Here is a 107,607-nt window from a genome sequence, read left to right on the forward strand (position 1 = left end):
AGCGGTGTCAGGTTTTCTTCCTTTTCTGCAAATGTCACAACCGAATGTGTGACAAGACAAATAAAGCCAGAGCATCTGAAGGCAGAGGGTCCGCTGCTCATCAATGAGGTTAGCGCAGACTGAGTCAGTAGTTTCCTTTTAATCTTAAAACATAAATTAATCGTACCTAATTCTTCCCTGATTTTACACAAATTGTAGTTTTTCTTAATGTAGTTTGAGGTCATGCTTAAACATCTGTCACACATTTAGTGTTTTTTATTGTTTAGCTTTTTTCATGTATTTTCACTTCTGTTTTTATTTGTGAAGCACTTTGTAGCTGTTTTAAAAACAGCTAAATAAATAAAGAGATTATTTCTTATTTTATTTCTATGTAGTCTTTCGATGGTCCATGTTTATTTTGAAAAGCAATTCTTTCTACTTCCTGTTTGATTATTTCTTCATGTGTTTAGCTTTACGCAGGTCTGTAGGTCGGTGGTCCTGACTGAAATCAGTCATTCAATATTTCCCCTTTGAGGCTCTGTGGGAAAGGTATGAGAGGAGGGGGTGCATGGGGTCGTTGAAAGGTTACTTTCTGACAGATGTGGGCTGCAACACACACACACACACACACACACACACACACGCACGCACACACACACAGAAGCAGAATCTCACACAGCATGGGTGGATACAATGTTAACACAGGTTTATGACCAAAAATAATAACAATAATAATAATGTAATGTTATACTGAGATCCCTGTTGTCAACGGTGCTGCAGTAATTTGTTAGTAAGCTGACAAGCCTTCTGTACCTGTGGCCCTCGCATTTAAAAAGAAACCTTTAACTGAAATCGATCCTGCCTTTTGTAAGAGCAGGATGTGGGCCAACTCAAAAAAAAGAAAAACACACAAATGCCAACAAACCCAACAAAAACAATTTGCCGTGCTTATGATGAAAGTGTGAAAATGACTTTACATTCATTTCCATTTTCAGATTAGCAGATAATGCAATAGCTTAGCATGGAAAAAAATTAAAGCAAAGTAGACATTATTGGATTTGAATTATGCCATAAGGATTATCCATCCATTATCTATAGCACTTATCCTTGCAGGGGGAGCTTGAGCCAATCCCAGGTGAGATTGGTCAAGATGCACCTTGGACCAGCATATAGAAACAAAACCATTCACACTATATTTATTATAAATATAGAATTATGCTCAGTGGTCTGGCAGTGTGAATTCTCATTTGAATAAAGGCTGAGATGCACCAATCTGTGTCTTTAATTAAGTGTGATTAATATCAGTGGCTATGGCTGCTTTACATTAGGGTTTAATAGTAGCAAGGCCCTTACGCTAATTAGCCCTCTTAACAAAGCCAATGCTATTTTTATGTATGTTAATGTCTCTCTGTTCTTTTTTCTGCACAACACTTATTCATGGATGGAGTGTTTTTAGGTTGAATCCTGAATGTGCAGCTGAAGCGGTCTCTGAAGCATGAGGGAAGAAGTGAGGGTTGTGTCACAATAAGCCCACATGCTGATAAAGCCCGGAGACTGATGAGGGGACCGATACTGGAGACCCTGTTTGTTATCTGCTCTTTTACTACAATCCCATGACTTTCAGCTCTGTAAGCTTCAGTCGTAGGATATTAACACTGACTCACATTTTCTTGTGTGAGAAAATAGAAACAATTCAGTTTGTAGGTAGAATCGCAAAAGCAAATTTTAACCATTAGTAATATTAAAAAACAAATGACATAAAACATGAAACAGTTGTTTTATTCGTTTTTAGCCTTTTTGTCAGACATGAGCACAAAATTACAAATACATGTTCAATCTAATGTGAGTAAGTTCTTTTTTAAATCTATTTAATATTTTTTACAGGGACAGTGCAAAAAACTAACACAAGAGCACTGATGGCAGTTTATTTAATTTCCATTTCCCTTCTCGTAAATAGCATCAGTTCAGTATGACAATATGAAAAAAGAGACATTACAACATAATACAAGAATAAAACCAGAAGTGAGTTTATTTTATAAAAGCACAACAACAACCTATTTGTGAAAAAGTGAGATGAAATTCTTTAAAAGCTATAGTGAAGTGTGCCTCTTGTGTACATTAAGAATAGGCTGTATTGTGCTAGATTATAAATTGAATTTGAATCTATGTTTATTTCCTCTTTATTTTTTATATTGCCTCTAATTTCTGAAAACTAAAATATCCACATTGTATAACCTTGTATCACCTGCATTGTTTTGTTTTCATTCCAATGTTGGAATCATGTTCTTTTAAAATGTATACAACCCACTGTCCCCAGTGCATTTCTATCTACATACACCTGCTGTGCATCAATAACAAGACACACTGTGATGCATCAGTGGTCAGACTGTTAATGAAGGGTCAATGACCTATAATTAGCTGCATAACCCAACTGATAAGATGGTGATGTGAGTCAATGTGGAGTCTTGATGATGGAGGCTGGATGTTGTTGGGGGGGGGGGGGGGGGGGGGGGTAGAAAACACTTTCCTGTCAGCTCGCTTTCATTTGTTGTTGAAAAACATGTTAACATGATATTTATGATTCAAGATTGGGGAGGCTCCAACTCAATCTTTAGCATTAAGATTATTTTGTAAACCCCTCACACTGACTGACCTAAGGTCTGAAACGACCCACGTTTATGGTTAAGTGTGCAGCAGCCTTATCAGGAGGTGAAGAGGGTTATTAAACTGTCACAGGACAACAATCAATGACAATGTCTTGAGTGATAAGACTTTTCTTGCATATTGCAGGATCTGATTCTGATGGGGACACCATGTCTGCCACAGCCTTTGAATGACAATCATCAGAAATCCTCAGTGTTCTGTCACACACCTCTGAATCTTCTCTGAAGCCTATTCTGTGCTTAACAGACCTTTATAGGATAATCCTTAGGCATATACAGTGTTGGATGGAAACATTTGGATGTGCCCCGTCATTGTTATATGACTCAATCGTGATTCAGACTCAGATTCATCATATTTCACTCATTTTTATTGTATCAAATAAGTAGGTTAATTAAAACCAAAGTTAATTGCTCCATGTCCTGTCAATGAACTTGGAGGACGTATAACCAATACTGAAGTCATCCACCAGGTGGCAATCAAGAGGCTTGACTATATATAGACTACATACTATACACTTCAATTCATCCAAATATATTGTCTTTTGACTCTTAATTCAATTGTTGCATCTTATGACATGTTGATATGAAACCGTGGACAAAATAGTTGGAACACTATCACAACACAATAACTTTACAGTAAACACAAAACTGCCTGACAAGCTGAACTTTGTGGTGAAGTCAAAAGGAGAATTTGATGAAGAAAACACTGCCCTGGTGGCTCACCTGGAGAATGGCGTGTGACATGTTGGGGTCGGTTTGTGGATGGCCAGTCCCTCTGCTCTCACTGTCAATAAAGCATAAATATCCAAACACACTTAATGAAAAAATATATATCACGCTCAGTATCTTGTGGTCAGGGTGGGTGGGGGTCTTGTGACTGGCAAAGTTTATCATGTAGTTGTCATATGACTCCCCATCGACACTTAATAACTCTGCAGTTTAAAAAGGCTACACCATTATACCAACAGTGGGAGAGAACTCCTCCTTACTCATCACTCATATCTACAAAATACTTTTGGAGTTTCAATGGTAAACAGCTTTGCAGCCAAATCCAATACAATTGAACTAAATGGTGACCACTTCTTAACCCCCCCCCCTCCATTGGTTCAGTGGTGAGTAGATAATGAGTACATTTTCATTTTTACGATAAGTATCCCTTTAAAATAAACACACAGCCATTAGTTAGTTTAGTCACCTTTAATTATGTTGAGGGTTCCAATGTTTTTTAATAGTTACTGTACTTTTACTTACCATGTGTCCATGTGTTCTGTCCCACTGTGCAGGACAAGGCCCAGCATTTCCTGTCTTTTTATACTTATGGTGATGTCACAGATGACATCACTGGGACAAACCAAGTGAAAGGTTTTTCTTTCTATCAGGAAAATTTGTTTTTGAGATTTTCAGGCAGTGTTAGTTATGTTTCAATTTACTCATTTTCTAAAGAGCCATTTAATGGAGTGAATGAGCTTCTTTGGAGGAAAATCAGGTTAGAGGATTGACTTTACAGGAAGAATACTGTTTCTAGTTCCCTGTTCATCATGGTTCAGACTGAAGGTGTGGATTGAACACACCCTATAAAGAGATGAGACGTGCTGGTTAAGTTGTATTTAAACCAGCATGTGTTTGTTTGAGTTGTGTTGTCTGATTGTTATTGTTCATAAATGCTGTAAATAAAACCAAAAAGAAATCTGCCTGCCTGCCTGACATCTTTTTTCACACCTGAGCAAGACTATCCTACACTTTGCAACGTTTTGAAATTATTTAAACGAAACTAGTGGTTATCAGACTTCCGATAAAATTGAAGTCCAGTGAATGAGCGTTGAAATTAAAATGATTCAGAAGTGTAACTGCCTTTGTAATTGTCATTTTCATGGTCATCATTGAGTGTGGTTTTGGTTATTTTGTCCATATTTAATCCTTATCTTTAATCTGGCACTGCTGATGACGGCTGTGAAATCACACCCTGTAGATCTGAGGGGAACCCGCAGGGTTGGTGGCTAAGTCTCTCTGAGGTTTCATTACTTCACATTACATTCATTTGATCAATTGTTATTGCAAATACAAATGTGTGCAATGAACAAATAATGATGGAGGGAGTTCATTGAGGGAGTCTCTACCTCCAAAGCTGTCCATTTGTTTTTGGTTTGTATGTTTGTGAGCAACATTGCACACAAACATCTGAATGTTGGAGGAGTAACATTCTAGTTTTCCATAAAAGCAACTTTAACATTGTGATATTGTTACTATATGATATTATATTGAAAAAAGCCAGCAGGGACACAAGGGGCCTGTTGGTTATTGGATGCTGTATGTGTGAGGCCATCTCAAGAGGGAAAATCTTCCAGGGGATTATCTAGGGGTGTAATTTACAGTGCCCTGATGTACTAATAATAACTAAATATGAGACCATTTCTTTGCTTCCTACAAATTCCTGGATTCTGTTAACCTTGTGTAAATGACCACTCTGTGTAAATCCACAGCTGGAATTAAAGTTCTCAGACAAAGATGATTGATCTACACTCCTGCTTCACCCAGAATCAAATATCTCACCTCCTTCAGACTGATCTCTAGTGGGTCAACTTGCTTCTGGGTTCAAACCTGACAGTCGTCCAGGGTCTTTATTCTGTCTGGAGTTAACAAGTTCTCCTTGTAGGTTTTCTCCAGGTACTCAGGCTTCCTCACAGATAAAACACATAAAGGTCAAGTCAATTCCAAAGGTGTGAATGTGAGAGAGAATGTACATGGACTGATGATCTGACTGATAATCCTAACCCTCTCCCCCAATATCAGCCAATCTTCGCCAATAAACCATCGAAAGAAGAAGAAGAAGAAGCTCCCCCATAGATGGATGGATGGATGGATGGATGGATGGATGGATGGATGTATCGACGGATGTATCGACGGATAGATGGATGTTTGGATGTATGGAAGGACAGACTGACCTGGAAATGTCTACAGGTCCTACTATCATTCTTGTGACTGCAGTTCAATCCATGTAACTTTATATATCACAATTAACCATGGAAGAATGTGTTTAAGGTTTTTAAAACAGACTAACAACAAACTGTCCTCGCACTATATTTTTCACAAATAATTCACCTTTTGATGTTTTTAATGATTCTTTAAGTTGTTTTATTCTTGTTTTTAAGACATAGAATTACTACATGCATATGTACTGGAGTGGTGCCCAGCAATCCTCTTGTCACATCTCTTGAACTCTTTCATTAATAGCTCTCCAGTTCTCAATACTATAAAAGTGTCCATGCATTATTTTCTCAGAAAATGTTGAAACCCTTCAAAAAATACCTCCTATTGCATTAAAAAAAATCTGATCTACCAACTTCAACCCAGATCTGCAGTAAAATATCACATGTTCTTTGCTGGTCCGATTTTTTTTTTTTGCGTTATCCTGCTGTGAAACAAACACAAGGTGACAACTCCATCTCCTCCGCAGATGTACTGAGAGCCATCATATGCATGTTGGCAAATGAGCTTTGCTTCACTTTTCCTGCTGGCACATGTTTTCCTCCTAGTTTCTCCTTCACACATTGCTTTCATAATGAGACAACGTAACAGCTACAATACCCAGACCCACATTTCCCAACACACTTCCCACAAGCAATGATGGAGAAGAGTCAGTGATGGAAGTTTTACACACACACACACACACACACACACACACACACACATCCCTTCGTTTAGGGATGAAGTCAGCCTGTGTTCTTAGATCAGGACTCCTTGTCCTTTCATTGAGTGTATGTATTCCCACAAAGAAAGCATTTCCTGCCTTTTCTTCCAATCCCTCCAATCCTTCCCGATGCTTTCACTCATCCACACCTACACCGCACACACACACACACACGCGCGCTCTGACTTAAATGTGTCACGCCTGAGAAGACAGGTAATTACAACACATGGCAAAAATTTGTCTCTTGAGCCTTAATGAAACACTGTTTTATTTTGGTGACAGGAGGCAATCAGAGTGTGAGGCCATCTCAACACGGATTATCTTCAGGGCAGGGGTGTAATTTACGGGAGGGTGCATATAGAAAGTGAAGAATATAGTGAGACTTATAAATTAGAGCCTAAAGCAATAATTTTACATTCATCATATATTACTGTAAAGTCAAAGTACATTTCTCTATGCTTGTGATATATTTAAAAGCCTCCAGGCACTAGTTTTATGATAACTACATATTTTTTGATATTCATCTTGTTTGGTCAGACAAAGGCCTTGTGAAGATTCGTGCCTGTGCTCCAGGATCATAAACCACACAACCTGATATTTATTTATCTGTCGCTGATCAGAGAAGAACTCCTTCTGATACGCAACAAAGGCTGCACACCCTGCCTTCACACACACACGCCTACACAAACACACACAAACACACAGTCTGCATCTCCCCCTCTGCTTTTTTCTTTTTGTTCACATTTATAACATGACTGTTAGCAGTGGCCTCAGACTTATTGGTTGAAATAAAAATATGAAGGATGTGAGCGAACAACACAAAAACAACTCTGCTCTCTAACATTTCTCCTACACGAGGTTCTAACGCTTAACACCTCTCATACCTCTGATATGTCTGCCTTTCTGATTTACAGACTTCCTCATCAGTATCACATATTATAAGAATGCCACTCAGTCCTCTAAAGTCAATTAATTTTCACCCAACTTTAGACACTGATAGATATGAGTCTTCTAAATATGCACGATTTATTAAAATCAAGATCCATTAATTATTCTGTGACCAATCAGAGATAATGTCAATAAGGCCCTCTCTCGCACTTTTACAAAAAGTTCCTGGATCCGTACCAAGATTGAATGAGTTCTTCTTCTCGTCGTGCCCCACATCTCCAAACATTTCATGGAAATCTTTTTTGCATAATTTTGCTTACAAACAAACAAGGAAACATATGGAAAGGGGGTGAAAACATAACATCCTTGGCAGAAGGTAATGATTGAGTCAGAACTCTATCTAGCTTCACATCTGTATGCATTTATTGTATTCATTTGACAACAGTGGCACATAAATACATATTTTTTTTAACATTAATTCTGATCAGGATTTTTTCATTCTTTGCTATTTTAATTTGCTTGCAAAAAAAATCGGAACATTATATCATCTCTTGGCAGAGTTTCACATGAAAGCCAACATGAAATTAAAATAAGCTTTGTTTACATTGAACAAATTTTCTGAGCAAGCGTCTTTACTAATTCCATGTGTCAACAGGACATATTCACAACATAAGATCATGGTTTCTCTGAAGATTATCTTCTAAATTGCATGCAGCCAAATAAACCGCTGATGAATTTGTAAACAAGCAGGTAAACAAGAACATGCTTGTTTCCTTTTCCTCACCAAGAACCTCTTGAAGATTCATCTCTAGTATCAATCATCCATTACTAGCACGTATTGTGCACCTCTTTACGTGATCTCTTATATTTTGTCTTATTGCTCCTTGCACAAAATACGTGTGTATATACATATGTTATTATCCATTATATTAGTGAGACATATTCTGTATTTTTGTGTTTGATTTTTGTCTTTTGCGTTCTTTTTTTCAACTGTCATAGTTAATATTTCTGTGCCAATGGAGGACTAGGGAAGTAAGAATTAACATGACATGTTTATACTGTGCATATGATAATAAAGAATCTTGAACGTATTTTTCAGATTCATCAAGGTCTCCTGCTGTAATGATGCCTTATTGTTATCCATCTGTTAACTTCCCTTCGGATAGGAGCATCTGCTGAACGAGTAAATGCAAATGAATAATTTTACTAATACATACATATATGATCTACAAACTATCCAAGGAATACATGTTTACGTTTGACAAAACAGTTAATTTGGGAGCTGTTGTGGAGCTTTTGATTAGTCACCATTAATAATTTTCCTGCTTTTTTTCCCCCTTAGGGATATGAATCATTACATTTGCAACAGAAGCAATGTTGACTGTGATTCTTGTACAAAATCATGGAAATGCACAACTACCATCTCCCACCTGCCTAAACTGAGATAAAACTGTAGATGATGTTTATTTCTCTAATATTTTTAATGGTGTAAAAAGCCCTGTTAGATGTGGTCCTCAGTGATATGTTCAAGAAGCTGCAGCCATGTTCTGAAAGGTGCTTCGTGTTTGGGCTCAAGCTCACTGCTGAACCGCCGTAATATTACAAGGACCTGGCTGTATCCAGTTCCTGCTTAAGGTTTCCCTGAATCTGCTCGCCTGCATTTGCAAAGCGTCTTCATCAATCACGTCACTGGTGTGAAAGGAAATCTGAGAAGAAGAGGAGCTGTAACTACTCCGTCATTTAGTCCTCGTCTGTGGATCTGTGTTGGAGATGTAAAGTGATGACAGCAGGTACTGAACTCTGTTTCTGAGATACATGAATGTGTGGATGAGTGGGAGGAAGTGGCCCTGTGGGTGGTGGCTGATTGAAGACAGTAGAGGAGAGGAAAAAAATAACTTTTAGAACCCATTTGATAAAGTGAAAAAGTCTACACCAATAAACACTTGGCTGTGACGCACAAATCCTTATCAACGTAATGCAAGTTTGTGAGCACAATTCAACAGGTTTCTTTTGTGTTCAGTGACAACTCTTGCCAAAACAAGGGCATCAATGAAATGTGAAAATGTAGGAGGGTATGGAAGGTTGCAATTTTAATTGCTAAAGGCAATTAAAAGTGATTGACATTACACATAAACACAGTAAATTGGGCCAACAAAAATACACCAAATACTTTTTTGAAAGGAAAATATAAAGGTAATAACTAAAGTAGAAAAGATTCTGACTGTGACTGTGATTGTGTGCGTACAATAAAAGACGACTGACGATTGTTAGAAAGATAAAGTTAATCTATATTGAATACAATCGACAAGATGATACTGAGGTGAATCTAACAGTGTTGGCACTCAATACCTTTCAGCACTGTTTTGGTCTCCACCTACTCCTGACTGATATGTTTGGCCCTCAGTGCTTTCGAGAGCAGGGAGAATCAATCAAAACAATAAAGGTTGCAAGGCAGTAAAACAGAACAATGAACAGACTGATTTGCTATAAAGAGCCGTGAAGCTGAGGGGCTGTGCAGAGATGGGTGATAATTCTCTTCTCCGTTTGTCATGAGGTGTGATCAGCGTGTTTTGTGATTACTGAAACGTATGCGTAAGTAATAATACACATTTTCTGTGTATTTGAGTAGACTAGTTACCGTGTGCTGAGCAGCAGGCAGAGAGTCAGCGATAGTCTTACCACCCACCTTCATCCTGTTTCCAGGGTTTCATGGTGACCTTTGAGGTACAATGAGTTCCTGCTGTTTCTCAGCTCAAAGCCCAAAATCACTACACACTGAGACCTTGACCATGTTCTGATTAAAATTGAACTGCAGCTGGCCTTTGGAAGCACACTGGCCAGTGGAGTGGGGAAGTACATCATTGCATTTCACAGTCTTCCCCACTCAATGCATTGCTGAGTGGAAACAAGTCAACCAGGAAGTACTCATAGCTGACTGAAAAGACACTTTTCTTAAGGATTTTTTAAATGGTGAAATTAAAGGTGCATTTGGTTTTCATACATCGACATTTGAGATAATAATAATGCAGACCTGACAACATATGAAGTGGTTACAAATAAACTGTTTAAGGTGCTATATCTAATCAACAATTAAATAACCAGTATAGAAGAAACCTTGTGAGTTTAGCATAAAGCTTTATTTCCTTTTACTCATTTTCAACAGGTTGAACTCGAGCTGCTCAAGACTCACTCACTTGAGTCTGGACATTCTCCTGAAATTTTCGGTAGGGGCAGTATGGGAGAACACAAATGCCCCAGTCATTTGCTCTGGATATTTTCTGGAATTCATCTTGCCAGGAAATGTCAGGAAAATGTCCAAGTGAGTTCATGTGAGAATACAGCAGGAAAATGTCGAGTGGGCGTGTTAATGACTTTTCTAACAAGCCATGGACTCAAAGCTGGAAGAAATCAAATATGTCCAAGAAGACCCTGAAGAAACTGTCACCTTGAACAGACAAAGAGATTCAAGAGCCTTTGACGATAAAGGCCAACGCATCCTGAAGGTTCATCTCAAGCGCCACCTGATGCATTTGATGTCTGAAAACAGCTTTGATTTGCTGCAGTTTCTATAATTTCTTTAAAATGTTTTAATTTCAGTTCAGTTGATTTTATTTGTATAGGACTTTTCAAAACAAGTATCAAAGTGCTTTACAAAATTCAATATGAAACTCATAAACATTTTCCAGGACTAACCAGCTAGCCCTGTAAAATTAAGTTAACCTGACTGCTCTAAAAAAAATTGGGTAAGATAATGAAATCTTTGATTCTAGTTTGCATTAATGTGTTTGAAATGACTGAGACACCAGATATTTGATTTATAGACAGAGACTGAGTGGTTTGATTATTAATGAGTGTGGCAGATATGGTTTCTGTTAAAATATAGGAAATATGAAAGAACATTGCAGTGAATAGGCCAACAGCCGGATTTTCCATATCCCCGTACGTACAGGCAGCATTCCAAGACTTCCAAAAATAACCCTCCTGACAACGATGAGAAAAATGAGCAGAGCATAAGGCTCATGAATTCCCACACATACACGATGAAGGTAGAGGTGAAAACAGTCAGAGTCATCACGGCTTTGCATGTGATTGATGCTATCTTTGAAGTAATGTGCAGCCATCTTCATCTAGGCAGAGGAACTTAATCGCATCGCTGCCATTTTTCATGACAGCTGAATATCACCCCCTTTTAATGTGGACAGTCAGGCCACGTGCTGCAGGCTATGGAGGCAGTAATTCTGCAAATATAAGTCCTGATTCTAAGTCTGTGGGATGATGTGAAGGACCCACAGAGCAAAAACTAAACTACAGTATGTCCTTGTTCTGATGAGGGCAAAGCAAGTCAGTGACGATAAGCCTGTGGCAGCACAGACCAGAAACACAAAGATCACTGTGTTTGTTTTGTAACATGGATTTAACACAACCCAGAAGGCCTGCAGCTGATTCATGAAATGACAAAAATAATAACAATTAGAATTCAATATCCATCAAGATCAAAATCCATGCACAGTTTTCTGAGAAATGTAAAGTATGACTTTTTCCTCTCTGTCTCTCCTACAACCACATTCACCCTAAATATTGAACCCAGGTTTACAACTAATTTAACTGTTGTAACGCAATTTCAATATCCTACATGTGTAACATGTTACTCTTTTATGTTGTCTGTATTGTACCCATTTGTACTTTTTAAGCTATGTGTGTTTAATTTGTATTTTGAATGTGTATTAGTCTTTTCACTTTTTTGCTGCTGTAACACAGTGACCTCTATAAAAAGAGTGTGGTGTTGTGATTCACAATAATCTCACTAACTACCCAAAAAAAATAATAACTTCATAGCCTGATTATGTAATAACAGGACACAAGGCACAAAAGAAAACAATAAAACACATATTATTTCCCATTAGTATTTTAATTCCCAAATTCTTAGTTTCTAATCTAGAAAATGCTAATTCCAACACCCAGAACTATGGCTCCCTCCAGTTCCATTTTTATGCATATGAATAAAGCTGGGGTTAACATTCGCAGCATTATGGCTCATCTACAGTCGAATACCTCGCACTATAAAGGAACAGATCATTCGACACAAGAACATGCAGGCAAACAGTCATCTAGTGGCATTGTGGCTCTTTTGTAATGTATCCTAGAATGAAGGTTAAGGTTAGACTGCATAAGATGGGAAACTTTACACATTACTCAACTGCCCCCTGCAGGACACATACTGTAAGGCAACGTTACTTGACATGGTCTCTGTGAACAGAGCAGGCACAGCACAGAAAATGCCTAATGTCACTGAACCAGAGTCAAAGTCATCATGGAAAATAAAGTCAAGAGCCACAAAACGTCCTCAAATGGAACCACTAACATGTTAAATTAAAAAAAAAAAACTAAAATGTAAGTCTATAGCGGGTGTTGCTATGCAGCAGGTTAGTCAGTAGGATTACAGAGATTTTCATTAAAGTGCCTTTAAAAAGAGAGTAGCATCCTGAGTCATAAAGTCTGACATGTTCATCTAGATGAAACAGTGACATAACAGATGAAAATGCTACATGTACACATGTAGTGTACTGCAGTTCTCTACAGGCATCTCCATTCAAACAGTATAAGAACTTTAAAAGATATCAAGTGGTCATTTACAATTTCACTGCGGAATCTAAAACTTTAAAGAGCCACTGAAAAATGTACCCTCAACATTCTGCTTCACAGTTTCACCCCTAACTCCCTCCTCACTTAAAGACTCGACACAAACAAGCTTGGTCCTCTCCTCTTCTCTCAAAGATTTAAGAGTGAAATCATAGCAGCGGTTGAATAAAGGAATGAAGTAAAGGAGAATCTGATTTTTAAAAAAATAATAGTTAGGTGAGGAGAAGGCAAAAAAATAAATCTGTAAAATCCAGGGTGCGTCACATTTGGTCACCACTGTTGGGAATGATTACTATGTAGTTCCACAATAGCTTGATCAGTCATGTTTCACTAATGGCTTTTGGGAATTATTATAGTTTGGTAAGAACAGCACTGATGTCAAAGCTACACTGTGTTTACAACTTCACAAGTAAATCACACACAATGTCTTGGCCTCAAATGAAAACAATAAAGTGTTGTAGAGGACGATAAAGCTGTTTTCAGACACGCACTGAAGGCTGCATGTGGGAACGCAAATGTCTGAGTCAGTTGCTCCAGACATTTTATCAAAACGGAAAATGTCTGGGTGAGCCGATGTGAGAATACAACTGAAAAATGTTCACAGCGAGAGAGTTGTGAGTGTTGATGAGGTTTTGAACATGCGACAGACGCAAAACTGGACGAGCACAAATATCTCAGAATGAAAAAGATGTGTCTTATACGTCATAAGAGGCCAACGAAGATGTCAAGCTGGAAAGAACGATTCAATAGCTTTTGGTGATGAGGGCCGGCGCCGATGTTGATGTGCTGTACAAAAAAGAGGCACACTCTAGAAAATGTTTGGACCCAATTTCCCAGACATTTGGCGTAGTTCATGTCTGAGAACCGCCTAAAATACCCTCATTCCTGGCACAAACTTTTTAAGCCACAGTCTACAAGTGTTAATCCCCTGGTGGGGGCTCTGAAGGCGCTGTACGCGATTTTGGATTAAAGTACTAAGAGCAGAGATTAAAACATAAATCACAAAATCTGATCAGCAGTTAGTCTGTCATCATCAAGGTCGAGGAATTACTGTGGTCCCCCCGACTCAAATCATCTCATCCAGACACAAAATAACTCTACTTGAAATTATAATGGACAACTACATTAACATCTAGAGCTCATTTTAATCTCCTTTCGAAAAACACCAGGACGGCACCTTCCGAGGAGAAGGACTCATTTTTCCAGTATTCATCCCTTGCTGGTGCTCGCCGTCATCAAAATCCCTTAGTGTCTTTTTGTGAGAAAGAGGTAGAGCAAAAGGCGGAGCCTCAGCACACGTATGGTGTGACCCCCACCCTGCGGAGCGTGCTCAGGAGATGATGCGAATGCCAAAGTTCTTCTTGAGCTGCTCCAGGAAGATGAAGGTCAGCACTGTGTGGGGAATCAAGCGGATCCCTGCTGGGACGAGACCCTGCAGCAAAATACAACATTGCACTGTTACATTGAATTCTCAACCAAGCGCTACGACAACAAAGGTATGTATCGCTAGAAACTGACTTTGAATCACTGAAGTTATGCGTTTGTTCAGATCACACAGAAACTACAGAACATATTACCATGAAGCCTGGTGGGAGGATGTGGGGCGGGCCAGGGAAGACACCATAACATTTTGGTGCAGAGCCAGATCAGGGGGCTGATCCACTTTTTTCAATTTCTTTAACATTATGTACATTTTTTAGAAAAAAATCTAAGTCCAAAGTCAATTTTTTTAATTAACTTGACACTTACTTACACAATGTGCTTGAACTAGGAACAATTTTCCAAATATATTTAGTCAAATGTGGCTTTACTCAAAGCTTTAGAGCTGAGAGCAAATTTAGCAGATTTAAATAATTACTTTACTGAAGCAGGACTTGTGCATGGATGTTGAACATAGAATTATCCCCTATGTGTTAACTGTGGTCCCTTAATGGCCCCCTGATTCCCGAAGTCCTAGATCCTCCACTGCAGCCAGCAACAGCAGCTCTCATAGGTTCATTACAAGAATAGTGTAGTGATAGTGTATTTGCATAGTAAAATACATGCAGTGTCCTGTAGAGCCACTGCTGTGACAAAGAGAGGGACCAGTATATACTCTAAAGACTTCCTGATTAAAAAACGACTCGTATGAAGTTGTTTTTTTTTACCTTGTAGAATGCTAGCGGTCCCAGCTTAGCAGTTTCACGTAAGCAATGTGTCACCCCCTAAAGAGAGAGACAGGCTGGGTGAGACTGACGACATTATGGCACATGAAGAGGATCGATAAGCAGAAATAGAGAGGAATGAAGAGATTAGTGGAGAAAACGAAGAGGGGTCTTCTCACCGCGTACTCTCCCTTTGAGTTCATCAGTCTCGTCTTCAGCACATCCAGAGGTTGACACAGGAAAGTTGCACAGCCTCCCTGCAGAGGAAGAGTTCACACAAGCAGAGGTCAGCAGGGGGGGGGGGACTTGTAAACACTTTACACACCCACTGAGTCAGGTTTCCACCGCACACAAATGTATAAAACCTGATACTTACAGCAATGAAGCTGGAAAGAAAGTGTGTGAGCATGTTATCTCCCATCATCCCCGTTCCCAACACGAGCTGCTTGGCCTGGTCGTAACACGCCAACTGAGGGTGGGAAGAGAAACACGAGACAGAGATAATTTGTGTCATTTCAAAGGTCTGTTGTTTAAATCAGCATTGTCCAGATGTAAACATGGCTCAGGTGTCTATCTGTGTTCTGGTTTGGTGTCTAGGATACTGTGGTCATATGATCCTGGAATCACATTTTTCATGAGTTGGCCTGTATGTATTTTGAAAAAAAATACATAAATCAAAAATCAGTCAAACACTGCAAATATTAGTGTCCATTCTAAAATGTCAGTGCATGGGTCCCCCCAGTGGTAGCACAAAAAAGACAGTCACTTCATAAATGTTGTCAAATTTTCTAATAATAAAAAGATTATTTGACTGACAAAAATCTAAAAATGATACTGACAACCAAGCTTTGAGACCCGGGATGGGAAACTGGGAAATATGGTGTTCAGAAAAGTTCTGAAGACATTTACTATGCAAAGCTGCATTTAGTTTTGATCTGCTGACATTTAAAGAGATAGTGCAGCTAAATTATACGACTGTTCTCTAATAAAATACTTTAATGCTGGTTTCAAAATCACATTCACACCAATTTTACAAGAAAACTAGAATTACTGCACTGCAGTTGTACGTCTCTGCCAACCAGTGCAGTTTCCGTGCACATGTTTCTAAATACTTTTTTTCCAGATTCATATAAGGTCACTGTAACCTTTGACCACTGAAACATACTCACTTGATCTGAAAATCTTGGTCCAAGTGAAGAGATATCACATTCAAGAGGCCAAAAACATGTTTTTTGAGGGCACCACAACCTTGACCTTTGACCACTGATATCTAAATAGTTCATCAGTGAGTCCAAGCGAACACTTCAGATCTTAAGCAGATCTTTAGATACCATCTTCAAGAAAAACACAAACATACTTCGTGAAGCCACCGTGACTGTTGACACTTAGCTACCAAAATCAAAGCCAAGTTCAAGTGAATGTTTGTGCCACGTGTAACATTCCCTTTGGGAATTCCTAAAACACTGAGTTCAAAACAACGCAAGGTCATGTGACCTTGACCTTTGACCACAAAAATGAAATCAGTTCATCTTTGAGTCTAAGTGAATATTCGTACCAAATTTTGACACCGGCCAGCTATGGCGGCGGTTCAAACTGCCACAGTCTGACCGCCAGTAGACTGCATCCAGGTAAAGTTACACACTAAAGAAAACAGTATGACAAATGGATCAGTCAGGGGAGTTTTGTGTGTTTTGGTTATACATACACACCAACCCATAAAATTATATTTAAAATAAACCATTTCAAAAAGTAGCCAATCCATATAGGAAACTGACTCATCGATAAATAACTGTACCTTTAATTTAAAAATTTTATCTCATGTAATAACTTAAATTTGGATTCTAACTTTGATATACACCTAAACATGACTAATAAACATATGAAAGTGTTTTAGAGAAAATCTATTGAAGATGTGATTACATCAGATAAAATGCACACAGTAGAATATACAAATGAAGAAACAGTGCTCCTCACTGGCTGTAGACTCCTCCTGGTTTCTTTCAAACTCACAAGCTCTTTATTAACTTCACATGAAACCAACAAAAGGTCCCAGTTTATAAATGTCCACCTATCAGCAGACTGTGAGTGATGTGACTGACCTGTCCAACCGTGACCATGGCTCCTCTGCTCGAGGCCATGGTGGCTCCTGAGAACAGTCGCCTCACACCCTCTGTGGGACAGGACACAGGTCACAGATCTGACATGAGTGATCAGTGCGGCATGTGTGAAGCTCCACACGATTAGATTTACCTTCTCTGGAGACTCTGAAGAGCCCATCGACAGCATGCTTGTAGCTACAGGAAAAAAGAAACACATCAGCATTAAATCACGGTGAAAGACTGAGGACCTCTACTGGACAAAATAAAGTTCAAACACTCACTTCCTCCTCAGCTCAGGTGGTAGTTTCATATCATTCTGCATCCTACAAGCCAAAAAGTGTTCAGATATTTTATATTAACATTTAGTGTTTTTGACCATAAACTAATAATAATTATAAACCACTTAATTGCAGGAATTGTGCATTATTTATTAATGCCAGTTTGAAAACTGTCATAGAATCTTACCTGACATTCACCATGTCTGCTGGCGTTCCAACAAATCCACCAGTGAAACCTGTTGAAACACAATCCTGCATGGGTGATACTGCATGTGTACGTGCATGTGTGCACATATATCTTTACAAAGAACATTTTGAGTTCGGACCTTTTGGTAAAGTGAGGACAGTTTGGCCGGTTGTGCAAGTTGTGATTGTAACAGTTAGGGTAAGGGGCTAGGAAAAGCATTATGCCAATGAGCGACCTCACAAAAGTGGCAAGAAGTACAAGATTGTGTGTGAGTGCTCGCACCACCAAAGGCTCCCAGCAGGACCTTCTGGTAGAACGGCATTGGGCCCTGGCTTGTGCTGCCCATCATGTCCCTCACTGTCTCATAGATGGCAAACCTGGTGAGGGAATAGGACATCTGAGGAGAGAGAGGAGAGAGAATGACTCAGGGATATGATTCATGTTTCCTTTTTTTAGCCACTAGAGGGAGCTTCTGGCAACATCACATGGTCAGGATGCACCTATACAAGTTAAACCTCCTTCTCTTCATCATTCACTGGCTATGACTCATCTTTTCTGTGTCCCTCCAGTCGCAATGTAGACGACCTGCAAAATGTATAGAACTGCTAAACACACTGTAATCAGTACAATTACCTGTCTGATCTATTTATTCAGTATCGTACAGTACTCTCTGTATGAAGTCAGAATTACAACTTGACTTTATTTACTGGAAGAAACTGCACGTGAATCTTGTTGAATCTCATAGGAAGCAGAATTTAAATGAGCTCTCAGAAGGGGACTGACTCATTATTTTAAGCAAAGCACTTTGAACTGCCTCCCTGATATGAAATATGGTATAAAATGTAATTACCCTGAGTTGCCTAGGATGCTGATTCATGTCCAAATGTCTTACATGTTTGTTAATTGTTAAATATTTGCTGAGTGGTTTATGACATTTTAATGTGGTTTTATTGTAATTGACAGTATCTTGCCTATTTAATCAGATTCCTGTTTCAACTGTGAAGTTATTGTAGCTTTGTTATAATAATGTATTATTATTATTATTATCATCACTATATAAGTAGTAGCATTAATAGTTTTGTAGTAATTTGTAGTTAGTAGTATTGGTATTAGTGTTGCAGGAGTCAGAAGAAGAAGAGAAGGGGTTTATGTTGTGGGCACACATGAGGACAGAGTGATAATCCACACGCACCTGTCTACAGAGGGAGGCAGAGAGGCCATTGTAGAGAGCCAGCACCCCGTCATTCTTCACCACGTGAATGGCCATCCCCAACATCCTCTTCTTCACCTCCTGCTGTGTCTGCAGATGTACCTGGAAAGAAAGTCACAAGTTAGGTATTAATGTCATTTTCAACAAGTGAGTCATTGTAGCTGACAGAACACTGACACCAGTCTGCAGACAAAGACAGTCACCTGACCCTGCTGGGGTTGACACAGCAACTTTTGTACAACTTTTTCTTGCTTGTGAGGAAACTGAGAGGCCCTTGTTAAAATATTTAGGCAATACAATATCACTACATTTTTACCGTCGTGACAAAGCTCAGCCACGGACGGATCTGTAGTGTAAACGGAGTAATCATGAGTAGGTAAGTTAAGATACCATGCACAGGGTAAGGGTTGTGTGTGTGTATGCAAGAGTGATTATGTGCATTGTCCTTGTCAGCGGAGGTCAGCTGCTTCTCAACATGGCCTTTGTCTTCTATTCTAATCTATATCAAAGTCTGAAGGCCACTCTGCACTTGTCAACAGTGTTCCTCCTCTCACTCTTCCACTGTTATTGGCTGCTTGATTCAATTAATCATTCTTTTAGTCAGTTCCTCTATTTCAAAACACAAGTGGTTTTGTCACTAAGACTGACACCCACCTACATCCTGGTTTCTCCATGTAGTCACTGGTTTCGATAAATCCAACTAAAGTACACACACACACACACACACACACACACACACACACACACACACACACACACACACACACACACACACACACACACACACACACACACACACACACACACACACACACACACACACACACACACACACAAGTTACATATTCCACCCAGATGTATTGATAAGTGTCTGGCCTAAAAAACACGAGGTCTAAAAATCCTGTTTTGCAACTCTGCTGCTACAGTGAATGACAACAACAGATTGGCATTTCTGACGGTGAAATAGATGTCTTTGTTAGCAAGTAAAAACTGAATAAAATGCGACTGGGCATGTTTTGCTGAGTAATGTGTGTTTACTCTCTGCTGACCCCACTTTCACATAAGTATATTTTTCTCTAAATTACACCTCAGTCTGGCCTTTTAAATTTAGCCACTACAGTTATGCAGTAAGCGTAGAGCTTTGTATGCTGTTGCAGCAAAGTCATCTGTCTCTTCTTCTGGCAACAGTGACAAAGTAAACGTTCCAGCTGGAGTGTATAATGTTAAATGTTTTCAACAATGCTTCGTGAATGCTTGATCAGGAGCAGCTCGGCTTGGAGGTGTGTGCACATTTGTGAATGTGATTCTGCTATGGTAACTCTGCAGGGGAGCCACAGTTTAACAGTTGCAGTGATTGAAAATAAACGGACTGCACCATAGGACTGATTCATTTTATTGTTTATATCAGTAGAATAATCATGTTACCACGGGCTGCTGTTGTTCTACACATTGAAAATGACCCAAATGAGTCATTTTGAATAAGGCAACTTGCTGCTTTGAGGATAACTTTGATCATTTTGTTGCATGCATTGCCTTATCGTTTATAATTGTAAATATTTAATATTGTGATAATGATTTCAGACATATTACCTAACACAACTGCCCATACATCAACACTGGTTCATTCAGGACACTTGATAATGATAAATAATAAACAGTACTCACAGGTTGTTTTACTTACATATGAGCTTATCTTCGCTCTGTAACTCCATGATTAATATTGTGGGTTTTCAGGCACGTCAGCTAAGTCCACATTCAACGGCTTAACAAAGAGTTTTTTTTGTTTACTTTTTTTACTGTATACCTAAACCTCTCACCAAATGCCTGAAGGAGTTTCGCCGACTCTGCAGCATCTTCAGATGTAACACAGAAGAGTAGCTTCACAGCAGCATCAACCAATTCTCCTTCTGAATTAAAGTTCAGCTTTTTAGTTTGCGCGCAAAACTTAGATTTGAACATATAAATGACAAATTTCAATGAAGTAAAGTGCGCTCACTTTACACATTAATACCAACATTAACCTGAGGTTACTAGGATCAGAACAGCACTGAAGTTTACTTTGTGTTTGTTTGATTTGCTCTAGAGTTTATGAGACATATATTTAAAGTTACAGTGTGTAGAATTTAGTGATATCGAGTGTTGAAGTTACATGTTGCAGCTGAACACCCCTCACCTCACCCTCCACTTCCAAACTGTCATAAAAACTCGAGTTTAGTTTGTCCAGTCCGGACTAATGTTAAAAACATGGTGGCCTCCGTACAGAGGACCCCCTCCATGTAAATGTAAAGTATTTAAATATTAATGGCCTTTTCTAGGGTAAAGCAAAATACAGTTTGTACAATTTAGATGAAACAAACTAGTGAAAACATCATGAGTATTATTCTACATTAAATGTCTGCCAATAGTTCCCTTTCACCTAAATCTTACAAACTGGACCTTTAAACACATTGAAAAAAGTCCAACATTTGCGTGCACACAGTTCAAATGGGACACACACAACACGAGATGAGATCCGGATTCATATGATTCAGGGTGCTCCCTGCTGACTGATATCAGGTCACAGGATGAACAAAATACATATGTAGCTGTTAAATGTAATCTCTGACAAGCATCATCATAGTTATCATCTGACACTAAGCACTCAAAAAGAAGTATTTCCAGCCATTGCATTTTAGGGATTAGTGTGATAGTAATAATTTAGTATGGCCCATGAGGGATGTCAGAAAAACTGAACTGGCTCTTGACAATTTAAAAGGAGCCCAACCCTGACTGAAAAACAGTACTCTCAAATTACCAGGAAGTTTTAGAGCCTATTTTTGTATTTTATATATAAATAACCTCTCCAGCTAGAGGTACCTCTTGTAAATGCAGTAGTATTGATTTTTGACCAAATATGATGTGGCCTACAACCAACACCAGTAACACTTCTCACTTGACTGTTACTTAAGAAACTTATGTTTAAATGGTGTTGAACCACATGAGCACACACAAAGCAATATGTAAGTATTTGGACAGTAACACATTATTTGTTCGGCTGACTCTGTACTCCTGCACAATGGAGCTTATCATTTATCACAGCTGTAGCCATACTGCTGCAACCTGGGTTAAAATCCGCCCCAGTCCTGATATCAACTCCCTCTCCCTGCAGTTTTTAAAATAAATAGAAGCACAAGAGCCAAGACACTCCCTCTCTCTCTGACCATCAGCCGCACCAGGAATCCAAACCATGTTGGTGGCCGTTAAAACATCCATAAAGATTTTATTGTAGAGGAACACCCCCCTGGTAAAAATGATCATATCGCTTACAGAGTAAATGTAAAGGGAAAAAATGACTGTGTGATGTAGTGACGTCGAGTTGGAATTTGTAGCCTTGTCATTGTCCTTCTAGTTAATTTAAAATGTAATCAACTGAGTAGAGTCAACAAAACAGAGGATATGTTACAGTACGACTGTTTATCATCTGCACCAGGGGTGGATTAACTTTTTCTTATCAAGGCCATTTCAATTTTATAATATTGTTATCCGTATCCCTAACAGAGATGCAAATTTCAGTGCATGTTTTAAGATAGCTCTGTGATATGTATTTTAGGTTTTCAGGCACATCAGCTGATTTCACTTGAAATTGTGAACAAATGAACAAAGATGTTCGTCCGTTCCTTTAGTTTTCTTTCCTGGAACCTCTCACTAAATGCCTGAAGGAGTTTTGCACACACTGCAGCATCTTCAGATGTAACACAGAAGAGTAGCTTCACAGCAGCAGCAACCAATTCTCCTGAATTAAAGTTCAGCTTTTTAGTTTGCTCGCAAAACTTACATTTGAACATATAAATGACTAATTTCAATGAAGTAACCCTAGCCAACTTCAAAATTCATGTTCATTCATTCAGCATGTCCTCCCTCCTCACTCCCCCGCTGACCTCCGCTCACTTTACACATTAACACCAACATTAAGTTGTTTAATAGGATCAGAACAGCTTGTTCAGATGTCACAGTAAACACAGGGTGTTTGCACACAATGCACATATTAACTTTGTCTGAGAGTAAGCAGATCATCCAAGAGCAATACATTCTACTAATTCTGAAATAGGCTTCAGGTTCTTGGCTCACTCAGCACACAGCTTGCCTGAATGTGCTGAAGCAGCTTATTGGATACAGTAAAGTAAAAGTAAAGTGTGTTTTTCCTTGAACTCTTAACATTCAGTTGCATGCTCACAGCCGTACTGATGTTTGAGATTGGCCTTTTTAATTATTGCAGTTTATATTTAAAAAAAAAAAAATTAATTGTAATTAGGAAAGGGCAACATTCTGCTGCTACATTTATTTTCTTGCGGAACAAATACTTCCGGCAATAACACATTAACAGCTATGTTTCCTTCATCCAGACCACCCTGAAGGACATGTTACTACTATTTTAAGTTTTTTTCTTAGGACAAAATAATAGCTTTAAAAAGACGGGTGTCATTAAGGAGGTTGGCAGCAGGGGTTTTATTGCAACATCCACCATCAAGTTGACCGAGGATGACACCCAGGTCAGACTGTGGTGGGCCTGTCTTAGAAGAAAGCTGCTCCTACTACAGTAATTAAGGACTTTATGAACACTGAAGCAAGTACACAACCCCCTAAATTGTAATGCTTCATTTTACATGGCATCAGCAACTAACAAGCAAGTTATAGCAGAGGTGAAGCAGTCAAGCAGACATTCTTAGAGAAAAGTGCTGATTACTGACTGTGTCTGCGTAATTACACAGCACATGACTTCCTGAAGACCAGTTCGGGATCATCAGGGTCGTGTGCTGCTGCTGCTGCTGCTGCTGCCTCGGAGCAGCCATAAGAGAGGTACAGTTAAAGTGAGTGAGGATTTTGGCATTAAGTAGAAAGGTACTAGTTTAGTTCTCACACACATTTGTATGTATATCTTTGTGAGGACACTTGTCATAATGCATTCCCCAGCTGCTTACCCGACTATCACAATTGAATGCCTAAGCTCAAGCCTTGACCTAACCTTATTCAAACCAAAACCATAAAACCAAGGCTTAACTTTCAAACTGCTCTTTAAATGTGTAGTTTGGTAAACAAGCTACTAAGTGACACCCCTACATTTATATTTGATCAAACGACTGTGTCATTTATTAAGATTATCCATGGGGTTGATGCACCTAATCTCCATAACAACCTACATTGTGACATTAAAAAATAAGCAGGACAAGACAAGAAAACACGCACACACAGTTATTAACTATCAGGACCTTAAATACACTGTCATTCATTGTGGCCTAACAAAAACCTCATGACCCTAAACATGACCAATTCATTACCCAGCTCTAACCGTAAACTAACCAAAGTTCACATTTAACTTTAACCAGGACTTTAGAAATGAAGTGTTGCCTCCTTAAGACCATAGTTTGGTCTCTGTGAGGTCAACTGGTCCTGGCAAGGTCAGTGTTAGCACTGGAAATGGCCCCTAAGAGGTCACACACACACACACACACACACACACACACACACACACACACACACACACCTGCTGTCAGGCGATAACAGGCTGCACATGGGGGGGAAAGTATCCTCCAGTTGTTGTGATCAAACAATCAAACCATTACTACTGAATGGAATCTACACTGGGACGTGTGCTCGTAATCAGCCATTACATTCAACAGTAACTTTCTACAGTCTCCCACAGCTAACAGAATGAGTCAGCCGGACTTACCAGCTTGTCACTGGTTAACCTGTGCCCTGAATGTTAACAGCCCACCAGCCTTTAATGGCGATCACTGAAAGCTCCGAGCAGCTAGAGGCGACACATAATGACATTTAAGAACCCTGCAGTAACATTAGGAGCTACACGACATTGTCCTTAGGTGACCACAGCTGCAAACAGCTGCAGGCTGGTATCCAGGCCTGCGCTCCTCCACACCCCAGCGGACCCTGACTGCTCCCCCTCACCTTGATCAGATCCAGGGGGTGCGTGCAGCAGGCGGCCCCGCACGACGCCAGTCCCCCGAAGTACCACCGCGACATGCGCTTCTCCGTCATCGTGCTCGTCCTCTGCTGCGAGCTCTATGCAGCGGCGACTTCCTTCCTCGCAGCCCCGAGCCTCGACTCGCCTCGCCTCGCCTCGCTGCCCGGCCTGTGCAGGACCTTGATGGGGCTCCAGCTGTCAGTGACCCGCGGTGGTTCAATCTTCACACGCGACCGACAGGAGAGTGCACCGCTGCCCCGAGGACTTTGAGCTCCAGTGGCATCGCGCGTGCACACGCCACATGATGCGCGTCTCTGCACGTGAAATGTGTGTGCCTGTGTGTGTGCGCGCCTGTGTGTGTGTGTGTGTGCGCGCGCGCACTGTCTGCCTGCCGTGTCGGAGCCACCGCGCGCAATAGGAAGCAGCTGTAGACACAAGAGAGGAGCGCAGCCAATTGCCACCGTGGACGTTGGAGCTGCCTACTCGCCCCCGGGCCCCGACGATCCAAAGGTTGTCGGTGGGTGAGAGGACGCTGCGCTAACTCACATACCCCACTCTCACCACTGTCAGGCGGATTCTTAAAGACACACATGCCCTCCTCTCTGCTGCAGACCGACGGACATGGCTCCTGTCTCTTTAAGAGGAGACTGCTCCACATTCCAAAGCGCGCAGAAACGTCACCATTAAAAAAAACCACACACACATGTTGAGAGAAAATGATCTGTGACAAGAACATGTTCCGTTTGGATGTTACAGTTAAAGGTCCAGTGTGTAAGATTTAGGTGAAAGGGAACTATTGGCAGACATTTAATGTAGAATAATCCTCATGGTGTTTCCACAAGTCCATTTAATCTAAACTGTATGAATTGTAGTTTTCTGTGCTCCAGAAAAGACCCTTTATATTTAAATACTTTATATTTACATCGAGGGGCCCCTCTCTACGGAGGCCGCCATGTTTTTTACATTAGTCCAGACTGGACAAACTAAACACCTTTTGAATTTTTATGACAACTGAAGCTACCACAGGTTCCTTTTCATGTTTGGAAGGAGAGGGTGAGGTGAGGGGTGTTCAGCTGCAACCTGCAACTTCAACACTAGATATCACTAAATTCTACACAATGCACCTTTAAGTGAGATCTCATAAGAAGCATTCAAATAACCAACAAGCAGCTGTAGAGATGTTTCAAGGTAACCAATGCTGCTGTCACTGAACGGGGTGAAGTTAAAACCCCAGCACAAAAGTGAAATCTGCAAAACAGACAAGTGTTTTTATATTAATTTTTCTGAATGTAAATACAGGTGGCTTAGTTCATGGATGGCACCTCAACTCATAGGCCACTGGGTGGAGTGGGTGGCTGTTACAGTTCATTAGAGGTGTTTGCAGACAGGAGACAGTTCATGTTAACACTTCATGTAAATAAGACAGAACCGTGTACAGTGTTGATTTAAATGTGATAATATATTGCATTAAATACTATCTGATGTAGGATGAATGACATGTTTCTAAAATAAAATCACATATTTAGTTAAGTCAGTTTTTTCTGCTGTATCTTTATTTCATTGTTTACTCATCAAATAGTCTAATTGAAATTGCAGTTCAGATTGCTTGGTAATAAATATGGTGTCTCATTATATGGGAAAGATAAGTTCAACTAAACAAAATGTGTAGTTTCTGAATTACAAAGGTCTCAAACAGCAACGTTACAAGTTCCCGTCCAACACAGTGGAATGTTTGGCACAGTCCAAAGAGCCTCAGGTCTTCTTGTCCTGCGCCCGTTAGGACGACTGAATCAGTTTTTTCTGTTTTGGAGTAGGAAGACAAGACTGCATGGAGACACCAATATCAATGGCACCATGTTATGCCAGTTTCTGATAAATGGTTTTATTTATAAGTATAATGTATGTCTCCTATAAATAGTGTAATGTCATACCAGACATGCAGGTTTTTTATTTCCCACACCTCACACAACTGAGACTCATGGACTTGTGCTGGCACGTAGAAGCAGTTTTACACTTGTCTTATTCACAGATGCAAACATGCTACTTTGGTGGAGCAGCTACAATAGAGCTGGGTAATCAACAAAATAAGATGTGCTTTTGCACGTAACATGAGGCAACACACAGGGCTCTGAGGGGGACAGATCAGATATGTGCAGATGAAAAAAGGCCAAATTATTTCCTAGGTTAAATCACACTGACACCCTCAAGCAAAAATGAAACTACAGCCATCAAATGACATCAAATGCAAAGGAGTTGACAAAAGTTGTTTGCTTTATTGCAAAGTGTTTACATTATCTTTCCACCCTTTGTTACCTAAATGATTACCTTGTCAACAGGATAACACTAAAACAGCTGCACTGATTTCCACGAAACTTGGTGGAAGGATAGGACCAAAAAAGAACCCCTTTTAATTTTGAAGTGCATTTGGACAAGGGGCAGATCCATTTTTCTTAACCGTTCTTTAACATTGCAGTATGATGTTTTTTTTGCCATTTTTATTCATTTCCATGGTAATAATTAATGGATCTTGATTTTAAATATTTGAAGAATTGATATCTATGTGCTCTGCATGTGACATGTCTTTACATTGGAGGGAGTGCATGTAGTTGTGTAGTGTCTGCTGCCCCCAAGAGCAATTTGTCTGCAGTCACAACACAAAGTGGTTTGGAATCAGATTATAGGATTTGACCATTAAAATACAATTCTAGTTGTCTTGCACCCAAATAAGTGTCTTTTTTGATGTAATTGTTTTTTCTCATTCCTCTGAGACAGTAACATGTTATTTTGTTGCAACCACACTTGTAGCCTATAGGATTATTTACCCTTTTTGTGTTTTTGTATATATTTGTTATGATATTTACTATGTGTATTTTTTATTGCTTGTAACTGTTGTGACATTATCACATGAAAGTATTTAAGATGGCAACTTTATATCTTTTAGAAGTCTGAGGAAGAGCCTTATGCTTAAAACGTCGCCACAGTAATACATATTTTAAAAGGAGCTTCTAGGTGTGGAGATTTTTCCTATGTTTTGGAAACCAAGGTTATAGTGTCACAAAAATAGACTGGATCAAAGTGAAACATCTGTCTGGTAACAAATAGACAAGTGGTAGAGAAAAGACAGAACACAGGAGCAGATCCAGGAGCAGGGCCAAGAGGGGGCACAACAATTTAAATCTGATTTGCTCCTGAAGTACCCCTGTTCTTTCACTAGTCTTTTTTCAGATACACTATTCACCCGCTAACAATAACTATGAAAACTTACATATGCAGGGATGATACATTCAGAATGTAAATACTGAACATTTTAGCATAAGAAACTCACTTTCAATGTTTTAAAGAAATCCGGTTGTAGGAGAAAGCAAACACATGTATTTATTGTGCAGAAGTAATAACATACAAAAAAATTACTGACAAAAAGCAAAATGGAAAATGCAAAATCAAATTGTTCAAAGAATAATGGTAAAAAGCTAAATCAAACATTATTTTATAATGATAATAGTAATTATTATTATTATTGTTGTTATTATTATTAGAAAAGTGACAATCAACACCAGATGAGCAACTCTCTCTTCTCTCGTTTTAAATTAACAAAATGACCACTACTTGACATTGTAATGGATAAAAATACACAGCATATCACATAAATATAAATAATTATTTTCCAGTCAAATAAAAGTATTAAAATCTAGGCTGTAGGAGTGTTTAAACTTATCAACAGGGCTAGAAGAAAAACAACAACACTATAAACAAGAATAAACAAAAAAGATAGAGGTGAAATATAAGAGTAAATTTGCCCTGAAATACTAAAAAGTGCATAACAAGTAAATAACCAAGTATCACTTTGCCTGCCCACTCATTTTCAGAGAAAACACCAGCACACACAAACGTACTATGTACACTGGCCTTCTGTACACAAACCACCCACACACACACACACACACACACACACACACACACACACACAAACACAAGCAGAGGCAGAGTGGAATTTAAGAAACGTAAGTCACACACATTAGTAATTATCTAAATATCTACAATCCTCCCACAATTCAGTTCAAACTCCCACACTGACACAAAGCCTTGAATTAATGTTTATACTATTACAAACCTGTTGCTATGAAGTTAACCATGTGAAAAGTGTCATGAAATACAAAGTACAACACACAAACAAAACACAATACAGGCTCATAATCCTCTAATATGTTGTGTTGTTGCAGTTTACAGAAGTTTACCTGATGAGGTTGTGACCTCTGAGTTTGTTCATACCCCACATGTCCATTAAAAGGATCTCATACAAAAGATTTTTCCTGTTGCTTCCCTTCTCCTGCTGACCCAGGTCGCGGGTTGTCCTTCGTCGCTCCTCCAAACACAGGCAGTACCCTTCCTCCTGGAGGAGAAGACCCAACGTGCAGCAGCGAGCCTCCAACCAGGAGCAGCAGACTGGCCCCCCAGCCAAGGTACAGCGCCGGTCCCAGCTCTCTCTTTAGGGGTGCTGCAACGTTTGGGTCATAGAAGTCCCTGATGATGGTGTAGGCCGTCCAACAGATGGGTATCAAGTAGGCAAGGCCAGCCACGAGGAAGAGCACCCCTGCTAACCTGGCCAGCCGAGCCTTGGAGGCCTGGTTGGCATCGCCCATGCAATGAGTGCACTTGGCCCCTGCGACCCCAAGTGTGAGGGCCAGAAGGCAGAGGAGCAGGGAGAGGACGGTGAGACCTCGGGCGGCTTGGCCGGACGTGGGCAGCGCCAGGGTGGAGTCATAGGTCTTGCACTGGATCTGGCCTGTGGTCTGAGACAGGCAGTTCATCCACAGTCCCTCCCACAATACCTGGGCGATCACCAGCTCTCCGCCCACGAAGGCAGACACACGCCACAGCGGAGCGGCGCACACCAACGCCCCGCACACCCAACCCAGCACGGTCAAAATCAATCCGAGCAGCTGGAGACCTGTTGATGCCATGATCAGTGAAGACACTTCAGTAGAAAATCCAGATGCTTGTCTCTATCTTTTGTCTGGTCTGAGGAATTTCCTGAGAGTTGAGATGTTCAGAGAAAGTGGGTTTTTGAGATGGATGCTCTTCTCCTCCTCAGTATCCTTCTCTGTTAAACACCTGTAAGGATGACATTGTTTTCAGCTTATTCATTTCATGAGTAATAGTTCAAATTATTTAAAAATGTATTAAACATATAATTGTGCAATTCAACTGTAAGATATATAAATAATCGGCATTAAACCTGGTCCAGGTGTGGCAGTTTTCATTTCCAATAAATTCCACATTTTGAGCAAAACTTGAGAAAACTTACTTTTCAACCAGACGTCCACTGATTGTCGGAGTGTTGCTGATACTGAGTTTCTTGGTGGTACAGTCGTGTGATGCGAATTAGTTGTTGGCGTTCTTCTGTTATGACTGGGCAGCTTGTCTCTCTGGATGTCATACGCAGGGGTGTGGGAGGGCAGCACTGAGTGATACTGCATACTAAATACATACACACACACACACACATAGATAGTTATGCAAAAAATGACAACACAAGGACACTTTGTTTCAGAAATTGTTGATGTGGTCATGATGTCGTCTGTTGGTGTTGGATTTGTCAGATTGAGGCAAAGGATGAAACCATAGAGGATAAGGGGAAAGTTGATTGGAGGCATATAGATATTGACTATACTCACTATTTTGACCATAGTGTATATAAAGATGCACGATACATCACCACTTCCTCCCACCATGAAGAAATGAAGCCAAAATATCCTGGATAAGAACTCTGCCATCTTGTGCAGTAGTGATTAGAGGGTGTAGTGAATCAGTCTCAGGACACAGCTGTCAATCAGGATGTTTCACCTCATTTTATAACATCAATTAAAACTAAATCTACCTGAAGATTTTACAGTTGGATAAACATCAATGTGATAAGAACTACATACAATCTACAACCATCTTGGAGAAATAATTATTTAACATGCACTATTTAGTTTGGTCTATCCATGTCCTATTGACTAACATAGGGGTGGGAGTTGTGACCTGTGCTGCAGCCAGCCACCAGGGGATGATCAAGACACGTTGACTTCTCTTTTGGGGAAACACATGTGAGGCAGAAGGTCTGTGTATGTCACAGAATGCTTGGTTACATTATAAATGAAGGTTTTCATACAAAAATCTGTGTTATTTTAAAGTTGATAATGGAGTTATATGTTCTATAATACTGTATTTAAGATGAACTTCTCAGTGCAGTATTTTTTTAACTGTTAATTTACTTGACGATGGTCCCCTTTGGTGTCCCCTCCAGGAATTGGCCTTGATGAATTTCTCTGTTTATTGCCCCAGTGTTGTGTCTCAGGCTTGTTTTTCCTGCCAACTCAACTTCATATTGTTGGGCTTCCTGCGTAACTTCCTTTCTCACTTGGTGACACAAACTGCAGCTGGTCAGCAATGTCATGGCACTGGTTTCAATTTATTATCTAAAAGGCTCAGTAGAGGTCATACCTCCACCAAGGCCCAACAGTCCCCTTATGAAACCACATTTAAATGGACTAGATCCGGATCCAAGAAAAGCTTGCTGGGAAAATTATTGAACCCAATCTCACAATGTTTAAGAGAGTCAAAAGAATTTAATTCATATATTTAATTTCTTTACTATCTTTTTGTTTAATTTATTCTCAATTATTTCATTTCAATAAAAAAGATTCAACCCCCTGATCTGGATCCAGTCCAAAGTTAGTTCTTCCCTGACCCATACCCCATCCTTCCACCAAGTTCCATGGTAATCAGTTGTGTTGTGGGTGAAAACATAAAAGCTTTGTGAAGGTCATAATTAGAGTTTCATGTTTGTGGCTATTTGGGCTCTTTCTGTTTCTAACAAGCTTTTCCAGCTTGCCTGCACTTTTGCCTTTGTGAAAATATCATTAAAATACTACTTTTTGAGTTGTCAAGTTTAACATCTGATCCTGAGTGTGTGTTAAAACGGAGATTAGGGAGTCTCCTGCTTTAACACGTGATAGGTTCACATCCAAGCCAATTTGGTCAATGAGTTGCCAACAGCTTTTTTATAAGTTCTGGTTTCGTTTCCTGAGAAAGGGTGGTGGTGCAAGGAAAGAAAGAGGGGGAGGAGTAACTGGCACACGCAAGAACTGCACAGCTGAGGAAAGCACAGACAGCTTTTGTGACTCAAATTTAGTTTTGACCGTCTTTCCTCCACAACAAGATGCCTTTAAGCAAAACCGAAGGTGAGCTTACTTTTTTTGACTCACATACGCAGGTCTCATCCTGTGAGCTGACCCTAAATCCATTATTTCCAAATTCTTTCTCCAGATGTCAGCGACCTGAGAATTGTTCTGCTGGGGAAGACTGGATCAGGAAAGAGCTCCACAGGGAACACCATCCTGGGACTTAACAAGTTTGAGACAAAGGGCATCTCTCTGTCATCTGTGACAGCTCATTGCAAAAGAGAAACAGGGCAATTTGATAACAGAGCTGTGAGTGTTATTGACACCCCCGGGGTCTTTGATACATCGATGACAGAGCTCCAGCTGAAAAGTGAAATAGAGAACTGTATCCTGCTGTCTCTCCCAGGACCCCATATCTTCCTGCTAGTGATCAGATTGGATACGCGGTTCACAGGGGAAGAGAAGAGTGCAGTGAAATGGATCAAGGGCCACTTTGGTGAGGAAGCCAACAAGTATACAATGGTGCTTTTCACTAGGGGTGATGCTCTCGAAGGAAAGACAGTTGAGAGCGTTTTAGCTGAAAGTCCAGAACTCAAGGAGTTCATCAGTGACTGCAAAGCTGGCTACACGGTGTTCGACAACACAGCCATGAAAAATCGCACTCAGGTGGCTGATCTCTTTGAAAACATAGACAGGACAGTGCGATTAAATGGAAACTATTACACCAGCAGAATCTACGAAGAGGTGCAGAAAAAGAGGAGTAAGGACGAGTTGTGGAACACGTGCGGAAATGCCATGAACGCTGTCGGCAGTCACCTGCTGACGGCAGCAGCAGTCTCAGCCGTGCCTGCAGTTAGTGGGGCTGTAGCAGCAGCAGAGGAACTTGTGGTTCCAGCATGGTCACTTTTAATGCTCGCAGGTTCGGGGGCTGCTAAATTCATTGGGGGCTGGCTCAAACCTAAACCTAAATAACTATTGTAACTTTTCTGTGTGATTTTGAAATATCAAATAAAGTTTAAAAATGTGTGGTCCGGTTTGGTTCATGTTAAAATCACATCATGAAAGAAGAATGTCCCAATGAAGCTGCCAGGGCTGAAAAACGAAACTACTGCAGTAGGTGCATCATGTGGAACATCCATGTTAAGTGCCTTTGAGTGCCTTTTAAAAGCTCAGTACAAATAAAATGTATTGTTATTACCATTGATGTATTTGTTTTGATTTTCAAACCATGGGCATGTGTGGTTCCTGCTGGCCCGGGCGAACCGGGCAGCCGCCCGGGGGTGGCATTTTTTCATTTGTCACGTGGGGGGCGGCACAAGCACTTAGAAAAAAACCAAGCCAAAGTCTCCAGATGTTCACAGTTTGTCCTTTTACTAAAGCAAAACGGGCTGTTTAACTTTTTTCAAAGCATATTTTAAGTTATAACATATTTATTAAATTATTACTCCTGTATCATGAAAAGTAATCTTCAGTGTTGCGTTGAATTGCAGCATCGACTGTTCACAGCTCCCTTACTGGAACTCATCACTTTCATGTGTGCTTCCGCGCAGGCGTAAAAAAGGTCGGTGGTAATAGTCTGTGTGAGTCAGTCCAACGCTACCTGAGCCAAATGTTACGTTGGATACAACAGTGCCAGAGAGTCCATGTGTCTCATCCTTTGGGCCAGCCTATGGCCAGTAACAAAATGATTAGTGTTTCACTCTGCCAAAATTAACTAATGAAAGAATGAAATAGAATAAACACTTAAAAAATAAATAAAGTTTTGCTCTATGTTCCTATATAAAAAAGACATAGAGTGACCCACAGTTATGCGTTTTAAGGCCTTTCTTGGCTGTAGCTGTGACGCAGTGGCAGTGTAATGAGGGGCTTATCTGTTGAGAATGCTTCTTCACTGAACGGTCAGCGGATGTTTACCATTGTCTCATTTCCTTCAGGGAAATGAGCTCATGCTGCTCCTTATAATAAACATGAGGCAAACAGCAGCACATCATCAGTTAAATATGTGTGCAGTTTAGTAGTTTCATTGAGAAATAATCACATACTTTGTGAGAAAAAATTTGTTTACAAAATCCATGAGACTATATCAGTGTTTTCTAACATTATTTATTAATGACTCAACTGCCTCTCACAAGCCCTGAAGAAATGTGTACAAGTACAACTAGGGATGCAGGTTTCATTAAGAAACTCCAAACAGTAAAAGAGTGTAAAGAAAACAAAGAAAGAAGAAACAAGTGTTGGGTTTCATACCATTTGTTTACTGTCAGCACTAAATTCACATGGCTCTGATATTCTTATGTGTCAAAACTTAATGCAGAAAAGGCCAAAATAAAATAATTCAGGGACATTCTCAACAGGAAAAAGTTGTGTGTCAACACTACAGCTACATCCATACTAAAACAATTTTATTTAAAAACAGCAATTTCAAATTACAACAATCTCTGACAGAATTTTGGCTTCATATCAGTTTTAATCCCTGTTCATAGTTACATGCCTGAAAATGAAAATCCTGTGACCACTCACATACACTGACGTGCACATGCTGGTGTAAACAGATTGCTTGAACAATAGCTCATCTTCTACACATGTAAGCAGTTGTAGCATTGTAACTGAATTTCACAATAGCAAAGACAAGAGTGTCAGCAACACTTTTAATTTACTGTCCATCTTAAATTCTGGTAGCCGAGGCTAACTGCGGTTGATTTTATCCGGAAGGGTGTCATGTGATATGACCCTGACAAATCAGCAAAGGCTATGCTATGCTTTGACTGAAAAAACTAAATCAGCAAGTGCTTGTGAGTGTCGAAGTCATCATTTCCAAACTGCTCCGTTTTAGCAGCTTTAAAACTGCGCAGTAGTGTGGAGTTTGTTTCAAACTAAAACATAGTTGTGTGGATGTAGAACAAAACTATTATTCCGTGTCACATACTGCAGACAGATGAATGAGTCCTTGTTGCTATAGCCTCCCCTAAGTTATATTGGAGAAGATGTTTTTGATTTGCATCTTATGCCCTTCCATATGCATAGGGCAGCTAAACCACACAACACCCCCAGAACAAGCACAGGACCTCCCAGAGCCAGAGCCACGGTGGTGTTAGCACTAACTGCTATAACCATGCCGGCTAACAACAATATGATCGCCGCGGCTGAAGCCACACGTATGTTCTTCTTTTTGACCGTTTCCTCTTTTTGTCTCTCTTCCTGTTTCTTCTCCCTCTCCTCATCCCACCTTTTCCTTTCCTCCTCTTTCTTCACCTCCTCTTCCTGTATCTTCCGCTCCTCCTCTTCTCTCAGCTTCCTCTGGGCCTTTTCATACATCTCATTAGTGTAGTGTTTCCCGCCGTTGTCCTGTATCATTTCCTTGATCATGGTGATCAACTCTGTGACCTGTACGCGGTCGTCTGCATCATTGTTGTTGAAGGCGTGGTATCTGCGTCCAAATGTAATCGAGAGTCTCCGTAGCTCCTTGCACTCCTTCAGAGCATTGTCGGCCTTAGCCTGGTCTTTACATGTAAACAGCATGATAGTGTACATAGAGGCATCATCTCCAAAGTTATTCTGGATCCACTTCACAGCATTTCTTTCCTCCTCGGTGAACCTCACACCAAGCCTGATCACCAGCAGGAAGGCGTGAGGGCCGGGCACAGACATCTTGACACATTCCTCTATTCTGGTTTTCAACTCTTCCTCTGTGATGCCTGTATCAAACAGACCGGGAGTGTCAATCACCTGGACCACAGTCCCGTCCACCTCCCCGCTCTGGGTCTCACAGTGTTTAGTCACAGACATGGGGCTCGGGTCCTCTTTGAAGGCAGCTCTCCCTAGGATGGTGTTTCCGGTTGCACTCTTCCCTGATCCGGTCTTGCCCACTAGGACGATCCTCAAGCCTCCAGACAAATCTGAAGCTGTAACAACAGAAGCTAAACACATAAGGGCCCATTGTTAAACTTGCTGTGTCCCAATTCAGGGACCACCTGCTTACGAGGCAGCATTTGAAGTATGATTGCTTCACAGCAATGTGACTTGGCTGTCCCATTTCGAAGGCTCCTTTTAACGTGACAGACAAATGTATAATTTTATCCCTGAGAAACGAAGGCTCAAACTTGTGGATCCTTCTTGGGTCTACCAATCCCATGATCCATTGTGCTTCAGTGAGGATCCGTTTTAAGAGATAATGATGAAAAGACGTATCATCTTTACACTTTTAAATGTACCAGGTTCAACTGAACAGCTAACGGTTCACATGTTAAAAAAGTGGTGTCCAAACTTTCTTAGTGTGTCCAGCTGCAGGTCTGTTGGCAACAGCAGTAAGGGCGGGACAAGCTGGTGACACAGATCACAGAAATCCTCTATAGACCAGACTCAATTCAGTTCAGCCTACTTGATCTTCAAGTATCCATCATTTCTGTGATTATTTTATTTTATTTCAAAATAGATTGTGCGCATTATCAAATAAGTGCATCCCGTTGGCTAGACCTTAAAGATATACACAGTGTGTTTTAAGGAGAAACACAAAATGTCAAACATTAATTGAGGAAGATGGGCAACTGGAACCAGAATCTGTTTCCAAACCAGTTTTTGATACTAAGCACTGTATGTTTTGAGTTTATTAATAACTTGAGGACACTGGTAACTGCACTACACTCCTTATAAAATGCAAAAATCAATAAATAATTACATGCTGTGCAGATTTTTTATTAGTCACTAACATGCCATCTAAACACCTCAAAGAATCTCGTAATACTATAGAGAAGAATAAACCCATGGACATTATACTGATGAGGAAACTTTAATAAAGCCATTAATTTCAATGCCATTAATATCAATGAAGCCTTATAAAAACATGTTGTTATAGAAAGTGGTCAACAGATGTATGACAGTATGTGCATTTACTGAGATTTCATGAGGAGAGACAATGAATGAGCTTACCGTCAAAGTTATTGAGACCACACCCATCAGACCAAGGTACATATTTCTGCTTCTTTTCCCGCAGTGGTATTTCTGCCAAATGAAATTACACAGATGAGACACAACAATTATTCCCAATTACTATTATCAATGACTAGATTTTGTTCTGCTTCTCTTTTATGCCTCTTTTCAGTATTACAGAAAACATTACATCTCATAATAATCAGAGGATGGACGAAGTGTTATTTTTTAAACATTAGATTAGATAGGTTGTTTTACCTTCAGCCATTACTTTGGATCAATCCCTTCCCGTTCCCAGGTGGTCAACTGTGCTGCTCCAGGCTGCTGTTGTGGACTCAGACCAGCTCTGCCGCTCCACTTTCTGGGAAACTTCTGGAGCCTGGCCGGTACTCAGGGGGCTTCCTATTTCCTTGTATTGTCTTTAGTTTACATCTGAAATGTGCATCCCCAGAGGGACTGCCGGCAGCTCTCTAAATATGCTGCATGTGTTGGTCCATGAATGGCTGTTATATTTTAAAAAGTGCAGCTTGAGAACAGCATTCAAGCTCTTTTACTGATAAATATAATGATGGGTCACTATAAACACATAATGAAGCCAGGTTGTTGATAAGGGACAGAAACAAGAAAACCTCTAGAGTACATCCCATCCCCCCATTGTTGATGTCTCCTCCCATAAAAGCCAAAATGTTTCGACTCCATTTGCCCGACCTGAATACAACCTTTTCACTTCCACCCATTAAATATCTTTAAATATCCACATCAAATAAATCTTTAAGGTTCCAGCTAACTCAATAAAAAAAATGGATACGCTTGTAATAGGTGGATTTTCTGCCCTGAATAATATAGTTATATTTTTATAAAGAAATATTTAAACATTTTAAACACAGATACTTCTAACATGGTTGATGTTTGGTGTTCTGAGAACTGATGTTTCCCTAAATTCCAATAACAGATTTGATGTTTCTGTAAGTCAGAAAATACTTTCAGTTTCAGGTTGAGCCATCACATTTTGCCTCTTCTGAATCTTCCTCATCACATGTCAAATGCACAATTAAGTACACATATCCATAGTACAACCACAAACCAGCATCCATGTGCTCCACTTATTGACATTAGAAGACATGAGGAGTAATATGCGCCAATACCACAAAATACAATGTCATTCATTTCCGCCTCCTCTCTGATCCTCTCGTCCTGTTCCTGTTTTCTTTGCTCTTGCTCTTTTCAGGAGAACGTGCAGATAAGGACAGAGATTCAATCTCTGGGCCTGTGGTCTGAGTTACAGCACATACTCAAGCTATGTGTTCCACATACAGACGGACAGTAAGAGATTTCTGGAATTGTTAAAAAGATAGATAGATCCATCCTAAATGAACATATTCTGTATGTAAATTGTGTTGTAAAGTTCTGTATGTTGCTTTTAAGTAAAAACCTTATTTCAATTAATTTCATCTTCATTGATTTATTTTAGGGTTTTAATTCACTCTTGAATGCAACAGTGTGACAGCTTTGATTATTAATATGCTCTCAGGGTATTATTACATACTGTATTATACTAATATTATATACACTTCCTCTAAACTATTTTTTACAAGCGAATGATGTGTAGCTATATTTCAGTTTAACCTGCCTGTCATTTGAAACTCATTAAACAGTTCAGTATCATTGACAGGGAAAGCACAATTAAGCACCAAGGACAGAAAAATGTTTGCAATCTGTTTGGCTGCCTGTGAATGATTCACAGCCAGCCACAAGAAGGCGAATGAGCATATTTCCCCAAAATTGTTGAACTATCCCTTTAATAAATAAAACTAATTAAAATTGTGACAAATTGAATATTTTAATGTTGGAATAAGGTCTATACCATTTAAACAACAATAGTCGGTTAGAACTGGACTCACAATCCTTGGCTGTGAGTCTGTTTTTGGCTGTTGCAGAATTAACTTTTTCATGCAGCCGCCTCAGAGTCATATCAGCCTAACAAACAGACAAACATCTTTCCAATTAATTCAGAGTAACAGTTCAGTTTCAGGCAGTCTGATGTGAAGTGATATGTCTATTTCCACATACATGCTATGCAGCTACTACACGTCTTCAGGTGTCTATGTCTGAATTCACCAAAATGTTGGTGTTCTGACTTGGTTTTTTTACATGTTAACCAATGAATTTTACAGAATTAGAATCAATGGCTGGTGCAGTATTTTTAAGTAATTTTAAATAATGGTTTAAACTCATAGAATATATTATTATCAGCTTTCTACAGAATAGACAGGGGACAGGAGATGGGGAACAACATGCAACAAAGATCTCTGCCTGGATCTGAAACTTTATCTTTACAAGTGAAGACTGCTTTACTCCCAAGTGTGTGATGGCACTTGAGCACAAATACTGGATAGTATTTTTAATAAAATTACAATAATAGAAAATACTCCATTGAGGATGATTTGCTGGGGTGTCCAAAATCCACCATGTGCCACTGTCACTTACCGTTGCAATATAATTTTCTCTTTCTTTCCCATCCAAGTGAGCCAGTCTTCCTTTTCTGTGTTCATATTTCCTTCCACCTTCTCCTCTCTTTTGGTCCTCTCCTCTCCAAATCTCTCTGCCTATAAGATGAGATATGTGAGATATTACCACTGATGAGAAGAAATTAAACCAAAATGTAATTGTGTTGACCCTGTCTGTCCTCTAGTGGACATTAAGAAACATGGCAGCATGGACTCATGACACTGAACCAGGACTCATTCTCTCATCTCCTCATATCGTGTACTTGTTTGCTTTTTCACTCAACTTGCTTGTTTGGTTGTTAAAGAAGTTGCGTAAGACAAACAGGTTCTACAACTATGGATGACATCATAGACATGGATCTATCAGGTACTATACCTTTGTGTTGTTGTTGGCTTTGGGCCGTCAGGATTACACTGTACAATGTGACCAGCACAAGCAGGATGGTGCCTGGGATCCCCAGTTTCCTCTGTCAAAAGTTTAAATACAAATAAAATATTGTCAGTTCATCAACCCACCCAATTTAAATGAACATTTCAATTACAGGGCCTTATATAACACAACAGTCATTTAGGGTTTCATTATTTTTTTATAGGTTTCATCTTAGCATTTTTAAAGTGTGTTTATTTACGTGGAAAACATAATTAACAACAATTCAGAAGGTATTCACCAGTGGCAGGTGCGTGCGTGTGTGCATGTTCCATTGTTATTGTTACATTTACCTGTCATCTAATTGCGTGACAAGCTGGCTGCCTCCCTCCGTCCTTATTTCCACGACATGATCTCTGCCCAGCTGCAGTAAACTATAGTGACTGATTGGACTGTTGACAAACACAGCTCACTGTGTAGTCACGCTAATATTTCTGCCCTGTGTCAGAGGACATAGAACATCATGAGACCATGAGATGGGCATAGCAGTGGCTGTTCTGATCCCACTTGTGTGCGTTCAACATCAGAACATCTGGGGTCATATGAGAGTAACACAAGGTTTATTCAAAGGTAAACCTCATCCCTAATGAGGCCTTTAGAAACTCACAGCCAAGCCAAGATTATCTGCATGTGCCAATATCATATGTTTCAGTGGCGCTGCATGGCTCCTAGACCAGTTCAAGGTCTTACAAGAAGACAAACTCCTGACAACACCTTAAAACAACATGCACATGGAATCATGGAAAAAAAATTCATTTAAAAAACTGAACAGTACGTTCTAACAAATATACAATGTTGGTCCTAACATCAGAACTCTTTCCTTAGACCAACTCAAAAGGCAATACAATTTTATTTCTATGTTGAGTTGAATCCTACTACATGGCCTTGTGTATGCAACAGAAATCATCGGAAATGTGTGAAAATGCAAAACAATCCATCCAGTTTTTTGAACTGTGGGTTTACAGGAAACAGCACTTGTGTGCTTTGTGTGCCTCAGCTGATGAACATTTCTCTCAGTGAATGTGAGGGTGGAGTGTAAGTACAGCATCACATTTCAGTCCATTGTTGGGAGCAGCCCTGCTATGATTTGTGGTTATGCGTCTGTATGTGTGTGCATGTCAGAGAAACAACAAGATATGTAAATCCTTTTCAAGTGCAAGCAGGGCAGGAGCATCCTTCACTCAAGAGTTTGGCTGCACGTGTGTGTGTGTATGTGTGTGTGTGCGCGCATGTGTGTGCGGAGCTTTCTCTAACAAAAAGGTACAGTCACTTCACTGCACGTGTCACGAGGCCACATGTGTGAAAATGGCTGTAGTTTCCTGCAATTTGCACTTCACTGCATGCGACAGCACACTGGAAGGGCAGGTTAAGGCTGTTGCATTGTGGAGGCAGTAAACATAAAGGCATTTTTTTTCGTTGTAAAGTGTTTCTTTCACTGTGAGCTCAACTTTTTCCGTTCAGCACTTCACTTTCTATTATTTTTTCCCACTCAGATCATCAAGTAGTGGACATGCTTACTATAGCTCTTTTCATTTCATTTTCAGCTAAGTATAGCCACATTGTGCATGTTTATGACCAAGTGGCCCTGTTCAAATGACTAGCTGGAAACTTCAAAGAGATACTGCTGATACTTAAATATGTTACTTGACAAAATTATCTGACTCTATGTCAAATAATTTGTTGTTCTTTGATGAAAAACACTAATGCTGGTTTTACAGTAATATCACTTTTATTATCAATTTTAATAGATCTATATTTATCAGTTGAACATGGCTGATAACACCAAGTGTTTCAAATCATTGCACACCTTGCAGGATCAATCCTTATGTAGAGTCACTGTTTGGGATCTCTCTACTTTAAGAAATGTCTGTAAATTTAAAGGTTAACACCCCTCTAATGAAAGTTTTGGAATCACCAGGAAGAAGCACTTCAGTAAAAAAATAGAGGGTCGCACCTTAATGCAGCCAAGAGGATTTTCAACAGATTCATGAAGCCAATTATTAGTGTAGATTAATTATATGTTGTAGTATGTATATGCAGTATATACTGCCAGAGACAGCGGACATTTCTCCAGACAATCATACTGTTTGTATTCACTAAAATCTCTCTGAGCCTCCGTGAGACCTTGCCAAAGACAGGCATCATGACTCACATATCCAAACCACACACCATTAGAATGGTACCCAATTAGACTCCTGTGAATAAGGAAACTGACAGAGTTCCTTTTTGTCGTTGACGAAAATGTACACCTGAGCTCTGTAGTGACAAGATGTAATTATCAAGTTGAATGCATAAAAAAGAGGTGTTGCTGATCTATTTGTCATTTCACGTACATAGCAGGGTCATTTTGTTCTTCTTGTTACTGTGTCATGTGAGGTGTGCTGCACGTGTAAAGCTTGTGTTGTGTTATTGGCTGCACAAATGATTCTCAATGTGAACTCAGAAGTGGAGCCCAAGGAAGAACACCTTTACAGCAGTGTTAGTGCAGCCCACACATAATCACTGCAAAGAGGTAAATGGTTGCAAGATAGCTTTGTTATGAACATTAAGCCATTATATTGTTGGGTTAATCCCATTCATGTCTTTGTTATCACCCTGCTCCACTTCGGGAGATCAGACCTCATAGAGACAATGCAAGAGGTGTCTTTAGAATGAGCTGACAATGATCAAGGACATCTATTCATGAGAATTCAGAGTTGAGGAGTCCACTGTGTGACGGGCCTACATGAGAAGACATTTATAGAGTATAGTGTAGGATGGGAAGGTATATGCCAACAGGAAAGCACATCTTTGAGCTGGTTATTCAGAATGTGTGGGATTCAGGCTGTGGACTCCTGATCAAGAGTCCAGCATCTCTTTCTCTCTCTCTCACACACACACACAGAAAGATGGAGTGTGGGAGAGAGGTAGATTTCTAAATAAAATTAAACAATAAAGTTCTTGACTTAACATCCAACATTCTTATATAGATAGACAGATGGGTAGATGGATAGATAGATAGATAGATAGATAGATAGATAGATAGATAGATAGATAGATAGATAGATAGATAGATAGATAGATGGATGGACAGACAGATAGTTGGATAGATAGATAGATATTATATGCAAAAGGATAGAGCACTATACTATACTATTCAAGGTTTTATTTTGAAAAATGCATCTCAAGTCCATGTCATTACACAACGATAACACAATTCATATTTAAGTAAGTATTGGTGCTTTATTTGTTTCTCGCGTGTCTCTCATTGAATCTGACACCTTTCCAGTGCTTTGCCGGATTTTCTTGCCGTATGCGGCCCAATCACTTGCCGGAGATCAGTGCTAAAACTCGGCCGACGAGCAAGCGGGTGCAGGGCCCCGCAAGGGTCGTCGCGCCCTGGCGCCTGGCTCCCCCTCCCCATCGCACGGCCAGTCCGCATCGCCTGGTACGAACGAAGGGAAACTTTTCTGTGCTGAGACGGGCCGGTTTCGGTGGGAAGCCCGCCACGCTTTGCCAGAGTCTCGAAGACTTTCTCTAGATTAGTGCTGTCCTTCGCTGACGTTTCAAATAAGACACAGTCATCGCCGAGGGCTTGGAGCACCTCTGACTTTGGTATCGCTCTCTCAGACCCCTGGAGATCCACCTTGTTGGCGCACACCAGCAGGGGAACCTGCGGCTGTGCGCACAGCTCTGGCACCGAGGACTTGGTGAGTTTGGATTTAGCAGCGAGGATCTCCCTTCGCAGGACGCACACCTCTTCAAAAGAGCTCCGGTCATCTACACTGAATACTAGAAGAAAGATGTCTCCTGCAAAAATGAAAACAACAACAAATCAATTATATCCCTGAGGTTTAAATTTAGCCACCAACATCTATACATTCTCCAGGAACGAATCAGCCCTCATTCTTCTCTTTTAACCAAATAAAAACTGATAATAATGATATAGTTTTGCAGGAGAGAGATTATGAGCCAATACGCACCAGTGAGGATGGACAGCCGCCGCTTGGCCGGGAAGTCCCTTTCCCTGGACGCGTCTAAGACGTCAATTTGGTAGGTCTCCCCGCGGATACGAAACAGTTTCCTGTGGAAATCCTCTGAGGTTGGATTGTACTCTTCCACAAATCCGTCCCGAAGGTATCTTCTCAAGATGGAAGTCTTGCCAACCCGTGGCGCACCGAGAACCACGATGCGCTTACAGTTCTGCGGCTTGGTGGAGCAAAGGGCGACCTGTCGGTGCTCTTGGCCGATCTGACGATGCCATGTTTGACCTTGGAGAACCAGAGCTGCCAGCTGATCCAGTGGGGATCTCTTGTGGGGGTGGCTGCTGTTGGCAGTGGACAGCTGCCTCACGGCTGTCCCCGAGCGCGTTTTCTTCTCCTGTTTCCACTGAGACGTGACCGCTTTAAGAATCCCCAAACCCGCTTTAATCCCCGATGAACTCAGGTGCTGCGATGCGTTTTTGTAAGCCATGACTTTGGAGGAGCCGGCGCACTGTCCGTCCATATTACCATGAAACTGGGAAGCATCTATAGAGCAGCTGAGCTGGTGCGCAGCTGGGACTGCGGTGGTCGGTGCGCCGGTGGAGAGTCTGGTCATTTCCATCACTGTGAGAAGGTTTACGCACAACAAAGTGGGCAGAAATATGGTCTGACGTTTTCTAGACCTGCTCCTGCTCGTGTTTGGCGCCGAGGCTGATATCTGCTGTCTTTATATAAGCTATCACCAGCCCCATCACCCGCGTCATTCTGACTGACAGAAGAGGTTGTTGTGTTCTACAGAACACAATGTTTTAAAGGGAGCATACAACCTAACTCTTGGTTAGAACACGATTTACCATGTTGCTGAGACCCCTTGATACCTTTAACTGTCCATTAAATCACAGATAATGTTACAGCCTCATGTGCACTAATATATAGAACATTTCATAGACATACACCTCTCTCTCTCTCTCTCTCTCTCTCTCTCTCTCTCTCTCTCTCTCTCTCTCTCTCTCTCTCTGTCTGTCTGTCTGTCTGTCTGTCTGTCTGTCTGTCTGTCTGTCTGTCATCTATCTAACAAACTTACTATCTATCTATCTATCTTTCTGTCTGTCTGTCTGTCTGTCTGTCTATATATCTATCTGTCTGTCTGTCTGTCTGTCTATATATCTATCTATCTATCTATCTGTCTGTCTGTCTATCTATCTATCTATCTATCTGTCTGTCTGTCTATCTATCTATCTATCTATCTATCTATCTATCTATCTATCTATCTATCTATCTATCTATCTATCTATCTATCTGTCTGTCTGTCTGTCTGTCTGTCTGTCTGTCTATATATCTATCTATCAATCTATCTGTCTGTCTGTCTATCTATCTATCTATCTATCTATCTATCTATCTATCTATCTGTCTGTCTGTCTATCTATATATCTATCTATCTGTCTGTCTGTCTATCTATCTATCTATCTATCTATATATCTATCTATCTGTCTGTCTGTCTGTCTATCTATCTATCTATCTGTGTGTGTGTTTAATATAATGTATTAATTTGTTATGTGTGTGTCATTGTTGCTCTTGTTTTGTTGATTGTTCCGTTATTTAAAAAATAAAGTGAGAAAGAGATGACGTTTCCCTCGTTGCTCCAAACGGTTGCCCGTTGCCATGGTTACGAGTCGAGCAAACTTACCCGGGGCTGAGTTAGCTTGGTTAGCATTGCTACCGCTACATTAGCTGTGTAGCTTCAAGGCTCAGACCAAATGAACCGCAGTGAGAAGACGGAGTTCAGAGCTTTGAGTCTCTCAGGTCAGCTACAAGCTTCTGTGTGTCTCTGTTCCTCCTCTGTTTCTAACCGAAGCTTTAGTTTGTGTCTATAGCTTCTCCACCTGTGCTAAACTCAGAGTTCATGTACCTGTGAAACAGCGTACTACAGTACTATGGCTTAAAATGTTTACAGGTACAAGTAAAGTGTTAGCAAAGATGTAGGCTGCTTAAAGTAGCCAAGTAAAGGAACTCATTGCCCTTTTTACAAGAATGTATGTTATATTGTTGCATTAATGTGTGCACACCTTAAATGTTTCAACTGATAGCTGGGAGTAACTTAACTTCTTATCCTGCTTGGTCAGCTTGTGAATTTGATCTTAGGGAGTTTTATGTGATATCAACCTTTAACAATCCATCCAAATATATTCCATCTAATGTATCTGAAACTGCAGTAACTCATCAGCAAAGTAATCAAATAAATATAGAAGTGAAAAATAGCCTAAATAGAAGTTTGATTACTTCAGAATAGAATAGAAAGCCTTTATTGTTAATATACAAAAAACATGCAACAAAACTATGTGACTGCTAGCTGAACAGTGCAAACAGAAACTGACAAAAGGGCACAAAATAATATTGCACTTAAAATAATATTGCAATAAGAGCATGCAGTTAAAACGTATAATACCTTAAAAACACATCCTTTTGCACCTGTACTGCAGTCTGCAGGGCAGGAAGTTCAATAGGTGGTATCCAGGGTGGAAAGGGTCTTTTGATTATTTTGAATACTTTATATCTTCAATTGTACTGAGGTAAAATTCTTGGGTAAACCTAATTAGCTTAACTTAATTTCATTCCACCACTGATTTAATAAAGTTGGAGATGGAGATGTGTTGCCTTAAATGCCACACATTCTCAACCAGAAAGTAGGTCAGTATCATCTGATTTTGATAGATTCATTTCTAGAGTTATAAAAGCACTGCAGCAATTTCATGCCTTGAGGGACAACGGCATTTCTTGCTTTTAGAAAGATAAAGCAGTTATCTGAAAAGATGTACTAAATGTGTGAAGGACAAGAAATAGAGGAAGTGAAGTAAAACATTTTCAAAGAAAATCCGATAATTGCTGTGGCCATGGAAACAACAATCAGGCTCAGCTGGATAAAGAGAAATGAACAGAATTGCGTAACCATGTCACTGTTCCATAGTAATCTTTTTCTCTGCATGTGTGTGTATGTGCACACTGATGTACTTTGTGCACAAGTAGAACCTCACTTCACTTTTGAAAATGCTAAAATCAGGGGATAACTGTTTGGTGACCTCATTCATTATAATCTGTGTGTAGAGATTACACAAAGATGGATTACACTAAATATTGTTCTAGTATTGTTGTACCCAGATTAACGTAACATATAATTACTCTATATTCCCATACTAGTGTCATTTTCTTTCCTCTCCTATAGAGAACAAGACGTTTTCCAGTGTTGGTGATGACCGGTCCGAGAAGTCGTCTTCTTCTCTCATGGATATCCAGGCTGTGGCCAGTGATCCAGAGGAACTCAATAAAGTTAACCCACTTCATCAATTTGTTGCATTTAACATTGGTTTTAAAAATCACCCTGTTCCCCAAATAGAATAATGTGTGTGGCACTTTCATTTTAAAGCAATTGTATTGTGTAATTGATTACGATGATGTCTGCAGCTTCATGTCCCAAAGCCACCCAAGGGCCATCAAAATCCAGTGCTCACATCATGTGTGGGTAAAATTCATTCAGTGAAGCTGGATGCTGGCTCCCAGTCTCTGTGCTACTCAGGTAAGTTGTATTCCTTTGCCCTCGTGGATAATGGGATACAGAGTAATACCTGCTGAACAATTTCCTGTTGCTTAAGGAGATGTTAATCTGATCATAATATGCATCTTGCAAGCTAAAGTTAGTTTATTTCTTCTCCTGTGCTTTTAAGGACTGGAGGGGCTTCGCTTTGATGATCAAGGAATGGTTCTTCCACACAGCATCCTGGGTAGTTTAGAGGATTTCAGAACTTATCTTGAGGTCAAAGGGGAGACAGAGGTAAATTCAGAAGAAATGTACTTTGCTCTCAATCTGTAACCCAACACATATAACATAAATAATTTGACTTTGTTCCAGTTGGTGAAGCAAATACCAAATTCCCAGAGAGATGCTTCATATGAGATCCAAGGGAGGCATCACTGTAAGGCAGTGGAGGAAGAGCGTGAGCTCTCGTTAGGCCACAGAAACATCCAGGGTAATGCCCTGCAGAATTGGCAAACACATATGAGGCAGCGCAGACAGCAACAGGACCAATTATCCAGTGAGTTGATTTGAGAGCAGTATTCATATCATTATTGCAGTTTTAACCAGAGTACAACTGCAGGTTTCTAATTGGTAGCAAATTAAAGAACTGGATATTCTTGAATCTTATGCTTTTCTATCAACAACTCTACTTTTTTCAACTCTGTCAAGACTTGCTCCACAGACCAGTCGAGATGTTACTGATGAACCAAGACAACCATTTCAGAGAAACCCAGGAGCAAAAGGAATTTCTAAACCAAGTCATGCCGCTTATCCACTCTAGATATGTATGACACACATTTGCCTACTCTTTTCTGCTGTGCCTTTAGCCATCTGTAGTTCTCTACTATCTAAACTCACTCAAGCTCAGTCACCATGTTCTTCCTCACACGTTTGACATGTATGTCTTAGGGTTATCGTGTTGGTGATGAGTTCTGGACTCTCCCCCAGCGTTATGGGGACGAAATGAGCGGCATCACAGCCACTCTGACTCAGACAGAGCAGGGCAGACGAGAACCTGTCACACATATCGGACAACCAAGCAGCATACGACAGGAATTGGGTAGGCCACACACAAACACACACAGACCTGTGTCCCAATCTTTACCTATAGTGTCAATTTCAACCCTGTTCCCTTAGTTGTGCATTCACCTTAGATTTATTTGTGTCTCAGATGTCTCCATGAAATTACACTTAAGGTGTCAACCACATGTGACCACTTTGAAAAGAGTTCAAATTAGAATTTTCACATTGTGTGATGACTGGTTTTATCTGAACAAAGAAGATGAGGACACAGTGGCCCTCTTATTCAGAAAGTTACTTTCTCTCTCACACAAGTTTCTAAAGGGAGAGATGGTAAAAAGCTTTAGATACACACACACACACACACACACACACACACTCACACAGTGGCTCTGGAGGTAGAGCGGGTTATCAACTAACCACAATGTTGGTGGTTGGATCCCTGGCTTGAGCAATTGCAGTATATAGATGTGTGTGTGAATGGGTGACACACACAACTCACATACACACCTGCATTCGGCCACTCTTAAGACTGACTGTGTCCCTTCTGTGGGAACATTTTCATCCTCTAGGAATAAGATGTGCTGAGAATCTACGTCCAGCCTCTCGGTCTTGGGAGCAGAGTGCATACCTACAACACCAGTACCAGGAGCTGGGGGAACTTCTACAGGACATGGACTTTAAGAAGCCTGTAAAACATTCATTATTCTTAACATTTATCATCAACATATATGTATAATTTATATATATAGCATCAAAAGTCCAATAACTATGGGACTGTATTTTTAAGTATAGCCTTGGATGTATTGTGTATGTGTACAACATTAGAGGTATGAGGCCTGCTGCCACCAGCATGCTCTCTGGAGTAATTACCTCCACCAAGGAGGATGTTTCAGTCTGTTTGTTTGTCTGATCTTTAGTAAAATTACGCAAAAACTATTCAAACTATTTCCATGAAATTTTGTGAAGGGCTGGGACATCAGAATCAGTAAAGACTATTCCGGTTTCAGGAATTTTTGTTCACTTACTGTAACGTAATGAGACAGAGCGGTTTTTTGTTTTTTTACATTTTCATTGATTTCTCCGAAATCATGGGAATTATCAGACGTTTAGGGAACTGAGTTTTGTGTGCAATGTGGTGCAGATCCATTTAGAAATCTGGATCTATTGAATTTAAATGTGGTTTCATTGGGGGGCTGTTCGGCCTTGGCTGAAGTATGCACTCTTGTTAGAACTGTTTGTTCTATGGTTGTTAACATTTTGGCAAACTGGAACCGTGAGGGAATGCAGAAATCATTATTAGAGGTTACTGTTTGTAATGTGCCCATTCATATTCAGACACTTATTACTGGAGTACTTAAATGCTGAAGAAAACTATATAATTCCTAGGGATTTATTAGGATCATCTTTTTTTCTTGGAGTTTAAAGCAGCTTTACCTATCCCTTGTTAAAGATTGACACAGATGAGATTCGCCTGATCGAGATTGTATATGTTTTTGTATCAAACAAACAGCTTCATACTCGTTGTCCAACCACACAGCACATTTAGGCCGAACACACCCTCAGGACACTCTGTCTTTTCTGCTGGAGGGACTAGCTGCTCATAAACAGTTTGTATTCTCAGAGACAGCCTGTGATCATCCAGCTTTGTGCGCACTGGTTTGGGTTTTCTCTACAGGGAACAAACTACAGAACACAGTGAAACAAGCTTACGCACATGTGCACCCACACAAACACACACAGGCACGTGCGTGTGTAGGCGTATACACACACTAGATACACAAGCAAAATGTTCACATACTTCTATGATATATTTCATTGCTTGAAAAATTTGCATCTATAACACAGACACATTATGAGATTGATTAAGCTCTGCAGCTGTTTCATAAACACTCGTGCCTTTTCACATACATGCCGACCTAGAGATGGTACAGTTATGAAATCTGGAGCGTGTCCATTCATAGAGTAGGGTGTTTGGGACCAGTGGCGTACTGGAGCCCGAGAAAAGGGACAGAACCTGCCTCACTGCTGTTTCTGAATTACAAAGACTTCATTAGCATGGGCAGGAGGTTCTGGGATAAACACTTAAACACAAATAAACACAGATGTGCACTTCTTTGCACAGCCAGTTCCCATTTAACGCAGTTAACACACAAAGTAATAGATGTTGGTTCTGGGGAGGTTTATTCAAATTTCATCTTAATTTGTCACTGGATTTTCTTCACTCTTTCGCACTTTCAAACCCACACAAAGACACGTCTGTCCCAGTGAAAAAACAGAAAATGGTTGCAGTGTGTTCTGTCATGCTGGTGGTTAATGTGATGCTGAGGCAATTACAGGTTTGAAGTACCTTCTGATACACAGACAGAGACAGATCGTCCTGTCAGATCGCTCATGGCTTCGTGACATACGTGCAAAGAGGGAGAACGGGGGGGACAGGGAGGGGACGCTAAGGGACAAAACAAAAGTGGGAAAGGAAGTTTAATTTAGAAATCCAGAAAAATTTGAGCGACACAATAGATGAATGGATTTGTTAGGGCCTTTTTCACAGCAGACATTCTGACTAGCCACAGTCAGAAGGACCCAAGTGTTCCTCATCGGAAAGGTACAGGTGTTGTTTGTTCCGACCGTACCGTACATCAGAAAAACAGTTGCAAAGCATTTTTGCTCAAACTAATAAGCAGTTTCATTGTAATTAGCTCAACTAGACCAATAATAGCCTTGATTTCTGATTGGTTGAATATTTCTAGTCATATTTCATACTTTATTTCACAGTGCCTTTCTAAACATCCAATAACACCATCTAATACATCATAAATAAACACATGAATAATTTAAGTAAAACCAAGGTTAAAGTTTAAGGGGCATAGACACTATACACTGTACATCACATGTCAACACAAGAGTGACAAAAAGTAAAACCAAGGTTAAAATCTAATTAGTGAGTGAGAGATAAGATCCAAGCAAACTTGGACTGAACCAGGATTCAAACTGGGAACCTTTTCACTGTGAGGCATCAGTGCTAATGCCGCCTGCATTGAGAGCACACTAGTCTTTATTTTCATGTATCATTGTACTTAATGTGCTCAAAACATACTTTTGTAGAGTTTTCAGTGAACAAATGTTTGAAACAAATAAAATGGATGGAGTTTAAATGAAATTCACGTCCATTACAAGATAGAGCTTGAAAGCGAGTGGGCATTTCAAGACTGAGCCACATTAACAGTTTTCTGAAAACATTAGCAACAGCTCTGTTCTATCCATGAGCCCAGATAAACATTTTGATTTATTCACATCATGTTTTTGGTAAACCCTCTTCTGTTAAAAAGGCTGCTTGTTAACTTCACTCAGAACCTTTCCACACAACAATATAGAGATAGTGCTCTGCTGGACATACAGTTAGAACTAAGTAAAGAACAAATGTAAATGTTTCAGGATGAAGGGGAGTGTAAGTACACCTAAGCTTTCACTTTGCCATTGGTAAATGGACAGTGTGTTCCACCACTCCTCATCCTCCTATCAGATGCCTAATTTTGCCCTCTCCCTCTGTACTTTCTGTATGTGAGTGGACAGAACATTTATCTTTTGAGACTGGACTGAAGAGGACGTCGGGTATTATTATAATAGGATCCACAATGTTGAAAGGAAGCATGCTGACCTTGTCCTGGAAAACCAACTCCTCTGTGTCTCTGATTACAGGACATCAGTGGACTGGAGGTGATCGGCTTTGGCGAGCCATTCGTCACGGGGTGTCGTAGTCCCTCACTGGAGAGGGAACGTGAGAAGGAGGAGGAGCACAAGGAGGAGAAGAAGGAGAACTTGTAAGAAAAAATAAACTGGTGATATGATATGATCAGATCAAACCGACAAAGCCATCCCTATTTCAAAGACACTAAGAAACACAGTCAGTGTTAATGATGTAAATTATTTGATGTTGCAATCAACTTATCAATTGAGTCAGCTGCTACATATGTCATCCAAACTGCTTTTATCACAAGTAAATATTGGACAGCAGACTAGTCTTTTATCTAAGCAGCCTAGATATGCTCTTAGATTATAATGAAAATTATAATAATATCAACAATGATAATAATAGTAATGATAATGTATTGTAGAGACGTCTTTATGCTACGACATAACATTAAATTTAGGGAAGCTTCCTGGACTGAGCTACATTCAAGAAAAGAATGAAAATAACTATTCGAATTCATCTTATGACAAGTTCATCTTATTTAAAAACCTGCAGACTCTACATTAAGCTGGTGCAGTTTGTAGAACACCTTCTTTCCCTTCCTGGCCGTCAAGACTAAAACAGTTTTTATATTTTTCTCCCAAATTCAGGGCATTTCTAAAACCACCTCCAGAGTATATGAATCCTATAAATCTGCTCTGCCGTTTTTTTAGGGTGTACGGGTAAAAGGAGCTTTTGCGAACAATGGTGTGAGGGTCGGGGCTATGTGGGGGTACATCTGCTTTACATTATATTTAGTTAAGAAGAAAACTTAACTCTGTGATCAGTCATTACCTCCTATCTCCTTTGTTATGTTTGTTTGTTGTCAGCAAGATTACACAAAAACAACTGAATGGATTTCCACGACACTTGGTTGAAGGATGTGGTATTGGTCAGGGAAGAACTTGTTACATTTTATGGCAGATCAGGATCAGGAGGCAAATCCAGGAGTTTTTTTTCACACTCTCACACGTATTTTTAAAAAAAGAGACATTAAGGAAACTGATTTTGAGTGTGTGAAATTTGATGCAGCTTATTTTTATTTAGGGGACAGCTGTTGGATCTTGGTAAAGGTATATGCTGAATGTCAGTCTCATTTTAAATGTGAAAGTGTCAGATCAGATCAGCTGCTGTCATTAACATGAATTTATCTGTTCATTTTGTCAGACCACATCACACCCATGTAGTAAGGACTTTTTTCTGCTTAGCTTTGTCCGTCCTACTCCTTCCCAGATGTATTTTAATTGTTCTGATCTTTACTAAAACTACTTGTTGTGTGGAAGCAAACAGCCTTTTTAAAATTCATTTTATTGTGGTCCTAGTCTGAGTGATATTGTCGTCTTTAACAGTGATCCACTGGCGCAGAGTGATGAAGCTCGGTCAGATGTTCTGCTCGGTCCTGCCTTGAGGTTCTGTGGCCAGCTTGCAACGTGGACTGGAATCTCTGCCACTAACCAGGTACAGACTGGTCTTTACACAGTGAACCGGTCTGTGTGTATTGATTTAAACTAAACCACAACTACTGTGATCTCTCAAATAGCGGTTGGGGCCTTTATTGACTTTGGTGGCGAGAGAAGCAGACCTTTGTTAAAGACAGGCTTTGAGTACAGCAGGAGTCATGTTAGCATTTTACTTTTCCTGTTTTTTTCTGTAGCAATGTTAAGCCACCATGAATACAACTCAGCCCTAATGATTGAAAACCCCTTTCGGCTTTGACTGTGAATCAAAGAAAACATTAGGAAGTGTTTGGTTTTGTTGACAGGATCTTGACATCGATCAGGAGCACATCAAGGAAGACGCAACTGAGATTGATTGGATCTATTGTATCTATCTAATAATTCCAGAAATCTCTGTCTGTCTATATTTTGCTTGCATACTTAGAGAACCGTTATCTTGAATCATCTCATCTCGAATCTTATCTTCTTCAAACTTGGAAAGAGCAGTGTTGAATTTGGGATGATTTGGACACATGATATGTTCAATACAAACTTTGAACAGGTGACCAGCTCTGTAGCAGCAGCAGCTGGGAAACATCACCGTCTCTACAACTGATATAGAACTGACACCGTACTAGTGAAAAAACATAGAAAATATTATTTCTGACTCTGCTGTACAGCTTTTTCTTTGAGTCTTTAGTCAACCTGTATTTTCCAACACTCGTTGATCAGGGAGAAGTAGGAATCAGTGCCACAATAATGTTTGAAGCCCTGACTGGAGAAAGAGCCTGTTCACATTTGGAGATGCACAATGAGGGCACCACGGCCATTTTCTACAGCTGGCAGCAGCTTCCCAGGCAGAACAGCTTTCCTAACCTGCGAACACAAACAAAGAGCCGGCACTTCTACTTCAATTCATCCTCTGGTACACACAAACAAATTCAGACACCTGCTCCCACCTCCATGCACCATACACTGTTTGCCAATGTATCAGCCTGTCATGACATCCACCCACTGCTGAAACTGTCTTTGTGCTTTCCATTTTGCTTCCACTCCCACCCAGGTATGATTCTACCAGGTGACATCCAGCGTGTGGAGTTTATATTCAAGTCAGAAAAGCCAGGAATCGATACGGAGGTATGGCAACTCAACACTCACCCTGTGCTGCTTCAAGGAGCCTCCATGCAGGTCACATTAAGGGGAGTGGCTCTTTACCAGGACAAAACGGCAGACCAGAGGAATTTCATGGAGGTAGTTTTACAAATAAGTAAAAAGAAAGACAAATGGCACAAAGGTGTTCTTTAACAGAAAACAATATGCTCTATTATATGTCTGTTGTGTGTTCATGAGCAGACAAAGCTGGAAAATATCGTCATGGTGAAAATGTGTCGGTCCATGGTGTACAAGATGCTACAAGGTGTCCACACCCAACAGAGACCCAGCTCTCCTGCAGAGCTCTACATCACTGAAGAGCAAAGGTTTCTAAACAGAAACCCAAAGGTAAATCCTACAGTAGACACACTATATCCATAAAGAATTGTATATTAGTTGCTCTTACACCTCCTCTTTAGGGCCTCAGCAGGGTTCAATTTCATGTACCTATGGTACTTAATGTTTCTCTGTACAGAGTTTTCTATAGAGCAGATAGATGAATAGATTTACAAAGCATGTCTGTATTAAAAGTTTCCTGAGCTAATGATGGGAAACATTGGAAAGTGTAACTACACATGGATATTGAAATACAATGGCTTTCTCAACATCATTAACTCTTGTAGCACGACAGTAATGTCTGTTCATGGGAGTCTTGTATTAACATGTACATATTCCTGACATATGCTGCTTCTCCACATTGACTTTTGGAATTTCCCTCCGAGGATTTATAAAGTATTTCTGATGAACTCTATTTATGGTTTTAGTTGCAGTACTATCATCAGCCAGTGGAGGACCTCAAGAGACTGTGGGAAGAAGTCAATCCAGGACACACCTGGGATCTCTCTGTTCATATTCTTCGAAGGGTAGAAAACAATATGTTGTGATGTGGTTCATAAAAACACTTGGTCTGCACAAAAAAACGACCTGTCACTGGAAATTTAGCAAGTTGAGTCAAGGATATAAGCCCTTATAATGCACTTTCCATACAATGTCATACCAATGTGCTGAAAATAAGATCTAACATTAGTTTAGTTTGGTATTGTTTAGCACATTTCAGTGTAATCTAACAACAAAACAAAATGTGCACATTCTATAATCGAAAACGAGCAGGACATAACATAAGATAAATAATATGAATACAGAAGGCCATCCCTTTGCTGATTTTCCTCTTGATATTAAACAAAATATCAAAGAATAAGTGAAGTGAGGCAACATCTAAAGTGTTCTTTGCTTTTTACAGTCCTGCTTTTTACAGACTTAAGCTCACTTTCCTCTTTATATATTCTATGTGTCTTCAAAGTGAGTTTTTCATCCACTATGACACCCAAAAAGTCTGCTCTTTCAATATGAACTCCATCTATCACCATACATCTGTTCATTTGTTCCTGTACTTAAGGCTGTGCTGTCTCTGCCTGAACAAGAGTCATCTCAGGACACCAGAGAAAAAAGCTTGGCTCAGCTCAACTCTCTGCTTCTGCAGCTTTCTGAACCCACTGAACTGAATCACCGCCTTCTAACAGCAGCAGCAATAGGGTGAGGAATAGACACGTGTTCCACTTTCATGTCATCCCACACCTGTACAGTATCATGTAATATGCTTGTGTGTGGTGCCCCCTGTAGACAGCAGCTGTGGAGGAGACTCTTGGACTTGATGGCAGGTGAGGCCATGTGGCTCAGAAACCAGCTGGGCCTCCCCGAGACACAGACATGGATGGATAAACAGGAGGGGTCGCCCATCTCTGATGCTGGTGAGACTTGCACACTTTCCCTCAGACATATGGTGAAGTCATGCAGTTTATTACTGTTATTCCATCACAGATGCTGATGATTTGAGCAAAGATGAGAAGAGTGAGAAAAAGAGAGAAGAGGCTGCAAAAGAGAAGAGGATAGAGTCGAGATCCAAATTAAATGATGACACCAAGTCAACTGAAAAATCAGTGGAGGTGAGGGGAAAATATTTATGTGTGCATGTCCAGCTGACTAGCCTTCATCTTTATATGTCTATATATATTGTATAAAACTATTTAATATGCTACTGTGATTGTACAGCATACCTGTCTATATACCTATAAAATAATTACATAGGCATACATAATGAAATATGCAGCATACATCCTCATACAATCATCCTGTGCCACTGCACTTTACTCAAGTACGTATCTCTATAAATAACATGTTCGCATATCTACCGTCCTCTGACAATCTGCTGCTGTGACTTTCCCCACCATGGGATCAACTTTAAATTATGTTGTCTTATCTTCATCAACACAGAGATGGAAAATTATTTATCATTAAATGTTTTCCACTGAGTGGCAGCAGATTCCCTTTAATTCATTTTAATGAGTTGTGTGAATAAAGTATGAAGACATAACACATCACTTGAGCTGCCTCTCAGTTGATCCAACCATGACTCACCTGCACCACTTCAAACAAGTTGTTGTTCATCATTCACTTACCTGCTATTTTGTCTCCACACAACTCGTCCACCTACGGCCTCAAAGATCTGCAGTATTATTACATATTGTGTAGGCTGGTTTTTGGAAATGATTTCTCAAATACACCATGATGCATAAATTATATTATATGCTTACATCTGATTTGCTGTATTAAAATGAGCCATTCCTCAATACTGACTGCTCAGATCAGACAACAAGCAATCAGATGCTACTTAGCCATCACCATGCAGATGCTACTTAGCCATCACCATGCACCCATCCTCATTATACCCAGCTAGTTCTCATCATTCTGTTCACAGATATAAAGTTTTGTTTGCCAGAACAGAGACTGAGAATGTCAACAAGGTTGCTGCCTGTGTTGCTCAGACATAGATGATGAGATATTGTGTCCTGTAGCTCAGTTGGTTCCCACATAAATAATATTGTGGGTGAAAATCTGGCCATGCACGACCCAGTGGTGGATCTAGGATATTTCTAAATCAGTGGCCATTTTACACATAGGAGCCAATTACATATCCAAAATCCATGCACAATTACTGATTCATTTAAGTGAACATTTATGTAATTCTTTGTACTTTATTACAATGAATATATTTTAAATTGGTCCTTGTTCAAGCATATCGTGTACTTTCCCTATTGTGGGAAGAATAAAGGATCATCCTATCTTACCTCAAAAACCCTTAAAAATTAAAATTCTTAAAAAATGTCATATTTATTGTTAGCATTGCTTGGTGGCCATTATATTAAAGGGGCCAATCAGATTTCAGCTGGGGCCTGGATCCGCCCCTGCCAGGACCTTAAATCTCTCTTAAAATGGTTCATGTCTGAATTGTGAGCCGTTAAAAATATATCACAATCCTTTCTGTGTAGTTTGCTCAGTGATTTTCTTCTTCGTGTGGCGCTTTAACATTGAGTCATAGGTCAGGTACAGCCTATTACTCTCAGATCACCATCGCAACAGAACACGGTGTGAAAATGTGCACCTGCTCTCCAAATGTGCGCCCAGGGTGTCAATTAATTGGACCTGGACTGGTCCAAGCCATCTGTGCTCCACACACACACACACACACGACTAGCTATATGTTAACTCATACAGTACAGTACATGCAGTATATCATACACCATCAAACATGTGGGAGGTACTTTTTGATCATGCAGGATGTTCCCAAACACTCAACAGCCGACTCATTTTGGTCATTTGATCATCCTGCACAATCAATACAACACGTCATGATCATTCTCCAGTAAACTATATGTCCTCTGTCTGTCTGTGTTGTGAACAAAGGAGAGCAAAAAGAAGGGGAAAAGAAGAGAAGAAGTGGGAAAGCGCAGCAAGGAAAAGCAAGAGGAGGAGTCTGTGTCACTGACTGAAACCAGTCCAGAGAGCAACATTCAGCAACTTCCTGGTGATGTGGAGCCAAAGATGATGAAGATTTACACCAGGCTCCTGCACCAAAAGGTCAGTCCTTTAATCATTTGTGAATTATTTATCCCATAATATTATTTTAAAGGGGCACTCCCACACAGTAAAATATAGTTTACTCATCATGAGGACTCAACTGCTGCACTTAAGTTTGGCAAAATAACTGATGATGTTGTCGGGGCTTGAATCTTTAACAGATGACCTGGGTAAGAGTCACACGTAGGTACATTTTGCAAACCCGCCTGCATCTGCAAAGCTCCGTACCGGACCCCACCCACAACCCACAATTATCTCAAAGTCAAATCTGCAAACGTTAACATATGTCCCACAAGCAAACCCCTCACTGGATGAAACACACGTTACATACACAGTCACTTTCATCAATTAGGTCATGGCCACCTTGTCCTCCTGTTATGGTGGTTGAGTTTTGTTCTTGGAAAAATATCGTTAAATTGTAGCAGCACCTGTATTGCTGCAGCTGTCAGTGTGCTTCCTCAGTGACAACGTGTCCAGCATGTGGCGATAAAAAGCTAATACTTTTCACCACTGGCTATTTTTGTCTGAATGGGATCCATTTTGATGTACAAGGTTGCTCGCTGTCAGTAGTGACAGTTATTTCCTACTGAATTTCTACTATTACTGAATTTCCCTGGTGTGTGGATCAATAAAGTTTAATCATATCTTTTTTTATCTTCTCTTATTTGAGCAGGAGTGAAGGGGTCATAGGTCGTGTCATAGGCTTCCACAATGAAACCCATCCTCGACTTTACTTTATATAAGCTGATTTAAATGTTAGGAACACTGCTTTAATTTGTTTTAATTTCTGATTTCTTGAGAAATATACACTTACGTTCTTAGCCGCTATCCGACAATGTTTCGTTCATTGTTAACCGTGAACTTACACAGGTATATTTTTACCTGTCTTTACCTGTTACACAAATACCCCAGCCTGGAGTATTAATTGAGGTGTAATGTTTATAAGATGTGGGTATTTACTAGGTTGGGTAACAGCTCAACCAATACTAAAAAAAAAAAAAAGTTGGAATCTGCTGTAATATTGACCTTTCTTCATTAATCTAATGGACGACACCATCTGGTTTCATTGTGGAAAAGATAGGATTCTTTGTTTTTGAAGGTTGAACCAGACAGAGATTTAAAGTTGGGATATCCTGGCCTCTGTTTCATTTAGTTTTGCCTTTCTTCATTGTCCAGTGAGTCAAACACCCACTGTCCTGTTGCATTGTGGGAAATGCAGGCATCTGTGTTTGGAGCTTTAACTTAACCATACTGGGATTAACAGTTGGAATGTTTTCGCTTCTGCTGCTTAAATTCCCACATTTTTTCAATCTGCCTCGAGTGAATCGTCCTCGATCTTTATGGAAGTGAAACTCCATCTCACAGAGGGACCACTGTTTTCTACTCCAATGTATCTGATGTATAAATCTATCTGGCAGGTTTATGCTCTGATGGAAGACCTGGTGGACACCATGTGCGACCTGATGGATGGAGGCGATGAGGCACAGGAGCTCTACTGAATATATCAACCTATTGTAAATACATGTCATATGTGATTCCCAAATCTCTCTCTTAATCTGTTAAGAAATCAATAAAGGTTTTTATCCCGGCACAGTGGAGATGTGGCGTAAAACTCACTCTATCTCATTCACTCCTTCACACTCACATCAGCGGGTGATAGTGGGTTGTCAGTACCGCTGACTCTGCAGATGACGCGCCTGCGTCCCCCCCTTGCTTTTTTACGCTGCTGTGCTGTGCGCGCCCGGTGTGCCGGTGCCGCTGTACGCGTGTGTGACAGGAGAGAGGGAGCGAGTGAGCCGTGCGCTGTGGATGATCCTCGTCCTATGCGGATTTCATCGCTGACTGACCGCCTGAGCCGCTCGCATCATCCCGGGAAGAGGCCTGGATTTAGGCGCTGACACCCCCTCATCCAGGGATCACTAAACCCTTCTTAGTGCTCGGATCTGCTCCCACGTTTACCGAACATAGCTGCGGGTTGGATCATCGTGGTTGCCCTGCTTAGCAGATCCCAGCAGAGGGGATACTAACGACGCTGAGGAGGAGGAGGAGGAGGAGGACAGCGAGAGGCGATGATGAGCAATGGACAAGGTGAGAAGCTGCATGTTCCCACACGTGTTGTTATTCCTGCCAACACCACCTCTGTGTTGTTGCACATGTGTGCTGCGGTGTATTCAGACATGTCGCCGACCTACATGTTAGAAGGCTCCAGCAGTCGGTGGCTTTGCGCAGGAATGTGCCGCACATGGAGGAGACCCCCGCACAGACGATCTACCGCAGCAGGAGGGGGCGTGAGTGTGTGTGGATGTGCGGGATTGTGGGCTGGGGGGGTAATACATTATGCAGACCCACTATGGGCGCATCTCTACTCTCCATCACCACCTGGAATGTACGGTACACCTGCTTCCGCAGCACGCATGCGCAAACGTGACTGACGGGATGACGTAGGTGTTGGAGGAATTTTGACGCATCAGGCCGGTTTATGTAAGAAAACTTGAATCTATTAGTTCAACAAAGATTCACTATTTCATCTTAAAATGCTGCTGGGACAGAAGCGGCTCTGTGCAGCTCAAATGTCCATCTGGATTCAGAGACTGTCTTCTGGTCTCAGAGGGAATTAGTTTGAATTGGTTTCATTTGAAGGTAAAGTTTTCAGCTATGAATCAGAAGAAGTGACCCCATCACGTCCCAGTAAAATCACAGTGGGTGCTGTCATTGTGTTACTCAGCTCCACAGTTTGTCCCCAGATGACTTCACCACCACCACCAGTCTCTGTCTGTCTGTGCTGTTGTGAGACTTTCACATGCAAACTCTGCAACAATTAAAGGTTAGAAAACTCGCAACTTACAGCACTAGATTCTTAATTTTGAGGCCAATTCAATCATCTAAGTTGAAGAAAATCCTTTGTTTTCATTTTTAGTTCTAAATGCTAACATGTCAACTGTAACATTTACATGTAGACTTGAAGATTTGTCTGTCGCCACGAACCAAATTGAATTTTTAATGTGAATGGTAAATATATGGTGGCCGAGACGTCTCACACAAGTTTTAAAGAAACATGTAAGAAAACCACGCAAGAATAACGCAAGAACCACAACCCAAATTGAAATTCACAACACAACTACAACAACCACAACACAACTACACACAGCAGAAACACACCCACAGTGGAAGCGAGGGACATCTGAAAAGGAAGAACATACTTCAAATAGACCAGTACATCATGATACTGACTGATTTGTCCAGGTTTTCACAAATGACGGCGGACCTGAACACAGTGAGTAACTCTGCACATTTCATTGTCAACTTCCACCATGGTTGTGTTTCCTTTTTTGTGGCTCTTGCGGTTGTGTTGTAGCTTTTGCATTTTCCATTTGTGTGAGACGTCTCAGCCACCATAGCAATTGGCTGTATATATTTAGCAAATTTCTAGTTTCTTTTTTTACTGCAGCCAGCCACCAGGTGGCAATTCAGGTTTTGGTTTTGCTTTTGGGGTTGGCATGTCGTCCATTTCATTTACAGTCTCCGATCAGAAGCCACTCAGTAAAGACTAGTCTTCCTAATAAAAAAGAACCCTGTATAGCCACATAGTTTTGAGGGCAACTTTGCATATGAAACTTAATAAAGTTAGCTGGAGAAAATACTTTGCTAAGTTTACAAAGCCATTAAAAATATCTTTTCCACATTTTATTTTTAAATTATAGTAAGCCGTGCAATTTCAAGTTTTCATTTTTACAGGGCACAAAGTAAAAAACATTTTGTTAAATGTTATACATCAGGAACACAAGGACACATGTATGTATTTGATGTTGTCTTTGACATCTGGACTATTCTTAGTAGCCTGTAGGCACTTCAAATAAGGTTAATTTTAGTGTTGTCTCATATCTGATATATGTGGCCTTCACTGGTTATATTCCTGTCAGCACGGATGGAGTAGGATGAGAGTTTGTGCAGCACATGCTTGGTCCAGACCTCACAATAATACTGAAACAAGGAAATTCCTTACATTGGCTTGAAGTTGCCACTCATCAATCTGTCACACCTTCAGCTTCTGCCATTACCTCAGGATTCCTGACTCCCCTCCGTCTGTATGAGAGTCTTAATACACACACAGAGTTTATATTACTCCCACAGTGTGAGTTATCAGTTGTGGTGTTGGAGTCAGATTCAGAGATAATAGTTTCAAACACCTCATATAGTCGACAGCACCAGCCTTTAATAACCTTTGTGTTTCTGTGACCGAGCTAAAGATGATTGTGCAGAAAGGTGATACTGCTTCAGGTTGCTGAGCTTCACTTCTTTCTTTATGTCCTTCGCTATCTCTCTGTCTCTCCTGCGTATACACGAACACTAGGAGACTCGTGTTCCTCTCCTAGTTTCTGTCCGTATCCCTGCTGTGTGTGTCTCAGGTGCTCTGTTCCTCTGCTGATGTCGGCGTTTCAGCAGGACGGGGCATCCTGTGACTTGTTCCACTGTGACATCCTCTTTCAACTGCTGTGAAGCAGCAGTGGACCGAAGCATCAATTAGATATCTGCATAGGAAGGATCATAGCAGTAATAGCCAGTGCATGATGTTGTTATATACTGAGCCAGACACAGTGGATAGGTTTGTGGTCAGGTCTGCTGGACACAAGCTCAAGGATCTGATAGATCTTGGGGCTCATGAGCTCCTGCATGCAGTTACTGCCATAAATATTTCTGATTATACTGTAAAATCTAAGTTGATCATGCTTAAAAAAACATCTAGTAAACCGACCGCCTTGAAAAAGGTGGGTAAGTAGCTATTAGTCTTAAAGCTAGGGTCGGTAATCCTGGAGAAGCTCACTAGAGCAGGCTACACTTGAAATGCAACCGATCCATCCCACCCCATCAAAGCCACACCTCCAAAACACATGAATGTGCAACTGCTAGAAGCCGACTAACTTCTGACTATTGTCTCTGCTTCAGCCGTGTTTAAGTCTCTCCTGCTGAAGACTGTGGTCAGGAGAGCACAGGCAGAGCGCAGGCAGTGACAGACAGGTACACTAACCATCATTTCATTCAAACTAACTGAAATGATTGGTTTTATGTTTTATTTTCTTAATTTGTCAAGTTGATCTAGATTGAAAATGGCAAGTGAAATAAACAAGTGAAATTCAAAGTTTAATAAAGCAAGTTCGGCTGATTTACCGAGATGGTTGTGTTTACTCAATCTGAATATACTAGAATTATTAATTCCGGGTAAATAGCTTGAGCATTATCATCCATGTTGACATTACAATCCAGAAGGATACTGTGATAGACAGACATTTCTGAAAAGCAGGGACTCAGAGAGAGTGTTTTTGTGAGAATTTGCTACACGCGTTTTTTTATGAACTGTGCACACGTCACTCATGATAATACATACAAAATACATCCTTCACTTCAGCAACTTCACCCACTACAATGAAAAGACCTGAAATCTGCAGCCACATGCCAAGAAACATCTATAAGGTATTAGAACACAGCCCAACTTAACCCAACATCTACCTCCAACACGCTACAATAATGATGAAGGATGGTTCCTGTACTGTTCTATTACACACGTTGAGCTCCAGTTTACACAAGTGAATGTAGTTTAATACCTGTTTTCAGCAAAGCAAGTAATTAATATACAAAAAAAGAATATGATTTGAATCAACTGTACTACAGTCATGTAAGTAAGCACAGGTATGACTTTTTACAACATAGGAGTGGTTCTTTACTGGGTTTGCACTCTGTAGGCGTTGCTCTGAAGCAAAAAAATCGAAAGAAATGGAACATGTTACACTAAGCTGATGACTGATGGGAAGAGGTTTAGTTTAGTGAGGTCAATCTCGTTCAGCTTTGGTTTAGTGGGTTAATTATGCTCCATGTCTGCGAGCGCTTATAGTCGCAGGAAGAGGGAGAAGTATCACAGGAACTCTTAATGATCAATTCCCTCATGTCCTCTCTGAAATATGAATTTGGCAGCGAGAAATGGGTTGTGTGTGTGCGCACAGATGGTTGCGTGTGCGTGTGTGTCTGTGTTGGCCTGAATAAAATAAGCCATCAAGAAGCTTCATGAGACACCTGAGTGCCACAGCTTTTATCTGACCTACTTCCTTCTGAGGGGGCACAGATTTTTGATATGGCTCGTTGTATTCATGTTAATGTAAAAAGCAAAGAATAATGAGAAAAAACAAGAAAATGTATACTTACAAGAGAATTGTGATGTTTTTATGTTTTCTTCATCATGGGCAGGTTAAATATTTTAACTGTGAAAAGCTGAGTATGGCAGCTCTAATGGAGCCAGTTTCTCAAAATGTAAACAAGCTAAATCAAATTAAAAATGGCAAACTTCCATGGCTCATGTAATAGCCTGTTACATGAGCCTTTGTCTTGTAACTTTCAACTTATCTCAGAAAGAGTGTAGTAATTATCTTTGGCTCTGACCACCGAGAAGGCAAACTACAATCGTTTGTTTGTCCACTGGCAAGCAATATCAAATCCACAGCCAGAAACCTTGCTAACACACAGTTTGAAGCTCATGTCAATAACCTTAGGGAATCTTGTTACTTTCACCAAGGAAATAAAGCCAAAATAAAATCATCTTTCTTCTCCTGACCCCAGTTTTATTAGAGAGCTACTAACTCCCTGTGCTCCAGGCAGTAATCTATCATATTCCCACCCTTGGTATTTTTTCATTAATCGAGCCTGGTAACTAAGGGAGACTGAGGAGATAAGACTTGTCAGCACTGTTTTTAAATCATCATAAATCATTGCTTAAAACATTTTGAAAAACACTTCTATTTCTCATGAACCATTTTGACAAACCCAAACCTATGACCCATAAAATACGTACATTTTCACTTTAGGTCTGACACATTTGTGATGAACCTGTTTAACCCCTCAAATAAGTAATTTACTGCTAGGGAGATATATAATAATTATAATAAGATTTTATTAATAAGATACTATTATTACTATTATTATTATTATTTATATTATCATTAATAGCAGTAGGGTCCTCACACCAGTCAGTGATTAGGCCTTAAAAAGCAGCATTACTCACTAAATCCATATTGGTTTTGAGAAAGGGTCCAAGTTGTCAAACTTGGAATTTATGTTGAATCAGATCAACCTTAGAAGAGAAAGGCATCATTAGATTTCATTTATCCTCACATGCTGCCTTTTTATGTTTCCTACAGGAGCGCCTTTTAACTCCTGACAGAGAAGAGGGGGCTTCTTTGCTTTAGCTACCTCTCCAGTTCCACGTTTACCTGTTGAGCATTTACTCTTCACTTTCTCTCCCTCTACATCCTCCATCACCTATCACCATGACAACCTCAGCCCTGCGCCGGCAGGTGAAGAACATTGTGCACAACTATTCAGAAGCAGAGATCAAGGTATTACAAATATTTTTGTGTAGTGTTCTCTTTAAATGCTATTGATGTGCATCTGTTTTAAGTGTTCCACTTTGAGGATAAGTTGTCTGTTGTCTCTTAATATACTTGCTTCTTGCTTCTTGTCTTGGATACTGCTGATGATTCAATGGGTTTTTTCTTCTATCTTTATTTGAAAGCGTGGTATTTCAGTTTTAAAGGAGCACCTACTGATTTCATGTTCAAATTTATGCTTGCACTCAAACAGCCCCAGCTAGTGCTCAAAATGAATGCACTTAGATATTTTGTAGCTTGGACATATTTCCTGCATTATAGCTTTAGCTTTTTTCTCCTTTTCTCCATATGTACTTAGATTTCTCCTCTGCTATTGGATATTTTTCATCCATGTCAGCTTTACGTCTTTGAGAGTTCTGTCCGATCAGTTACTTTAATTGGGGTCATGCCATTAGCATTAAAGGTACAGTGTGTAGAATTTAGTGATATCTAGTGTTGAAATTGCATGTTGCAGCTGAACACCCCTCACCTCACCCTCCCCTTCCAAACATGAAAAAGAGCCTGTGGTAGCTTCAGTTGTCATAAAAACTCAAAAGGTGTTTAGTTTGTCCAGTTTGGACTAATGTGAAAACATGTCAGCCTCCCTAGAGAGGACCCCCTTGATGTAAATATAAAGTATTTGAATATAAAGGGAATTTTCTGGGGTAAAGAAAACTACAATTCATACAATTTAGATGAAACAAACTAGTGAAAACATCATTAGGATTATTCTACATTAAATTTCTGCCGATAGTTCCCTTTCCCCTAAATCTTACACACTGGGCCTTTAAGCTAACACACCCACAACGAAGGCATGACAATTTAATTTATCAACGCCACACTTGGCATTCTATGAGTTGCGGGATTTGAATAGACTCAAGCAGAACAAATCTAGTGCAGGGTTTTTAGAGAATTACAAAAGCTGAATGTGAAATCAAAAAGACCTACTCTCACACTCAAAGACCACAATCTTGAATAAATACAGGAGAAAACCCATATTATTCAAGATGAGTTAGAAAATGATGTGCGTGATATGTAAATAAGGAAAGAAATTGATGTTTTGCTTCCTCTGCTGGTGATGTGCAGGTTCGTGAGGCCACCTCGAACGATCCATGGGGCCCATCCTCATCTCTCATGTCCGAGATCGCAGACTTGACCTTCAATGTGGTGGCGTTTGCTGAGGTCATGGGCATGGTTTGGAAACGCCTCAACGACAGCGGCAAGAACTGGAGACATGTCTACAAGGTGACCTCAGTGGATTTGGGCATTTGTTAGATTTAATTGTGATTTTGAATCAGTAAGTGATCTCTGCCTGTTTCTCTTTTTTTCTGCTTCAACTGTTAAATGCTTGACTGACCAGCTGACCTCCCACCACCACCAGCAGTTTCATTTGATAACATTCATGTTTTTTCTTCCTCATTACTAAAGCTCTGCTCAAAGCTGTCAGTGAGTGTGTAGCACAGAGCATCAGTGTGGTAATCAGTATCTGCTCACAGGCCCTGACTCTGTTGGATTACCTGCTGAAGACAGGATCAGAGAGAGTGGCTCAGCAGTGTCGTGAGAACGCGTTCACGATTCAGGTACCGCCTGTAACTGGAGGAGAACCTTGGTAATCTGAACGCCTCAGGAATATTGTCCGTTTGGAACATCAGTAGTTGTTACCCTGGCAACTACTACTCTTCCTTGGGTCTATATTTACAGGAACACAGTATAATCACCAAACGTTACGCTGCAGAAGACAGAAACCACCTTTCAACTCAACACTAAAATACTGAGAACAAACTAAATCACTAACAAACTAATTTCATAACAAATAAACTATTAACAATATCATTACGCTCCTGCAGATCAGATTGTTGAGATTCTCTTGCATCGTTATCACAACTTGATCTGTACATTATTTGAAAATTTCCTGTTGATTAAAAAATGTGTTTTGATTGCATGTGTGGGCTCAGACACTGCGTGACTTCCAGTACATGGACCGTGACGGCAGAGACCAGGGGGCTAACGTGAGGGAAAAAGCTCGCCAGCTGGTGTGTCTCCTGCGAGACGAGGAGCGGCTCCGCCAGGAGAGAAGTCAAGCCCTGAAGACCAAGGAGCGAATGGCTGGTGGGGGCAGCGGAGGAGGCGGGGGTGTGTACGGAGGCATCCCCCCGTCTTATCACCCGGGTAGGCGAACGAGCCAGCCCAGCATGTCTGTGCTGTACGGCGAGGAGTTCAGCCGCTCCAGAGGCTCTCCGTCCTCCTTTAACTGTGAGTTTTTAAAGATAGAAGTTATCCTGAAGTCTGAACAGCATATTTTCTTGTTGTGGCAATTGGTGAATAAATAGATTAAGAGTTTAAAATGCACAGTTGTATTCACGCCACATCCCTACTGAACTGCAATTTGCACCGTAGCCCAGCACTGGATGGATTATCAATACTGCAGCATAGGCCTGAAAATGTTTAAATCAGCCAAACAAACCTCCGCACACACACACTCTCACTCCTTCCTCAAACACTCTCGCCCGTTCCCCTCTGCAGCCTCGTCGTCATCTCCTCGTGCCGCCTCAGACCTGGAGCAGGCCAGGCCTCAGACCAGCGGGGAGGAGGAGCTGCAGCTCCAGCTCGCCTTAGCAATGAGCAGGGAGGAGAGTCAGAAGGTAACACAGCATATACACACACACACACACACACACACACACTTATAATGATAATGTGTGATTGCCAGCATCCTCCCCTCTGCTACACACACACAAACACACAGATATGTGCTTCCATTCAGAGGACATTATTAGGATTAGCTTATTGTTCCCATAGGGAAGACAAGTCCCCATAACTTGACTATGAAAACAGATATAGGTCCCCACAACATGAGTAAGCCCTGGGCTTCACACACACACACAAACGCACTCAAACACACACACACACCTACACACACACAAACACACACACACCTACACACACAAACGCACACACAGTCCTCTGTTTTTGAGCCACAGATGTCTCATTGCCTCTCGATGAATCCAATTATTAAAAAAATTGTTACAAATTGTAAATTCGCCCACCATCCTCTAGCGTGCCCTTCCTTCCCCTGTAACCATAGAGATGATGATGAATACATAGACTACAGATTGCTTAAGAGCCAAATGCAGCATGAGCAGGTACACAGAAACACCTCACTCCTTACAGCTCTTTGTCAGCATTTTTCAAACTCTGCTCGTGTGTCTCTGTATTCTATATTATGGCTCTGAAACTATAAACTTATTCCTTCCCGACATTCTTTGTTGGCTGCGTCTCCTCCTTCTCCTTCCCACACAATTTGTGTTATAGCTTCTATGTAGTTTCAGAAGATTTTTGTCCATGCTATGCTTTTTGTCCACTAAATATTTCAGCAGCACAAAAAAAGGACGCTGGTGCAATGATCTGCCGCCTTCATTTGGATGGACAAAGCCAAATACTGTTTCACTAATGTCAGCGTGTGTATGTGTGTGTACCTCCATGCTCATTGCCGTGGCGTTAATATTGACGATGTCACGATGCCGCCCCTGCAGGAGCAGCGCTGTCGCCAAGGAGACGAGTCTCTGTTACAGAAGGCCCTGGATGAGAGCCGGAGAGAGAGCCAGTCAGGGACTCAGGAGGTGAGTTTGTGAGTGTGTGTGCGTGTGAATGCTGCATGGTGAGGTGGGTGGGTGCACTTGTAGGTGGCTGTTAGCAGGAATTTAGAGAATGAAGTGGAGTTTATGGTGTGGCGTGATAGGGAGGGAAAACAAGAAAAAATAAACATGGATCATCATAATGAGGGAGGGTTTGAGAGGGAAAGGGGAGAGCGGAGGGAGGAGAAAAGTGCCTGCTGAATGATAATGACCCTGTCTTGTCTAACCTTGAGCTCGGCATGACATTTCCCTGAAAGCCTGCACTCCTTATCTCATAGCACACCAGCTCTCTCCCTCCTTGGCCTGTCAACAAGCCATTCAGGATCCCAGGTCATCTGACGTAAATGTCCCGATGGCTTGTAATTGGTCATATCATCATTATCGTTATTCTCAGATGCCACATAAAAATAACATGGACATTTGGTTTAGAGGAAAAGAGGAAGAGAGCTCCAAAATGGTTCTCTAAGCGTCGTAATACCTGACATGATTACAAGGTCAGATACATAGCTCATTGAATTTAGTGCAATTTACAGTGGGTGCATGTTTGAAGACCTATATTGTGTTTGATCACAAAAAAATCAATTAACAAGTAAATCAGTTATTTAACTTACATCAACTCCTGCATTAAAAAATGGGAAATATGCAAATATTCAAGTTTGACCACCGAAATTCTGCTCTGAGTGCACCAGTTGTTTCAAGTTTCCACATCACACCTTTGTATATGAGTCTGTGTATATTGGACTACGATTGGGCCTTCATGTGATATCTGTTACGGCCAAATCAAGCATGTCGCCTGTGTTAGAGCTTCCTTCATCCAATAATCAGAATAACCCAAAAGTTTAGTTTTAATGATTGAGACTTAAGAGAGATAATCCAAGTTATGAACTTTCTAGATTTAATTTCTGACAGAGGACATCATGTGTTCAAAAGTTAGATCCATAGTTTCCTTTGATGTCAGCCCTATGAGCATATCGATCGGGCTCTATGATAATCCATCAATGACAGCGGCTGCGGTGTAAAATCATGTTTTACTTTTTATTCTGTGTAAACTGCATTCACACAAAGGAAGGATCAGTGTTGTCACAAAGACACAGACTGTGCAGGTACTGTAGTTTAGAACAAACTGCTCTCCACATGCTGCACTGCAGTCTGCTGCTGTGGAAGCTCTGCTCCTCCAGATGCTGCCTGACAAATTTATGAAATGATGACCCTGTTTCTGACTTACCTCAGGCACTTTTCACTTTCACTGCATTACGTAATGGATTGTCACTGCCAGCATGTGCACCAATAACAATTCAACACACACGTTATAGACAGCACCAAAACATCTGGAATGGTCAGCACTGGCTTTCAGTATTAAATAACAATGGCCCTTAAAAATGCTCTTGCTGTTCTTCATAAGTGATCTCAGTAGTGGCAGTGTTATATTGTTTCTTAATAGATTTGTATCAGTATCTATAACCATTTGTTATGTGAGCCATCTTTTTCTTGGTAAAAGAATAAAGATACTGTCAGTGGGAGTTCAGTAAACATGTCTTTCAAAATCATGTATCTTCTAAACACTAGCACATTTCCCTTGTCTTGTCTTAGTTTGGCTTATCTTAGTTTATTTATCTTAGTTTAGCATATTTTAGCTCAGCTTTTCTTATTTGTCTTTGCTTAGATTAGTTTAACTTGTCTTGTCATTAAATTTCATGAATTTACTGCTTTGTTACAGTGATTATTTTCCCCAAACATAATTTGAATTGTTATTTTTTCATCTTAAGCGGTGTGAGAATTTTGTCAGCCAATAAAAGAAAGAAAGTAAAAGTTTTTAGTTAAACAGTGTTAGTATAACATTTTATAATCGTTTCCAATTCTACTTGATTAACAGACATTTACATCATTAACTCTGAATCAACTTCACTTAAGTACAGTCTGTCAAGCTCTTTGTCTAAATATGGTTTAATAGTTTTTTAATGTATCTGTTACACAGTCATATTATGTAGTTAAAGTTCCCATCTCATCAGGGTTGGATGCATTTCCTCTGGCTCTCATTAAGAGTCCTCCTGTTCATTCACACAAACCTGGAAGCACATAAGAAAGTGTTTGATTGAAAGGATTTCTCTGCAGTCAGCCATGTTGGACCTGGTGGACATATTTGCCACGTCATCCGAGCAGCCGCCTCCTCCCAGTGACCCTTGGAACTCAGCTCAGCCCACCAATGATGTCACCTCTGACCCCTGGGACTCTGTAGGTACGTGGCTAATCGCAGACACACCAACACATCCCCTCACACATCAGGTCAATATGACGCGAGACCTAACATCCAATTATGTCTTCTCAAATTCTGTGTTTGAGTTTTTATTTGGTTTGGTGTCTTTCGTCTATTTGTCTTCACAGCAGTTCACAGCAGCACTCCTGTGATTGGTAGCCCTTGGACAGCCCCTCCCTCCTCCTCCAACGCGTCCAATCCTTGGGCCCCATGTGCCGACTCAAGTGCAGACCCCTGGGAAGGAGCGCCGGCCTCCTCTAGTCCTGTAAATCATGCATGGGACAACCCAACAGACGGAGGTACAGGACGCTGACCTGCATCACCAGATCTCCTCAAAGTGAACATACACACTGACTGTACTTGACAATGTTTGTCCAAAAATGTGCAGCACTTTGCATCAGTTTTCAATTTCTTGTGCAGATGTCGATGGGACAGATCCGTTTGCTGAGCAGGAAGAGGACAAGCCTCAAGTGTCCTCTCCTCAACTGGCTAGTCCAACAGGTATTATAGTACAGGACACCAAGTACTGTACTGATGTTACAGCACATTTGGACTCTACAGATGATATAAGTCTCTTGCAGACAGTGGTCGCCTTTGTTAAAACTTTTTTAAAGACTTTTAACACATGTCTGCATAAACATAGGTTTTTAGTTTTCTGTTTAATATAGTCAAACAAAATAACCCAACAAATGTGTGTTTTTTATTATAAATAGCTGCATAACATTACGTTTTTAGACCTCTATAAATAATTCAAATAAAACAAGTCAGTTGACCTGGTCATACCTAGTAGATACACTGTACATAGACAGAGGAAATGACAAGGCAGAGTCATTTAGCGCATTTTATAGACAAAGGAACAGTTGGTATCTTTTACCTAAAAGATGTGAGGAAGGAAGAAAGAAATGAATCAAAGAACCTAAAGTAAGATCCTCATGGTCAGTAGGATTAGTTTGAGGTGGTGGAAAAAACAATCCAAGGACCAGACAGAGGCTGCTGAAAGAAGCGGCTCTCAGTCAGCTCTGTGGCCTTGGGTTTGGTTCTTTTGTCTTCTCAAAGTAAACCACAGGATATTTTGGCAGTGGATATGTCATTATATTTGAGCTTTTCAAAAACTGATCTAATAATCAATCTCTATATGGGATGTATATATTTATAGAAATCCTCTGAAAACCATGGAAACAAGTATCTCCATCAGCATGTAAGTGCAGGAGGTTTTCCCAAACCTGGAACCAAATGTTAGGGCGCGTACCTCACAGGCATACTGAGCAGGTGCCCGGTCCAACTCAAATATATTTATCAAATATTAATTACAGCGTCACAGCAGGTGAACTAACTTACATCTTTGCTTAGTCCATTACTGACATGATGTTTTTAATTATCTTCTATGACACATGTATCCATTACATCATTTCATTACATGGTCAAAAACCTTTAGCGATCTACACCTCACTTGTCATAACCTATCACAACATTATTCTAATGCACTAAATAATAGAAATAGAAACCGTAACCTAGTTCAATGTTTAACAATGTACGGTATAAATTATTTGACATCACTTATGATGGACACTTTTAATATAACATGAATAAATTGTTACAACACAAGTTTTTACCATAAAAGGATGTGTTCATAAGTGACTCTTACAAATAATAAACATGATTTTGATTTCCCCGTTTGATGATGCAGGATGACATCACCATCACAAATTCCCTGTTAATCCATAAAACATTTTTCTTTACTCGTCTGAGTTTGTTTGTAAAAAAGTCAGTGTGGACACAAACCAGAAGTGAAGTGCACCACTAAATGATCTGGATTAAATGAACCATGGGAGCGAGAGCATCATAGGACAAGGAGACCTGAAGCTGCTCTGGTTCCTTGTGGTCGACCAGCTTCTTAATAAGCCAGCTTTTTTAAGTTTTTCACCCGTGCAGCATCACACTGCATCATTTTTTCCCCCATAACTTTCTTTTCTCTTCCTGATGCAGATGCAGAGCTGTTTGGGGTAAACCCAGACTCGGACCCGTTTTCTGCAGTGGATTCTACAACCGATGCATTTGGGGCTGATCCTCCTGTGAAACCTCTGGTAAATGGACGAGAGTCTGACAGCCCCGAGATGTTCGACCTGACCCGGCTCGCACCTCCGCTCAGCGCACCGCTTACACGTGTGTGTCGGACCCCAGAGGCCTTTCTGGGACCTACGGGGGCCTCGCTGGTCAATTTAGATGCTCTGATACCCACCAACCCTCCTAGCAAAATGCACAACAACCCCTTCCTTTTAGGTAACAGACCATTCAAGAAGTTTAACTTACAAAAGTCTTACTGGTGTTCTATTTAAAATGTTTTCCAACTAATAAATCTTGTTTTTTCCCCTCAGGTCTGAGTGCTCCGTCTCCCACCAACCCCTTCCACTGCGACCAGCCTCGCCTCACCCTCAACCAAATGAGACCATCCTCCACCTCCCCGCTGCCCCCTCACATGCTCTCCTACAGCCCGTCGCTGCCTCTTCCTCTCTCCCACCAGCCGCCCATCCTCCCCTCCTCTCTTACGCAGCCTCCTGCAGGACTCCTGGACCTCCCCTCCAACCTCCCCCAGCCCCTGCTCCCTCTGTCTCCGCGACCGGCAGCCCGCACTCAGTCCCAGATGCAGACACACAGCCACAACCCCTTCCTCTGAGACTGCTGCACCCTTCTAACGACGGTATGGACTCTTTTTTAGATCGGTCTGTGCTGACTACAATGACTGCAATTCAAATGAGCCTGAACTGGATCGTGGTCTGATGCCATCGTGCACACTTGAAGCGGATAGAAACACGAACTGGATGTACTTGTGTCTGTCCCAAGACACGTCAGCTGCTATATAACCTGAACTCTTGAAGAAAAGCTAACTCACACGCACACACACACACACATACACACTCAAACTTGCACTCAGGCGCACATTAGGGTGCACACACATCAACCTCATGCACAGACACACGCACACAAGACTTAACAGGGTGCATCTCAAAAGTCCATTAAATGTCTTTTTCCCCTTTAGCAACTCCGAGCATCCTTTTCTCCACACAACACAGAGACTCGGATGAAGCCACACACACTGATTGTCCACCGAGATTTCCCAGGATCCTCACCGCTGCTGCTTCACCGACGAAAGCATGAATGCATCCCACCACCCCCACCTACCCCCCGAGAGTCCAAACTATTCTATCCTGCTGAGCACCTGAGATGAGTTATTCAAATAAATCCCGTTTTTTTCCCAATGAGTCAAATAGTATCTTGAGATTTCTTGGCACAATTGAGAATCAGTGGAGATGACCCAAAAGTGTGTTTCCGTAAGACTTTAGAAAACATGCAGCACTGTTCAAGAACTAATTGACTCAGGTGGTCCTCCCTATACATGACAATACCTATTTTGCATTTTACCTTGTTACCTTGCAAATGCAACAGAATCTACTGCATCTATTCTACATCTTTATTGTAGATGTAAATTATTTATCCTGTTAAAGGCGAGTGGATCCAAAAGGATTTAGATGGATTTAAAACAGGACTAAACCAGCCTAAGCTACACCTCAATATCTCAATCTGGACCTAAACTGATCACTGATTGTACCCTCTTGGACCCGCGTGCCTGCCTCTACAGCTGACCCACAATGCATTCCCGGCTGGTTCACATTGGCGCCGTCGAGGAGGACCTCAGGGAGACCGCTCTGTCCCTCCTCCAAAGAGATTCAACCTCACTGAATCAAAAAACACACAGGGAGATGAATGGATATTTCAGATGTGAGCGTATAAACGAGGGAGGTGAAGGAGGAGGGAGGGGTAAATGAAAGATGAACATAAATAAGGTGAAGTGATCACAGATGATAAACTGATGCGTTGAGCAGCAGCTCCTCGTTCACTTCGGTTTTAGGAACAAGTGAATCTATTTGGTCGTCACTGCACTGAACCTGGACCTGAATGTGAAATGCCTGCCTATATACACACAGGCTCAGTACATATGTATTTAATAGAATGAAACCTATACAGTATTATGAGATATTATACCAATAAATGAATGGTGTTTGCATTATTATTTTCTCTCTTCATCCAGTACATGTGTCATTCATTTGTTTCATCACAGCTGGTTATTGAAATATTGAAATTATAGAATAATATAAAAAAATAGATACAGATTTGGTGCTTATAGCTTCTCATGAGAGATTTGTGTCTGTTTCTCAGACATGGAGAAACATAACTTCACACAAGCATATATCAAAATGTTTCTACAGCTGCAGAATTTTCTATCACTCTCACAACCTTGAATCTTATCTAGTGTTTCCTTCGAAACACTTCACTGTTTCTAGGGTGTATCGCTGGATGCTGACATGCTGCTGATAGACACAACAAACAGGTGTATGGCCTTCATCAGGTCATGATGAAGGCCATACACCAGAGACTGGCTTCCCCTCAGACAAAATAAACCTTCACCTTAGTTTATTTACGTGGTTCAAGTCTGCCTGTGGGATCAATATTATGTCATTTGACGCCACACGTTTTTATCATTTGAGCAAAGATAGCATTGTTTTTCTTCTTTGACATAACTTCAGGCCACAACAAATACATTGAAAAGTCTGTCCTGAAGCATTTATGAGTCTTTGACCAGGTAACTCTTTATACCGAGCCCCTGTTTGAATCTCATCTCCCGTGCTACTGCGACATCTGCAATATTAGTGCTACAAAAAATATATTGTTTCAAAATAAATAGTCAATTTAACCCAGGTGTCCACAACCCCCAGTATATTACAATACAGTGAATATAAATATCCTCAAGGGCCTCTTGCTTGTAAACAGATGCACTGAATCGAATATAATATTCTCTGAAGAATTGGGCCAGCTACATGAAAGATTTTACCAGTGAGACTGTCCAGCATATCTCCCTGGAAACAAAATGTCATCTCTAACAGAAATGACAAATTTATTCATGAGTTATAGCAAAGTATTGGTTTGTTTTTTACTCGTTGTGAAAACTAAAGAATGAAAACAAGAAGTTACACTTTTACTGGGGATCATGGGATGGTAAGAATTCATTAGATGTTTAGGAATAGAAAGATTCTGCTATAAAACTAAATAACCTAAATACACTTTAATTGTCAAATGACTTGTTGGCTCTAATCTGTACTCAAAGGTAAGTGTTTTTTTTCAGTTATGAGTAGTATCTGCAGTTTTTAATTTCAAACTGCAGATACGTTTCATGATATTAAATCCTTCTATTTTAACAGAGAGTAATTTATCTGTTATACCCTTACATCTTTCCTCTGTGTGTCCTGAAGGGGGAGCCACAGCCACAGACCTCATCACCCGTCACCTTCCAGGAGCAGGAGGAATCCTGCAGGGAGATGGAGCAGAAACAGAAAGATCCTGAAGATGAAGAGAAGGAGATGGAGCAGAGAAGATGAAAGAAACTGATGTGAGCAAAAACAAACTTTACAAAACTAGTTTTATCTTTATTTGATTTTATATTTTTTATATCTCTAGTCATTTTAGGTTTTACTCTTGCACTGTTTTCAGTTTTTTAAATACACTTAAATCTGCCGTACCATCATTTCACAGGCTCTACTATCTTTGGTATTTTGGATGTGTTAGTAGACACAATACCTTATAAAAAATACATTGCAGATTAGATATAAATGCTGCATGAAGGAATCAATGAGGCTTGTCAAGCATTTTCTGCTGTATCATGGTTATTTACTTGAGTGTCACAGACTCTGCAGATTTGTACTCCTCTGCAGCTCCTTCGCACAGTCATTGAAACTTTAAGCTAGAGGAAACTCTGACACCTGGTGGACAGACGATGCAGTTTGTCTCACCACCTGTTTTCTGTGTTTCCAGTACAGTCCATAAGGCAGTGTGGAGGCTACCTCGAGGCCTGGAGGTGAACCTGGCTCCTGTTTGAGAAGTGTGAGGAACACAAACATAAACACAAACACAAGAGAGTGTTTGTATTTTCACACGCTCGTTTTCTGTTATGCATGTGTCTGATTATGGAGAGTTGGTGTAAGAGCTTCCAGCAGATTGCTCCTTCACTCTTTACAGAACAACCTCCATGTCACAGTACAACCTGACTGAAGTCGTGATCTGTGGCAGTGGTGAACAACTGGAGGACCATAACAAGGCCAGTTTCTGATCACTGTCACTTTATATTTCATTTCTTGTAGCCGTTCTTTATTTGTTATCTGTCTGTAAAGATCCCAGAAGACTTCGTTGGTTATTTCTGAAATTGTTCTTTCTTTCACAGTTTCACATAAAGTGGAAACACTTTAACTGTTTTATCATATACTTAAAAAATAATGATTAAGTGTTTTCTAATATATTGAGGTAGTGTGAATAAATCCAAAAGGTTAAGTGTGATTGGATTAAATTAAGTTAAGCTTTAGCATAAATATAAACATTAAACACATAACTTATTTAATCCAATCACTGTCAAGTTATATGATGTACTCACACAAACTCAACATGATAGAAAACACTTAATTAAATGTGACCCTTTACATTCAACTTATGTCAAAAAGTTACATGTAAATTTAATATGTAATTGACATACACAGAGTCACAGTTTTAGGCATAATTCTTTTTTGAGTCCAGCCCTTACATCAAGAAGCCACCCACTGTCTTCATGATGTTCATGGAGGAGAACAAATGCTGTCCCTGAAGTGGACATCACAGTCAACACAGTCCTTAGACAGAGAACACGTGTCTTCACTCTGTTTGGACATGACCTCAAATGCATCTCAGATGCATTCACACACGTACATGGAGTTGTCCACTTGGAATCGTATCTTGCTGGATGGATGTGTGAGGGCCAGTGTGTCTCCTGTCTATGAGTCTGCATGTGTGGCTTTCTCATGAAACCCAGTCATGTCTGTAAGGGCAGACACACACTTCCCTTCTCATTAATGTTCTGTCCAACCAAAATCAAGTTCAGTCTGATCACAGACTCAAACAGCTGCAGTCTAGACCTCCACAGACACTAACTTAACTTGTGTGCAAACTTGAAACGCGACGTCACCATGTGGTGTTGATTGATGGAGGAAGGGAAGAGAACAGGGGTCTGAGTGGAGAATATTTGGCACAAGTGTGTGAGACCTTGTGGACGAGCAGTGCAGAGAGATGGAAACACAGGAAAACAGACTCATAGACTGGGCTCGTAACTTCTGTCTTAACCTCTAATAATCAAGTTAATCATGCATCATTGGCCTCTGTTAGACAAAAATACAAAATATCAGGTTTCCTTCCCCTAATGCATCACAATAAATGGATGCTTTCTCAACCACACACACAAGAAAACAGCCTTCATTCAATTCCATTTAATGGGTGTGTGTTTGCTGATCAGAAGAACCAGGCCAAAGTTTCCCTTGGTTTCAAACAAACTTAGAAAGAAAATAATTCCTAGCCTGGGCATGCGTCTGTTTCCCTCTTTGTTCCCTGTGCACAGTGAAGCAGGCGTCAATCTAAGAAAATGATATTTGTTGAGTGATGGTTTCAGATTAGTTTGATCATGATGCTGCCACAATGGGGTCAACTATTCCACAGGAGAAATCGACTCAGACACACACAAATAATGTTCAATCAATCAATGCAATTTCTTAACTATGCACCGTCTAAGGCAGGAGTGTGTGTGTGTGTGTGTGTGTGTGTGTGTGTTTGTCTTTTTACTGGACATGATTTTTTTTATTGGAACAGATGAGGGTTAATGTGAGGATTAGAGGGAGGCTGACAGATCTGTGACCTGGAAATACATCTACAGTTTGGATTTCCATTCCCTGATGGACTCATGTTTGTTTCCTGACTTGAATCCCGGTTATAATGTTATTATTATATCAATTAAAAACCTGCAGCTGGTACAATAGTAGAAAACATACCATTAAAGAGACTGGACTGAATCAGATACCTTGTGTTTGCTGGAACACACACACACACACACACACACACACACACACACACACACACACACACACACACACACACACACACAGTGTCTCCCTCTCTCATGATTCGATTATCTTTGATGAAAACAAGAGTCAAAAACAACATTTCATTCCATCCTGTTTTTCTGTTCCCTCACCAAGACAAACCTTCCATGCTGTGGCTGCCAACGTTAACATGAAAAACACACTGATCTGATTCCTGTTCAACACTAGAGGAAGACCACAGAGACAGAGGCTGACCGGCTACATGTCAGTACTGCAACTGACCTAGACGAAAAGGACAGAAAGAAAAATACAACTGTCTGCTTTACTATTTTTTTAAATCTCAAAGACTGGAAATTTACTTGAACTTGATTTCACCACATGAGTGTAGTTGTCCTTGTTACGTAACAAGCCAAAGGTAACGTTCTGTTGTTCTGATTGGATAAATGATTACTCAAACTACAGTTCAAGCTATTATAAAGTGATTTATAAGCTGGAGCTGCTTTGTTCATTTTATCACTGGTTTGCATGAATTTAACTAAAAAGCAAAAGAAAAAAGTTAATTTCATGCTGAAATCTAGTTTTAGGATGAAATTCATTCAACAACAACAATAAATGTCCAAGCTCAAACTACTATTTGAGCACAAAGGATCATCACTGACCTTGGAAACAATTATCATCATATATGGTCACACATCATCAGGTGATAAATAAATCTATACAATAGGATCATGTGACAACTGAGTCATCCCCATGACAACTCGTTCCACTGAGGAAGACCATGACATAACATGTTTAATCTAAATCAATAAATATTGACAGTCAAAATGCAAATAATAGAAAATAAAGTACAATATGTAACGAATAACAAAATGTATAACACCATCACATGGTAAACAAATCCAATGTATTGCAGATTCACAATTAAACTGAACATTAAGGATGAGATGTCTATCTCGGAATGGATATATTCTATATTAATCTCAATTATTTATTCATGTAGAAACGTTATGCTTTTGTTAGTTTGTTTTTGCAGAGAATAAAGAATGACTTCACGGTCAAAGCTGTAAAAGTGTATGACTCACAGAGGATATGATACATAAAACTCTAGATATTTAAAATCATATTTCAAATATGTAAATTAATACTTCAGTGAAGAAGAAGAAGAAGAAGAAGAAGAAGAAGAAGAAGAAGAAGAAGAAGAAGAAGAAGGAGAAGAAGGAGAGGAGCAGCAGCAGCCAATCCAGTGAGTCCATTCTCAGCCAATGAGCGTCCAGAGTTAATTGTTTACGGAAGTCGTGGAGCCTCAGTCCTCTGTGGTTCTCTTTCAGACACGTTTGTTAAATTATTACTTTCGCCACAATTGATGTGGTTTGTTTTCGTTGATTTATCATCGAGAAAGTTTACAACACGAGTGTTGGTCGACATATTGATCCACGTGTATCCGGCGTGATTTACACTTCCGTCACTGACTGTCTCTATAAACAAAACTCTCCGTGTTATTTCTTCGGTTGCCATGAACCCACCGAAGAGGCTCCGCACCGGGGGAGGTGGAGGAGCAGAGACACCGGGAGGAGAGCGTGAGGAGGCGGGGAGAGAAGTGGATGTGGTGGGTGATGCACTCAGCGACTCTTACAGATAGCACGGAGCTAAAGGAGACGCTCAGCAGAAGGGACAGGGCTCAGTAAGCTGGTCATAGGACTGACTTATTGACTCGGGGGTCTAGATTTATCTAAACACTGACAAAGAGCTTCGTTGCTGTACATTTGAATAGAGACAAAGTGATTTGTGTGCTTGATCAATTATTTTTCCATGCAGTGTTCAAGTTTCAAGTTTTATTTGTCATATGCAGTCAACTCAAGAAGAAACCGGTCAGCTCAGCGGTGCAATACTTAAATAATTCAAGGTAGAAAGAGCTTACTATTAAAAAAAGTCAAATACAAAACTAATACTATAGTTTCAAACGTACATCGTGACATTCATTACAAATTTAGTAACAACTTTAACTGTATGGAGTGTGTGTGAATTGTCATTGCACATGTATATGTGTTATTCCATGTATCAGTTTCAGTATCAGAGGTGCAACCAGGCAGTAAAACCGATGTACATAGGATTGTTAGTCATGAGTTGACTGCAAGTTTAAGAACCTGATGTGTAGTGATTGTCTCTTGTTCCTCTCCTCAGAGTATTGTCATGCCAGTGTACAATGCATCCTGCTGGCTGGATGAATGTCTTCAGGCCGTATCAGAGCAAGACTTCACTGGATCCATGGAGCTGTCTGTCTATGATGACGCAAGCACTGTACGTGTGTGTGGTTTCACATATGTAAACACCAAAGTCTCAGAGTATCAGATTTAATTTTGTGTTGTCTTGTGTTTGTACATCAGGATGACTCCAGGAAAGTGGTGGAGGGTTGGAGGAAAAGCCTGGAGGCGAGAGGCATCTCAGTGGTTATCGCTGGTCACAACTCTGCTCAGCCAAAAGGAGGTCAGTACACTCACTTACATCCAGTATTTTTTGCGTAATCCTGATAATAAACCAACCAACCATCAAACAATCAAACTAGACTGACACGCAGTAGAGTTCATTCCTCCTCGACATTCTCATTGAATCCAATCAAACTGCACCAAATATCACACATCTATCATATCATTTCCCTATATTGCCGGATTTTCTATCAAGATTTTAAATTATTATTATCTGGGAAATCTTTTTAAAGAAATGAAAAACACCCTATCTCGCAATGTTTAAGAAAGTGAACATTTTCCTGACCCATTCCACATCGTTCCATTTCTTCCTGTTCGTCTGAGGCAGCGGAGGTGTCTGTGTGCACTGTATAAGTGAAAAGATCAATGAAAACTATGGTAGACATTAAACATGAGTCAGAATTAAAGATGCGTTGGAAGAGCTTGACGATCACTGTGACAGAACATCTGTCTCATGCAACTGACTGACACTTCTGCTGTTGCATGTTTTCTGTCTGATCTTTTGTAAATGACAATATGGCGTTTCCCGTCTTGTCACATGTTAAATGGTTGAATATGATGAGTGCTAGCACATGGTTGAATGGAAATATAATAATATGAAAGTCATATAGAAATGTGAAGAGCAAACACATTTAAACACAGACTTTACTGTTTGTTTCAGTGGGATATGCAAAGAATAAGGCAATATCTCAGAGCTGTGGGAAAAACTTGTGCTTTCAGGATGCGGTAAGTGTGTGTGTGTGTGTGTGTGTGTGTGTGTGTGTGTGTGTGTGTGTGTGTGTGTGTGTGTGTGTGTGTGTGTGTGTGTGTGTGTGTGTGTACATGTACGTGTTTGTGTACGTGTGTGAGTGGAGCATGTTTTATTTCATTGTTCAGATGTCTTTCATAACACACACAGTAGTCAGTCAAAAATAATTAGATCATGGTGGTTTGTCCAAATATACAGGCTTCACATATACACATTCAGAGCTCAGCGACTTGGTGACTGTTTGACAGAGCCGTCAGAACACATGATTAATGACCTGAGCACTGTGTTTGATTTACACTACATGTGTTTTGTGTGTATGTGTGTGTTTGTAGATGTTCGTCTGAAGTCTACGTTGCCAAATCTACAAATCAAAGGCTACAACATCTCAACTCCTGACCTCTTTTCACTCTTTTCAATTAACTCCTTCAGGAAATATCTTCTGTTTGTTTCTTGCTTTATCATCTCCACTGCTCAACACTCCTCGTATTCACCTTTCCTATAAAACCTTACATTTCAATTAATACCTTTATTTTAATGTTCTTATTTTCTTCTGTGTATGTTCCTTCCTGAGAAGTCCAGAAAAGCATGTTTATATTTTTGAATCATGTAAGCTAAACTGTGATGTTCTTAATTCTTTTTATTTCATTTGATATACTTTAATTATTTTGCCTATTATTAACTACATTTGGATTCTGTTTAAATTGTTTTTTTTCTTCTCCAGGATGACGTCATGTTGCCTCACAGAGTTCGTCTGCAGTACGAAGCTTCTCTCCTCCATCCAAACGCTGTAAGTTCTCTCCCAAAACTATTTTTGCTGACTCATTTCCTTCATGCTCTGTTGAGCTCTGCCTCCATCAACCTCCCTTTCTTCTTTACTCCCCACTTCTTTTTCTTTCTCTCCATCTGGCCATCTGACCACTCCCTCCCTTCAAGTAAAAAAAAAATAGTCAAGCTGCGTGTGAATGTGAGCTTCTATGCAGTTGGCATGCAGAGCGATTGCGTATCCGGTGTTGATGCTTTCCGAGGCCTGTCAGGTTAGAGGTCAAAGGTCGTGTGTGAGAGGGAAGTGAGGGAGACAGCATCGAGACAGCAGACTTGCTGCCCTGCACAAACAACCTGCACCTTTCTGTTCTGGCTGTAATATTTATGGCTGTGGTTTGTTTTCAGCTGTTTATCACCTCTCTTTTCTCTACGTCTCATTTAGTTCTTTCCTCAGGGGTTTTGCTTGTACATGTCAAAAATGCCAGATACTTATCCAGTGCTGCAACTGACATATATTTTCATTCTGGCCTTTATTTTCCTGTTTAATTGATACATTTTTTGACCCACAAGATTATGAGAAGGCGCCCCATATTTTCAAAATATTGTATCAGCCAATTGCCAAAATTGTACCCTTATTCTGAAGGTCTACCTTCTCTTGTAACATTTTTCGTAAAGGGCTCCAGAAGTTTTCATCGGCTCTCAAAATGTTGTTCTTTTATGCTTATAAGTGTGTGCATGTGTTTTTTCATGATGACAGCTGCTTGGCTGTAGAGTTCAGAGGCTTCCAGAGGGATCTACAGAGCGTTACACTCGCTGGATCAACACTATCACTCAGGAGCAGCTCATGACACAGGTATATGCCTGCATCTGCGGCCCAGAATGTGTGTGAGGATTTGTATGAAATGTGTGTATGTATGAGGTCATGTGCCAGGCAGTAACCAGGTCAGATAGAAACAGGAAACATACCTGCCACCCTCAGTTTCCATGGAAATGTGACCGTGGACTGGACGGAGAACGCAGCGTTAGTCCTGACCTCTTTACCCATCTCTGTCCCTCTAGAGGAAGAAGGTCACTCTGCCAGCTGTATGCTGACCGTAGGCGACAGTGGAAACTGTCGGCAGTGGAAAAGATGATTTTATTTTGCAGATTAAACGAACTGTGAGCTCACTGTGCAGACTCTCTTCCAACCGACCCTGCAGCAGTCATTAACATTTACAGTGCTACTTTGAATCAAGATATCACTAAAAACAACAGTTCACACAATCATAATCTGCACCGACTGGATAACAAAATGGTTTTATGGCACAAAAAGAATTGTTGACATGCAAACCACCGTAAAGACCCAACATTCCCTATATGAAACCACATTTATGTTCACTAGATCTGGAGTTTTATTTGTGCACACTCGTCAAATTTTACACACTAAAAGTCAGTCCCATGAACATGCCTGATTTTTTTTCATGAAGCTTAATGAATTCTCTGAGAAATCAATGAAATATTGACAAACATCCATCTCACAATGTTATAGAACGAGAAAAAGAATTCCTCAATAAGCCCCCTGATCCAGATCGGCACTAAAATGGAATGGTTACTTCCTTGACCCCATATCACATCCTTCCACCACGTTTTGTGGTAATCTGTCTTGTAGTTTTATGTAAACAAACAAATGCAGGAAAAAAAACATAACCTCCTTGGCAAAGGTAATGATTTTTCTCTGGAGCTGGTGGAGCTAGAGTTTCAGACTGTGGCAGACAAAGGGATGGATCCATGTTTGCTGCTACACCTCCTCCTTCCACTTTAAAACAACTACACTGAAGCAACAACACAGAGAGCCAGCAGGAAACAAGTGTGGGTCACAATGACCGAACATTGAGTGTTTGTTCCACAGCAGATACTGTGACCTGTCAGAGTGGGAAAAGTACAGGTTTGCACACCACCAGTGCCCTGACACTGAAGCAGCTAAATGGAATTCAGCCATCATTATTTTCATTATTTATAACAGTGCTTTTTTCTATTGTGACATGTCAAAATGTTGTCTGTTGCTGGCTCTAAAATACTAAAACTAATCTGACTGGGAAACAGCCAATTCATCCCTTGAAATATTGTTTGGCTGTTTTCAGACATGAACTCTGCAAAATGTGTCAAAACCTTTGGTTTGCTTTCCACATAGCAGGGGAATGTCCAGGTCAGACGCTTTCATAGCAACAGGAGAGTTTCCAGAACATTCAGGCGAGGGGTGGTGATTGAGTAGCGCATGCAGGAGGAAGGACAAAACTCCTGCTATCCCTGCAGCGTGTTGAGAATTTCGGTGTCAAAGTACATGTTAAATATATTTTGGGTTGATGTTATCATACTGATGTGCTTATTTTATTTAGTTTGGTTTTAGTGATTCGATTGCTATAAAATAGTGAAACGTCATGATTGACAGCTGGGACTGACTTATGATTGATTGAGCATGTGCATCGCTCGACCTCTTTACTGCAGCTCTACTATATGATCACTACTACACACTGTGGCTGCAGATAACATCAAAAGAACAAGATAGCAGCGTTATTACCTGGGACATTTTAGTGGTAAAAGTGGAGACACATCGTCCATCCATCAGCCAGCAGTCGGTTAGCTTAGCACAAAGGCTGGGAGTAGGGGATATTTAAAAAAAGGTTATGAAACACATAGCGTTCCGCTCGTTTATCCATTTGATAATTTTTTTGAAGGTATACTTATTATATTAACCCAATATTCATACAGTGGGAGGAGGTGGAGACACGTCGTCCATCTTTATGCAGTTTAAGTTTAAAATGTCATATATCATGATAACATTGTTCCTGCATTGGAATAAAGATGACTTGCAAACACGCTAAATCTAAATACAGTGACTGGGTAGTGGTTGTTTTGAAGCTGTGAAACATTCTCCGTACTACTTTAAAGCTAATACTTCTTTTTTTACTTCATTGAAAAGTCTCATTAATCACTATGATAAGAGAGCCAGAGATTTAAAAATGAAACCACTGGCTCTATTTGTGTTTATGTAGAGATGTCTGAACAAAACACACCGTCACCTAGGATACAAGACAACCTGGACTTACTCTCTCCAACACACACACACACACACACACACACACACACACACACACACACACACACACACACACACACACACACACACACACACACAGAGAGAGTCTGCATAAGTCCTTAGCAGACATTCCAGGATATTTATATGATATTAAGTTTCATGGAGCATGAGAATGAGATCATACATTGATTCTGCAGGCTTAAAAAGCAGCTCCCTTACTTTCCCCCTCTCTTCCTTCACTTTATCTGACTTTAGTCTCTAAGTAAAGAAATGGAATCTAACTGAGTTAAACCAGAGATTTACTCAGGGTGGTGCTTGTATAACATGAGCCAGAGCTGGACCCTGAGGATTCATCTGTATTAGATATGGTCATTCAAAGCCTCCGTCACCCCCCACTGACTACTACATGCACATCATATCTATCTCTCTCTCTCCCTCTCACTCTCTCACACACACACTCTCCACTGTTTTCCCAGAACTCATTCTTTTTCCTCTTATCCATGCTTTTTGGCTTTAGCTTACATCTGCGAAATGTTGCAATATCACAACAAAAGGGAGAAGAGAAGTTTGTAGGTGGACATGCACACAGGGTCGTGTCTCCGTGACTTCACAGGACATAACATTGACTCATACTAATTTCCTTGAGACTCACTATAACATTAACCATAGTTACTACTTGCCTAGACCTAACCGTATGTCTTCCCCTTATAATACAATGGTCCATACACACACACACACACACACACACACACACACACACACACACACACACAGAGGTTTGCGCAGCTGTACTTATTAGGACTTTGCATTGACTATCCATTGTGGATAATCTAAACAAACCTCATCCCTAACTTTAACCAGGACTTCAGAAATTATATTTTTGCTCATTAGAACTGGGTTTTGGTCCCCTCGATGTCTGGTCCTGACAAGACTAGAAAAGCTTCTAAAGAGGCAACAAAAACAAGTACACACACACACACACACACACACACTATACTCACTAGATTCTGTCCAGCTGTTTGACTGGCTGAATCCAGATGTTTTTCTCAAATTTCTTCATCCGTGATGCATTTCAGTTATGCAGTAGTATTCTGCTTCAGCCAAGAACAGTTTCATATACACAGCCGAACAAATGTACACACACACAGATACAGACACAGCAGTGATTTAGTGGCATGAAAAAACAGATCAACCTGGAATGGCCCTCAGACTGAAAAACACTGTTGCAAAACACACACAGAGAGAAGCAGGAACAAGAAGAGGAGGGGGTCTGCAGAGGTGGGCAGCAGTGGAACGAATGGGTTGGGGGCTGCATGTGTAAAGTGAGAAAGAAATATGGAGGCTGTAATGTGGTCCTTGTGTATGAAAGAGTTTGCGGTCAGAGTGAGGAGAAAAGGCCAAAACAAACTCATTAGGCAGAGATCATGTGTGAGAGGATGGAAGTGTGTACCCTTCCCCTGCACACTCCAGGAAACACACTTCTGTGGGACAGCACATGTGGCTTCACTCTAACCTGCCGTGTTTGCAGGAGGGGACGTTTAACTTGTGCTCGGTCCCTCTTCATTTGATTGTTTGTTCTTAGAAGCCAAACGGGAAATTTCCCCCAAACCCTGAGCCAAGCGCTGCTCTGGTTGATATGGAGGTTGAGTTTCAGTCTGTTCTCTAACCACAACACTGAAGTTCTTTTCTGTCAAACTGAACTTAACTGCTCTTTCCTGAACTCTGTGTGTGTGTGTGTGTGTGTGTGTGTGTGTGTGTGTGTGTGTGTGTGTGTGTGTGTGTGTGTGTGTGTGTGTGTGTGTGTGTGTGTGTGTGTGTTTTCTTATTTTGCCAAGGGGTTACAGCGGTCTAACCAGAGGGTAGGCTGTTTGAGCCCAGTCTTCTCCTGCATGCCGAAGTGTCCTTGGGCAAGATACCGAACCCCCTGTATGAATACAGACCATTTAACATTTAGATTTAATAGAAGACCTATTTATATAAGAGCCCAAATTATATATTGGTTAGCTGATAACATTAACCAATATGAGCCTTTCACAGCAATTTCAGGTTTGGTGTTTATGTTTGCTGATATGCACCAATATGTGAACTCTTATTTCACAGAATAAACAATGCATTAAAGATATGCATTTATGTTTGCATTTTATATTCATTTTGTCCTTAATTTAAGTTCTTTATGTAATTGTATTTTTTATAACAAAAGTTTATGGTTGAACTGTAAAATATTAAGTCTCAGGTCCATTCCTTTGTAGTAAGGGTTTGATAGCTGCATTTTAGGCATCATTGGCATTTATATATATATATATATATATATATATATATTGGCCTATATATTATATTGGAAAGTTTTTATTCCTCAATATTGATGTCAGCATCAACCCCCCCAAAAAAATTGGTTGGTGATAACTGCTCCATTTCTATCCAAGGGGTCTTTTCTGAACTGTTTTGATGTTTCAGATGTTCACATCTCATGGCCCCACCGTTGTCATGCCGACATGGTTCTGCTCAAGGAACTGGTTCCTGAAGGTCGGACCATTTGACGAGGGAGGCAAGGTGAGAGTTAACGCCAAAACTGTTTCCAAAGTGCTCTCTCTCTCTGGCTACATCCATACAACTATGTTTTAGTTTAAAAACATTTTCAAAATAACACAATCTCTATCAACACAAGTGTTTTGCCTCCGAATCAGTTTGAAATTGTGATTTGTGGGCGATACAAATCAGAATTGATTGATTGATTGATAATGCATATTGTTCTTCTGGGATCTGCAGCGTTTCCAAACTTCTCTGCTTTAGATGCTCTGAAACTCCAGAGTAGTGTGTCGTAGTTAACTCCCACCCAGACCGCTAGGAACCTGGGTGTGACACTCGACAGTCAACTCTCCCTTACTGCCAACGTTGCTGCAACAACCCGCTCGTGTAGTTACATGTTGCACAACATCAGCACAATACGTCCCCTTCTCACACAGAACTTTCTCAGGCTCTTGTCCTCTCACGCCTAGACTATTGCAATTCCCTCCTGGCTGGACTTTCTGCTAGTGCTATCCGAGCCATGCAGCTCATCCAGAATGCAGCAGCTTGACAGGTCTTCAACCTACCTAACTTTACTCACACTACACTGCTCTTCCACTCTTCCGCTTCCTTCACTGGTTACCAGTGGCTGCCCGCATCCGCTTCAAGACACTTATACTTGCATACCATGCTGGGGATGGATCGGGTCCAGTCTACATCCAGGACATGGTCAAACCTTACACCTCAGCCCGTCCACTCAGCTCTGCATCTGCCAATCAACTTAGTTGCTCCCTCACTGCGGACTAACATGGTGGAACGAGCTCCCCATTGACATCAGGACAGCAGAAAGTCTACACATCTTCTGCTGCAGACTAAAGACACAACTCTTCCGACTACACCTTGGTTAAGAATATGATGTCTAATAAGCCACTGTCAACTCTGGTGTTTATATTAAAAAATAAGATCAAGTGAAATGTTAGACTTATATGTTTTTTTGGAAGCAAATTGTACTTACATGATTCTTGCTGTTCTGGGCTTGTTCCCTCATGGTTGATGCACTTATTGTAAGTCACTTTGGATAAAAGCGACAGCTAAATGATATGTAATGTCATGTAGTGTAATGTAGTAAGGGTGAAGCCTCTGTGTAGGTTTTTCTGATCTCACTTGAGATAACATCCCTCTGTTGTCAGTTTTCATTATCGGTCCATGTTAAATTTACATATTTGAAAGGTTAGACTGGCTCCATACCTCTGATTCGCTGCCCACAGCTCAGATTTATTCAGTGGTTTAAAGTCTCTACTTCCTCCTCTCCAGGGAGTCCCAGAGGATCTGCTCTTCTTCTACCAGAGTCTTCGTCAGGGAGGGGATCTGTTCAGGGTCAACCAGTGCCTGCTGGTGTACCGTTACCACGAGAAAGCCGCCACACACTCAGTAACAGAGTCAGTCTCACCGCACACCCCTCATCCCCACTCAGCTGCACTCATACATATACATACACATATTTGGATGGCGTGTTAATCTTCCACATTCTCTCAGCTGCTCGCTTCCATTCCCTCATTTTCTGATACTGTAACACATGCACATACACATGTTTTCATTTTCTATAAAAATGTTTTGGGAAATTTTCATCATGTTTTCTTTTTTGTTCAGTATCTCTCAGATGCAATTGGAAGGAAATCTGAACTTGTTAACAGATGTGTTTTAAATGGTGTGTGTGTGTGTGTGTGTGTGTGTGTGTGTGTGTGTGTCTGTGTGTCTGTGTGTGTGTTTCTACTTCAAAATGTAAATCACACCAAAGAAGAAGGTCTTTCCTGCCCCCCGACACCTCGCTCCCTTTCATCCCCTCTTTCCTGTTATCCCTCCTTCCTTTCCTCTTTCCTTCCTTCCTCCTCTTCGTCTGTCCACTGCTCATATATCTGCCTGCGTTGACGCACTCCTTCAGCGATCATCCTCCTCTGTCTTCATCTATCATCTGTCTATTTTCGTAGGCCTATTTCAAGCTCGCCTTGCCCACTTTCCACTCTCCCCCACTTGTTGTCACCCCTTCCTATCCACAGCCTACCCATTTCCGCTCTTTGGCTGTATGATTCTTTTCTGTCACACACACACACACACTCACAAAAGCGTGCGCATGTCTATCTATACTTATGATGGTCAATTTTGGTTCAGTACAATCATTGTGAGGACATTTTGGCTGATCCTCACAATTCCAATGGGCTGTTTGAGGGTTAAGTTGTGATGGTCAATGTAAGGGGCTGGTGAATGTATTATGTCAAGGAATGTCTTCACAACTATAGAGAGACGTGCATGTATGTACACACACACACACATACACACACACACACACACACACACACACACACACACACACACACACACACACACACCTAGCTAAAAGAGTCTAACCCAACAGTCATGTAATAAATCCTCCTTTCATGAAGTTTGTTATTTCAGTTTTAGCTTTATAGCCTACACTCATTGATTTGAATGGGTGGACAAAATAATAGGAACACCTGTCAACACAACACAATATATCTCAACATCTGATTGTAGAATTGAATTAATGAGGGATGTCTCTGTGTCATCTGATTTTTATCAAAGTTAACGCCCTCACCGGATTCATAGTGGACTGTGGAAAATCTGTTTATAGACAAACTTTGTAAAGCACATTATTGGTCAGTTGTCCCTCTTGATTGATTGCCTCGGCCTCGAGAGCGTAACCCAAGGCTTATTCTGGTTGTTCTTCTGGAAGAGAGTCATGTGATAGGAGCATGATGAATTAGCGAAGGCTACATAGTGACTGAATAGACCCAAATTAAGAAGCGGTTGTGAGTGTCTTCGTCATCATTTCCAAACTTCTTGAGCCAGTCTCGACTAAAAGTTTTCAAAATAAAGCAGGGCCAGCAGCGTTTGCAATCTTCCATTTTAGTAGCTGTGAAACCCCGGAGTCGTTCGGACATTGGGCTGTAGCAGAGTTCATGCATTTTCAGATAAAAAAGTGCTAATGTGGATGTAGCATAATGCCCACTCCATGTGATTTTTGAGGGAAAAGTCCTCCACTTCTGTAGAGTCCTCTTTAGCAAAGGTGTCTTATGATTCTGTGTCGCTCTCTGTTTTTTATGGCCTACAAATTTTGCTCTCACAGCCGGCTCCACCTCTGTCACCCCCCCAGGCCCCTGCCCAGTTTTTAGCACTTTTCAAAATCATCAGTGCCTGGAGTGAGGCTCAGAGCTGGATAAAGTTACATTTTACACAGTACCAATAAAAACTGAACAATGCTTCCCTCATGAATGGAGGATTTATTGCAGAGCAGTTGTATCAGACTGCTTTGGTTTGAGCTGTTCCTAATAAACTGACAACTGAGTGTTGAGAAAGTTAAGATGGTGTCACAGAGAATATGAGACGAGGAGCCTCTCAACATGGAAAGTCTGTGTTTATAAATGTGGGTGTGCCTGCATGAGTGTGTATATGTTTGTGCACCCGCTGTGTATGTGAATCTATACCAGCGTGTGTGAAAGTGTGTTTGTCTTTTGATCCGCAGGATATTAAATGGATGAAAGGTTCAGTGTGTGTATGCAGATACAGTTTATAGCAAATCTCTGCCATGTTGCTGCCATGTCTTTGAATGAAAGTCTGTATAGAGAATGTATTAGAAGTAAATCTAGAGACCACCCGTGCTGCAGGATGGTGGTGGGTTTGGGTTTGTTTGAGGCCCACGTTTAGACACAATCAGATGTCTACATCAGGAGGTGAGAGCGCTCAGTATCAGTGCATGCCTCTGTGAGAGACAGAGAGGGGGAAGGAAGTGGTTACTGTACACACACTGAGCACTTTATTAGGTTCATCATGCTACATAATTCTAATGCTGGGCAATAAAACAAGGAATCATTACAATATAATGCTCAGCAGTCCAAATATCAATATATGGATTTTGCATTGTGTAAACTGATCGACCTCTGAATTAAATTAATTAATAAATTAACAAATAATTGTCAGGGTTTGTGAGGAGTGGGTTAAGGGTGAGGGTTGGGTGAGGAAGGTTTGGGACTGGGAGGTGGTTAAAGGCTAGTTATATTTTCATATAAAATAAAAGCTTTTTCATGCTAAATTGAGCAAATAATCTTGACTCAGATCTGTAGGATACATCCTCTGATCCTCTCCTCATCCGTTTCCAGGGAAACCATTTGGAAGCTGCGAGTGGACTTCCTGCAGGAGAGAGTTCTCAGCCAATGGAACAGCTTCACCATATGGAACGCTGGGAAACAGGGCCGAAAGCTGTACCGATGCCTGAGTCCGGCTAATCGGAAGAAAGTATGTTACGTTCATCTGTGATACGTTGACCAAATTTTTTTTTACCAGTGTTTTTGGTCTTCCAGTGAAAATAACTGGTTGAAGAAGTTTTAGTATGTGAACATGTTCCAGCACTCATCACCTCTCTGATCCATTTATCAGGTCAAAGCTTTCTGTGATGTGGACGAGAACAAGATCCAGAAAGGGTTTTACACATACGAAGAATCCAAGGTGAGGTCCACAACACATGAGTACTTAAAGGTCCAGTGTGTAAGATTTAGGTGAAAGGGAACTATTGGCAGATATTTAATGTAGAATAATCCTCATGATGTTTTCACAAGTTATTTTCATCTAAATTGTACGAATTGTAGTTGTGTTTACCCCAGAAAAGGCCCTTTATATTTAAATACTTTATATTTACATTGAGGGGGTCCTCATTAGTCCAGACTGGACAAACTAAACACCTTTGGAGTTTTTGTGACAATTAAAGTCTACCACAGGTTCTTTTTCCTGTTTGGAAGGAGAGGGTGAGGTGAGGGGTGTTCAGCTGCAACATGCAACTTCAACACCAGATATCACAAAATTCTACACACTGTACCTTTAAGTGTAATATGTTAATTATGGTTATAGAAATGCAAGGTCATCAAGCCAATGATAATTGTAATAAAGCAACTTTCCGATGATATCCTCCCAGGAAATACCGAAGCCAAAAATCCCAATTGTGCACTACCAAGCTGCCTCCGGCCCCTTCATCGTCTGTGTTAAACTGGTGAGCAGTTGTGTGTTGTATGTTTGTTGTTTCTGACCCTCTGTCCCTCAGGTCTGTAATCTAAGTTAATGACATAATAATGAAGGGCGTGTGCCCGGCACAGGACATAACACACACACACACACACACACACACACACACACACACAGAGGATGAGGAAGTCAGGAAATGGGTCGAGACAGCAGCCTGATCTTTGATCACGAGGTGCTTGCACAAACATCTGATGTTTTTGTCACAGTTCAGTTTACATGTATCATGTTTTGTTATACATTTTGTTGTCTAAAATCCTGACTCTACTTAAAACTATTGTAGAGCCCTTTTCCATAGATATAGATATTTTCTAGTTTAATCATTTTTCATTCATATACAGTAACACACACACACACACACACACACACACACACATAGCAATTCAGTGAGCCAAATCTCTAATTGCCTATTTATCACTCAGCAAGATTCAGACATGAAATCTAGAGTGACCCCACCTACGGGGGCTACTAATTGCTCAATTATGGGAACTGGGAAAAGTAATCAGAGGACAAGGAGACCTGGACTCTATCATGCTCCCTCTCTCTCTTTCTCTATGAAACACACCCACACATACACGCTAACACCTGGACTCAATCACACACGTTTTAAATCCAGATGTCATATAACTATAATCAACACATATATTCATTTGAACTGTTCTCATAGGCCGAGGTTGAGCCTGGTTTACTGTGGGTCAGTCTGGATGTCTTTAGTCTGTATATAACCTTTGGCTTCAGATCAGAGCAGTTCAAATAAAATACACAGCGGAGGACCATGAAAATAAGTTTAGTCAACAGGGCAAATCATAATGCTTCTAATGTTTTCAGCAGCATATGTGCCTTCCATCGTGTTTTCTCTTCCTGTTGATTCTCACATGTTGTTTTATCTGCAGGACATGACGGGAGGTGTGTTGGAGGAGAACCTTAACTCTCTGCAGCTGAAGGAAGGAACAGATTATTACCACTTCAACTGACGATGGAGAAGACAAGAGGAAAGCAGAGACTTGGATTAATTCCAACACACACACAAACAGAGAGACAGGGAGGTAATAACACAGTGAACAGAGATACTCTGTCTTTCTTACACCTGAAACAGCACAGTTACGCAGAGAACCTTTAGGGAAGAGTTTGACATTTTGAGGTTATTGCTCACTCTTACTGAGTTAGATGATTGAAGATTGATGCCACTCTCATATCTGACTCATTAAATCTGAAGCTATGGCCAAGACGAGCTCCGCTCAAAGACCTGAAAGCTAGACTGGCTCTCTCCACCTCTGAAGCTCACCACATAATATATTGTACCCTTTTGTAATTATTTACAAATGCATCAATTTACATTTTAGTAAAGTTATACAATATGCCCAACTTGTGGGTCTCCACTCATCATCACCAATATCTGTAAAAACGTTTTCATTTGAGGGGAAAATTGAAAAGTCGCAAAAACAGAAAACAGTGAGAAAGAGACAAATTGTGTCATATTTGAATCATGTGACCCACTGTAAAAAATTAGCCATTAGACCCGTGTGAACAGATAACACAGACTGTAACACATTATACATGAATCAAAAGGAAACAATTTTTTACTTCATGTTTTCTAAATCATTTTTTTCTCAATACAGCAGCCCCTAAGTAGTGGCTGTAAATACACATTTATTTGCATTTTCATAAAATTTCCTCATGATTTATTTAAAATATCGGCCTCCTTCAGATGGAGCTGAATTATGTCTTCTTTTGGTTCTTGTGTGATCGACGCTTATTCAAAAAATGTTGAACTATTGCTTTTAAAGCTTGAAAATGTGTGTTACAGGTAAAAGAAGTAAGCATAACTTGAAGTGGAGATACTGAGTGATGTTTCGATAATTGATTTACTTAAGAGCAAATATATGGAAGTCTATATTTTACTTATCAGAGGACAGATATTTATTGAGGATTAACGGTGTTGACCACCGGAAGAATAAACTTTTTTATATTTTTTTTACTCCTGTGTGGACTTGGGGTTTTTTATTTTCCTGCTTCAAACTTATGTGTAGGAGTCAGCGTGTGATCACAGAAGAATCGACTTATAAAAGGGTGGGATGTTTTATGACCAGAATCCTTGTACTGATTTCTTAAGTCTCCTCTGATGCAACCACACAAATCAGATACATGCACACATCTGCTCTAAATGTACAAACATGGATCCTGCACGTCTTTGTTTTTCTTTCTCTGGCTCTCTTATGAAATCTAAAGAACAATAACCTCTTTTAGGGAGCGCGGCTCTGATATATAAACACACACACAAAAGGTTTATTTTACCTCACAGAGTGTGGAGTTTTTCTGCCCAAAGGTAAACAGACCTTTCCCCACAAAATCTCCCCCAGTGTTTCGCAGGTCAGGGAGGTGGTCTGCTTTACTGTAAATCTGCCCACACCAGTTTGTAGGGAAGCAGCCATGATGATAAAAACATGGAGGGAGAGTTTTGTTTTCACTGCCTTTGTTTGTTATCGTAGACTAAAGACACAGTGGCACGCTGGTGTGGATGTACAGAATAATTGAGGTTTGGTTTCACTATGTTTTTAATAAATTGCAGCAGTGTTTGTGCCTGATTTAATGTAGACAACAGGTAGGTTTGAGGTAAAAGGCCAGAGCTCTGCCCCCATTGTGCAGTACCGCAGTGTAGGTGCTGAGAAAAATATCACATCCATTTAGCACTTAGTCTCCACCTAGACCCCTCCACCCTCTCCCTGTTTCCACACACAAACACTTAAACAAGGACATGTCCTCCTCAGGGCTGGGATTCTTTACAGCTGGACTGGTTATATTTAGTTATCTTCAGTTTATCTGGTGGTTAGTATCTGAGTAATTGATTTTTCATGTTGTCTGTAAAAAGGCTGAACATTTTAATACAAGCACTTTTCATCTTCCCTGGCTGACCAAAAATCTAAAATCCAAAGATATTCAATTAACTGTTAATTATACTATTCCATGTACTACAATATATGCACGTCTCCACTTCCTCCCTCTGTCCATGAATGAAGCCAAAATATCCCGGATATAAACACCGTGATCTTGTGCATTTGGAGCCAGAGTCTGTACAGTAGATAGATGGAGCCACGGTAGCAAGGTCCCGCCGATGCGCACGCTTGACCAATGATGACATTTTACTGCATTTTTTACAGCATCAAATTAAAACCAAACTTTAAATGAGCTCTTGGAAAAAACATCACTGTGTTTAGAATGACCTAAAACAGCAGAAACCACCTTTGAGAACATTTGAACTGAAGAGGTAGCATTCATGGCCTACAGAGCAGCCAACTGAGACGCTTCACTTTTAGGGAGCTGTCGTGATTGAATGGTTTTGGTATATTCATGGGCCCCACAGGATGCACTTGAGTTATAGTAATGAATCTCTTCTTATCTAGTGCCATCATCAGGCCGACATTTGAGTATCTTCAATTTATAGTTTATGACCAAAACCCCGAAACTAACACATTTCCCATCAGCCTCAGATCCACTCAAGCTATTGAACACACACTGAGTACGTTTATCACCTCGGTTCACCTGTTGCTGTATGTGAGTGAAACAGCTTGAAGGTGGTTTGTGGCCGCTCATATTCAAAGTGTGTGCAGACATGGAGCTTTAAGGTGCTTTGGATACATGTCCACCAAATGGGCTCCATATATTTTAAAAAGTAATGAATGAAAGTAAGATGTTTAGGTAAGACCACACTCAGTCTAATGCATCCTGTCTGCTTCAGCCACTCTGCCCCTGTGATGAAGCACTTGGTGGGTGATCAGAGTGAGCTCTAATGGAGAATCTATGGAGGAGACTCAGAAAGAGAGTAAACAGAGCTTTACTCTGTGTTTAAACTCCGTCTCTGTGCAGACATCAGGACTGATAACACACACACACACAAAATGAATGACCCTGACCCTGGAGCTTGCCTGCCCTCGCTGGTCAAATAAACCTGCACGCGTGTTGAAAAAATGCACATACACATACAGCTGTGTGCTCTCTGCCAGTGCAGCTGATAAAGAAGAGTGATACGAGTCGGGTGTGTTTGTGTGAAAGGAGCTCACAGAGGTCAGACACTGATGGCACTCGGAACGTTACCACATTCCTTCATTTCAACATCTCTGTGTTTCTCCAAGTGAGACGTGTTGGTCTCCGTCACTGAAATGGAGATACTGGCAACATGCTGGGGCTACTCTGTTGAATTTATCCTTATAATTTGCAGCTCCCTACCCTTGAACAAGGCACTCAACCTCCAAACACATCCAGAGCAGCTGCTCAGTTGCCCTCCGATGAATAAATAAAGGTTTTTTAAAAAGAGAATGGAGCGTGCTGCACGCGAGTAATGAGGAAATGGAGGTCAGGAAGGTTGAAACGAGAGATAGAGGTATGTGAGTGGCTTCGTGAGGTAATGTGCAGACAGATTCAGAGTTCCTCGTGTCAGGCCGCATGAGGAGAGCCAGGTTAACGGCTGGGGGATGAGGGGAGCGAGTCAGAGTCTGCTGCTCTGTAAATACTTCATATGGTGAAAGAGCACATGAGGTCAAATGACACATCAGCAGCCTCGGCTTCCTCTGCGACCTCCAGATCTTTGGCCTCCTATTGTGCTTATCGTGAAATCAAATCTATTTCAATCTATTTTTATCTGTTTCAGTGACTTTCTGTACACTTGAGCTCAGTATGGCCTTCAGTCCAAATCCAGTTTAACCCTAACCCATTATTTTCTTTTTTTAAGTAATGGCTTTCTTAGTGGTTAATAAGTCATATGATAATGCTTTATAGATGCTGCTAGTCATTCTATTGGCCTTTATACATGCTGTTCGTCTATTAAGAAATGTGTTATAAGGTGTGTGTAATGGATGTTGGTGCAGATAGTTTGGAGCTCTTCTCTAGAAGGTCAAACAACAATAGCATCCAGTAGAACGCATACCCCCTGCCAAGGCCCATCAGTCTTGAATTCAATCAAGCTGCAAAAAAAAAAACATACTTCTGAGAAAAAAGTCAGAACTCACTTTTTTTTCCACAGTGGCCCTAATCCTCTTCCGTAAATACTTGATAAGTTGTTAATAAATAATTTTTTCTCCTGCAGTTCTTCGGTAAGTGATCACATGGTTTAATTTGTTTTAAGAATATTTAATACCCTGTCACAAAATTCTATTTTGATGGTTTCTAACTCATTTATAAAGCTGAAACTAATAATTGTATTACTGAAAAATATATAATGCTTTGTTATGAAGCTACTTTTTAGCAGGTTGGATGTTCTTTTTATTCCCCATCATCAAAGGGTGTGGGTGTGTGTGTGTGTGTGTGTGTGTGTGTGTGTGTGTGTGTGTGTGTGTGAGTGTGTGTGAGTGTGAGTGAGTGTGAGAGTGAGGGGCGGTGGTTTGGGGGCTGTGTAAGATAGTGTGTGTTTCGGTATTTTCTCGAAATGCGTTACATTGCTCGGGCTGTGCGGGGGAATGTGACGAGTCAGTAACATGCTTTCAGTTCCGACTGTTTTCTCACGGGAAAACTGCCTGAGAACCAAACGGGCAGTTTAGAGCACATGTGTGACTTTGTGTTATGTCAGGGGGCTTTCCTTCTCCAGAGAGAGAGGGAGAGAGAGGTCGGGGATGTGGAAACATACTGAATGATATAGAAAATAGATCAAGTCAGCCTTAAATCCTTATTTATCCAATAAATAAACCTATATGATTTCACTGTGTTTAAGAAAAGAGAATTGACTGTTTGACAATGTTAGAGCTGCAGAAGTCACAGGATGCTGCTCCTCCAGAGCTGCATACTGCTTTCATTTACACTGCCATAATATGATCCATGTGTTTATGAAGCCAGGAGGCACACACACACACACACACACACACACGGTTTCACTCTGGTATGGTGAGGAACCTCTCCAGTATTAGTTGCTGACAGGCTGAATAGAATAGAAATGATTTTGTTTGCTGACAGACTCACATTCGGGATTCTGTTCTTTTCAGATATAAAAACTTTTGTTTAACAGAATAAACAAAAAAAGATGGGCATTTATGTTCATATTTTACATTGGGTAAATTGGTCTAAATTGTGTTTTCTCTTTATCATAAGGTATGTGCCTAAGCTGTAAAATCTTAAACCTGAACTACATTTCTTTGTCATAAGAGTTTTATATCGATATCTTAGGAATCAATGCAATTGCAGTCTACATACTGCAGTCTACATATATATATATCTGCAGGTATATTGTATCTGAAATGTTTTACTCCATTATATTTGTATCAGCCTCCAAAAATCAATCTCTGTTAGGCTGTAGCTCTTATTTGTATTCAGCTCAACTGCTGTGTTATGCAGTTGTTATTAATCTGTGATGAGTCACGTGCCACTAAATCCAACTCTACTGCTGGATTTCAAACTGTTTTCCCAAACTTTTTATTACATCAGTATCATAATATTTTTGTTAGAAAGGGTTGTCAAACGTTATTGCACTTATGAGTCTGAGAAAAATTATATCTGGACGATAAACAATAAGAAGGCTACACAGCTTTTGTGAAAAAAATTGTGTGTGACAGTGCCCTTGAATGCAACCGTCATTGCACATGTCACAAGTACAAAGCAACGAAATGCAGTAAGCTACTAATAAGATTCATTGTCTGCGGTCGTTGACAGTCTCTTTGTCAGTTGTTTGGTCAATTACATGTAATTAGTAGAATATTGTCTTCAATGTTCTTGTGCCTGACACACTTTTCCCAAACTTTTCATGGAATTAGCATCACGACAGTTTTACAAATTTCTGTTAAACATTTTATGTCAGTATTGATTGAGCCTCACACCATTAGTAGACTGTATTTACTCATTCTACCCTCATCACTAGCTGTGGTCAGCTCCATGTCAGTCCAATCTGTATTAGAGTTGGATGGTGTTCTTAATGTTAACTAGAGATGTGGAGGACTCTCCTCTCTCTCCCTCTCTCTCGGGGGAGTGTGTGGGAGGGGTTTGGAGCGAGCACTCGCGTGTCACTCAGGCGCAGTCAGCTGCTGGCACGCGCCCCTGGTGACGCTCAGCGTTACGCACACAGGAGAAGTTTTTTTGCACAGTCTGTGTTGTCCTGCTGCGCGCGCACACCTCTGCTTTTTGGACTAGTGTTTAGTCAAAATGTTTTCGGGACTCGGACTCTCACACTTCGCCTCGCCTGAACCCGCCATGTAGCCTGGACGCACGCTGGACGCACGGGACTCTGGGGAGGATACAACTGTTCGACTGGATCGTTTTGCGGTCCTGGAGCCGCAGAGCGCACGGCTAGTCCCATCTGGTTTGGCTGGTCTGGGTTCGGTTTGGTGTGCGGGATCCAGGCGACCGCCCGGGCACCGACTGGCGGGACCATGCTCCGGCCGTGGGCTGCGCACTGGATCGCGGCCGTGCTCCTGCTGTGTCGGGCCGTGGCACAGTACTCCAGCGACCAGTGCAGCTGGAAAGGAAGGTGAGGATGATGGAGCTGAACAAAGGACTTTAGATCAATCTCAGTTTAGAAGGTGGAGATCGGATCAATCCATTACAAAGTGATACTGGTAGATAGGCCAAAAGGCATGTATTATCCAAGGAGTAAATATTTACTGGGAGCAGGAGACTCATGAGAGGGTGATTGTAGTTCTTTTGTCCATCAGACTGAATTTCGATGCTGAGATGAAGTAGAGGCACGAGAGTTTAATTAGTACATTCAGATTTGATGTTATTGTCAGGAAGAGCTCTGCAAGGTCAGTGAAATAACTGGTTATATTGGCAGCAGATGGAAATGAAGGTTGTTTTGTTCTAACCTGTGGTGACACCTCAGTCAAGTTTTGCTTTCATATCTCGTTGATCCATGTTTTTGTGATTTTTTTTTTGCACAATCACTCATCTCAGAAAGTAAAACGACTCCAAAAAAAAAAATCATGGACCAGACAGGCGCCTTCATTTGACTTTGAGAGACTGTGTTGGTTTAGTGCCACAACTGAAATGTGCTTTGAGAAATGTACTGATAACAGGAATGTCTCTGCTCCACTTCCTATCTTAATTAAACACAGCCATATGGCGTCTTTGATCACTCCTCAAAGCCATAAACAATAAAAACCTGTACTTCGCTCTCAGTGTCGTAAAGTTTACCAACCTCACACTTCTATCCACTTTATAGCCCAGTCACCTCATGGTGCTGAGGAAGCTGAATGCACGTCAGACAGGAGACCACCTCAGTCCAACCTGAAAGATCAGATTTTAGATTGTTGTACAGTCTCATAAAGGAACCTCTTTGTGTTTCTTTCATGTTTTCTGCCATGTAGTTGAAGCACATTTCATTCTCTTCATTTGATTTCATCTGAATATACTGTATGTGTAAACACGGTAATAATGAGATGTTCTGCCTTCTCACCTGTAGTGGTTTGAGCCACGAGTCCCATCGCAGAGATGTGGAGCAGATCTACCTTCGCTGCTCTCAGGGGTCTCTGGAGTGGCTCTACCCCATCGGTGCCATTATTGTCAACCTGCGGCCAAACACTGACTCCTCGTTGGGACATGTGGCAGGCCTCAATGTGTGCATCAAACCCCAGACTTACTCCCAGGTAAAGTGCGACAGTAGTTTTCATGACTCACAATAGAGACCAGAGTTCCTGTTTGTTTATACTGAACATTATATCTTCTTGTTTCAGGGCTCTCATATGTACGTGGAGCGTGCCGGAGATCTCAGGCTGCTGATGGTCGAGGGCAACCAGGCTCAGAGCACAGTGCACTGTTTCAACCTGGCAGAGGGAGCTCTCTTTGTGGAAGCCATCCCACAGAGCGACATCAGCCGAAGGATCACAGCCTTCCAGTATGAGCTGGTGCCCAGTCAGGGGCCTGGGGCTCACATGTATCCATTCCTGCAACCGGGTTTAGGTAAGTGTGCACACATAATTATTTCTTAAGCTGGTATTCCTGTAGTACAAAAGGAGGGTTCGTATAGAGCCTGATTGTTATAATAGCTGGCTGATAAAAAAACATTCGATATGACATTTATGTATCAGCCTTTATGTTTGCCATTATGCACCAATATGTAAACTTGTATTCTACTTTTATTTTCAGAAAAGATGTGCATTTGTGTTTACATTTTACATTTAAAAAATATGTTTATTTTCTTAATTCAAGTTCTATATATTCGGTTGTATTTGTCGGTCAGGCTCTAGTTCTTATTTGTGTTTAGCTCATGTGTTTTGCAGTGGGCATTAATCTGTGATGAGTCATGTGCCACCAAATCCAACTCTACTGCTGGATTTCAGACTATTTTCCCAAACTTTACATCAGCGTAATGTTCCTGTTGTGAAAAGGGGCTGTTGAACTTTTTTCATTGTCGGTGCCGTAAAGCAACTTTGATTTGGAGTTTTCGGAAGAGTTGGCTTTATAACTTTATTCCTTTTATAATGAGACAGAGAAAAATCTATCTAGAAGGTAAACAATAAGAAGCCTACACAGGTTTTGTGAAGAGCAGAAAATAAAATTGCGTTAAAATATATATTTTAAATACATTTCCTGCTTGCGCCATTATCATCCGCTGAGGATAGATGGTAACATTGAAGCATTGCATTGAAATAGAGCTAAATATGCGCTGTGATCATTTAAATGTCTTGTAAGCTTCAGGTCCTTTTGTCGTTGACCTTCTCTCTGTCAGTTGTTTTGTAAATGATATGTAATTAGTAGATAATTGTCTTAAATGTTCTTGTGCCTGACACAGTTCTCTGACATTAAGTGAACATGACAGACCAGCTTGAAGGAAAAAAAGCTTTTGTGTGCGACAGGCCACATTAACGTTTCACCCTTGTTTCTTCATCTCACCTACGTGCCGCCCTTCTCCGACACTCTGTCCTCCCCCACTTCCTCACTCCCACACGCCCTTGTCTCTGCCAGTCTTATGAAAACAAGCAGGCCAATCAAAAGGTCTTGTTAGGGTCAGGCACAGGGGTCAGCCAATCCCCTCTCAGCTGTCAATCAAGAACAGATCCCTGCTAAAATAGGGCAAATTGTGTAAAGCCCACCCGTATGAGTAAAGCGGAGGGGAGGGACGATGGGTGGAGAGGAAGGCTGGACTGCATTCCTGTAATAAGACAGAGAAAAGCCTGTGTGTGTGTGTGTGTCTAGGTGTTTTATAGCTGTTTTGATAGCTGACAGGGTCAAAGGTTAATTCTCTGATTAGGTCTCGTCCCTCACCTGCTGTTCTCCTTCACATACTCTCCATTTCTTTTGATGTCTCACAAACAGCCACACCACAGAGAGACAGGAAACATGGTGATGCTGAAACATATAATAAGATAAGACAAGAGCTAACAAGGAAAGACAATGGATCATGGAAATAAAAAGTTTTGTTCATAGTAAAATTACATAAAATTATTCAAAATGAGTGTTTTACTTGATCTTCTTCTGTGTGTTTTCCATTTCAGTTAACTGTAAACCCTGTTCGGATGAAGAGCTCCTCATGGCTGTTTGTACCAGCGACTTTGGTAAATACACAAAGAGTCACAGCAATACATAAAAAATCAGTTTGACTGTTTTGGGAACCATAGAGTATGAACCAGGTCTGAACCTGTCAGTCCCAAAAGTCAAGCCAAAGCTTCTTGATTGCCACCCAGTGGTTGGCTGCAGTATATTTCATAAAACCTGCCTCCTCCATGTTGGTGGAGGCAGGGTTTTCAAATATGGTTTCTCACATTTTAGGTAGTCCTCATCACAAAAATGTATGTTCCAGTGTTTAATTTCCTAGTAAGTTTCGTTTCAGTTAGATATTTAATGCTGTAAAACATCATGATTGACAGTTGAGACATCACCAGCACGAGATGGCAGCACCCATGTCTTTGGAGAAATGGAGATGCGTAATTTATTTTTTATTTATAGTCTATGGTCTTTACAGGTGACATGAAGCTAACACCAGCAGCCGGTTAGCTTAGCACAAAGGCTGGAAATGACATCTATAAAAATCTAGATGGAACACATGTTATCTTGCTCATCTACTTACTTTTTGATCAAACGTTTTAAAGAGAAATATTGTTATATATAGTTATATGTAGTTATTTGTTCTTGCTTTAATTCATGTTAATATTAGCTAAATTTTATTTATTGATTTAATCATATATCTTTTTCTCTCCTGTTCCCGTCTCTGTAGCTGGAAGTGGCTTCTTTCGAGGTATGGCATCAGGTTCCACCGACCACTCCTCTGTTGTGGTGACCATGAGCCGGGTGTTTCGTCAGAAGAGCAGGGTGTTCGTTTGGGGCGGAGCCAGAGGGCGAAGCTGGGGTGGGCGTGTCAATGTCCCTTCACAGTGCGGTTTGCATCCTGGAGGAGATGAGTACCTTTTGACTGGATTTGTCCATTTCGGAAATGCCTGGCTTGGCTGTGCACCTCGCTACAAGGATTTCCGGGAGCTTTATATCAGAGCACAGACAGCCGGAACAAACCCATGTCAAATAGACATAGACTGAGGATGGGTTGAAGTTCTGGAGGACGGAGCAACATTTAGTTTGAGACATTCATAGAGACGAACAGGGAGAAAAGCCCTACGCTTAAGGCTTACTTTTGCCTTGCAGCAGAAAGGACACTATGAACAGTTTTGCGCTGCCCATTTGTGTGTGTGTGTGTGTGTGTGTGTGTGTGTGTGTGTGTGTGTGTGTGTGTGCGTGCGTGCGTGCATGAGTGAGTGCGTGCATGAGTGAGTGCGTGCATGAGTGAGTGAGACAGAGTTAATCGAGATGAGCTTAAATTAAATTTATGCCGAACTGCTTGATTTATTAATTCTCATGACGATACCGCTTGTGTGATCATTCTTGAAATGTAAGTTTGCTTTGTAAAAAGCTTTCTGTAAAATTTAGGAGTCTTCTGACAGAAGTGTACATTATGCAGCTCTGTGAGTCTTTATGTACCAAGTTTGTGTGTGTGTATGTGTTTTGCTATTGAAGTTGAAAGGGTCTTTATATTTACAGAAAATAAACCACAGTCCTTCAGCTCGCTTTTCTGTTTGGTTTTCCTTTAAATCATTCATTCATATCAGCTCCCTGTCTGTTTGTGATCATACCATGTGAAGTGTATGTCCGGATATAAAAACTCTCCATCATATTTCGTTAACAAGCGTGTGTCACATTCTCTGTGTGGCTCACAGAGGCTAAGTGTGTTTGGGGTGCAAAAAAAATAAAAGGAGCTGGCAAGTGAAGTTAGTCATAGGACCAAAGATTATTAGCTTTTATGTTGACGTACGTGGAGCCAAACAAAGAGATATTATGCACCTAACTGCTCGAAAGAAAAAAAACATTATGAGTGTTCAGTGACCATTCGCTGGCAGGAGAGCATCAGTGCGTCAGTGATTGCGTCGCTGCCCCTGTGGAGCTTTGACAAGCCTCTGTTCTCTTTGGCATTCTCCTTCCCTGTGTGTGTGTGTGCGTGCGTGCGTGCGTGCGTGCGTGCGTGCGTGCATTCAACGCTGAGCAATTTTATTTCCATTCACAGTCCCAATCTTGCGCATTTGGAGCCACAGTCTGTGCAGTAGGAATCAGGGGCATACAGCCTTGCGATACACATCCTTGACCAATCATGAGTCACAACTGTTAATCATGATGTTTCACCCTGTATAATATCAAACAATGAACTACTGTACCAAATGTCTCAACTAGTGATTTACCATAATTTCCAAAACAGTAAGTTACTGTAAATTTATGCATCATTTACTTTACCAACAATGTCATGTGGATTGAGGGAATTTACTGTAAAGATGTTCTATTATATTTTTACTGTGTAATTTGTGGTATTTTAATATAGAAAGTGTGCATACAAACAACGATTAAATCAAATTTTATTTTCATAGCCCAAATCACAATTTGCCTTTGACCCTCCACTAGAGTGAGAAAAAACTAAAAAAAAACTTTTAACCGGGCCAAGATCCAACAATCCCCTTATCATTTTAATTCACAATATCCGGATTATTTCACAAAGTGAAAAAACATACCTGGATCTGCCCCCTGATCCGGATCAGCACCAAAATTAATGGGTTCTTTCCCTACCCTAACTACATCCTTCCACCAGGTTTAATAATAATCCATCCAGTAGTTTTTTGTGTAATCCCAGATTACAGATGCAGATGAAAACATTAGCTCTTTGGAGGAGCTAACAAGAAGGACACTCAGAGAGCCAAGGTTGATTG

The 107,607-nt window shown here is 40.7% G+C and overlaps 9 protein-coding genes and 1 long non-coding RNA gene across 13 annotated transcripts; 5 read left to right on the top strand and 5 right to left on the bottom strand.

The window, feature by feature from the left end:
• Window positions 1-13,061: 13,061 nt before the first annotated feature.
• On the bottom strand, window positions 13,062-25,300 carry slc25a10b (solute carrier family 25 member 10b). The gene is made up of 11 exons (XM_020084144.2): window positions 24,720-25,300; window positions 18,759-18,878; window positions 17,849-17,963; window positions 17,567-17,615; window positions 17,383-17,424; window positions 17,253-17,296; window positions 17,102-17,172; window positions 15,379-15,471; window positions 15,182-15,259; window positions 15,006-15,062; window positions 13,062-14,290 (listed from the first exon to the last, which is right to left on the bottom strand). Exons 1-11 carry the CDS (start codon window positions 24,807-24,809, stop codon window positions 14,189-14,191), a joined length of 861 nt encoding a protein of 286 aa, XP_019939703.1. The 5' UTR covers window positions 24,810-25,300; the 3' UTR covers window positions 13,062-14,188.
• A 3,587-nt stretch (window positions 25,301-28,887) lies between these two features.
• On the bottom strand, window positions 28,888-29,832 carry cldn31 (claudin 31). Its single transcript, XM_069529471.1, has one exon. It carries the CDS (start codon window positions 29,694-29,696, stop codon window positions 29,028-29,030), a length of 669 nt encoding a protein of 222 aa, XP_069385572.1. The 5' UTR covers window positions 29,697-29,832; the 3' UTR covers window positions 28,888-29,027.
• Window positions 29,833-31,771: 1,939 nt separating this feature from the next.
• LOC109627554 (GTPase IMAP family member 9-like) lies at window positions 31,772-32,927 on the top strand. Its single transcript, XM_020084145.2, has 2 exons — window positions 31,772-31,961; window positions 32,047-32,927. The coding sequence occupies exons 1-2, from the start codon at window positions 31,940-31,942 to the stop codon at window positions 32,871-32,873; spliced, it is 849 nt and encodes a 282-aa protein (XP_019939704.2). The 5' UTR covers window positions 31,772-31,939; the 3' UTR covers window positions 32,874-32,927.
• A 1,209-nt stretch (window positions 32,928-34,136) lies between these two features.
• On the bottom strand, window positions 34,137-39,411 carry LOC109627552 (GTPase IMAP family member 7-like). Of its 2 annotated transcripts, none has more exons than XM_020084141.2 (3): window positions 37,086-39,411; window positions 36,828-36,899; window positions 34,137-35,803 (listed from the first exon to the last, which is right to left on the bottom strand). In XM_020084141.2, the coding sequence occupies exons 1-3, from the start codon at window positions 37,093-37,095 to the stop codon at window positions 34,872-34,874; spliced, it is 1,014 nt and encodes a 337-aa protein (XP_019939700.1). In that variant the 5' UTR covers window positions 37,096-39,411; the 3' UTR covers window positions 34,137-34,871. The 2 variants fall into 2 exon arrangements, with proteins under 2 accessions (XP_019939700.1, XP_019939699.1); XM_020084140.2 differs by having other exon boundaries at window positions 34,137-35,818; window positions 37,086-37,399.
• A 3,552-nt stretch (window positions 39,412-42,963) lies between these two features.
• rasd2b (RASD family member 2b) lies at window positions 42,964-44,487 on the bottom strand. The gene is made up of 2 exons (XM_020084009.2): window positions 43,724-44,487; window positions 42,964-43,550 (listed from the first exon to the last, which is right to left on the bottom strand). The coding sequence occupies exons 1-2, from the start codon at window positions 44,343-44,345 to the stop codon at window positions 43,006-43,008; spliced, it is 1,167 nt and encodes a 388-aa protein (XP_019939568.2). The 5' UTR covers window positions 44,346-44,487; the 3' UTR covers window positions 42,964-43,005.
• An 857-nt stretch (window positions 44,488-45,344) lies between these two features.
• On the top strand, window positions 45,345-60,140 carry mycbpap (mycbp associated protein). The gene is made up of 19 exons (XM_069530561.1): window positions 45,345-45,526; window positions 46,944-47,047; window positions 47,183-47,294; window positions 47,443-47,549; window positions 47,628-47,811; window positions 47,964-48,079; window positions 48,204-48,354; window positions 48,887-49,005; window positions 52,014-52,135; window positions 53,394-53,502; window positions 54,213-54,405; window positions 54,544-54,731; window positions 54,834-54,980; window positions 55,397-55,495; window positions 56,029-56,165; window positions 56,253-56,380; window positions 56,451-56,575; window positions 58,374-58,547; window positions 59,966-60,140. Exons 1-19 carry the CDS (start codon window positions 45,481-45,483, stop codon window positions 60,044-60,046), a joined length of 2,442 nt encoding a protein of 813 aa, XP_069386662.1. The 5' UTR covers window positions 45,345-45,480; the 3' UTR covers window positions 60,047-60,140.
• Window positions 60,141-60,267: 127 nt separating this feature from the next.
• epn3b (epsin 3b) lies at window positions 60,268-75,155 on the top strand. Of its 3 annotated transcripts, none has more exons than XM_020083760.2 (12): window positions 60,268-60,635; window positions 65,874-65,929; window positions 67,046-67,204; window positions 67,456-67,539; window positions 67,915-68,212; window positions 68,483-68,601; window positions 69,493-69,579; window positions 71,707-71,830; window positions 71,977-72,147; window positions 72,269-72,349; window positions 73,835-74,128; window positions 74,224-75,155. In XM_020083760.2, the coding sequence occupies exons 1-12, from the start codon at window positions 60,617-60,619 to the stop codon at window positions 74,520-74,522; spliced, it is 1,791 nt and encodes a 596-aa protein (XP_019939319.2). In that variant the 5' UTR covers window positions 60,268-60,616; the 3' UTR covers window positions 74,523-75,155. The 3 variants fall into 3 exon arrangements, with proteins under 3 accessions (XP_019939319.2, XP_019939321.2, XP_019939322.2); XM_020083762.2 differs by having other exon boundaries at window positions 71,980-72,147; XM_020083763.2 differs by lacking the exon at window positions 67,456-67,539.
• A 4,716-nt stretch (window positions 75,156-79,871) lies between these two features.
• Window positions 79,872-96,434, top strand: b3gntl1 (UDP-GlcNAc:betaGal beta-1,3-N-acetylglucosaminyltransferase-like 1). The gene is made up of 12 exons (XM_020083923.2): window positions 79,872-81,400; window positions 81,976-82,092; window positions 82,179-82,278; window positions 82,939-83,003; window positions 83,747-83,812; window positions 84,545-84,640; window positions 89,318-89,413; window positions 90,683-90,807; window positions 93,544-93,679; window positions 93,821-93,889; window positions 94,353-94,427; window positions 95,350-96,434. Exons 1-12 carry the CDS (start codon window positions 81,308-81,310, stop codon window positions 95,428-95,430), a joined length of 1,119 nt encoding a protein of 372 aa, XP_019939482.2. The 5' UTR covers window positions 79,872-81,307; the 3' UTR covers window positions 95,431-96,434.
• Window positions 83,780-89,292, bottom strand: LOC138411200 (uncharacterized). Its single transcript, XR_011243855.1, has 4 exons — window positions 87,865-89,292; window positions 86,345-86,420; window positions 84,754-84,898; window positions 83,780-83,951 (listed from the first exon to the last, which is right to left on the bottom strand). It is a non-coding gene; the product is annotated as an uncharacterized lncRNA (long non-coding RNA).
• Window positions 96,435-101,513: 5,079 nt separating the features above from the next.
• Window positions 101,514-106,417, top strand: metrnlb (meteorin like, glial cell differentiation regulator b). The gene is made up of 5 exons (XM_020083757.2): window positions 101,514-101,900; window positions 102,831-103,014; window positions 103,102-103,327; window positions 104,863-104,922; window positions 105,582-106,417. The coding sequence occupies exons 1-5, from the start codon at window positions 101,803-101,805 to the stop codon at window positions 105,896-105,898; spliced, it is 885 nt and encodes a 294-aa protein (XP_019939316.1). The 5' UTR covers window positions 101,514-101,802; the 3' UTR covers window positions 105,899-106,417.
• Window positions 106,418-107,607: the final 1,190 nt, after the last annotated feature.

This window comes from Paralichthys olivaceus, chromosome 8, assembly GCF_024713975.1.
Source record: "Paralichthys olivaceus isolate ysfri-2021 chromosome 8, ASM2471397v2, whole genome shotgun sequence".
Taxonomy (NCBI): Eukaryota; Metazoa; Chordata; class Actinopteri; order Pleuronectiformes; family Paralichthyidae; genus Paralichthys; species Paralichthys olivaceus.

Excerpts from the sequence above, each read along its gene's own strand:
- metrnlb (XM_020083757.2), top strand. The coding sequence starts at position 101,803 with ATGCTCCGGCCGTGGGCTGCGCACTGGATCGCGGCCGTGCTCCTGCTG. Across the intron at positions 103,328-104,862 it reads ATTCCTGCAACCGGGTTTAG|TTAACTGTAAACCCTGTTCG; the intron begins GTAAGTGTGCAC and ends TTTCCATTTCAG. Across the intron at positions 104,923-105,581 it reads TGTTTGTACCAGCGACTTTG|CTGGAAGTGGCTTCTTTCGA; the intron begins GTAAATACACAA and ends CCGTCTCTGTAG.
- rasd2b (XM_020084009.2), bottom strand. The coding sequence starts at position 44,345 with ATGGAAATGACCAGACTCTCCACCGGCGCACCGACCACCGCAGTCCCA. Across the intron at positions 43,551-43,723 it reads GCGGCTGTCCATCCTCACTG|GAGACATCTTTCTTCTAGTA; the intron begins GTGCGTATTGGC and ends TCATTTTTGCAG.
- LOC109627554 (XM_020084145.2), top strand. The coding sequence starts at position 31,940 with ATGCCTTTAAGCAAAACCGAAG. Across the intron at positions 31,962-32,046 it reads GCCTTTAAGCAAAACCGAAG|ATGTCAGCGACCTGAGAATT; the intron begins GTGAGCTTACTT and ends TTCTTTCTCCAG.
- slc25a10b (XM_020084144.2), bottom strand. The coding sequence starts at position 24,809 with ATGACGGAGAAGCGCATGTCGCGGTGGTACTTCGGGGGACTGGCGTCG. Across the intron at positions 17,425-17,566 it reads GCAGACATGGTGAATGTCAG|GATGCAGAATGATATGAAAC; the intron begins GTAAGATTCTAT and ends TTTGGCTTGTAG. Across the intron at positions 14,291-15,005 it reads GACCGCTAGCATTCTACAAG|GGTCTCGTCCCAGCAGGGAT; the intron begins GTAAAAAAAAAC and ends ATTTTGCTGCAG.
- LOC109627552 (XM_020084140.2), bottom strand. Across the intron at positions 35,819-36,827 it reads TGGTCTCAATAACTTTGACG|CTTCTGTTGTTACAGCTTCA; the intron begins GTAAGCTCATTC and ends TTATGTGTTTAG.
- epn3b (XM_020083760.2), top strand. Across the intron at positions 68,213-68,482 it reads CTCTCCGTCCTCCTTTAACT|CCTCGTCGTCATCTCCTCGT; the intron begins GTGAGTTTTTAA and ends TCCCCTCTGCAG. Across the intron at positions 72,148-72,268 it reads GGACAACCCAACAGACGGAG|ATGTCGATGGGACAGATCCG; the intron begins GTACAGGACGCT and ends TTTCTTGTGCAG.
- b3gntl1 (XM_020083923.2), top strand. The coding sequence starts at position 81,308 with ATGAACCCACCGAAGAGGCTCCGCACCGGGGGAGGTGGAGGAGCAGAG. Across the intron at positions 93,680-93,820 it reads GTCCGGCTAATCGGAAGAAA|GTCAAAGCTTTCTGTGATGT; the intron begins GTATGTTACGTT and ends TCCATTTATCAG. Across the intron at positions 93,890-94,352 it reads ACACATACGAAGAATCCAAG|GAAATACCGAAGCCAAAAAT; the intron begins GTGAGGTCCACA and ends ATATCCTCCCAG.
- cldn31 (XM_069529471.1), bottom strand. The coding sequence starts at position 29,696 with ATGGCATCAACAGGTCTCCAGCTGCTCGGATTGATTTTGACCGTGCTG.
- mycbpap (XM_069530561.1), top strand. The coding sequence starts at position 45,481 with ATGAACCGCAGTGAGAAGACGGAGTTCAGAGCTTTGAGTCTCTCAG. Across the intron at positions 47,295-47,442 it reads CCAGTCTCTGTGCTACTCAG|GACTGGAGGGGCTTCGCTTT; the intron begins GTAAGTTGTATT and ends TGTGCTTTTAAG. Across the intron at positions 48,080-48,203 it reads CGCTTATCCACTCTAGATAT|GGTTATCGTGTTGGTGATGA; the intron begins GTATGACACACA and ends TGTATGTCTTAG.